The sequence below is a fragment of the Perissodus microlepis genome, chromosome 18, assembly GCF_051167445.1.
Source record: "Perissodus microlepis isolate ML-2025 ecotype Zambia chromosome 18, ASM5116744v1, whole genome shotgun sequence".
Lineage (NCBI taxonomy): Eukaryota > Metazoa > Chordata > Actinopteri > Cichliformes > Cichlidae > Perissodus > Perissodus microlepis.
The window spans coordinates 14,921,321-15,064,099 of record NC_140478.1 but is presented as its reverse complement, the minus strand read 5'-3'; the positions used below and the strand labels follow the sequence as shown (position 1 = coordinate 15,064,099).

At 40.2% G+C, this 142,779-nt stretch overlaps 7 protein-coding genes, 1 long non-coding RNA gene and 1 pseudogene across 12 annotated transcripts; 6 read left to right on the top strand and 3 right to left on the bottom strand.

Moving 5' to 3' along the window:
- The first annotated feature begins 19,780 nt into the window (after positions 1-19,780).
- LOC146367571 (uncharacterized) lies at positions 19,781-34,350 on the top strand. Its single transcript, XM_084912673.1, has 33 exons — positions 19,781-19,890; positions 20,050-20,102; positions 20,225-20,299; positions 20,830-21,053; positions 21,151-21,232; positions 21,491-21,888; positions 22,441-22,993; positions 23,124-23,320; positions 23,410-23,799; positions 24,197-24,489; positions 25,629-25,894; positions 26,007-26,066; positions 26,389-26,526; positions 26,639-26,895; positions 27,000-27,084; positions 27,240-27,311; positions 27,511-27,645; positions 27,771-28,027; positions 28,120-28,204; positions 28,302-28,532; positions 29,033-29,170; positions 29,441-29,697; positions 29,790-29,874; positions 29,974-30,204; positions 30,333-30,470; positions 30,775-31,031; positions 31,195-31,279; positions 31,369-31,617; positions 31,953-32,161; positions 32,242-32,398; positions 32,476-32,825; positions 33,686-33,815; positions 33,945-34,350. Exons 1-33 carry the CDS (start codon positions 19,814-19,816, stop codon positions 34,085-34,087), a joined length of 6,357 nt encoding a protein of 2,118 aa, XP_084768799.1. The 5' UTR covers positions 19,781-19,813; the 3' UTR covers positions 34,088-34,350.
- An 11,020-nt stretch (positions 34,351-45,370) lies between these two features.
- LOC146367570 (uncharacterized) lies at positions 45,371-51,368 on the top strand. Its single transcript, XR_014797657.1, has 3 exons — positions 45,371-48,740; positions 49,088-50,875; positions 50,957-51,368. It is a non-coding gene; the product is annotated as an uncharacterized LOC146367570 (long non-coding RNA).
- Positions 51,369-66,200: 14,832 nt separating this feature from the next.
- Positions 66,201-84,651, bottom strand: pax3a (paired box 3a). Of its 2 annotated transcripts, none has more exons than XM_084912701.1 (9): positions 84,266-84,651; positions 83,495-83,730; positions 82,844-82,973; positions 82,457-82,600; positions 73,500-73,699; positions 72,776-72,941; positions 72,423-72,646; positions 68,356-68,616; positions 66,201-67,339 (listed from the first exon to the last, which is right to left on the bottom strand). In XM_084912701.1, exons 1-9 carry the CDS (start codon positions 84,348-84,350, stop codon positions 67,322-67,324), a joined length of 1,464 nt encoding a protein of 487 aa, XP_084768827.1. In that variant the 5' UTR covers positions 84,351-84,651; the 3' UTR covers positions 66,201-67,321. The 2 variants fall into 2 exon arrangements, with proteins under 2 accessions (XP_084768827.1, XP_084768828.1); XM_084912702.1 differs by having other exon boundaries at positions 72,423-72,643.
- Positions 84,652-89,521: 4,870 nt separating this feature from the next.
- LOC146367568 (RING finger protein 228 pseudogene) lies at positions 89,522-91,205 on the top strand (annotated as a pseudogene).
- A 3,394-nt stretch (positions 91,206-94,599) lies between these two features.
- Positions 94,600-105,999, top strand: acsl3b (acyl-CoA synthetase long chain family member 3b). 2 transcript variants are annotated; one of them, XM_084912518.1, is made up of 15 exons: positions 94,600-94,827; positions 97,300-97,789; positions 98,404-98,581; positions 99,439-99,548; positions 99,724-99,862; positions 100,472-100,622; positions 100,825-100,948; positions 101,074-101,145; positions 101,257-101,396; positions 101,857-102,029; positions 102,152-102,226; positions 102,332-102,523; positions 102,606-102,720; positions 102,810-102,967; positions 103,144-105,999. In XM_084912518.1, the coding sequence occupies exons 2-15, from the start codon at positions 97,439-97,441 to the stop codon at positions 103,299-103,301; spliced, it is 2,136 nt and encodes a 711-aa protein (XP_084768644.1). In that variant the 5' UTR covers positions 94,600-94,827; positions 97,300-97,438; the 3' UTR covers positions 103,302-105,999. The 2 variants fall into 2 exon arrangements, with proteins under 2 accessions (XP_084768644.1, XP_084768645.1); XM_084912519.1 differs by lacking the exon at positions 94,600-94,827 and adding an exon at positions 94,893-95,810.
- Positions 106,000-115,813: 9,814 nt separating this feature from the next.
- On the top strand, positions 115,814-119,124 carry scg2b (secretogranin II b). The gene is made up of 2 exons (XM_084911851.1): positions 115,814-115,927; positions 116,449-119,124. The coding sequence occupies exon 2, from the start codon at positions 116,466-116,468 to the stop codon at positions 118,260-118,262; it is 1,797 nt and encodes a 598-aa protein (XP_084767977.1). The 5' UTR covers positions 115,814-115,927; positions 116,449-116,465; the 3' UTR covers positions 118,263-119,124.
- Positions 119,125-119,356: 232 nt separating this feature from the next.
- Positions 119,357-123,869, bottom strand: ap1s3b (adaptor related protein complex 1 subunit sigma 3b). Of its 2 annotated transcripts, XM_084911853.1 has the most exons (6): positions 123,667-123,869; positions 121,966-122,144; positions 121,765-121,873; positions 121,469-121,606; positions 120,266-120,327; positions 119,357-120,087 (listed from the first exon to the last, which is right to left on the bottom strand). In XM_084911853.1, the coding sequence occupies exons 1-5, from the start codon at positions 123,667-123,669 to the stop codon at positions 120,286-120,288; spliced, it is 471 nt and encodes a 156-aa protein (XP_084767979.1). In that variant the 5' UTR covers positions 123,670-123,869; the 3' UTR covers positions 119,357-120,087; positions 120,266-120,285. The 2 variants fall into 2 exon arrangements, with proteins under 2 accessions (XP_084767979.1, XP_084767981.1); XM_084911855.1 differs by lacking the exon at positions 120,266-120,327 and having other exon boundaries at positions 119,359-120,087.
- Positions 123,870-124,150: 281 nt separating this feature from the next.
- dhrs12lb (dehydrogenase/reductase (SDR family) member 12-like b) lies at positions 124,151-126,645 on the top strand. The gene is made up of 10 exons (XM_084911852.1): positions 124,151-124,221; positions 124,636-124,769; positions 124,849-124,931; positions 125,030-125,125; positions 125,244-125,325; positions 125,401-125,462; positions 125,604-125,708; positions 125,867-125,957; positions 126,077-126,214; positions 126,330-126,645. Exons 1-10 carry the CDS (start codon positions 124,166-124,168, stop codon positions 126,485-126,487), a joined length of 1,005 nt encoding a protein of 334 aa, XP_084767978.1. The 5' UTR covers positions 124,151-124,165; the 3' UTR covers positions 126,488-126,645.
- A 101-nt stretch (positions 126,646-126,746) lies between these two features.
- Positions 126,747-137,437, bottom strand: LOC146367563 (cullin-3-like). 2 transcript variants are annotated; one of them, XM_084911850.1, is made up of 16 exons: positions 137,419-137,437; positions 133,157-133,354; positions 132,915-133,028; positions 131,809-131,969; positions 131,560-131,674; positions 131,242-131,470; positions 130,981-131,126; positions 130,673-130,849; positions 130,391-130,561; positions 130,131-130,238; positions 129,234-129,358; positions 129,042-129,138; positions 128,769-128,903; positions 128,456-128,642; positions 127,922-128,067; positions 126,747-127,815 (listed from the first exon to the last, which is right to left on the bottom strand). In XM_084911850.1, the coding sequence occupies exons 2-16, from the start codon at positions 133,352-133,354 to the stop codon at positions 127,684-127,686; spliced, it is 2,241 nt and encodes a 746-aa protein (XP_084767976.1). In that variant the 5' UTR covers positions 137,419-137,437; the 3' UTR covers positions 126,747-127,683. The 2 variants fall into 2 exon arrangements, with proteins under 2 accessions (XP_084767976.1, XP_084767975.1); XM_084911849.1 differs by lacking the exon at positions 137,419-137,437 and adding an exon at positions 134,872-135,168.
- Positions 137,438-142,779: the final 5,342 nt, after the last annotated feature.

Sequence of the window (142,779 nt, the reverse complement as noted above, 5' to 3'; positions counted from 1 at the left end):
ATAGAGTGCAGCAGCAGCAGCATTAGTACACCTGCCCCTCAAAACCCCTGGGTGCAAAAACGTCAATGAAGCTACACATAGACAGGATTACACAACTCTCTTGATTCACTGATTATCTCTAAAGGGTTGTAATTTACTCTGCAACAAATTATAATATACCCACAAGGTAAGTGTCGCTGCAAAAGCTGATGTGATATACATTCTCATAATTATAGACTTCAGTTTAACTAACTTTTTTGCCTTCCAGCACCTTAGAACGCATGTTAAAATCTGAATATTGTGAAACCTGGCTGCTGAAATAGCTCCACTATTCCATGTCCCAAGCTACAGATATATGGATGATAAATAAAGTGACCTTTAGCCCTACCAAGGAAATGAACCCACTGCTAGAATGTTTCACTGCCTCCTTATCGAAAAGCATATGATTTGAGGTTAAGTATGTCTCTGAATCTTCTTTCCATCCTCCATCATCGTCTTTAAATGGGATTAGTATTGCAGGACAATGCTGCTAATGTCATTCATTACATTTTCACATCAGTAATTTTACTGAAAGACCTGGACAGCATGTGCAGTATATAGTGCTTTGCTACTCCAATAAATTACTGGGAGGTTAAATCACTTCTGAGAGATTTTATGTCCACAGTACAAGGTATTTCATTTTAACACTGATCTGGATGGCACAGCTGTGAAATTTAAGCCCATCAACAATGAAAAAGGCAGAACTCAACTGCAAGGGCACTGTAGTGCCTATATGCGACTGCATGTATGTGTTTTCATTTAGTTTTAGCTTTACAAGACAAATGTGGCTTATTTTGACACTTTATACACCATCACTGACAGACTAACGTAAGCATTGCAGAGTACTGAAACTCCAGTATTAGCAAACAAGAGCAGCTGTCTATACAGTCTGTTTCATTACAAAAGGCCAACTCCCACACAGCATCTTGGATAACAATGGTTTTCTGCACTACTAGAGTACTAGAAAGAGTCTTCACTGCTGGAGATATACTTACAAAGAAATGCACTCCAGTGCTTATCCCAAAGTACAATGCAGTAGCTTACTCAGATAAACTACTTACCACCTTGTGGTCTCTTTCAGTTGACATCTATGCCTGTCTAGATTTATATGTACTATGTAGTGAAGACTTTAAAAGGTCACAGATATAGATAAGTGTCCCCAAATATAGCTAATATCTCTTCTTCTGTTCCTGAGTCAGGAATTATGCCATTGAACAATGTCTAAAAATAACGTCTCTTTGCTGAATATTTTGACATCATAGTAAAAGTAAGCTTCAACCGTTTGGAAACACAGTGTAGCAATTTCATCATTTTATCCGAGAAGACATTTATTTGGACTTAACTCAATAATGAGGGTGGAAAATGGAACAAAGGAGGGAAGTAAAAACATTGAAAACCATAAGCCTTATAAAAACAAGACAGAAAGTAAAAGAGAATGTGAATAAACTCACAGAGATAGCAGTGAGACACAAACAGAGGAGCACAGGAAGCACCAAAATCAAAAAGTTGGACACAGGAACACAAAGATCATGAAAATACAAGAACGTATTGCTTAGATTTTCTTTTAGATTTCATTGCTTTAGATTCTTACGGTGATAATAAGACATATTCTTTCAACTGCAGCTATGCCAGTGTTAAATGGCTTTGGGAGGAAGTAAAGATGTATTTCAAACTAATAAGCAGGTTTTGCACATTCAGTGTAAGGTCAGCAAGTATAAGCCTTTAGTAATCTCTGTTTTAGTAATACGTCTCCATAAAAACAAGTTGGTTGCAGGCACCAAGGAGAAAAATGAAGCTCTTTTCTGAGAGTCTGTATCTTTCATTGATGCTTAGTAGCATATTCACACCAAGCTCTGTAGAACTTCTATGAATTTCTGAAGTCTTTTTTCATATGTTTTGAAATTCATATTCGAACAATTTAATTAACTTATACTTTGTCTGTATCAAAGATCATGAACATTTTCCTCGTTATTATAGCAGAACATGACTGTGGTGTTGATGACAGTGCATAGGTCTGAAACACAGATTTACTTGCCTGAGGGGAAGAAAAGATAGCTGGTGATAGCTAGAAGAAGGAAGAAGAGATTGATGGGGGAGGTGCCAGTAGTTGAACAGACCACAGTGGTCAGGTCAGTGTTTAACATATTTAAAACATGAAACAACACAGTTGGCCTTTGCTTTTTTTATGTTCAAATATTTTAAAAAGAGTCACAGCGATGTATCAAGTGGACATCTTTAAAAAAAAAAAAATCATATGACGAGTTCTAGCCATGACAGGCAAAAACCCCTCTAGTAACTCAAAGCGGGCAGATCCTGAAACTTTTTTCAAATTCTGGGTGAAAGATTGAAGCAATTGGGGTAAATAGATTAGAGGGTTACCTAGGCAACCAGAGTCTGCAATGCCTACTAGCAATCGACCATTAGCGACTTGCAAAGAGCAAATCCCTTCCTATGTGGTTACCCCTTTATGGGACCTACTTCTTTTTCGAAAATCTTTTCTGAATGACTGTTTTTTACATTGTAATTTCTTTGTTGATTGTTGTTAGAAAATATTCCTGCGATTGGTGTTTTTTAGGTGCCCACTATTGCTCTTTAAATATTTTTCCAGGCATGATAAATCTAAGTTTTAGTTTATTTATTTTCTGCTTTTAATAGAATTCAAGGTACTCACAGATTTTATGTATTTTTTCCTGTTATTTCCTAAATAACCACTGGCCTTACACTTGTCTTGGTCTTACACTTTGTATTTGAAATGAAGATAGTCCATAAATTGGTCATTGTGGTCAAATGATGGGACCATTTTCAATCAATAGAACACTGCACCCTTGCAACAGCGTTTTCATTTGACATTTTGAAAGGACGTGTTTGCTGGGTGGGCAATAGCATGGTAGCTATTGTTTCTTTTGTGGTCCTCAGATTGTTTATCGACTAGGTGAGCATGCACCCCCAGCCTTTTGTCAGTGTTTGAGTCCTCCAGAGACAACTGGAAACAGCAGTTCATCTGCTCATCAATACATAAGTTGCATCAAAAAAGTAATGGCCAGACAATTCTTGACCGGTAAACACACATAGACCAGGACCACACATGTATACCTCAAGCAAAAAAAGGAAAAAGAAAAGAAAACATAGTCGGACCTCCGAGGAAGCAACATATTATCTTAGTCAACCTGATGCAAGCTCAGGGCAAACCACTGTAAGAACCTTGAATCCCATATCTGACAGACTACAAAAGACGAGAGCAGTTCTATTCACACATTGCGTATTCATGGACTTTACCCACTATTTTCTGCAAGATGTAACCAAGCCTGAAAATGATGTACTGTAGGCTTCCCTAAATATGTGAAATACTATACATTATCTCACACTCAGGTCCCATACTCTCTATTTTGCTTGTTCCCCTCACCAATATAATGTAGGTGCTGCTATGATTTTAAAAAGAGGTTCCGAACATGCACCCACTCAGATAATTACAAATTAGTCAGTATTTGCATAAATAAAGAACTGCGTCAATTATAAAAACATACCTCCTACTATGACTATTCTTTATGCATCTCTCATGAATTGTTTTCATTTTGCATTCAGTACAGCATTAGGCAACTTAAAATTAATGCCATTCAGTTCACAAGTCTAATCCCTAATATCATGATTAAAATTCCTACGGCTTTTATTCGCCTTATCAGAGTTGCTCCATGTTGAGATAATGTGCGTCTGTACGACTCTGACGTCGCCGCGCCATTTGTAGCTTTTCTTCTGATATTTGACAGTTGACATTCAAATGCGATGCTTTCTACCTGGTTGAGGCTGCTCACTGTTATCTGTTTCAGCTAGGATGAGCAAAAAGGTGCATAGGTTGGGCGCTGCAGGCGAAGACGGATCTTCAAAACATAATGAGAGTTTGCCAGGGTGCCTCTGTGCCTGGCCCCTTTGCAGAGAAGAAGAAATATACTTTTATTCTCCATGTCAGGGTACGGAGGGCACCTTGGGCTATGCTGTTGTTTGAATATATGCAGATTGCTCAGTAATTAAAATACGAAAGGTTTCACCGTTCTTCTTATACCTTAATTGAAATGAAGGTCCTCTCCTCTTATGTCACATTGGCTGACCATTATAGAACAGAGATACACGATTTATGGAGAAAAAAACAAAGGCGCAGGAAGGAGCTAAGATACAAATAAGAACATGTACAAAGATGGTGTGTGTGTGTGTGTGTGTGTGTGTGTGTGTGTTTGAAAAAGCTTTGATTGTTCTTATATGCTCTACTGCACAGGATTTTGGGCAGGCAACCTTTCTTCTTAAAGCTCCAAGACTTCACTCCTTATCTTTTTCTCTCTCTCAGCCTGTTTAGCATTTTTTTCCCTATTCGTCTTTCTCTCCGTGTAGTGGCTGTATGCCTCAGCTAAGGTGAAACAGTGTGGATGTGATTTCTACAGCTCTGTTGGAGACCAGCACCTCATCACAAACTGGTCTCGGCTGGTTGGGCGAGCGAATCAAATCCTCGATATCACGACCGAAACGATTTCAGTTTGAGACTGAAGACCTTGCCTCACATCTCACTCATTGGGGCACATTCAATTGGATGCATTCAATTCAGTTCAGATATGGGAAGAAACAGGGAGAGCAGACAGTGGTCAAGGACGGCTAAGGCTCTGAAACAATAGTGTGAAAGACGCATGAAAATGTGTGAAATTTAACATAGGGTAACCTTTCTTATCTGCAGCCAACAAACCAGTAATTCCAACCCACAGACAGACTGAATCAAAATTACAACAAATTTCACATTTTCGTTGCGGTTATTCACTGAAACTGACCCCTCCTAGGCCCACTGCAATACTGCCACACATAAATACTACATTAAACACATGCACCATTGTACTCTTTTGCATTTTCGGCTAATTCTTACCTTTAAAAACATTTTAACTGTAATTTAAGGTTGTTCCAAGGAGAATGAGTCATTGTGCTAGTCGTACTGATGCGGGGAGTCCATTGCGTGTGACATTACATGTACTCATATGTGCCACTTAATGCATTATTAATTAGGAGGCTTCTTTTGTCTGAGTAGTAAAATGGCAGTTAAAACCTCCTGCCTCTTGGCCTCCAGGTTTTCTCTCTCAGCTCACAAATGTTTGGCACTCCAGCATTTTCCCAGCCTAGTGAGAGGAAACAAATGTTTAATTCAATACAACTACAACGCTTAAAATTGTATAATCAGTGTGTTTATGGATCAAATGAAAATGTGTGTGTGTGTGTGTGTGTGTGTGTGTGTGTGTGTGTGTGTGTGTGTGTGTGTGTGTGTGTGTGTAAAAGAGAGAGAGAGGTGCTCCTTACCCCTCAAACCCTCAAGTAATCACAACTTCTATTGGTTTTATTGGAATTTAAGCTCATTGTGTTGGTTTTAAGCACCCTCAGCTTAAATGTTTGGGTTCACTGTCACTGGCACAAATTTTAGCTGTGGCAACTGGCTGGTTTGTGCAAGTAAACAAACCTTAAGCCCAACATGGCCTCTACCTGCATAGCACCAACCAACAATGTTAGCAACAGGAGCAGTTTGACACTGCGGATCTCTGCCTGGGTTGAAAATTCCCTCCACCCCACGCATGAATTGAGTCTCTAGGCTTGTTTGTGATATTTTATTGATATTTGTGAAGAAAGGGTACAAAATCTCCCACCCTGCAAAAAATCACCTGATCTGTATCTACATTGTCTTATAGTGGACATGAAATTTTCACCCCAACCCATCCATAATTTCTTTAGTAACAAAAACAGACTGAACTGTTTGTTTGTGTTGAAAAGTTTGTCTTGTCCATTTTGGTCATACATTTCAAAGAATAATCCTCCTTGCAAAATTGCTCATTGGCTATTAACTTGTGATTGACAAGTTGTTAGCCAATGAGCAAGCAATTCCACAGTCTGACCTCAGCCTCTTTGTCACATTAATTTTTGTTGTTGTTTTTAAACCAAGATTGCATCTGTGAAAATGCTAATCATGGAGCACGGCACTTCAGAAACCAATCACGGTAGCTATATCCTCTTTTACTTCCTGTGTATGTAAGTAGCTAGCAAAGACGGAGTAGCATTTAGCAAGAACCAGACTATTTTTGTCCAAAGACAAATATAAGTAAACAAAAGTGTCCAAATAAGTGTTTCTCAGAGTATATGTATTTGTAAGATAAACATGGTGCCTGCAATTGTAAATGTTAAAATATGGCTTCCTCTTTTTGTAGCTAACAGTACCTGTATTAGCTTGGGTTGTTCAATCACAGTTTTAACAGGTAATTTATAAGTATAATAAGTTTAATTTAATTCATTTAACTTTGTAATGGCAGAAAAAATATAAAGTGAAAAAGTAGCTTCCTCAAAACCAGGTTTGTCCTTGAGAATTTCTGCAGAAGTAAAATAACTTCTTCCACAGGACGAGAGAGAATGCTAATGAGCATGTGCAGAGTCAGTGTAATCTCCAGCTTGTTTATGCTCCGCTACAATTGCCCCATTTTACCAAATGCTATTGATGCTCTACTGCTGGTATTTAAGGTTGTGCTACTGGCCAGTAACAATACCACAGACATGTTTATAATCTTTATTGATAAGAAGATAAATGAAAAGGGATGAGATAGGCCAGGGGCTGCAGTTTTTTTGGAAGGTCTAACTGAGCATCTGCAGTGGCTCCTAGGCATGGCTTATTTCCTTGGTACCTAAGAGAGATGATGACACAGAGAGAGAGAGGGGAAAGGGGTAAAGGTCATGGAAACGAGGGCAAACAGATGCATAGGTAGGCACTGGTCCTGTTTCTGAACTTCAGACTTTTTCACTATCTTCTACCTCTTTTTCTTCTTTCATCAGCTCTTTTTTTACAGCCACCTCTGTCACACGACCCTCTGCTTGTCCTTCATTACACCTATAAACCTTTTCTGTGGTCTTCCACTTTTCCTCCCGCTTGGCAGCTCCAAATTTAACATCCTTTGTCCAGTACAGCCACTGCCCAAACCATTTCAACCTCGCCTACCTAACTTTCCAAACAGCTCAACCTGAGCTTTCACTCTGATATTCTTATTTGTAATCCTGTCCCTAAAATCTGGACAGGAAAATCTCAGCATCTTCAATATGTCACTTGCAGCTCCAACTCATGTCTTTTTATCAGCACAACTGATCTCCAAACCGGATATTAAAGCAGTTCTCACTAATTCTCATTCTTTTCAGTCCAAAATATGTTAAGTGTATATACAATCCTTTGATCTTCATGAGATTTGTAGCCTCTACATAACAAACTATACTATTTTTTCTCTCTTTAGACTGTCAAGGCTGCTTTATTGGTTTTGTTTTGTTTTTTTGTTTTGTTTTTTTGTTTTAAATGCTGTTTATGTTTATTTTTTCACTGCAGTGTTGTGTGGAGTGCAGTAAAAGTAGGCTATCTTTAGATTCTGCCAAGACACAGCTGATGGGCTGTTGTTTTTAAAGCATAGAAAGCCTCACAGACATCGGTAAGTTAGCTCACAGATGCATCCGGCTCCTGTCTGTACGTGTCTGTCTGTGTTGACCTTTTGCTGATCACGAATTAAGTATCTGTGAGTGTTTCAGGTTCCTGGCCTTTGGAGGTTATATGGACTAAGTCCCTGGGTCTGCTCTCCACTGAACCAATAAAAGGCAAGTACACCAGACAACCGTTTCATGCTCTTTTCCCTTTCCCCTGACCTCCTGTATATTCCTATCTTTCTGAACATGGCATATCTTCACACCCACTCCCTGGGAGATGGAGGGATGCTGAAAATGAAAAGAAAAACAATTAGTAGCTCTGATGAGCCCGTGTGAGGTAATGAAATTGCGTGTCTCATTGTAGCGTGTAATGGAGAGCAGTTTGAAGTTAATTGAGGGGAGATAGGACACTGGGCCACTGTCTGCCAGAGTATTGTAGTAGGGAACAGGATTTATCGGGGAGGGAATCACTGAACCCAGAAAAAAAACAAAAAAACAATTCCTTATCAGACATCACAAATGAGAATTACTTGGCTTTATCAGACTAGATAGCAAGATAAATTGTTATCATAATTAAATTCATATTCATTTCATCTGTTTCTAGGTCAGGTTCATGGTCACAAAGGGCCTGACAGAACCACACTGGAGCCAAACATTTAAGCCAATCCATGTTGAAATTTAGTGCCAAAACCGCTTATTATCTTTTTTAATTTTTATATTTGATCCCTTTTCCTTAAATCAATAATAACTATTAAATATATTTGCACACGTCTATCAGTAATAGAGAACCTGAGGAGTTGTTTTCATAGCATGACCTGACTGGTAAATCTTCAGAAACAGTGTTGCAGTCTTGGGACTGATACTCATTGTGGTTTTTAGAAGGAGATAAAGTGCCACCTTCTGGTGAAAGGACTGAAGGATGGCAATGTTCTGCTTTGTTAACTTGTGTCACCATTAATGTGTCTTAAAAGAATGAGTGTAGGGGTAGAAAACTGCCTTCGCAGAGTTCAAATAGAGAAAACAAAGCCGTGAATCCCTGGGTGAGCCATAACAACACCTCGGTGCATAGCATAGATCTTATTTCAACAGTCTTTGATGCACGTGCACAATAAAATCCTGTCAATATGAGTCTGTTTCAGAATTTTCCTGCATGTCTAATTATGCAAATGTTTTATGTAACTCACAGATGAATAACGACTGATTTGGCTCTTAAACTCTACTGTTTCTTTGCATGATAGGTTATTTTTTTCAAATTTTTTTTGCACGATGGCCACATTGCACATGCTTAGCAGAGAATCGAGGGTTTAAACAAGATGTATAAATCCCACGATGCATAAAGAAAAGCTACGAAGCCCTGAGTCGGTTGCATGTGATGGGCGGGGAGTGTTTCTCGTCTCTCAGGCAGCGCTGACAATTAAACGCAGCTTGCCTACAGTATTGATCATGTCTCCCTGATAGGCAGAGCAGAACCACAGCACCTGTATTCATTAAACAACCTGTTTAGCAACCATGCAGCGGAAGGAGAAGTCTGAGTCTGTTTGCAAAAAGAAAAAAAAAGTGCCACAGGCCACAAAACACCTGGAAGATTGCACGGAAACTTTTCAACAGAGCGTCACGGAAGGAAGGAACCGACAGAAAGGGGGGAACACTTCATGACCTTCGCTTAAGAAAAAGGAAAAGAAAAAAAAAAGCAGAGCAGTGCTGCAAAGAGTTTTAAAGGGAAAACAGCACCAAAAAGAAACAGTCATGTTAAATTGGATGTGTTTATTGGAATAATTATTGGAATGAGACAGTTATTTGTTGCCTTATTGCTTTAAAAACACTCGTTCGCTTTTGAGGTTTGGGAATGAAATGTTGACAATTCTGACTCGCCCCTGTGAAATTAAGAAATGCTTTTGCAACCTATTCAATGAATATTAAAAAGAAGATGCATATTGGAGCCTAATTGGTTTGGATGATTTTTTATTATTTTGGGAAAATGAAGAGATTTTTTCAACTTAAACACTACCTACTTTACATTCTGCAGAAGGGCCTTCCGCTGCTTTCGTTCACCCTTCAGTGGTAACTCTCGATTCTAAAAACATCGATGAAAATAGGTCATTTTCGAGCCGACTATAAATGGCAGCTCTTGTAAAAATGTGCCCATAAAGAGTCAGGGGATTTAAAATGCAATGTTATAGACCCACTTATGCTGTTACCTATGTCCTCAACATTCATGGCTGTAATTTAGTACTATAATTATCAGCAAGGTTCACAGATTCAAATCTCTTCACTTTTCTAAAGGACATTCTCTAGATTATTATTCTCTATAAATGTAAAGGAAGCATGTGCAGATTTTAGAACAGGAAAAATTTCTAAGCACATTTTAAACCTGAATGCAAAATTGTTAATCGGGTTACTTAACAGCCCAGCAGTGGAAATGCTTCTGGTTAAAAGCTAAGACATTAGTAAGAGTCCTTTGTCAGGCCTGGTTTTAAACTACTCTTTATCTCCGATGGCCCTGACCCAGCAGTGAATCACTGAACATTTTATCAGATAGCAAAAATAAGCCGTGACATGATCCCAGATGCCCTTTTTTAAAGTTTCCACATCTATGGAGTGACTGGCCAAATAAAGGAACAAGTACTAAAGCTCTAAAAAGACAGAAGAATTCAGTGCCTGAGCTGACGTTGACCTGCAACTACACCTGATGTCATCTCCAAGGACTCCAGACTTACTTTGTGTTTCTTTTTTTTTTTAGCAGAGCTGACCTTCGGGGCACTTCCTCGATAAACTTAACTCAAAAGGGTCAGAGGTTCTGGAAGTAGTACGTGCAGAGTGCTCAAAGATTTCCATGATTGAGGGACAAAAGTTTTCCAGGCGAAATATGGCATTACTTAGGGCAAGGGGTACGTTTATGCTTATGGCCTGTGTCATACAAAGGCCAGTCTATGGTGGAAAATAACTAGCATGCTAATTTTTCTCTTTATTTTGCTCAGACAATTCACAATGCATATAAGTTTTTATCTGTAGTGCGTAGTCAGTGTACCAGACATGTAAGCAGCTGCTCTCATCTGCAGATCAAAAGTGACAGAAATAGTTTAGAGAGTTTCAGAGAGCTTATTTCTTCATACCGCCATACTGATCTCTACGTGGAGTTAAGGTGGAATTTTTTTAATGAAATATTAGGGAATGCTTCCTTGATGGACGGGATGGAAATGCATAAAAGACTTAATGTCTAAGGACTTACATAAACTGGATTTCCTTGCTGTCACATTTCCTTTGTCACTTCATAAATGTCAACATTACTCTCATTCAATGATTTGCATCCTTTTCCCAAGCCAGTTTCTCAGAAAGTTCCTAAGTAAAAGTAATCTCTCACTCGTATTATAGTCCCCCTCATCCAATTGCGTACCCTGCTCCACCACCACCACCAATGTCTAGGCTCCTGAGTATCCAGTCACCACCTCTCACCTTCACCTGAGAATGTGGTCTGTAACATCTGTGCTTATACCTTATCTCCGCGAAAGGGAAATGGAAAACATTCAAGTATGAATAACCTTTGATTACAGGTTGTCCATGCAACTTTATTGCTCAACGCACACACACATGCAAAGTCAGTTCCTTAAACTGGCTTTGTTTAATAGAACACTTTAATAGAACACTCTGACTCAGATCACGCTGACTCTTTGAAACATGTACAAATTTGACATGTGGTTTTTGGTTCATGTAACTTTTGCTTACTCGGGTGTTCTATTTTTACATGCAACATAGTGACACAAGCAAAGAGGAGATATAAATAGAAAACAAAGGTTTATTTTAGTCATGGATCAGAGACTTTGGACAGGACAGCATACCATGGAAAAGCTCACAGCATGTCACTCCAGCTGCCTTGCTGGTCTTTTCCCTGCGTTCTGTCCTTCCTGGCCTGGGTTTATTATTAACAGCCATTTTATTTGTTGACTGGAGACAGTTTGGATTTATGGATTTACAGGTATGTGCCAGAGCAGCGCATTCATGTCACATTTAAATGTTTAAGATAAAAAGGTGCATTGATGTGGACTAACAAGGATGCCAGTTTTGTTTTTCTGATGGTGCCAAAGGTTTGCCAAGACTGGATAAACAGTAAATGAATGAACCAATGAGCAGAGAGTGACAAAAAAAATCAGCTTTTTTGAATAAAGTTAACCACGTTTTTCAGCACAATTATGCATCCTACAGGTATACGCATAGATTTCTGACAATACACTGCAAATACAAACACGTTATATCATTTGAAATACACTTAAAAGCCAATACAACTCTACACATAGTGACGCTGTTGGTCAGTATGCAGTGTTGGGAAGGTTACTTTTAAAATGTATTCCATTACAGAATACAGAATACATGCCCCAAAATGTATTCTGTAACGTATTCCGTTACATTACTCAATGACAGTAACGTATTCTGAATACTTTGGAATACTTAATATATTATCATGCTTTTTACAACAACGTGAATGTACTATTGCTGTGTGATTTATTACTATTACTGAAGGTCCGCGACTCCGAACTGTAGTAAAGGGACCTCTGACTAATACGGCGGGGTCCCTGTCGGCTCGTAGCCGAAAAATAGCTTTACTTTGTTGTGTGGGTCAACTTTTCTTGCGAGAGACAGAGAGAGGCGTTGAAAGACTGCTGCAACGGAACTTATTGTTTTCGGAGGAAAACACGAACACAGTGTACAGTCGAGTCTTAATAGCTTACTTACAGCTGGGCTCGTCAGGCTCTCTTCTTGGCTACAGTGGTTATTATTATATTTACATGCTTCCAGCTCCCGTTTTTGCTCGATGACAACTCGTACCTTTCCACTCCCCTTTTTCTCCCTCCTCGCGCTCACAGACCCATAACGTGTATGGCAGTCCATTCTCCCTGCAACACGGACTACACTGCCCATGATGCTACATTCTTTAGAGCTATGCTTGTAGCATTCTGCCTGTTAGCTTAGCACAACAACAACAACAACGAAAAGGCGCTCTCTCACCCAGGAAACACACAGTCGCAGAGAGAGAGAGAGCGTCGCCCTGTAACCATGGCAACCGTAACGCTGCCGCCTGGAACAACAGAACGTAGCTGTCAAACAAAACCCAAACAGTCCTGACCCGCGACAAAATGAAACAGGAAAGTACCGCAGTGTAATCCATTTATTTCAACAAAGTAACTGTATTCTGAATACCACCTTTTTAAACGGTAACTGTAACGGAATACAGTTACTCATATTTTGTATTTTAAATACGTAACGGCGGTACATGTATTCCGTTACTCCCCAACACTGTCAGTATGCATTCCTCACACACCTTTGATATCCGAGACGCTGAGATAAAGCCTTGAGTATTTGTTAAGAAATCAGGCTGCTGTCTTTCAGATAACTCTAGATTATCTGCCTAGTTAGGTTGTTGCCTCGCCTTTGCCAGTAAGCACAAAGAAATGTTAAGGCTTTTTATTCCTTTGACATGTAAGAGTACTTTGTAATTTACAAATTGCTAACAATGCCACTTTTATTGACTTGGGTAGTTTAAAAAAAAAAAAAAAAAGCTCTAATGTTTGTTTTGGCCTGCCCATTTTTATAGACACATCCCAGCAGGGTTCCAGGATGTCACAAAATGAGGGTCAGACCAAACCCCCACACAATATATCTTTCTTATCACTTCTTTCCTCATCAGTATTTACACTGTGTAGTGCTATCTGCTTCACCTCACACTAAATATACTCAAGCAGACATGTCTTTTTTTTACAACAACATTATTGGGTCACAATGTACACATGCCCTGTGCGGGAATATGAATTGCATAAGGTGTCGATCATGGGCCATATTTTTTGGCCTATCTTCATATCTTCAGTATGGAGCTAAGGACTTAGTGTCAGCTGGAGAATAAAGTTATCCCGTCATCTTTTCCCAGCAAATAAATTCATGAGGATCATTAGTCATTGTAATGCCTTAGTATTTTGAGGTATTTCAGGAATATGGTACCATAATTACTACTTCTACTTGAGTAATTTTAAAAAAGAATAAAGGTCTGTACACGGTTTGGCTCCAATTTAAGGAATGAACATTAAAATTTTTTTTGCAGAAGCAATGGTTTAAAAGGTAGGATCTCTAACGGTATATAATTCCCCCAGCTGTCAGACTTTCTAACAGGGGTCACCAGCCTTTCTTAAAACTGAGAGCTAGATAAAATTGTGAACAGTTTGGTTCATCTTTAGTTATATGTTTCTATCTAGCATATTCTATCTTGATAAGCTATGTCTTATCACAGGTTAATTTTTCAAAAATATTAACAATGATTTAAGCAAGGAAAGGGCTACATGTCAACATACAACTCTTTATTTCTATTAATCTCTTACTTCATTTCTACCTGATTGACATGTCTAGGAATTATGAGTGATTGGCACACTGTAGTGGTAAAAGTTGCTGCCAATCAAATTATGATATGGTAAAGTTTATGTTTTGTGATTTAAATCTGACATCACAAATGTATTTTGGAATTTGAATAATGTATTTTGAACAATTTTGTCCAGGTTCCTTGCCACCGGGGACTCCTTCAGGACCATCGCGTTCAGTTTCAGAGTCGGTGTGTCCACGACGGCCAAGTGGGACTGTCTAGTGGACGACTTCATGGCTGTGCCTTCACCTGGAGACTGGCGGTCCATCACAGAGGGATTCCAGGAGCGCTGGAACTTCCCTCTCTGCTGTTGAGCTCTGGATGGGAAGCACGTCCAGACAAAGGCACCTCATATATCATATAGGAGACACACACATTGATATACACTAAATATTTATTTAATTTCTTTTTTTGTGGTGCCCAAATTTATGCACCTGCTTGATTTTGTTTAAACAGTTATTGCACACTTTTTGTAAATCCAGTAAACTTCTTTTCACTTCTCAAGTATCACTGTGTGTGTGTCTCCTGTATGATATATTTAACTGACATTTTTTATTGTAACAACCAACGATTTATACAGGAAAATAATGGCTATTAACAAGGTTGCCCAAACTTTTGCATCCCAGTGTATTAGTATATTTTGTCGTTAGTATAATATGAAATAAATTCTACATGTGTCAAGTCGTGTGCCAACATTTGCTGTGTAGTAGAACTGAGACATTAGTCATTATAAAAATTTATTTGAAATAATATTAAAATTCTCAAACAGAAAAACATTAAACATAAATATATAAAATATAAGTATTTACAGAGAGACAGGAATAAAAAGGACCCAGCTGCTCTCCAGAGCAGGAACAAGGCTCAGGAGGAAATGCTCCATTGGAGACTGGCGTGGCCTCTTCAGGGACACCAGGATGGCCAGCTCCACCGCCGATGGACAGTCCTGGGACCCGCCCCTCATCTGCCTCGGAGCCGTCGTCCTCTGTGTGCCTGTAAAACAGCACAAAACACAAAGAAATGAGAAGGCTGCTACTAGATTTTCATTTTCAACATTGAAAAAAAAAACAGGATATAATCAAATTGGTTGTAGATATTTAAAGGTATTAAAGATATATAAAGGTAATCACAAGGGAATCCCACTGAGTAAAAAGTTATCAGTGTGTATCAGTTATCAGTATCAGATGCTGTACATCTGATGCTACAATTACATACATGTGGGTGCAGCAGCAGGAGCTCAGGGACCATGGACTGGGGAGCCAGGAGAAGCAACAGGGGATGCTCTGCTGCAGAATCGGTTGGTTCTATCAAGACAATATTAAATGTTAACAGGTAGGGCTGTTCGACATAACGATATATATCGGATGACGATACAAAAACGTCTATCGTTTCCTATTACGCTATCGTTTGTTTCGTGGAGTCGTAAAATAAACTGTTTACGGCAATATTTTTTCATCGTTTTGATGGTCACTGTAGCGGCTATATTAATTTCTTAAAGTTCTCTCTTTCTCTTATATTTAATATAACCACACTACAGATGGACAAGCGCCTGTTTTTACGTGTTGTCGTTTGCAACAATGATGGTAAAACCATCGCGTGGCTCCCCTATCCGATTGTTTGTTTTCCCACGTAAACCTTTCACAATAAAGCTCAAGATCCTGTTGACTTTTCAAAATAAAGAATCACGTGAAAGAGTATGCAGAGAGTTTACGGATGAGAAGCAAAAAAGAGCCGTCAGGTGCTAAAAATAAACCTTAGACTCAAAACGAAACGAAGGAAAATTTGCGATAACGATATAACTGGCGATATAATTGACACTAGACAAAATACTTTACAACTCCTCAACTTTATTAGTGCATTTCCAGTGGAAATTGGCCGACATATCCTCAGCATAACCATGTATAATATCCACAAAACTTAAAAAGAGGTTATACACACACAATACCGTAATATTATGTTGAAGCACCGTACATATCACTCCGCGAGGCTCCAGCCTACGGTAGCCATAATGCTCCGGCTTCGTAGCTTAGCAAAGTCGTACTGAAACATTTGACAGATTTTCGAGCGCCATGTACCACATAAAATCGTTTCGAGGTCAGTAAACACAACCAGAATTCATACATAAGGCACACGGGATTATAAGGGGCACTGTCGATTTTCAGAAAAATCAAAGGATTGGTTTTAAGTGTGCCGTATTTTCCAAAAAACACGGTAATAACGACGGCCCGCTAGCATGCTCTATCAAAAATAGTGCTTTGTTGTGCATCTGACAGACCAAAGCCAAACCAGTTCCACACAACTGAAGTTGCAGCATTTTTACAAACCAATTCTGGTTCATCCGTTTCATTCAACGATCCACTTTCGCTCTTCTCATTCTGCGTAGCTGCCATGTGCGTTTTACCCATATTCTATCGCGATATTTCATTTTCTTATCGTTGCCCAACATTAAACCGGTATTACCATGTACGGTATGATATAGCCCAGCCCTAGTGCACACCTCTTCTGTTCCTTTGCTGAATAAGGTAATCATCTTTCAATAATGCAAGCTTGCCTTTAAGTGTTTCATTTGGCCGACAGCATAACTGCATGCAGAGATTATCAATACAAAAGGCTCAGCAACAGGGATCAGTTACAATGATCCTGCTGCTTTTTGATCAAAAACGATTCCATCCATATACAGACATGTTGCCTGGAATGATAATTACCAACAGAAAGCAACGCTATGCTGGACTCTGATTTTTATTTCCAATCCTATATAGCCTGACTAAGTAATTTAAGACTTATTACTGGAGTTTTCGCTTAGACTATCAATTGTTACCCACAATCCAATGGGATGTTAAAACTTTTTGAGTGAACTCAACATTTTTCATTTTACAGCCTTGAAACCCATTAAACTTTTACATAAGCACTCTAGATCTTTCCACATCAATTTCAAATTAGTTTGTTTGGTTTGTGGTTCACACCTGAGGACAGCAGTGACTCATTACTGTAGCCCTAGCTGGCTGGGGACTTTTCTGGGGAGTTTGCATGCTGTCCCTGTCGGTGTCTTCCAGGTGATTCTAAATTTAAATTTATGGAAACCCCAACAATCAGATCCACCTGTGAGCAAGTATCTGGTGAAAGTGGGAAGGAAAAGCTGCTTTTTAACAGGAAGAAATTTGATTCCAGATTTAAAAGCAAGCCACTGAGGGGAAGCTAAGTTGGGAGAAATATGCTTTCTCTTTCTAGTCCCTTTTAGTACTCTTGCTTCAGTATTCTGGATCACCTGTGATCTTTCATCTGATCTCTTATCTCTGCAGCAACCAAGTATGCAAAACACACCTGGCCATAGGAGGGCATTCAGTTCAAACATGCAATGTACACCCAGTAGTCATCAGATCAAATTCTAGCCATAAACAAGGCACTCTATAGTAGAGATGGCACGATACCACTTTTTTATGTCCGATACCGATATCATAAATTTGGATATTAGCCGATACCGATATGAATCCGATATAGTGTGTTTTTTAATCAATAAAACTGGGTTTTTTTTATATATTATAAGTTCATACTCAAGTTTAAATAAACAACAACACTAAAGCTATTCTGTTATACTTGTATGTAAAAAATACACTGCACCCAAAATATTTCATAGTTCAGCAATACTGATCAATCTAATAAACTTAAACCTGCACCATCCTCCCTATTCTGGTATTTTAAAGAGTACTTAGCAGAAATATTAAGCAACCTAACTAATAGGGTTGCAAACTCCCAGCAAAAAAAAAAATAGGGAACCACCCCCCACCCTCCACCTCATGATGCTTAATCGACGTAATCAACTTTAATTTGATGCAGTGTGGAAGAAAAAAGGCACAGAAATAAATTATTTTTCAAGAATAATTAAATAGATTCAACATCTTTCTTCTACAGAATTGCAGAATTCACAGATGGTACTTTCCCAAAGGAAAAAGTAGTATAGCTTACTAGGGTATATTAGACTTAACAGTTACTATATACAGTAATGGACTTCTATATATTTTACACAAGATTAAAACTTTGGGTGTAAGATTCAGATAATTATTTATTAAAAGCTAGACATTTTAAATTAGAATAAGAAAGAAAAGTATGTCTTTGTGCCCCCTTTTCCCTGTTCATGCCCTATTGGCCCCCCTGGCTAAACTTTGCTAGATCCGCCCCTGCACAGTTACCAGCCGTCAGCTGCATAGAAAAAGATCCTGGTGTAGAAAGTAATATTAAATAAATTCTAGAAAGGCTTATCAAGGTTAAACGTGCTGCTGTTGTTCAGCTGCTGGTTTCCTCTTTCTGGCGCGAAGTGGGCCAAAAACAAACAAGAGAGACGGACTAGCGACAGAAAAGCCGATCAGCTGTTCATTGATCAGTTTCACGATTGAAGTAGCAGCAAGAAGAGGCAGTCGCTCCATATATCGGTTGTTAAGCTTAACGTGGGAATGCTTTACAAACATTCAGAGATGAACTTACACACTTGCTTTACTTCTCTCTGAGATGAAATGCTGGTTTGGTAGGAGGCTACAAATACACACAGCCGCTCTATTACGTGAGCACACTGCTCCAACGTGCTATGGGCCGAGTTACGCCGTGTTGCAAGTTTTGTGAGGTGCTTTTTTTGATATTTAATGGATCGGATTACATTTTTTATTTCTCTCCGATATCCGATCCAGTAATTTACCTCAGTATCAGACCGATACGTAATATCGAATCGGTCCATCTCTACTCTAGAGTTCCTTTTAAATCTGAAGAGGTGATAGAGACCATCTCTTCCAGTGTGTCTCAGTGCAGTTGTTTTGTTTTGTACCTATGTGTGATTACCGTTCAGATCTGGGGAGGGAATGAACCTATGAAGTTCTATAGTTCTATTTAAACAGACAAAACAGTGCAGGTGTGACAACACAAATCTAGATTTTAGATGTGGATGTGGCAGAGTGTAGCTAATTGTCTCTCTGTGTTAGCTCTGTAATGGACTGGCCACAGTTCCAGGGTGAATCCAGGCCTGTGACAGCTGAGAAAGGCTCAAGTCGCTCAATTCAAACTTCTCTCAATCACGCTGATCCAATAATTTTCTTGTGTGCCTACTGAGAGCCAATCTGACTCTGTTCCCTGTGTTTTAAATCTCAGTGCTATTCTGTTATTCCACTTTTCAGACTCATTTGTGTGACCCACCTTCTCCCCATCTCCACCTAATCCCTCAGAGAACCTCATCAGTGTCTCCAGCTGTATCTCCAACTTAACCAGCATCTAGACTCGGGGTTCCTGTCCTACTTGGTTGCATTTTTGAAACTTTGTTCTGCTATGTTGCTTATCTGGGTCCAATTACATAATAGCTTATTATACAAGCTGTGCTTTATTAAATTTGTTGTATTCTTCCACATCACCTCAACTTTTTCTAACACACTTATAAACTATACTATGTATCGGCACTATCTAAACAGTTATTTCTAAAACTAATTGTTCCTTTTTTAAGTTTATGGGCTCATTTATGTTTTTGTAAGCGTGTGTCTATGTGCACTTACCTTGCTCTAGAACCTTTTATGGCATAGCAATACTAAACCTTGACCTCACTTAGCACTGTTTACCAAAATAGCAGTAGGGTTATCGTCACCTTTACAACATTTTTATGCTAGTCCAACCCCTTTCATGCCTTGATGCCCTGCTGTCCTCTTTCTCCTCCCACTGCTGAGGTTACATGGTCAGGTGGTCAAATAAAAGGGATAAATACCTAAACCCAAAGCTCTATTTTGAGAACAAGACAAAAACTACAGGCTTGCGCTCGCATTCAAACAGTCACTTAAGCTGTGCTTCCACCAAAAGGCTTAACAGCAGTTACTGCTCATCATTCATTCTTCAACTCATCAAAGAGAAAAAGAGTTTTAGCAACAGGAGAGCAGCCGAGAGGTTGCTATTAAAGGATCAGCTATGCTTGGAGGCATACGTACAGATTTGGTGGTCACAGTGGCTGTTCTCTTTCTAACTCAGACAGGGACTCAATGCAGGTGGGTTTCAAGATCATTTAAATTTTTTTAGTTTATCTGTGATTAATAATATTTTAGTTTAGTTTATTTAAATTAAAACAAAGGAAGTTTTTTGTCAAGTTTTTAACTCAGTCCTTTATTTTGTTAAATTGGTTATTGGTCATTGATTTCCTATTTCAGAGCTGAAAATGACTTCCTATCAGTTACTTTACCGGAGTGGAGGGCACATTCAGGTACGATGTAGCGCAGTTATTAAGACCTTTAAGAATTTCATAATTACCTGACCTGCTTTAGATAAGAACTCAAATCAAACATGTTGTACATAATGATGTATTTCACTTTTTGTTTCCTTTAGAATACGTTATACAGTGTTTTGATGACAGACATGCCAATCTGAACTGTGAGTGGCCGGCGAGTGAAAAAAGATCAGGTGAAGACAATTATATTTAATAGAAAACAGTAGCCTGAACTGAAAACTAAACATGTGCTTTTTGAAGTCATCAAGCCAATTTACAGTTCTGGGTTCACTCTGGCTCTGAGAGATAAGTTGAATGAATTAATTAACCTTTAATTTTGTCCCAACCTTTGGCGAAATATCTGGAACATCCATCCACAGTTCTGTTTTAATCTACACACAGGCTGTGATTGTATTCGTGTCTCACCACATTATCACAAATTGATCTGAAATAGGCTATATTCTTTTACAACCTGGTGTTTTCCTGGGAGCACTCAAACAGAGAGCCTACACATGAGATTCAAATTTAGTAGCTACAGCAACACAAACAGACATCTTCTACAGCTACAGCTATTTCACAGCAGATGTTAAGTACAAGGCAGTACTTGTTTAATTACAAGAACAAAGATGAAGAGCTGTTTCTGTTAAATATATATTATCAGCATATATCAGCATTTAAAATATGTAGCGTATTAAGTTTTCTTTTTTGTCTTTTTCTCCTCCAGGGGATTTCACCGTGAATGTTTCAGAGAGTGGTCCACTAGGGATTGAGGGCCAGGCTTGTCTAGAGTTCTGGTACCTTGTCCCAGTTGCAGCTAATGGGTCTGAACTTCGTGTCTTGCTAAAAAACAGCGTTGGTTCAGTAGAAATCTGGACCTCTCCTGCTCTCCCTCAGAATGCATGGAGGCAAGCGTTTGTGCCCCTGAACATCACTGAGTCCAGGACTCAGGTAAAATAAAACATAGCAGCACACATTAGAACCGTACTGTCATAATATAAATATTCTATAGCATGTCCTTAAATAAATTACCTTTTTTATATATTAGGTTGTGTTTGAAGTGGTTCAAGGATTGTCCATAGAGAAAGAGATCACATTTAAACAGATAGGTGTAAGAAAAGGCTCCTGTGGTAAGTATCTACCAAATTAAACTTCTCAACAACAGCTCTAGTGCCACAAATCAATTAAAAGGTTGAACTGTATTCATATTAACCTTTGTGCGGTACATAAAAACAGAAGACGTGTCATAAGAATTGTCACAAAGACATTTTTTGATGAGGATATTTTAGAAAATATTCTGAACTACAGTATTAAAACTGAATACAGTTTTTTAATGTTATCAATCCTACATAGGTGTCGATAAGCTGTTAATATGGTCACCCCAACAGGACGACAGTGTGAATCGAACGCAGAGTTATGGACAGATGAGACCACCCGCTGCCTCTGTTCTGCTGGCCAGCTCTCCTGCTTTCCCTCTCACTGCCCTGAAGGCCAACTCTGTGGTCCTCAAAGAAGAGGCCCCAATGGGACTTCTACCTTTGGGATGTGCACTATACACAGTCACGCAGACGGCAGCACTTTTGATGGAGTATTGTTCCGCTTCACGACCTCCTGCACTTATGTTCTGGCTAAGACCTGCTCACCCACTGAAACTCTACCCATGTTCACTGTGGAAGTGGTCAATGAGCAGAATGATAACACATCTCTGCCAGAGGTCCAGAAGATCAATATTAACATGAGGATTTACAGGGTGTCTCTGCTGAAAAGCCAAACAGACCGGGTTGTGGTGAGTTACTTATATGTATAGAAGACATTTATGGCACAGTTAATTACTAATTATCCCAGCCTTTAACATTTACAAACACTGAGGAGTACATTTCTGACACATACATATAAAGACAATTTGAGTATTTTACATTGCTAAGGAAGTCAGTATTTTGTAAACAAAGCCACTGTCAACTACTGAACGAATATCTGTTTGCTAACAGCTATTTTCCTAATAAAAATATAGTATTATGTATTCACATTTTCTGTTTTATACTGCTCTGTAAACTTCATAATCCATAACTACTGTTCATACAACTGCACTTCCTTTTGCCTTGCCATTATGAAGTAATGACCACTGAACCAAGTAAAGCACCAAATCCAGCGATTCCCATAAATGCATAAAGGGCAGATTTTATTGCCACTGGCAAAGGACTAATGGGTCATATTGGCCTTTATAAGCACAGCTATCTTCTAAATGCCTTCTTTTATATAAACTTTCAAATGCAATAAGTCCATATTGTGTATGGCAACTGGTAAAAAAAAAAAAGGCTAAACTAACACTCTTTTTCAGATTAATGGGATCTGGAGAAAGCTTCCACTAAGCCTTAACAGCGACACTGTCAACATCAGGAGAACCCCTACCACTATTGTGCTGGCAACCACTTTTGGTCTTACAGTCTCATTTGACAGCACTGGTGTGGTCCACGTCACCCTCCCATCAACCTATTCTGAAAAAGTCTGTGGCATGTGTGGCAACTTTAACCACCTCAAAGAAGATGACTTTAGGAACCTCGATTCACAAAACGCAACAGCTTTGGCTGAAAGCTGGCAGACTGGGAAAACTGCCTCTTCCTGTGAAACCATTCTATTCCCTCAGTGTGACCCACTGGAGGAGGCAGAGTATGCCAGTGAGCTGTACTGTGGAGGCTTATTCTCTACTACTGGTCCCTTTGCTGACTGCTTATCAGTTGTAGGGGCAGACAGCTATATCAGAGGCTGCGTGTTTGCCATGTGTTCTACTCATGGTGACCAAGCCGTGCTATGTGAGACGCTACAGGTCTATGTTGATATCTGCAATAAAGCTGGCATTGCAGTACCCATGTTGAGGAACTCCACAATCTGCCGTATGTTGCATTATTAAATCCTGCTTTTGTTTTCTTCCTCCTTTTCAAAATAGAGCGCACAGTGGCAAATAATAACTGATAACAGTAAAGGTCATGCACTCTTTCCTGTCTTTTTCTCGGATCCCCTCAGCCATACAGTGCGGTGAGAACAGCCACTATAACTCGTGTGCTGATGGCTGTCCCGAGGTGTGCTCCAGTCTGGATATAGCTGGCTCCTGTGGAAGCTGTGAGGCAAGATGTGAGTGTGATTCTGGCTTCAAACTCAGTGGGGAAAAGTGTGTCCCAGCAGAAGACTGCGGGTGCTGGCATAATGGAAAACACTATGAGGTAAGTGAGGTAAATGAACACAACACAATTTCTTATTCACATATTCAATTTCACAGTAATTTATTCACATAACTCTGTTCTGCCTGCAGAAAGGAGAAACACTGGTGGAAGGAGATTGTGTGCAACAGTGTCAGTGTATGGGTAATAACAATATGCAGTGCACTCAAATGCAATGTGCAGACAATGAAGTTTGTAAGGTTAAAGATGGGGTCAAAGGCTGCTTCCTTTTCAAACCCACCACCTGCAGTGTGTACGGTGATCCACACTACATCACCTTTGACGGTCTGGCATATGACTTTCAAGGGGGATGCAGTTACATATTGACCACCACATGTGGTGGAGGAAGCTCAGTCCAGTTCACAGTATCTGGACACAACACCCATCCCCCCCTTCAGAACTTCACCAGATCCAAGCTTCAAGCCGTGGCTCTCCAAGTCGAGGATCTGTATCTCATCTTGAATCAAAGCGGAGAGGTCTATGTAAGAAAGCAATTCTCTCTTTAACACCACTGAAAACATTTCTTCCCCTTTAAATTCAACAGGGCTGTTTTCAAGAACAGTGATCTGGGATTATTTACAGCTTACATTTTACTGCACAAGGACTTCTTTTGTTCTGCATTATCTCCCGTAATTCATTAATGACAGTGGCAGATGACTTTCACGTTTTTAGAGGTCAGTTACTGTTGTGTCAGATCGTTAGAGGAAGTCAGCTGTTTACAACCTGGAACTTAAGCAAGCTAAAGGGCTATACTTTAGTTAGTTAGTAGGTCACTGGTAGCACTAACCTAACTAACTATTTCAAGAAAATATTACTTCTACTGTATGTAAAACAACATGCAAAATAAGTTCAATTATTAAAAGACTGTCCTTTCTTTAGGTCAGTTATAAGCAAGTCCAACTGCCGTATTCCACCAGCGGGACATATGGCTCAGTATGGGTGTATGTGAAGAATAATCATATCATCTTGGAGACAACTTTTGGCCTCAAAATGCACATAGATGGAGAGAACAGACTGTTTCTGCAGGTGGATGAGCACTACAAATATGAACTGTGTGGACTGTGTGGCACTTATTCTGGATACCAGGACGATGACTTTGTAACTCCAGGAGGCCAAAACGTGTCAGAAGCGTTCGAGTTTGGTGACAGCTGGAGGGTCCCAAACAACTCTGAGTGAGTTATTTTAATACTGTACACAGTAACAGCAACCATTTGGGTACCAGTATGGCACTTCTGTACCTAAATATACCAGCATAGTATTGAAAAAAACAAAAGCTAGTAAAATGACTGCATTTTTTTAGCGCCAGCGGCAGAGTGGCAGTGGTTACACTCCAATGAGCCTGAATTGTGCTTTTTCTTTCATACTAATAAGCAACATAACATGTTTAGTAAAATCAGTGAACATCACCTGATAAGCCTGAGCATGCCAGCATTGTTGTTGTATGTTAGTAATCTAAGCAGGTTCTGAGTGTCTTTGTGGCGGGGTGGGGGTTATTACATTACATTCACAACGTAATAACCCAACCTGCTATCACGGCAAATCATGAAATAGACACACATGCAGGATTTGAAGTTCAGTCACAACAGAGGGAGTTATTTTATTTCAAGCCAACATCTAAAAATCTGCTCAGCTTGTCAGACAACTGCAGGGAGCACGTATTTCTTCAGAAACTGCTGACTTTAAATAATTAAATTACGTATTATGTAAATGTTCCATGTAAAATGTTGAAATGAATCTGGTCAAATTAAATTTACTTGATTTGTATATATTCAGTTTATACAAAGCACATTTTCCTTGAAGATTGAATAAATAAACCTTTGGTTTTATATGTTTCAGCTTCTTTTTACTCAGAATGGTCGCATCATGCATATTAAGGGTGAAAAGTTGTTTTTTTGAGTGAATACAACCTGGCGCCTTGGCTAACCAATGTACTAAGCTCACAGACACTAGCATATATATTTTTTTATGCATCGTAGTTTATTTAAAATTACATCAACATGTTTTATACAGTATCAGGGGCGTAATTTCTAGGGGGGTTATGACCCCCCTCCCAATAATCAGACCCAGCTAATATACCACCTCCCCCCCAATAAAATTATGAATTATCTTGCATAGATATGCTGTTGATTTTCTTTATTCATTTCAGTTATTACCAGCAAGATAGTTGCATGTTTAATCATCTGGGAGTTTACCCAGATTTATTTATTTATTTAGATAGAGGTCTTGACCCCCTCAATGTTCAGCACAAAGTTACGCCCATGTACAGTATAATCTAGAAGTAACTAATCTCTGTTTGTCTAAATTTTCTCAGATGTTTAGCTCGTCCAAACAATCCAAGACTCTGTGACAAGGATGAGAAGGATACAGCCTACAATGAGTGTTCAGTGCTGTTTGGCAGTGGTTTCATGCCCTGTCATGAACACAATCACCCAAGCATCTACCTCAATAGTTGTGTGTATGACTACTGTGCTACGAGCGGCGACCAACACACACTCTGTGAATCTCTGAAGTCCTATGCAACAGCATGCCAGGTTTCAGGAGTTGAACTTCCAAACTGGCAGACTGGCACAGCCTGTGGTGGGTATTTGCATCAAATATGAGGATGACATTGTTATTATCATACAAGTAAATATACAGTAGGATGTCTAGATAGGTTGTGTTAACTGTGTGTGTTTTCATCCAATTTCAGAAGGCCTTTCTACCTCAACAGCTCCTCCAACAACTGCTTCTCCAACACCAGATCAAACTTGTAAGAGCATTCACAGTTTAGAAAGTTTATTTTGGACTGGTTTGAATAAGTGACGTGATACAGTTTACAAATAATCATTTCAAAACAAATATTAGCTTAGCTAATAAGCTTGCTTGCTTTATATGTGCCAATATTTAATAGAAGTGTAAATATATTTTAGTTCTTTTGCTGACCTGAGGTATAACTTTCGACACATTAGATGGGATATTAAAGTTTTTTCAAAGTTTAAAAGCACTGTATCTCAGAAATTATTATTAACTCGTAAATCAGCATTTCCATTGTTTGTTTCTTTCATCCATTATTTACATTTTCCTTCCTATAGTTTGTCCCTTGAACTGCAATTTTGAAAAAGATCTGTGTGGGTGGGAGCAGCTTATGCAGGACACTTTTGATTGGACAAAACACTCTGGACCCACACCAACAAATTTAACAGGTCCAAACCAAGACCACACCACTGGAGGTAAAACCAGTCTGTTACTTCTGTTGTTTTTCCTTTTTAGAGGTTGGGGTCTATTTTGGTTGGTTTCATAACATTGTTTATACTTAATGTGTAATATTCAACTTTTCCATAGCTGGTTTCTACATGTACCTCGAGGGAGACAATGTAACTCATGGAGACTCTGCCCGTTTGATGAGCTCGGCGTGCAATTTTAACGGACCACTCTGCCTGTATTTCTGGTACCATATGTATGGTTCAGCCACAGCCATGGCTCTTAATATCTACCTGCTGAAAGACAGTAAAACAACAAAGCTCTGGTCCATGATGGACAACCAGGGACCAGAATGGCATCTGGGAAGAGCTGATGTCAAAGTCTCTGGTCCTTTCCAAGTGAGTTTGACAATACATGAACATAAGAAATGTATGAATGGCTTGCTGGAAATCAAGACTTGATATTCTAATTTAGAATTCCATTTTCTTCTTATGCCTTTCAGATTATAATAGAAGGAGTTCGAGGCTCTAATTATCAGTCAGATGTGGCCATAGATGACATATCTGTCCATTTTGGCTCATGTTCAGGTAACAAAGGCAAAGTAAACTGTAGGTGCTTAATAAATATGGAACTATGCAATACTGTTGTAAACAGTTTGGAAAGTAAATCGGTTAAGATATAAACTTCTTTAGCATTACTGATGTGACAGAGTTTACCAAAAGTCAGTGTTGTTTTTATTTAGGTAGCTTTCCAGCCCTGGGAAGTGGAACTAAGCCTACTACTACAACTACAGAAATGCTCCCCTTGCACCAAAGTAAATACACAGGAAGTTATATTTTACAAGCCATGTGTTTCTGCATCATAAAACCTTATGTTAAGTTAAAAATTAACATTTACATCTTGTTCATGTACTGAGTGTGCAGATTCTAATGGTAACTAGGGTTAACTTTTAGGAAGTTTAGCAAGTATCTCATGACTCATGCTATTTTTTTTCTCCAAATGTTTCCCTTTAGTCTGCAATCTTGACTGTAACTTTGAAAGCAACCTTTGTAGCTGGGACCAGACGATTACAGATGCTTTTGACTGGACCTGGCAAAGAGGTTCTACCCCCACTTTAATGACGGGCCCCTCTGCTGACCACACTGGTGGTAAGATTTGATGTAAAATTTACACTGACAGTTAATAAAACCATAATACATCTAAAGGTATGATGTAACGGTGGAGTTATTCTTTATATTATTATATCTTTAATGTTTTCAATCACCTTTTCTAGATGGCCACTATCTTTACATTGAAGCCAACAGTGCATCGTATGGAGACACAGCTCGTCTCATCAGCTCTGAGTGCTCTGACTCTGGACCTCAGTGTCTGCAGTTCTGGTACCATATGTATGGCTCAGCAGACACAATGGGCCTCCATGTTTACCTGCTCCAAAACAGAATAGCCAATCAGATTTGGAGGAAGCAGAATGACCAAGGAAATATGTGGCACCTGGCTCAAGTGGACATTGAACCAACCACACCTTTTCAGGTGACTTATTTCAAACCATGGAGTGTGGCCTGCTTTCTAGTTATAAAAAATTATCCTGCAAACATATCATTCAATTGAATTTTATCATTTAGATCATTATTGAGGGGCGCAGAGGATCCAATGATGAGTCAGATGTGGCCATAGATGATTTGAAGCTTTATCAGGGCCGCTGCTTAGGTAAAAGGTTTATATATCATAACATACCATTATTGATTTGGAAAGGTGTTTCTCACTTTCTATGCAGACACTTAATAACACTGTTAAACTGTTGCAGATCTGGTAGGTGGAATTACAACACAATCAGCTAGACCTGATCTTAATACCATGGCGCCCCCAAGTGTCCCTGTCCAAACCACTGCAGCTCCACAGCCTCCTATGCTCACTACTACCTTCCAACCAGTGATAATAAATATCACTGTCCCTCCCGTAGTGGAGGAAACAACCAACTTAATTAATAAGAACAATGTTACTGAAGCTCCAGATAACCGGCCACCTCTGCAGCCAGGTATAGTAATAATTTCACAGTAACACTTCAATGTCCCATTTATACTCTAACAGATAATAGTTTACACATCCATCATTTGTGCAGCAGTGTGGGGTGGTGGCTAGCACTGTTGACTCACTAAATAAAAGTCATGAGTTTGACTCCAACACACCTTTCTGTGTGCAGTTTGCATGTTCTCCCCATGTTTGTGTGGGTTCTTTCGGGGTACTGTGGCTTCTTTCTACAGCCCAAAGACATGCAGTTAGTGGGGTTAGGTTAATTGGTGATTGTAAATTTCCTATAGGTGTGAATGTGAGTGCAAATGGTTGTCTGTCTGTATTAGCCCTGCAATATAATGGTGACCTGTCCAGTGTGTACCCTGCTTCTCACCCAGTGGGAGCTCAGTTAGGCTCCAGTTCCCCACCCCTGATAAGGATAAGAGGAAGAGAATGGATGGATGGATATTTTATGTCTAGAATTATTCTATGCCTGATATAATCATATTTTTCTTTTTTGAACAGTGTGCCAATTCCACTGTAATTTTGAGCAAGATTTATGTCAGTGGAATCAGTTGATCACAGATGCTTTTGATTGGACAAGAAACAGTGGCTCCACTCCTACTATCAATACAGGACCTTCTACAGATCACACCACAGGAGGTAATTAGCTTTCTGACATTGGGCAAATAAAGTTAATATACTGAGGTTATATAGTGTTAAACTTCCCGAATAAAACAGTAACACCATTAAAGCCAGTTTGGTGATTTGTTTTTGTTTTTGTTTTTTTAATCCATTCAGTATGAAAAACTTTAAGAGGCAGTTTTAGCAACAAGTGCAAATGGCTTGTAAATTAACTTCTGTACTTATTTATTCTCAGTGTTATTGCCTAAAAGCATATCTTTAACTTACTGATTGTATGTCCCCGTTCAGGTGGCCACTATCTTTACATTGAAGCCAACAGTGCATCGTATGGAGACACAGCTCGTCTCATCAGCTCTGAGTGCTCTGACTCTGGACCTCAGTGTCTGCAGTTCTGGTACCATATGTATGGCTCAGCAGATACAATGGGCCTCCATGTTTACCTGCTCCAAAACAGAATAGCCAATCAGATTTGGAGGAAGCAGAATGACCAAGGAAATATGTGGCACCTGGCTCAAGTGGACATTGAACCAACCACACCTTTTCAGGTGACTTATTTCAAACCATGGAGTGTGGCCTGCTTTCTAGTTATAAAAAATTATCCTGCAAACATATCATTCAATTGAATTTTATCATTTAGATCATTACTGAGGGGCGCAGAGGATCCAATGATGAGTCAGATGTGGCCATAGATGATTTGAAGCTTTATCAGGGCCGCTGCTTAGGTAAGAAGCATATAAAAAACAAAATATACTTTATCAGTTTTGAAAAGCTGTTTCCAACTTTCTATGCAGACACTTAATAACATTGTTAAACTGTTGCAGATCTGGTAGGTGGAATTACAACACAATCAGCTAGACCTGGTCTTAATACCACAGCGCCCCCAAGTGTCCCTGTCCAAACCACTGCAGCTCCACAGCCTCCTATGCTCACTACTACCTTCCAACCAGTGATAATAAATATCACTGTCCCTCCCGTAGTGGAGGAAACAACCAACCTAATTAATAAGAACAATGTTACTGAAGCTCCAGATAACCGGCCACCTCTGCAGCCAGGTATAGTAATAATTTTACAGCAGCTCTTGTTTCCCATTTTAGTTTATTCTGGTTTACAAATCCATTATGTGATATCTAAAATTACTGTATCAATGATGTAATCATATTTCTTTCTCTTTTTTTAACAGCATGCCAGATCCACTGTGATTTTGAGCAAGATTTATGTCAGTGGAATCAGATGATAACTGATGCTTTTGATTGGACAAGACAGAGTGGCTCCACTCCTACCATCAATACTGGACCATCTTCAGATCACACCACAGGAGGTAATTAGCTTTCTGACACAAGCCAGAAACAGTTATTTTTCCAGGAAAAAAATAAGTAAACCACACACTAATTTTCTGTTTAATATTAACCATAGTTGCATTGTTAAAGCCATTTGATCGTTAGTTATTTCTTTATTTTTGTTTTATTATAGTTTTCTTTTTTCCCTTTTTTTTCAGTTTAATGTGAAAAATGTCGAAGCAAAGAAATTTAACAAGCAGTTTTAACCATGTAAATGACTTGAACATGTGTAATTTACTGAATCATTCTCAATATTATTGTCTAAAAATGTATGTCCCTATTCAGGTGGCCACTATCTTTACATTGAAGCCAACAGTGCATCATATGGAGACACAGCGCGTTTCATCAGCTCTGAGTGCTCTGACTCTGGACCTCAGTGTCTGCAGTTCTGGTACCATATGTACGGCTCAGCAGACACAATGGGCCTCCATGTTTACCTGCTCCAAAACAGAACAGCCAATCAGGTTTGGAGGAAGCAGAATGACCAAGGAAATATGTGGCACCTGGCTCAGGTGGACATTACAGCAACAGACACTTTTCAGGTGTGTTACCTATCAGAGACATTTCTTTATTAGACCTATCTGATGTTGGAAAACTGCACTGCAAATAAATAACAGTCCAATACTTTTAATTTAAGTGTAACCTAATCACTCTGTATACCATGACAAGTATAGTGCCATGTAACAGTAACCTCTTTACTTTTAGATTATATTTGAAGGACGAAGAGGTTCGAATACTCAGTCTGATGTGGCAGTAGATGATGTGTCACTTTATCATGGGCGCTGTGCAGGTAATCCTAATGTCCTAACTATAATTTGTGCAGTCCAAACACTATCTGACAATCTAAATGACAGACCGGACTGTGAAATATTGTTACAGAACTGGTCAATCCAACAACAACTACAACTCAACTAAAGCCGGAAACAACAGCTGGGCCACAACCATCAACCACAACTCAACTAAAGCCGGAAACAACAGCTGGGCCACAACCATCAACCACAACTCAACTAAAGCCGGAAACAACAGCTGGGCCACAACCATCAACCACAGTTGGACCCCAGCCCACAACAAATAAACCGCAATCTACAACAACAGCAAGACCGCAACAAACAACCCTGACGGTACCAAGTAAGTTCTTTTTGCGTGTCTACAGTTATAAAAACAAACTGAAACATTGAATTGGGTTTCCTAAAATGTATACAGTAGCTGTCATGTTATGTTTGTGCATGTATGTCAGTTCTAAGCTTAAGACAATAACAAGCACATGTCTTGATGCATGCTCAATCATCCAGTGTTGCTCCCAATGAAAATGATACATCCAGATGAACAGAATCAACTTTTTGGGATTAACAAACACATTTTCAATATATAACAAAAACTTTTTTTAATTTTGTTTTTCTGTCATTTGAAGTTTATAACTGAGGATATATCTGTTCTCCAACTCTACATCTTTCCTTCCCCAGCACCAATTTGCCCACAGTATAGTCACTATACCACTTGTGTCCCTGCATGTAGTCCAACCTGTTTATTCTTGAATGGCCTACCACATTGTAGTGACAATGAGGTTTGTGTTCCTGGATGTGTGTGCGATGATGGCTTTGTCATGAAAATGAAGATTTGTGTGCCTCTGGAACAATGTGGCTGTGTGGACAAGAATGGCACCAAACACCAAGTAAGACAAATTGACAATATGGACAATTTTGAAAATGAGCATGTGGTCGTGTGGTATGTTGACTGTCTGTGTCTTTTCAGTTTAATGAACAGTGGTACACAGATCACTGCTGTCAGAAATGTGAATGTGAGAAGGATGACGGAATAGGAAAGATTGACTGTGATGATGAAGATGAGTGTGATGGAAATGCTGTCTGCCTTCAAAATGAAAAGGGCAATTATTACTGCCAGTCTACAGGTAGTCTACATGCCTGCAATGTACCTAAACTATGCTTTTGTTCCTATTTATTTAACTGCTCTTCTTGTTCCCCACAGACTTCGATGAGTGTACGATCAAGAAGGACCCTGAATATAAAACATTTGATAAAATGAAGCATGACTTTGAGGGTGAACACTCTTACGTGCTGGTGAGGACCAGCAACTTGCCAAACAACCTTCCAGACATCTACATTGAAAGCATCAACACGCCCGTCTTAGATCAGGGCGGTGATAGTCAGCATGAAAATGACAGCAGCAGTGAAGAAGAGCAGAAGAGCAGGGAAGGTGATGATGATGACGATGATGACGATGACAGCAAAGAACATGACGAACACCACAGATTACAAGAGCTTAAGATCAGAGTGTACAATCACACTGTGGAGTTCAAGAAGAATCGGAAACTGATTGTATGTATTAACACATTAACTTCTTAGCATTTTACTGTGGCACAGTGTGATGCTACCTACACACAGACATTTGTAAAGTCAGTCTGGGAAATAACTAGCTCCTCTTCACATTTTCTCTTCAAGGTGTTACAACTGTAGCGAGGGAGATGATGTTATATGTGCTAAATTATGCTGTGTGATAGTGCATTTCTTTTCACTTTAACATTTGTAGGTGTAAGACAGAGGAAGAGAGACAACGTGTAAAAAACAGTAATGGCAATATTCCATGTTTATCCGGTGCCTAGATGTTATTGTGTCTGTGTGTGAGTAACATAATCCTATGAATCTCAATGTGCAAGGGTACTGAACTAAAACTCTTGCACATTGACTAAAACAGATACTGCAATTTTTTTTTTTTTAACAAGACCAAAATTCAAAACCCTGAAAAATAGAGGATTTTAATAAAATAGCTGATTTTAGCAAATTTTAGCAAAATTAAGTAGATTACATTAATCTTGCAAAAATTAGAGACTAGCAGCTCTGCAAATTTCTAGCAATATAGTGCAGAGCTTTTAGCGATAAAGTGCCAAGGTTAAGCAAGTATAAGACTGTAAGCGTTATAATGTACTTTGCTTGTGATTGTATCACACTAGTATGCTAACATTAGCTATTGCGTACTGAAAGCTAATAGAATCTCAATAACTTGTACGTATTTGATAATATAGGAAAGATTTCAGCTAATACTCAAGTTTTCCACAACAAAAATGTATGTTTCTCTTCATACAACAAACATAATCATACAGGAATGAACAGCAGAATTGACATCTACATATACTTCAGTTATATTAAATTGCACTGAGAGATTTTTTTTTCCTCTTCAGGTGGATGGAAAACCAACAGAAATGCCCGTCTCAGTGACTGGTGGTCTAAAGATCTGGAAGCGTTCCTCTCATATCTACCTACAAACTGATTTTGGCTTGTCAGTGGCGTTTAATGGACACCATTCAGCAGGTAGCCAGTTTACAATATCAAATGCAGATGATGTAATTTCTTTAATGTGTCATTCCACTTTAAGCTAATAAATAATTTATTGTTTCCCATATTCATACAATGTATTAAATGCTCATATTTATTCTGCAGAGATTACTCTACCACACATTTATAGAAGGAAGGTGGGAGGCCTGTGTGGAAACTTTGATGCTCAGAGAAAAAATGACAGGATGAAGCCAGATGGTACCATAGCCAGAAGCACTCAAGAGTTTGGAGAGAGCTGGAGAGTGTGAATGCCAGATGAAACACTGTCTTTGAATGTGGATGAGTTTAATCTCTATCAGTTACATAAAACTCCATATGGATAAAAAAGAACAGATGAGTGTAATGATTTTGGCTTTTCTTTGTTAGCCAGCAAGTGTTGTCTTTACCTAGTTTTTTAGGGCTATGTTTTCTGAATATCAGCATATCTATTTTTTCATGAATGTTTAGATACTTATCGTTTTCTTATTATTTCTACATATATTTGATATAATCGTTGTACTCTACATGTAAATTGAGCTATTATTCTCATTGGATAATATAAAAAAATTAAAAAGTATGTGGTGAATGATCACATTTCATAAGGTGTTTTTGACTTCCTGCATTGTTGAAGGTTTCTGATGAACTTACTACTCTAATAAAACTGCACTGTAAGGACATTTGTGTTGCTTTGTGTGCAGCCATTTGGTCCCAAGTTTAGCTACAGCAGCATACACGTGTACATTTTTAAGGTACAACCCATTAACCACCTGCAGTACAGCAGGAACACCAACCCAGACAAAGGAAAAACAAATAACACAAAACCTGTAACATGATACGGATAAGGAAGGTAATTGTTTTTTTCTAGCAAACAATAGGATTGTTCTTGCTTGAAAAGCTCGTCTGTATCTGTATGAGGGCATGTTTATGTGGAATCCTTATTCTCAAGTGTTGCAACACCACATAGAGCCATGGATGCGTTTGTTCTGTGCATTTTTCTTTTCTTAAGGTTTCTCTGTGATGGTAAGTGAAGCTATGCCTACTGGCTACTATTTAACAGTTTCAAAAAGTTATGGCACAATTATTTCATACTACAAAAATGTATTTGAGACATTATATATACTTTCAAACTGCTGTTTTAACAAGAGTAGATCCTACTTTTAGATCCTTTAGATTTTTTTAATTAGTTGATGTGTTTTCAGGTGGATCCTCTTTAATGTTACTGATAGTTTGAGTTCATGTCCCTGGATATATAGGTGAATGCATGGTCAATAATTCTGGTATTGTTGGATTTCACTTAAGTAGCTAACAAAAACAGCGAGCAAACTTTTCTAACTAGTAAAGATTAGACTGAGTTTGTAAGCATTAACACTACTAGTTTTACGGTTTGGAGCTTGAGGCTGCTATTAGTGACAGATGATGATATTTACTTCCCTGTGCTGAGCCTCCTTTAGCTGGTTCTAGTGCTCGAATACATATCTCAGGAATGGACTGAGTAGATCTGAATTTATAAATATCTATCATGGTGCTTGAGCTGATGCTGATGCCAAGGCCATTATGCTACAGTCTGGCAATGTACAGATGCAGAAGAACCTTCAAACTGGCAGGAAAGTTATATCATTACTATGTATTTAAGTCCTCGTGCTTTTGGTACCTGTTGGGCAAGAAAAATTAAGTCATAACTGTATGTTAATAATATGTATTTAAAATTTAACATGTTTCTTTAATATAAATATGTTTTTATATTGTTGTCATTATCTTTACATTTTTCTAGCCCAAATACCAGCTCCAACTACTAAACCAACAGGTAATACCCACAACAATCTTTGTACAATTAGCCATCGTGTTCAGTGCGACAGACGCTGCTTATATCTAAACCCCACAATAACAAACTTGATTTTTGTCACCTACTGAAGCTACAAGTACACTCACAAGCCACTTTGTTAGGCACACCTGGTAGACATGGCGAAAGCTCAAAGAAAGCAAGAAGACATGGAGACATGGTGACAATGCTCAAACCAAGTATCAGAATAGGGAAGAAAGGAGATTTAAGTGACTTAAGTGACTTTGAATGTGACATTGTTGTTGGTGCAGACAGACTGAGTATTTTAAGAATCTGCTGATCTATTGGAATTTTCCTATACAAACATCTCTATGTTTACAGGGAATATTCCAGGATAAAAGAAAATACCCAATGAAAATATCCAGTGAAACTGTTCAAGGCATTTTTACTCATTTCTCTGGGTGAAAATACCGTGTTGATGTCCAAGGTGAAATGAGAATGGCCAGACTGCATTGAGCTAATGCTAAGGCAACAGCAACTCAAATAAAACATTCATTAGAGCCAAGGTGTGAAGAACACCATCTTTGAATGCACAAAAATATGTTGGTTACAGAAGTGGAAGACCACACCAAGTGCTGTTCCTCTCAGCTAAAAACAGAAAACTGGCTCTATGATTCAGAGGCTCACCAAAATTAGACAGAAGATTAGATGTCTGGTCCCATTTCTACTGTGACATTTAGACATAAGCAAAATGAAAGCATGATTCCATCTGGCCTTGTATGAACTGATCAGGCTGCTGCACAGGCTACCTGAGTACTGTCCATGTCTTTATGACCATATCTTGGTGGCTGCTTCCAGCAGGATAACATTCCATGTCCCAAAGCTCACATCAACTGGTTTCTTGAACGTGACAATCAGTTTTCATATGCTCAAATAGCCTCCACAGTCACCACCTGTCAATCTAATGTGGAACTAATGAAGTGTTTTCACTGCTCTCATTCCATTTAGTGATCTTTGCTTACTCCTGAACCCTAACCACCTTGTTGCCTGTCCACAAAACATTTCAGAAAATCCTCAATCTGACAACACACAAACAACCAGATTTATTACAGTTGCATTTATTCTGTATTTAATATTATTCATCTTTTTGATTACTGTTTGTGAGATCATTACTTTATATTTTTATACATTACTAGTATATTTTGAAATAGCATGTTGCAATTACAGTTACAAATATGTGCCATGCTGATCATGCAGTTTTATGCCAGAAGCTGTGGTGTGTGTGCTGTTTCCAGACTGTGCAGGTCCACCAGTGCTATGCTGCCCTGGACAAAACTCCAGTTGTTTCAGGGGGTGTTACTGTGATCAGATATGTCTGACATTTGGTGACTGCTGCCATGACTACAGGTCAACCTGTACAGAATGTAAGTGAGAGTGAACGTGCAAAATAGCAAGGTCTGCATTCACACATGTAAGAATTTGAGGATTCAGGGTTGAATATTTATAATGCAACTCTTTCTTCTCTGCTACAGTTGTGACCCAAGTACCAACAAGAAAACAAGCCACTGGAAACAACAATATAATATATACAGATACAAACATCACCACACCAGTGCTCAATGCAGCATCTGCACTTAATGTGAGCACAGCCTCAGCATCCACAGTGCCAATATCTACAGCAACCAACCAGACAAGCAGTGATACATCTACACTAGCAATTAAGAAAACATCTTCAGTCGTCTCCACTGCAACAGCGGGCACCACTGCTACACTAGCAGATATTGAGACAACTTCAGTCTTTGATTCTACACCAACCAGCCAAAAAAGCAGCACTACTGCATCTATTCCTTTAGATGACCTCATAACATCAGTCTCCACTGTTGCAGGTTGGTCATTGTTTGAATGACCCTACAGTATATCATGACAGAAATTTTCATAACCATTGGTAGGACAAGCACAGGTGGAATTGTTAACAGCAGTATATCAGCCTGTGTAATAGATCATCATTCAGAAAACAAGAAACATACTTTCCTACTATGGAATCCCCAATTGTCTCCAATTAAAGATATTTTAAAAGTTGGGTAGTTGTGGTAGCGTTTCTTTTTTCTTTTTTCTTTCTATTTTTTGTTGCTGTGGATCCATTAAAAAGAAAAAACTGCCTATACTAGAAATTTCTAGTATAGTTAGTGGAAAAAACAGGAACTTTTCTGTCATTTAATTCTTTATCTTTTACATAATTACTTTGATTTAATATGAAAAGCCATCAGGGAGGTATTTATGACAATTCCACAATTTTGTTGTACATGTACAATGACAATAAAGACCTATTCTATTCTATCAGTAAGAAATGTTGTAAAACATATGAAAATAAGTCCACAATTTAAGTCCTCCCTCACGTTTTCCAAGGGCATCCAGTGGGTTGGATTAGAATCCTTGCCAGGCCAATTCTGGCAGGTTTGACACACCTGCTATATATCATTAGATAGAGTCTTTTAAGAATACAGACTGTTAGACAGCTGTGCAAATCTGGATAACAGGGGTGTTGTATCTTTCCCAGGAAGTGGAAACACTGCTGGTATTTCCAACAAAAACACGGAATCCACAACTGACACAAGCTCAGACAAAGGTACAGTCAATGAAATGTCCATATATCTATTTTAACATTTATATACATCAAAGATCTGCAGTACTTAAATAAGTGTATTTTTATTTGTATCTTGCTTTAAGATTTCCAAGCAGTGACTTTTCATCTAAAAGCTTCACTTTCATCCTCTGATCGGGATAGCAAAGATGTGATCTTAGAGGCTTTATCCAGTGTAAGGAAAAACAATTTCTGAATACAAATCATACAGCATCAGATGCAGCGTGCCTTTATAATCACTGATAATCTCCTCTCTCACAGTTCCTGTCCAACATACTTCTCCAGTTGAACTGTGAGCGCTGTGTCCTCAAGGTTCAACACGTCAAACCCACCTGAGAAATAGCATTTGCAGCAGTCACTGCAGGCACGATATGGCACCAGCTATACTCTGACAATAAACTGCAAAATTCTCAACAACTAATACATTTTTTGAAATTACATAAGATTCAAGATATATATCAGAGGCTTGAAAGTCGATGCTTCAAGGTTAATAGCATGGGCTTTTCAGTTTTATAATACTAACAGTCACATTTAACAGCAGGTAGTTGAAACGTGTGAGATAGTGCATATCTCACTGCACATGCCATAACTTACGAATACAGTACCATACTATTAAATGTGAATCCCATTAGCTTGTGTGTTGTGTTTGAGATAATAAAAAGCCCTAATCCTGGCAACAGTAAAGATACTGTTTTTGTTACGGGAGGATGCCAAAGATAAACATTAGCTGCTGTTTAAAAAAAAGATCCAAAGAGCTGGACAGCCTGACTGTATGCTAAAATTAATAGTTATCTAATAAATTAATCATGATCCTCAGAGAGGATTTGAATTACTATTTTTATTTTAATTCTTATCAATTTTGAAATGACTTTGTGGCTATGGGATATGCCAAAAAAAATACCCCAAAAACAAACGTCTACTCAGAAAACAACCTGGCTGTGCTACAGACAGGCTTTCTGCTAAATGATTAAATCTGTGTCAGCATTCCCTACATGTGTACAGTCTGTAATCAGTCATGTATCTGTGCAATCTCCTCACGTTTACAGCATGTCAAGGTAACTATACTTTGGCATTGCGCCAGAGTCTGTGTGTGTTAACCAGACTTATCAGTCAGGAATTGGTTTGCATCTGATCCTGATCCTTTGCAGACTCTTTGAATTTAATATTTAAAAGCAGCATGACTCAGTACTGGTACTGCCAAGTTTTGGTATTTTTCATAAATCTAAATGGCAAAAGAGCACCATTAACCTGAAGACGTGGATAATGTGTATAGACTACAAGAAGTCAAATTAATAAATTATTTACTCACAGATGCCAACAGGCTCAATAAATTGATCCTCAAGGCAAGTAACATTATGGGGATGGAGCTGGACTCTCTTAAAGTGGTGTTGGAGAGGCAGGTTGGACAGTACAATGCTGGATATCTCTATGATGTGCTAAACAGTCACAGGAGCAATACTGAACTGCACAGGAAATCCTTTCTCCCTCACCTACAATTCCTCCATCTAAAGCACAAGTACACAGTGCAATAGTTGCTCACCCTCTACAGAGAAAATAGCAAGTGAAGTTTGGTGAGAGGGGCACCTTGTTGTGGAAAAAGGATTTTTTGAGATTTAGAAATAGAAAGTTAAAACCTGTGCAAAGTGGTCAATTACCATCAGACGAAATAATAACAGCTCCTTTAAAACCATCCTGTGGATACAATCTTTATCTGTTCAGTGGTAGGGAGCTCATTCCCCACAGTCATTTAGGCACCGGCCTGATAATGAAGACACATAGAGTAGGCCATGACCTTGAACACAGTTTATAACTAGTTTGTTTCTAAATCTTCACACTCTTGCTAGGTTCAGGAAAGTTACAGCTAGATATCAGTAGGGTTAAATAAGGTGAAACACAAATATTCATTCACACACCTCAATGTCAACCATATTAAATTTTTTGTAATATACTGGGATAGTTATAATTAGAGCTATTTTTTTAACTCCATAATTTGTTGTATTACTTACTGTCTAGGAGCAACTGTGGCAATTTGATTACTTCTGGGATTAATGAAGTGCTCGGATTCTGATATCCTAGCATTACTTCACTTCATGTTTTGTATGTATTCCAATTGCTGTGCATTGTTATCAATCTTCTGTTTGCCTAATAGACTTGATTTGTTATGCTTGTGTAGTTTTCAATTATTAGATCAGTCTAAATATGCAGAAGTACAAAACTGTTGATATGAAAGTTGATATAACAGGAAACTGAGCTGTGAGGCTGCACACAGTTGCACATAGTCAATGTGATGAAAACATATTTACTATTTTTAAATGCAAGTGATGAAATGTTTAGAAGCCAATTCTGTATTGATATCCAAGTTGCAGAAACAATTTAACTTTAATAATATAAGAAAGCATGACCTGATGTTAATCTGGTAAAATGACATAAAGTATTTCTAAATTTTTAGGGCGTTATTCTTTTGTTAGGTTTTTAACCTTTTTCTATTAAAAAAAAAACTGAATATACTGTTTGAAAATAGTTACTTTTTTTGTTTGGTGTGCTATTATTTTTTTTATTACTTTCATTGAAAGTATACACAACACACTCCTTTAACAGAGAAATGACAGAAGGTGATGTGTATTATTTCACTAGGAAGTCCACTATGGTAGCCATCAGATGCCACGTACTCTCACCATAAGTAATGGTTTTGCTATGTTCCCATCTTCACCATTCTTTCCATCAGCAGCCATCAGCAACATTTCAGCATCCAGAGGTCCCCCTACTGATTGGCAACACAACCTCAGACTACCACTGTCCTATTCAATATCCATTGTGTATTTTGACATATCTGATAAACAAATACAACCTTTCTAACCAAAAACAACCTTTCTAACTTCCATAGAAGTCAACACAAGAAGCAGTAATACTGAAACTACAACAACAAATGCCACAGCATCTTCAGCATCCATGTATTTACATATTAATGATCATTTCTGTCCTGTAACTTGATTCGTTATTAACTTACAAGATTTGTCTTTACTGTCACTGTTGCCAGTCGTGTGTCTGAGACTATAAACTGGCTGGTATCCTAGAGAAACATTGAGACAAGAAAGGCTTACAGAAGAGAAAGTGTGTGTGCTTTGGGGATATTCCATCCATGCCGGTTGAGTTGTCAAGAAAGATGGGTTTGAAGATACCATACATCAGGGGACTCCTACCTCCTGATTGACCCTTTAAGTTTGACCTTACCACTTAGGGCTTCACAAAAGGCCCTCCAAACCTGGGAGATGAATTGTGGGCCTTTTGTTGAATGGAATGCTATAGAGCCTGAACACATGATTAGCTGGGATCTTAGCAGTGTCAGAAGAAGTGGGGAGTTTAAATAATGGAAAGGAAAAGAAGATAATCTGTTCGTTTTTAGTGGGAGACCTGCTACAAAATTCAATGCTTAACCTGAGTAATATGATTTGAAATTGATAATGTTTATAAATGTCCTGTAGGAAGCTTGGGGCCACTTCTTGCATAGATTGAGCATGTTGAAACATGTTCTTGTTTTGTGTTCTTATCCAGATATGGGCACCAAAAAAATGTCTTTAGTAGAAAAATTGTTTGATGTACCCCAAGTTGAGGCGGTTGCACTGGTGGCAGTGTGGACCAGTACCAGGATGCTCAGTTGTTGTTGTTTTTTTTTTTGTTGTTTTTTTCGAGCTGGTTTTCAACTTCTCATGAGAATGACAGAAGTTGACGGGAGGAAGGCAGGATGGCTTCAGGTTCAACTGGGTAAGTATCTCGGAAAAACTGATAAGAGAAAGCACCAGGCTTGACATTCCAGGAACCAGGAGGGTAGGTAATGGTGAGATTAAAGTGACCAAAATTTAACTGCTAGAGTTAGACATTAAGCATTCAGCAGAAAGGATTGCAAATCAAAACATTAAATTTGGAGCTGATGAGTAGAGTGTCAGGATATCATGTATATAAACTAAAGAAACCAACAAGGAAATGTCAAAAAATCTTTAATCTGGTAAAAGTGTACAAAATGCATCATTTAGGGAACTGTCTTTCTTGAGAAATTCCAACACTACCTGTGACAACTAAACAATTTTCTAACCTGTCCTGTCTGGCAACTTTTGCAATCAGAATTATGGTCTGAATGCGATTTTGTGCCAAACACATTTTGCCTTTCCAAGATCAGATCTCTAAGTTCTCTATAGTCTCCTTTTGTTCACTTCATTGGTTTTTTGTTTGTTTATTTATTTCTATTAGTGTTATTTCAGTTATTACAGTATATGTGTACTATGACAATGTCTAAGCTGACAGACAGGAAAACAAAAGTATAGGATGAGCATGACTGTGTGAAAACTAGAGCGCACCCAACAGCTGGACAGCAGTACTGATTTTGTTTCTGAGGAAATTCATGAAGTGATTACTGGTTAAGATTAAAGGAACACTTGGCAAACAGAGCTCTGGCTGTTTGTCAGCCTGGTACAGTGCTGAAGAGAAACCTCGGGTTGTTCTTATTTTCTCCAATCAGTAATGAAGAGTTAGATGTTCTAAGAGAGCTTTTTTATACAGCAAAAAACGATTTTATTCTTTTTTTCCAGGCTAAAGAAAGGCTATATTAGTGAGGCCCCATTTCCTCTCCAGGTTATGGGTTACCTGTTATAGCGTGTGCTTTTGAGAGTTATATCAGGGATTCAAGTACTTTTGATTTAAGGCTCTTTTTATCAGAGGAGCCACAGTATCCCGAGCCTTACCCAGTAAGGATGTACACTTAACAAGATAATCATCCTCTGTGGGAGTAGCATTTAGAATTTACCAAAAAACTGATTTATAATTTGTGTAAAATATAAATCATAACTCTGATTTTACTTGGCCTTTAAAAACACAATTGGAAAACTGGTGAATAGTTTAAAGTCAACACTTTCCACCCGTGTCTGTCGTCTCTTGAGTCAACAAGGAAGTAAAAATGCCTCCTCTCTTGCGTAACGCAGTTTGCTCTAATTTGACACTGTGCCACACTTGGCTACAGTCAACTCAACAGTCAGAGTCATGGACTGGTTTGCAATGTACTTCTCACTTCTGACAGCTTTGCTGCCTCTTTACAGCGGTGAGTAACATATTTAGTTTTTCATTTTAAATGCGCCATCATTCATGTTTGAATATCAACAAACCCGATACACATGGTGAATACAGGGAAAATCCACTTAATAATAATTAACTGAGGCACAAAACTGCATCACTTATTTACTGTTTTATTTACAGAAAAACTGAAATTGGACAAAATTATGTTTACAAAAAGCTATATAAATGCATATGTTATATAAATTTATTATTGTATCTGTTATGCATTCAGTTTAATGTGTATCACTGAATGCTGAAACTTTACCTGTCAGTCAGTTCCTGAAAGTCTTAAAATATATTGTTATTAAGATTACTGAAGTTTTTATTCAATTTAATCAAAATACAACAATAAATATCAGGTTGTGACTACTAATGATTAGCATACAAAACATTTTAACCACAGAAGCCTGCTGACTGTGGTAATGTAAGCTTAAAATGTGTCAAAAAGGCTTGTTAGGACTTGCTGGTCATGCTAATACTCAGTTTCGCTGTGTTAGGGAAGCTATTGTAGCTCGGTGCATTTATTGACTACTAATTATTGAAAAAATAGTTCTGCACATTAAAAATATACTCGAAGCACTTCTGAAAGCTATCCAAAGTTTATATGAACTATGTATTATGATCCCCAACTTAATGTTTAACATTTCTTGTTAAAAAAAGAAAAACCTTCTAGTAATAGAATGGAATGTATGGAAATCTGAAGACTTCTTAATCATGCATCTGAAAGGCTTAAACTTAATTTATAATTGAGATTACTTAAAGTATTAGTTATCTTGGGATTACTGAAAATCCAATGAAAAAGCTATTTACTTGGATACATTTATTCTATTCATGAAAATATAACAGTAATAAAGAAGTTGTGACCCCAATCGGGAAACTTAAAATGTTAAAGAAAAAGCCGTAGCATGCAAAAGGGAAATTTTTCAAGAATACAGGTAAGGCTTGGTGTTTATACTAAATCATGAATATGTAACTTATGAACACAAATACAAAGATTTGACAGCATGCACTTAATTCTGGTTTTAAAACTATTTTCAGTTACTAATTACTGGAAAAGGAGTTCTGTCTCGCCACATTCACATGTTCGAACTAAGCACTTCCAGGAACTGTCTGAAGTCTGCATGAACCATGTGATGATCACACGTTCTGAACCCCTGCTGATGTAACTCTTACACCTCCAGGGCCCTGGGGGAACTCCTAAGAAGTTTCTCCAATGGGTTTAAATCTGTTTTAGCTTACTGACAGTGCTCACCACCTACAACAGTCATAGACAGTCTGCATAATGTAAAGTGTTCTGGTTATATAGGCTATGATGATAACGTATTATTATGACAAAATAAATTGTGTGTTGAAAATATTAATTTCCCAGTTGGCCTCTGTAAACATACCACAGCAGACTCGTCCAGCATTTTTTATTACTACACACACGGCTGCAGCTGAACACTCCAACAACAACAATAACCCAGGACCCATTGCAGATTTTTAAGCCAGCGAGACGTGATTGTGGATGCCGCTCAGGTGAGTCCGACTTCCCTGCAGCAGCATCAGAGAGAGTGGTACCGCTGAGCATGAGCCAGAGGTTTGGTTTGTTTGGCAGCAGGCGCTCGGACAACTTTATGCTTGCGAGTTTACCATTGTTACTTGTGTTGTTTCCTTTTTTTTACTTGGTCAATCACCATTTCATGCTCCGAGAAATGAATTTGCTTTTAAGAAAAGAGTTTACAGTCTGTTTCTTGGTCAAAAAAGTTTATTATATAAGTAATTGTTTTTATAGTGTGTCAGGGCAACAGAAAAAGTAGACAACCAATAATTTTCAAGACCACCCCACATTACTGGTTGCTCCAAATATTTTGGAAAATGCCTCCAGCTACAGTAATGTGCACGCCTACATTCTGCAAACTTCACGCTGTAAAGTACAGCCACCTCTTATTTACTCAGGTTGAAAAAACTGAGATTAACTCCATTAACTCTGGGTTTAAATTTGATCATTGAGGTCCAGTCAAGAATTACATCTAATTTGTTTTTTTTTGGGGGGGGGGGGGTTTGTTTTTTGGTTGGGTTTTTTTTTTGGTTCTTTTAGGATTGGGCTACCATGTGGAATAAGTCTGATTATTCTGCTAAAATTTTGGAATTACTGTTTTTATTCATCCTTTTAATCACTGATGATTTTCTAGCTAGATTCTCCGGCAAAGAAAACCTCATCTGTGGGATAACCCATAACCAGTTTACAAAAAGATTTTGAATTAGGTGTCACAAATTATAATTAAACAAAACAAAACAAAACAGGAAATAGTTTTATAACATTCCTACAGTCTCACACATAGCAAAAGAGTTTGCTATGTGTTTCCTGATCCAAGTGAATAATAGTTCAAACCATCAAAATATCAACTGAGAAAACCAATGTTTTATACAGAGCAAATGTGGTGATGCTTTTAGACTCTGTCCTGTCAAGCTTATAAACATATATATACATATATAAACAGTTAACATATATATTAAAATCACATGTTAATTTACAGCTAAAATAAATTTATCCATTTAATTATGAACTTCTGTGCTTGTCGTATTAAAAAGCTAAATGCTTAATTTCATTTTTTTTAAACTTACACTTGAATAATATTGTGAAGGTCTTGTCAGTATGAGAGCATATGATAGAGACTGTGCAAATTCAAATATTACACAGCCCTGAGAGAAACATGACGGAAAAGAAAAAGATGACAAGCATAGACAATGGACGACATCACAGCAAATAATTTTCAAGAATGCCCCACATTACTGGCTGCTCCACATTTTGAAAATGCCTCCAGCTGCAGTAATAGTACACCTAAGTCTACATTCCAGAACCTCCACACAGTAAAGTACAGCCTCATCGTAGTACTTATGAAATTCTGGTTGATAAAACTGAAATCCCATAACCTCTAGCTTCAAATTTGATCACTGAGGTCCAGTCAAGAAGTTGTTTTTGTTTTTCAGGATTAGGCTAGTGTGAGAAATAAGTTTGAATATTATTAGAAAATTATGGAATTACTGTTTGTGTTCTTTATTTTAATCACTGGTAATTTTCCTTTGACACTAGCAAAATCCTCTGTTAAAATATTTTCCTCTGCATGATAAATCACACCCAATTTACAAATAGGAGCAAGAAGAAGAAACAGTTTTCTAACATGCCTATAGTCTTAACTGTGTTACACAACAGGCAGTTAATCAACAAGGAAGTCAAATGTATTATATAACTCAATGTGATTCACTTAGAAATGACATTACCCTCCAACTGACCAAACAGTAAGAGTCATGGATTGGTTTGCATTCGTTTGGTGTTTCTCACTCCTGACAGGTTTTCTGCCTCCTTACAGCGGTGAGTAACATATGATTGTTTTGTTTTTGTTTTGTTTTTTTCATTTTAAAAGCACTTTCTTTCTTCTTTCTTTTTTATTGCGACAGCCCGGTTTCAAAAGCCAAAAACCATATACCCATAAATATAAATGCACATAAGTAGCTGAGTCACATCTTATTCTTTACAGAAAAGCATAAATCAGACTAAGTTATGTTCCAAAAAAGTGAACACTGTTTATAAATGTATTATGTTTTTCTTATGTATTTAGTTCGATGTTTATCTGTATTTAAATGAAATCTATAAATTTATTTTAGACAAAGAAGAGGGTGCCGGTCGTTAAACAAGCAATCGGTCTTCCTGTTGTGAAGCTTCTGTCAGTCGAATGATTGACTTTGTCCCAGGATTTAAAGTCTTATTTATTTTTGCCTTCATTTTTACAGGTTGTATTTTTTAGCATTTATCTCTTTCTCTGGTGAAAAAGCAGAGGCATAAGAGCTGAGATGACATATTACTTTCAAAGTGGTCTGTTAAGGAGCTTACATGAAACAACAAAGCAAATTTAGCAGGAAACTGAGCTGTGATTTTAAACATGGTTGCTCAGAAAGAATAAGTTGCCCTTATCTTAATTAAGTTTCACTTTTAATCATTTTTTTACATTCTGGGAACTAATTTGATATTACAGTGTACTTTATCTCTATCATAGTATTCACTTTTTTGAGTGAAAAAAAAATGATTTTGTGTTTGTTTGTTTTGATTTGTCTTTTGCTTTGGTTTGTCTTGGATGGAAATGTTTGCAAACCGGATTTTGAAACAATGTTATAGCAAGCAAGTGTAACAGATGAAATATAACCTGACATTAATCTGGATTAATCTGGAGTATTTTTTTTATTATACTGTTCGAAATAGGAGTATGCCACAGTGCAGCAACACGATTATTTGAGAGAGTAAAACACTTTCAAAGGTTGTGCTGAACAGTTCCTTCAGTAAATGGTATATTTCTTAGAATGAGAGGTAGAAGATCCACTGCCATTTTTTGATGACTGTAAAAGCATTGTATTGGGTCTTATCATTAACATACACTATCAAACCAGTCTGGCAGGTTCATATGCATATGAACACACCGATCACATGTATTGAAATCATTTACCTGTGATATCAACACAGTTATTGGAGTGTCCTACAGTGTTTTGTATGGCACTGGTAATGCTCATACTTGAATGCAGTGCCATGTATTGATGTGCCATTCTGGAAGACTTGGACTACCTTTGTATCCTCTGTAGGTTCTTGCCTCTGGCACTGTTGTTAATTTCATTAACACCAAAGCAGCTGAGACTGATTAAAGATCCTTTCTGCTGACCAGATCAATATCCAGAAGTTTAATTAACTTGATGCTACACTCAAATATATAATGTTTTGAGTTGTGCATAACAATAAACATTAAGTTGTGACTGCAGCTGGTGTAACTGGTATAATTTTAAAATGACACCATTACAGGGCTCTGGGGGGACTCCTTAGTATTTTCTCCAGTGTGTCATGTACGTTTTCTTGCAGGGGGAAGCCACTGCTATCACATATAGAGCTGGCAATAAGGGTTTTATGTGCTCTGCATTGGTGTTTGGGTGTGTGGTACATCAGGCCTGAATATAAATGCCAGAAATTATTCTTGTCACCTGTCAGTGGTTTTAATGTTGTATCTTATTTGCATTATTACCACAGCAACATTACCTAAATGAGCCATTTTTTTCCACAACATGTATAATCACTTAAGAAAAAATGTGTATTTTCAGTGTTCTGTAAAGTATGCTGTTGTAGCCATGTCAATAGAGAGTTAATGTTTCATAATATTTTTGCTGTTTCCCTATCTTCACTTACCAGTCTTCACGACAGCAGACAACAGCACAATTTTACTCACTGCAGTCAACACAACGAGCGACAATACAACATCTACACCGCCGGACGGAAACTCTACTACTATAACTCCATTCACTTCAACTGCTTCCCTCACAATCACAAACGGCACTGCTGCAACTACATCAACAAGTCTCAACACTTCAGCACCTACAGGTACAGATTGTTTCTTGTTGTTGTGCCAAACCTTCTTCATTTCCATTTGCTTTTTAAATTATGTTCCTGTCACCCCTGTATTACTACATTTCCAGTCATAGTCCAAATATAAATCATTAAATTAATATTGTTGTAAATTGCAAGGTAACATTGGGCCAAAATGTTTCAGCACCCAGACTTTTTTTTCTTGGCTTTTTTTGTCCCCGCTAAGCGTCTGCCTGTTGACAGTGTTTATTATACTTTTTCTGCATGCCCCATATGAGAAGCTAAAAAACTTATTTTAGCAGTCATTAACAATAAAATAGTTCCTAAAATGAATCATCCATCTTCTGTTATGGCAAATGCAGATGGACCCAGGGAGCAGAACACACGGAGGCAGAGTTGCGGTGAAGACAGTTTATTTACAGTGATGGGGAGGTTTTACAAGGACAAAGTATGTACAATAGCGTATGAATGGGGACGCGGAGCCAGGACGTGCAGGTGACGGAAACACACACAGGTAGTGCACTCGATCTAAAAAAGGAGAGGGACGTGAGAATTAGGAGGGTCTTGCCCGATAACCGAGAAAAGCTTAAAGTAGACTTTACAGAGAGTTGAAGAGCCTACTTGGTACTGTTTATTGCCAAAACCAGACGGAAACAGACGGAAACAAACCAGACGAGGCGAAACCCTGGCGAGGAAACAAAACTCCTTACAGTCACCAGAAATAATCCAACGGCTCCAGCAGGCAGGGGTAGAATTACAGACTCTCCCAAAACGTCAATACTCCGACACTAGTCTTCTGTCAGGTAGCCCCTAAAGAACACTTCTGAAGAATGCAGCTGATGAGTAACAGGTGTGCCAGGTTCAGTGACTCACTGCCCCGCCTACCTATACAAAAAGGGAGGCACCAAAAACACATACAGACAAAAACACCACATAACCAGAACCCAACTCCTAACATCTTCTACTGTTTTCCTGAAAAAGTCATATTTATTCAAGTTAGCTGCCCCTCATATGTTTTCCCTGCTTGTCCACATGTCTCCTGTTCTGGCTCTTCTCTCCACCAATTTGGCCCTCCCCACAGTCTGAGTACCACTGGATTACTATCTTTAAAAATCTTTAAAAGCTTCACATTTTCTGTCATAATGAGCCAAAGCTTGTTTGTTGTCAGTTTTTAAAGTAATCTGGAGCAAAAGTTCCCAGTCTTTAGAAATGTTTCATTAGACAGTGGCTTTCACTCATTTTCCTGAGGGATCCTTAAAGAAATTAAAAGAAAGCTTGCCTTCAACACTTCATGCTTTACCAAAGAATGAAGGTGAAAGAATGAATATTAACTTACAAAGCTCATACAAACTTCTTTTGCCTCGTAGATCTGATTGTTAAAAATATGTTAACAGTAACATTTTCTAGCTAGTCAGAAATACTTTCTAAATAATACCGTGCATGAGCTCACATGAGTCCACCTCGCCCATACTGCCAGACAGTGCATATTTTATATCGGTCTTTACAGGGAGTGCAGAATTATTAGGCAAGTTGTATTTTTGAGGAATAATTTTATTATTGAACAACAACCATGTTCTCAATGAACCCAAAAAACTCATTAATATCAAAGCTGAATGTTTTGGGAAGTAGTTTTTAGTTTGTTTTTAGTTTTAGCTATTTTAGGGGGATATCTGTGTGTGCAGGTGACTATTACTGTGCATAATTATTAGGCAACTTAACAAAAAACAAATATATACCCATTTCAATTATTTATTTTTACCAGTGAAACCAATATAACATCTCCGGGAGCGTCATTCCACTGGATTTCCGCCATAACCCAGCGCGTACCATGAGAACGCGGAAGGTCTCCTTTCGCGTTCCTCAGGAACGCCGCGGGACGTGACAAAACGTCGGCATGTTACGCCTCGGGAGTGAGAACGGGCCTCACCTGTGTCACGGTCTGGAGGTTCAGCTGGTCGCTGATCAGCTGTCTCTCCCTCTTTCTCTCTAGTCCTCTCTCTCTCTCTCTCCCTCTCTCTCGCCAGGGCTGAACTCATTATGGGTTCACGCCCTTGGCCCACGCCCTCGGAGGAAGAAACACCTGTGCCTCATCAGTGTGGATTAAGACAGGAAGCAACGGCTGTTCTTCGCTGGATCGTTGTGAGAATCGCGTCAGTGAAAGTCGAGCGTCCCAGCAAGTATTTTCCCGTGCAGTGTGTGTTTAGAATCTAACAAGCGTTCTTTGTGTACAGATTCCCTGGACTGTTTCCCTGGTGTGCGAGTGGATTCGTGTTTGGATTGTGTGGAGAGAGACGAGCGTGTTCCCCTGGATTTTCACAGGAGCCCTGCCCCCCTCACCTTTTGTACATAGCACTGCCCCGCATCTGTGTATATACACTCATTGGACATTGTTCTTTAATTCTCTTGTGTGCATCATCCCCGGAGTCCAGCGCGTGAGTCCACCTTGTACTTCGTGACAACCTGCTAATAAGGGCAACCAAGGAAAACAACATTCATGGCTTAATCTCTTCTGCGTCTGACATGATTTATGTAATCTTTTTTAAACAGCATGTTGATTATTAAAAAAAAAAAGTCTTTATTTGTTCATGAATGTTTTTTCTTTTTAAAATGTCTATTTGGCTGTGTTATATGGGTTGATTTGATTGATTTGTGCTTCTTTTTGTGTTTTTATATGCATATATAAAAACACACATTTTTATTACTTATTTCAAGCAAAAACATCTTGTATTAAGTATAACAGTGCCAGTAGAACAAGTGAAAATTCACCAGTTTCAAAATGCACTGTCTAAAACCAAGTTCCTATATCTCACTGAAATGTTACTCTGTAGTCTTATGTGTCTTATTTTAAGTGTAATGAGATTATTTTGACTAGAAATAAGACAAATATACTTGGTAAAATTTTGAGTGTTTGCAGTGCAACCACTGGAGGCAGAAGTGAAATAGAGCTATTCGTTACATCTTAAATAAAACTCAGAATTGTAAAAAATAAAATAAAATAAAATAAAAAATTATATAGTATTATATATGTATTATATATAAAGTATTATTAATGAAGCACAGGCTCCGACATGAGTCGCATCAGAGCATGTAGCCATCAAGCAGGAGTGGAAGGTTAATAACAATGGGCAGAAACAGTCTGAGGGGCAGAGGTGGGAAATGAGAAAGAGTGAGATGCAGAACAGTAACTTCACTTGAAGTCTGAGGAACAAGAGCAGAAGAAAAAAATTCAACTTTTGTTTTTGTTCCCCACTTGTCACTTATTCCAACCTGCCCAAGTTTCCATTGTCACTTTATCTAATCACAAAGTGATTTATTCTTTTTTGATAAGAGGGTTTTGTTTCAGGACTCTTTCCTCTAGTTATGGCTGAATCAGTAAAAGGACTAGATGTTACAGTCCCTGATAATGCATTGCTTTAAATGGAGAGAATCTTGAGGGATGGCTTTTATGAGGAAAGGCAGCCCAGAAACTTTACTAGCGGCACACATCGTTGTGTGGCTGAACTTTCGGTCTTTTACCCAAGATAATCTGCCATTTTTCTTTCTTGGTTAGGTTTAGGGATTAGAGATCTAATCTAGATTATCATATTAAAATTTGGGACACATCATCAGTAGTGGACCTTGGATTCATCGGGTGTTTGGACCATTATCACTAGACACTCTCATCCAAAGAGGCCCTGCCAGGTTTGATCAGGACCCGGAGTGTGTCACTGGTTTATGTCAAATTGTTATTTCTCTTCTTCCTTCTTCTGTTTAGTTTTCTACCGTTTCTACAGTAAGATAGGAGAAAGGAGAGCCGGAAGGGGGGCGCCCGATCTGGCTTCCCACACCTCCCCGCCGGATCGGGCTGCACACTCTACCTCCCCAGTGCCTCCCAGAAAAGGGAAGAAGAGCAGAGGGGAGAAGAACGGAATATTTTCTTTTCTCTCACAGTTAGCTGACTGCCTTAGCTGCCCAAGTGATGTCAGCCCTTTTTAGCCATAGCTAGTGACTGATCCTCTCAGCAGTGTTAGCTAATTCTCTTATAGCCTGCTGTTGCACCTGTCCTCTGATCCCAATCTCTCTAAGCAGTTTTGCTGTTGTACTGGCAACAATGCCCCTGCATCCCACCTCCAACGGGCGCACCTTGATCTTCCAGCCTCTGTCCTCTGCCTCAGCTGCCAAGTTGGCATACCGCAGCTTCTTATGCACAAACGCTTCCTCAATTGCTTCCTCCCATGGTACCGTCAGCTCAATGACGTATGCAAGTTTTTGGGAGTTAGACCAAAATATTCACTGGCATGTCTGTGGCATGTTTTGCTTTTGTCATATTGATACAGGAGGGATGTAGGACCAATCAGATCCATTCTTGGCATTGCATTTATGAATGCAAATGTAAAAATCCACATCCATTGCTTTTCATTTTATTAGTGCCACCCCTCTGCACAATCTGGGCACTGGGTTATGCTTATAGCAGGAGAAAATATTGCCAGTAACTAATCTTTGCCAGCAGATGGAAGCATATTCCCAGCTCTGTGAAGTTAGCGGCACAGATGTTAGCGCAATACTCTATTGTAGTTATACTTTTGTGTGGTTTTTATTGGCACATTTCTTTCTTCAGAGCACTTAATATTTTCTTAAACTCTCTTTTAAAGAGTTAAGTGAGCCAAATACATCCAGTGTTGTTTATCCAATTTACAAAGCTGCAATAGAAGTGACTTTATAGTTTTTCTCAGTCGACTTGTCTCAATTCTCATAGCATAAAAGTCATTTTTACCACTCTTAATGCATTTTTGAAAAACATTAAGGACATTTTTCATTACACAAAGTAACCTATGCAGAATACACTACATAAATGAGAACTTTTTTTCTCATTTTTCAGACCATGAATTGTCAGTCAGTCACTTTAACTGTGTGATGAATAAATTAAAAAACCTTTAACCGCCCATGTTTAGTGTTGGTTTTTTTTCTAAAAACGTTAATGACTTTGGAAAAAGGTTTTGCAGGTCTAATGTAGAGTTGAAAAATTTTCTGAAACAAAATTGATGAAAAAAGAATAGCGATGTCAGGGTTGGTTGAAGAAGGAGCCAAATGCAGGTCTTTCTGAATGGAATGTGTTTATTTACAATGAAAAGAAACTATGAAACATTGCGTGGGTTCCCAATCCCCGTGCTGTGATTCTACTCCTTGATATGTGGTGAAGTTTTGTCCTCCTCGGTGCCTATGTACAACAGTGTGCTGCTCCCTCCACACGTTTCCGCAATCCACCAGGAAACAAGAGATGCCACGGTGAGTACAGTCACATCCACCGGCCGACAAAAACACTTTAAACTATTCCAACAGCTCAGCAAGAGGTGAGTGATTATTCTCAGGTGTGTCTGGCTCAAAGGCGGGAGACTCTACAGGCCTCGTGTGGCAGCAAAACTCAAATGCGCACACGGGGAAATGCGGGACCAAGAGCAGATCACACAGCCATAAGCGATCCAGAAAGACCAATAAACCAATAATATTCATTAAACCCAAAAATGACATATGAGCCCTGGGTTCCCAGACCCAGGCCCCTGACAAGCAGTGAAACCATATTGATCAGAAAACAGACAAAGAAAATATATACCATCTGAAACATAGCACTAACTTCTGTATAGTCCAGTAAAGTCACGCTACCTACATACATCCAGCATCAGACTAAGAGGTATCAGATGAGACCTTTTAGTCTGATTCCATTTTTAAAGTGATGACGTTCTTTTGTCACAAATTATCAGTCCTGTGAAACCTCAATGCATGGAAGTGTATTTTAAAATAACTATATAGAATTCTGCCACCGTCATTGTGATTTGAATTGTCAGCTTAACTATTATGTTATGGATCTTCAAATAGGGAGCCCCACAACAGGAACTGGAACTGGTTTTCTATTTAAAAAATCATAGTCTCTGTGAGTGTTACCCAGTGGGCAACGCAAAGCTTGGCTGGAGCCAGAAAGGAGACTCACCCAGCTCTAATTGTTTCTCAGCCCTCCAGATGTCGATCCTGCTGCCTCTGAAGGTGTGCTTGCCAAACTGTCCCTCTGCACTTGGTAACTTATATGGTACCTGTTAAGTCTTTAGGCTGTGCTGTAATAACAATGAGAAGATTATGTCTTTGCTGATTCATAAGGGGGTTAAAAAGGAAAAGTTCTCAATTTATACTTTTTGATCTTTCAGCATATTTTATTATATTTAGCAGGAGCAAAGCAAAATCAAATTATAATAATCACATAATCAATACACTTGAATTATTCTTATCTAATTAACAGCTAATGCTGATTTTGAGAGAATAGAGGGTAAAGAGAGAACGGACATATCAAAGCTGGCAGGAGATGAAAAGAAGAACAAGTCATTTCTTCTGCACAAAACTTTTATACATGGTCCTAATGTCCCACCTCTTTCACAGCATTACATCTTCTGAGATAACATCTGGCTTTACCTGTAGTGACATCGAATCACGAGAGGCCCAGCCACATATCATTGCTCTGCATGTGACCTTACTTCAACATGATTTAAAACAAAATTCAAACTCCAAAATCATTACATTTTCTTCTTTTCTATATCGTACTTTAACATGATTTATCAATAACTTTATCGCATATGAATATTCTGTCAGGTGTGCGAAGGCTGTACCCAAATGCAGGACTTTCTACGTAGAACACAGTGTGTTTATTTACAGTGAAGCAAAAACAATATGCAGATAAATCCCCATGCATGCTCCTGGTGAATGTGCTTTCCCTATTCCGGTGCAGTATGTTCTCCCAGTGTCCATGGTCTGTGTTTCCGCTCCCTTGGTGTCTATATACAACCTGCTCGCTTCGTCCATTCGTTTCCGCAACTCTCCTGGAAATCCTAGTAATATCCACCCTGCCTCAAGTGCAGTCAGGACACCAAGATACTGATGTGCACACACACACACACACACAATGTGGGGAAAAAGGGAAACGAGGGACATCAACACAATGCATAAACATGGCATTTTACCCACCGAGGACTGCGGACTATGACATATTCAGTCAAACACTGATTTTCATCAGCTCAGTTATATAGGAATACTGTTTCTCACATTTTCTCTACATAACCCAGTAAATCACAAAAAACTCATTATATCCTCTTTTATTAAATCATACATGTCAAAGTCAAAGTTTGCTTAGTCAAACCAAACTCTAAATGCCCATGACAATTATTCGGGCTGCGCCATGTTTGTATTTCCCGGTGATGCAAATAATCCCAGGAGAGAGAAGTACACACACACACACACACACACACACACACACACACACGTGTACACACACCAAATCAAAGTAATTAAAATATTCTGATTTGATATATTTTTAATAATACAATTGAGCAAGATTAACTAATAGTAAAATCACATGTATAAACTCTGGTTTAACACTCTGTATCACTTTAACATAAAAAGGGTGGATGCTAAGTCCTTTTACCCTCTCTCAGGTAAATGAGAGGTAAACCAGGGGGGCTGCAATCCTTTTCAATCCACCTCTCTTGACAAACTACATCTAAAAGTTTACTAGTACTTTTTTTTAGTCTATTATCCATTTAATAGGCAGGTGACATTTTAACATGTATCTGTTTACGTACTTAGGTTTAGATGTTATATTTGTATTCATTCACTTCATGTTAAACAATTATTAGAGACTGGTTCATGACCATCTGGTATCAGTCGTGATGGGAAAAAGTTATATTCCCCGGCCAGTGGTTGGCCTACAGACTGTTGAGTGACCCCATGGCAACCACCTGTCACTAGGGAAACTTTTTTAAGATTTAAAATTTTCCTTTTTGACAAAGCTTTTAACTTAATTTAATGTGCTGATTTCATTGTTTTAAAATTAATTCTAATTAATCTAATTTTTTTTAATTGTTATTCAATGTATCATTTTTGGCATGTCAAGTGTACAGCACTTTGTTTTCAGCTGGGAGTTGTCTGAAAGTGTCTGAAAGCTATATAAATTGCTTGTTTGCTTGCCTATAGTTAGGGCTGAATCAGATGACCCTGAACCATCCCTAATTTATCCTGCAAGACGTTTAGGCTGCTGGGAGGCTTCCAATGATGCACTGTGTTTTATCCATTGTTTTACTCCATGTGTGTTTATTCATCACTATTATATTAATCCTTAGCAATTATTAAACAATGGCTCTTTTTCTTATAGTCTTTTCTCTTGTCTTCCCCTTTCAAGTCACAGTAGTTGGCTGTCCCTCCCTGATCCTGCTCTGCTGGGGGATTCTTCCAGCGACTTTTTCCTTCCCACTATCACCAAGTACTTGTTAATACAGAGTGGTGTAATTGTTGAGATTTTGAATTGACAAACAATGATGAGGCCTTCAGTTGATGAGTGGTTTATTACAATTGACAGATTGATAATTTAGCTGTTTATTAGTTTGCCAATCAAAAATATCTTCCTGTGGATAACAGTTTAGACTTAAGATCAAAATATCTTCAGTGGGAGTGCGTGTCAGTACAACAGGAAACCATAAGGGAGGTGGCTAAATCCTATTTTATAATCAAATTGTTTATTTCCATAGATAGGGTCTATTGGTAATTCAAATATCAGAGTTCCCTCAGAGACTGATTTTCAAAAAGACAAGGACAAAAAGAAATAGCATGTGCGACAAACATAGACAACACTTGAATTGGGTAAACGATTAAAGAATGGTTTGTATAGTACGCACCTATTCTGTGGCCTTAACACTGTTAAGCCCAGCCACCTGTGATTAGTATGAACTTCTGGTTGATAAAACTAGAATCCCACTAGCTCTAGCTTCAAATTTGATCATTGAGGTCCAGCCAAGAAATACTTCTAAGTCATTCTTTTTCAGGATTAGACTGTGAAATAAGTGTGATTATTCTGAGAATACTATGGTATTACTCTGTTTATTCATTATTTCAATCACTGGTTATTTTCTATTGACACTAACTAAATCCTCCGCAAGATAAATCATAGCCAGTTTACAAAAAGGCTTCATAATTAAATTGGTTGTCGCAAATTATAATTAGACAGGAAAAGGAAATAGTTTTCTACATGCCTACAATCTGAACATGCAACACAGTGGGCATCGGTGAATCAACAAGGAAGTCAACTGTTTTACATAAGTCAATGTGATTCACTTGGAAATGACATTACCTTCATCTCCAGTTAACCAAACAGTCAGAGTCATGGATTGGTTTTGGTCATTAGTTTGGTGTTTCTTACTCCTGACAGGTTTCCTGCCTCCTTACAGCAGTGAGTAACACATAATTCTTTATATAGAATATATAGAAGCACTATCTGAACAAAAAAGGGGGGAACAATGATTATAAATGCAGGATTGTATTTCTTATGCTTTCAATTTTGATGTTTATCTGTGAGTCTCTATACTGAAATGAACTTCATAAATTTAATGTAGAAAAAGAAGAAGGTGGCGTTCGCTGAACAAGAGCTTAGTGTTCATGATTTATGTTGCGAAGCTTCTCTTAGTCTGAGTTTTTCACAGGACTTAAGCACTTAGTTTTGCCTCTGTCTGTACAGGTTGTACTTACAAGCATTTATGTGTTTTTTCAGGTAAATATGCGGAGGTACAAATGTTTAGATGACATATTAATTTTGAAGTGGGGTGTTAAGGGGCTTATATGACACAGCAAAGCAAATTTAGCAGGAAACCTCACATATGTTCACATTATTTGAATTGAATTTGCAGTAATGGTGTTGTTAATGTTTGCACTCATTTAAAAAAAAATGTATCAAATGTTGCTATGTTATTCTAATCTTCTGCTATCTCTCTTTTTTTACACTGCTGGCATTATAGTTACTAGAAAAATCAATAAATCAATCAAATTAATTTCACTTTGCTCTGCAGACAAACTGAAGCGATTTCCACGTCTCCTTTATCAGGCTGCGGGACATTAAGCTTTCATGTTTACAAATTGTACAGCTGTCACCTTAAAAATAAACAGCAGCACTCAGAGCGTGCTCAGTGACAAAATAATGAGCTTTTTTTTTAATGAGATTTTTTTTCTTTTTTTTTGTTGCTTTATAGATTTGTAATCATTATTTATTGATTGATTTTATTTTATTTCAAGTAGTTCAGAACAATAGTTTCCCAGGCTTTCTAAAGGTCTTTTCATTGGACAGCGGTTCTTTTTATACTCATTTTCCTGAGAATACTTAAAGACATGACAGGAAAGCTTGCCTATAACATTTCATGCTGTGCTAAAGAATAAAGGTGGTCATACCAAATATTAACTTTCAAGCTCATTCAAATCAAAATACAAAATAAATGTTTTTACCTTGTAGAAGTATTAATGGTAACCTTTATCCAGGTAGTTAGAAATACTCTCTAAATAATAATGTGCATGAGCTCACATGAGTCCACCAGTACATATTTTACATATCTGTCTCGGTGTGTTCAAGGTGCTACTGGTTGTGCAGGCCCACCAGTTCTATGTTGCCCTGGTCTGGATGACTACTGTAAAAGAGGGGGATGTTTCTGTGACGAGGCCTGTGTGAAATCGGGTGACTGCTGTCCTGACCGTAATTCAACCTGTGGACAATGTAAGTGAAGACAAACACAGAGACTAGAAATGCACACATTTACATTTTGACTACAAATGTTCCCGCTGCACTACCAAGCAGAGACTGCTCAAAAAGCTACAGCATTACATCTGCAATAAATATCATAACGGCTTCTTTGTCTCAGTATTCACCGTTTCACCAACACTTTCTTCCGTCTCTACTAAGCAAACTACAGGTTTGTCACCATTTAAGAGCTATTTCAAAAATTCACATTTACACATTCACATTGTTTTGTGTTACTCCTGAAAAAAGTGTCTAATCACCAAATGTTTAAACTACTCTAGTTTGCACGTTAAATTATATTCTAAACATGCAATTCTTTCTTTCTTTCTGCCCAAATAGCGATTGTTCGCCTAAAGGTTAATTTTCAATGTCGTTTTGAAGTCCAAGAATAAGCAATTTTAGAAATTTCATCTTTTGTAAGTACAAACAGCATTAAAATGTACAGTAAACGTTACAGTGAAAAGAAAAACAACAACATGCATTAATGATACTTTTTTCAATAATCAGTCTCATCTCTCTCATAGCTTCAGGGACTTTTCCAGGAGAGCTGTAAGGGCTGCGCAGTGAAGGTCAAACCCGTGTGAGGCTTTGGGCAATGAAAGCGTGATTTTGGATAAAACGACACCGTGATGACAGACTCCAACACTTCTGAGAGCAGAATCATCTGTTAAATATAAATAAGCTGTTAAAGTTAACTATTTCAGAATTAATAAAGCACTCTATGTTTGTATTCATGTAGCAGCATCTGCATCCTTCTGAGCTCTTATTCTAGTTTTTATTTTAAACTCAATCAAAGAAAACATTTATAGCACATGTGCTTTGTTTGATTCACTCTTTTCTGTTTTTTTCATAATAAAAGTCACAGGGTTTACTCTTTACTAACTATTGTCAAGATCCAACGCTGAGTTGACAGGTTCTTTTTCACATTCAAAATATAGAGAAATGTTTTACACAGATGTGAATGTTTACTATATATTTAGATTATAAGGGTTTTTAACAGATTTCACTTCACTTCCCATTTTATGGGAAAAATCTAGAAAAAAATGAAGAAATTCTCACAATTATCTGGCAGAAAAATAATTCACCGTACAAATCCAGTCTGCTGTGGTCAAGGAAATAGCCACACTTACTAAGATATGATACTCTGAAACATGCCTGTGCTGCTGAGGCTTGGCTTTAGTGCTGTTAGAATATAATTACATTAAACCCACATGTAATATGTCATTCATTTGAACTTAATTTGAAAATCAATGACATTAATGACTTAGCCTCTATTTCTGCCATGATTAATGTAATCTTGCATAATTATAAACACATTCATTGTAGCAAATAAACAAATAGAAATCCTTTTTTTGTTCATATGTGTTTTCATATTTCATAATGTATATTCCACTGTGTTAAATAGATTGGTTTAATTGATTTGTGCTAGTTTTCTTTTTCTGTGTGTGTTGTGCTAAATAACTAAGAATTTATTGTTTCCTTTTGTAGATGATATTAGCTCACATTTAATTATCCTGATTTCTTGCAGATTCTTCATGTGTGTTCAATAAAAGCAAATAAATCATTACTTTTTCATGCATGCAAAGCAGTGTTTCCCAAATGGTGATAGGAAGGCACACCAGTGTGTCTGAAGACAAATTCAGACATGATTTGGGATTTTGTCAATCAAACCCTATTATTATAATCCCTGGACAACAAGTCATATTAATACAAATATATAGCTCTAATTGGCAGGGATGAGAATGACATTTATGATGTGGTAAAAATTATCACTGTCTTGGGAGAAAAAATAAACATTAATGCTAGAGCAGCCAAGACTGGGGATCTTAATGGCCCGTCTTCTGAGAGAAAAAACAAGCATCTTTATCTAGCAATGCGTCACAGCACCTGCTTTGATTTCAAGGTTCCCACGAGAAAACACCCTGGTGTATTTTGCTGTAGCTCCTATGGAGCTAATCTGAAAGGGGATCATCATTTAGAATCAATGAAAAAGATTTTTTTGGCACCTAAATATTTAGCATATGAGTGGGAGCCCTTCATGCTATTTGTTCAGAGGTAATGCTCTTATAGCTGAGCAGTCATGAGTGTTTGGAACAACGGGCCACTCAAATCAAGAAAGACAAAGACGTTTGTCAAACTGGACAAAACTGCAGAAAAACTGACAAAAGTTCACAAATATGAAGTGAACAGCAGAAGCAGAAGCACGGCTTCTTTTGTTGGAGCTTCTGTTCCCTAAGTATCAGCTTTATTCCAACCTGTCCTAGCTTCATGTAATCCCAAAGGAATTAAAAAAATTTTAAGATAAGGGGGTTTTTTTTAGGAATCTTTCCTCTCCTTTGAACTGTCTGCACAGTGCTATTGTCCCCCTTTGTTTAGAAAAGAAAAACAGATCAAAATCATCCATTATTCCTCCAGTCATCAAATTTCTCAACATGAGCATCATATAGGTTGCTGAATGGGTGACAATCAACCCCGAGATGCAAGGAGAGTGAAATTTTCTGTATATTGTTTTGGTTTTTGCTTATTTTTGTTGTTTTGTGTTTGTTTGTTTTTATGGTTGTCTGATCGTTTTTATGTGGTGTGTACGAATGTCAGGTGGAAGCCAATTTCCCCTTCGGCATATTTGTCATCTTTTGCCATTTTGATACTCAAGCAATGTGAACCAGTCAGCCTAATTAATGGTATGGCCCTGATTAATGCACATGTGAACATCTACAAACTTTTTTTCAGCTCGTTTTATTAGTGCCGGCCCTCAATCACAATTACTTGGCCGTGGGTGACGCTTGTAGCAGGAGAAAATATTGCCAGTAAACGGTTTAGTGGCGAATAATCTTTGCCAGCAGGTGGCAGCATATTCCCAGGTCTTTGACGTTAGTGGCACAGACGTTAGTGCAATCCAGCACTGTAGTTAAAAGTTTGTGTGGATTTTATTGGCACGTTTCTTCAGATGACATAACAGGTAATATTTTCTTAAAGTCTATTTTAAAGATCAAGGTTGAGTCGTTTATCCAATTTCCAAAGATACAAAAGAAGTGACATTATCAGTATAAAAAAAACAACAACAAACAAAATATATATGTTTTGCATGCATGTTTTTCCACATCTCCAGTGAAACAGTGAAGGCTCTGCACCAAGAACATCTGATATATTAATCAACTGAGACAATAAAAGTCATATCATATCTATTTCTGATTGTTTGCAGGTAAAACAGCTAAAGTCACGGGGTAATAAAATCACGTAAACCCACGCATCTGTTTAGCGTGAACTGTCTGGTGAGAGAAAATATTTGCAGTCATGCTCCAAACGTGAAGTCGGTGCTGTACACTAGTACAGGTGGTGACCCCAAACTCTTCATGCCAGGAGGATGAGACAAAAATGTAATTATGAGTGAAGAAGAGGAAACAGCTCCACATGGCCTCGGGGATTGGCATAACCTTTTGGGGCGGATAGTTCAAATTAGACCGGTGTCACTCCAGACCCACCTTTGACCCCGGAAACTTAACTTCTGCAGGATCCAGAAGAAGGCTTTTGCATTTTTAGTTTATTATTATGTATCTTTACTTTTACTCCGTGTCTGCGCGATGACCCGAGATGCATATCACATTGTAGCTGCCAAAAAGTGACTGTCTGCCAAAAGGTGATTTCCGGTATTTACCCAAAAAGTGACTTTCCGTATTTAAACTGCTGTAGAGGACTTGTTGGCCTATATGCGAAATATATGTCAAATGTGTCACTCATGAATGATTGCAAGTCACTTGAGCCACAAACACCATTTTTGTCACAAGGTAGAAGCACTTTTATGGGGAAGAGGATTTCATATATCTTATATATATATCTAGTTAAAATTACATAAAAACACGTTTTTTTTTAAAGCGTGATCTGGCCAAGAAGGTACCTGAAATTGCAACAAATATAAGAATAGTTCTGTAAACATATTTTAAGTTAACAAAAAAGACCAGATTGGTTAGAATGCGGATATAACTCAGATTCATAAAGATACATTAAAAAAAACAAGTAACTTTTAAATTTGTATATAGATCCTTTGTAAATCCTGTTCACTAAAGTCTATTTACCAATATACGTGAAGACATTACACATACACAACACATGGAAACATTGGAAATCAGTTACTGGCAGGCGATCACATTTTGGCACACACCGGTCTGCTAATTTGAAGCGTCCTCCTGTTCTCCGCAAAGGTAACGTTTGCGCTGCGTTGCGCAAATGAGAAGCGTGTGTTCTCTTTGCACAGTCCTCTGCACAATCCCTGAAGTTAATTCTGTAGAGTGAGTCGTGGGTTCACGTTTCGCCACAGCTTTGTAAACTTAGATCATGTGGGGTCACGGAGAGGTTGGGGCGGCCCTGTAGCCGTGCGTCAAGTCTCCACAGATCAGTTACAATGTAATGGCAAAGGAATGTTGCTTGGTCCTGGATATTCCACGGAGCTTTGGGTCTAATTAGAACCAATTTGAGAATTGGATGTCATTTCATCTTTTTCAAAAACACTGTCTTTTCACAAGCATATGGCTACTGTTGAACTTGTTTGTCTAAAAACACAAAATATACAGTTATATATAGTTTTAAATAACGCTTATCTGTTTGCTCTCATAGGATTCAAAGTTTTTGTTGTGTTTTTATTTGACAAAGTAAAAATAATGCTGTAAAAAGTTCAAGCGGAATTTACAGATAATTAAATGGCTGGTTAACACACACACTTTTATCACACACACGCACTCACTGAGTCTCTGCCCTGCACCACCCTCAGTCTGCTGCGAATCCCAGGTTCCCTGTGGTGTACCCATGTTGAAGGCCCTGCTGTTAGTGATCCTGATTGGGCCTCACAGGAGGAGATTCCGGCCTGCCATTGACCCACACTTCTCTATGTTTCCACCCATCTCTCAGATCATCAGAGGCAGCCGTCTCCTCCTGCCTGTCGAACAGCCTGCTTGCATAAGGCTCCTGATTGTCAGATGGAAGGGGGGGGGAATGAATCTACTACAGGTTTTTCAAAATCACTAGCAGGTCTTGCCTGAGTAGTCTGCCCTGACGTTTTTCTGGCTTGGTGACTGTCAAAACATCCTCCCCGTATGCATTCATACCCCTCCTTCTCCTTCTCCTTAGAAAGCCCGTGGCTCACAGGCTGTTCTCCTCTTCAAAGTAAAACTTCTCTGCCATGTGGTCTGCGTTGAATGCCTGTGTTGACGGCTGCCCGGTTTTTATGAACTCCTCATAGGGATCCTTTTTTTCTTCGTCGCTGTCTATGAAGCATTTAAAAAGTGTCATGGCGAGGAAAGAGTAGAAGAACATTACAAACAGGATATAGAAGTGAGCGTTGTCATAGGTCTCTCTAGAACTGGAGGTGGAGACGGTGGTAGCTGGACCGATGTTGGAGAGAGAGCTCACTGTGGTGTTGGAAACGGTCCCACTGAACTGGCGTTCGCTGATGTTTGTCCCAGTGTCATCGAGAATCTGCTTGCATCTGCTTAAAAGAGAAAGCAGGAGGGTCCGGTTCATGGTCTTCATTTTCAAATCAGCAGCAGGAAAGAGGCTCAGCAAGAATCACAATAAAGCAAAAGACACAGGGAGGAAAGAGAACTAAAGGGGATAGTGAATGGCAAGTGTTAGAGGCAGTCACTCGCCGCTTTAGGAAAGGCATGCCGTGAGCCTCCCACCCACTCTTGTGGAGACCTGATAAGGTGGTGTTTCAGATATTAAGAAGCCCACTTCTTTCCTTTTGCAGCCATAATGTGCACAACTGCACTCTTATTTTTTTTTTAATGATTTCTGTAAAGATGTCATTTTGACCAGAAATTCATCAGAGTCCTTATAAGAATCCCCCCCTTATTTTTTTTTCAGAAATAACCTCTTTTTCTTTTCTCTTTTTGTAGCTCATCCTCTTTGTACTCTTTCCTTCACTTTCAATTTGGGGGTTGGATGCTGCAGAGACACTTGGATTGTTGTCAGCTCCGGTCAAGTAGTCTACTCATTTCAAAGAGTGTTGGGGTCAGAGGTTAAGTTGTCTCCAGTGTGTTGCAGCTTGACTGACACTGAGCTCCAAAGCAAACCCTTTGGCTTTTTCACTGGCTGTGTCTTACAAGTTGAACACTTGCACACAAAAAAAAAAAGTTTGGAGAGAGCAAAGAAAACAGTGAAATTAAATCTTTCCTTGATCTTATCACGTTCGACACAAATACTCAGCATAAACAAATTTAAACACACATCTCAAGACGCAAAGTACTGAAAACACATTAAAGCACTAAACAAACGTCCGTGTTTTTCATTGATGCTCGTGTCCTCATTTTAGACATGTACCGTGAATGATGTGGACAGCTGCACAGCTGAGCTCAGAGAAACAAAAAGGGCAGGTAAAGTTGTAGCCTTTTAAAGAATGTACCAACTGGCTTGTTTTGGTGTGTGTGTGTGCATGTGTGTGTGTGTGTTTCTGTTTAGTGGTGATAGCCAAAAGTCTTCCAAACCATCTATAGCCATGTGACTGACTAATGCCCCACTCTGTGCTTTTATAATTTACTGCAGCTCTGCTTTAGTCATTAAAGGGTGTGAAGGAGTATTTATGAAAGGAGATATATTTATGATTTAGTGGTCCAGAAATGCACCCCATCTTTAAAAAGCAGGTAAGAAACAGCAAAGAAGGAAACTATGAAACGCTATGAAAGAACTTTTAGTCCCTCCAAGGTGCTTTACGCCATCAGATTCTTTTTAACCTTCTTCTTACCATCTTTAGAGGTCCCCCTCCCCAAATTTATTCTCTGTAAAGGTAGTAAAATTCTGGGGGCTGATTTATTCATATATTATTCTGTTGTAGATAGGTGCAGATAAACAGTTTATCCATGCCTATGTTTTTAAATGCATTCCACAAATAACACAATTCAGTGTTACAACTGTCCACTTTTATGCGTTTATTATAAATAGTAAATAGTGCTATATTTTACACAAAATGTTTTTACCAACAAAACAGTTTTACGCCATTGTAAATGAAGAGTGTAAAAAAAGAAAAAAAAACATAACAAATGAGCATTATGTAAGACTTACTGAAGCACTTACATGTGCTTGTACAGGAGGACGTACAGAAAAGACACATGAAGACTAAATAAATAGGAAGTGGAAGTAATATTTGCAAGTTCCTTATAAAAAGAAAAAAAAACTAATTAAACACATGCAAAAGCAAAAATTAACTGTCAAACTGAATAATGTATTCACTGGCAGAGAATTTTTTTTTCTTTTTTTTTTTTTGGCTTAATGACATCACAACTATATTTTCTATCATTCATCGCTTGATGACGTCCCCTGATTGCTCAGTGCATACAACCCAAAATGAATGACATTACAAAGACAGAGTGTGTTTTTGAGGTTATAACTGGGGAACATTTGATGCACGTTCATTTACATTACATGAGGTATGACTGTATTGCACTTTCTTTGGGTTGCAGCGGATTCACAATGACTCCACGTGGCTTCAGTTCATGTGTTCTTGCTGGTTTTCCCGGTGTAGTCACACGTTGATCGCCAAAGAGTTACTTAATTTACAGTTAATATCATTTTCCATGACACGGTTTTGATGAAGACATTCTTAGAAGAGCAGAAGTTCTTATGAAGTCTACCTTAGCTTGCATCTCTGCTACATGTTTAAAAAATAAAAAATACTAAAAGGTCTTGAGTGGAATTACTTCCCATATCCCCGCCCTCCTACTTTTCCTCTTGAAGCATGGTGAATGATCAGCGCTTGGTTCTTGGAGCATGACATGACACACAAGCAAAGCAAGTGTCGGGTAACAAGAGCGACCGCGCCTTTGGTTCTGATTATCCCAGACAACTACCTTCATCTGCATCACTTCACCTTCATCTCAGAACGTTCTTGCCAAATGAGAATGTCTGAATCGCTTTAGCCCCCACACTATGTCTTGCTGTCCTGGGGAAGTTGTCAGAGGCAGCGGCTGGTGGTGTTTTCCAGGGACAAATGTCAGCGAGGCCTGGCAAACCTCTTTTTCACGCCACCTTGGGAGCTTCAAATAATAAAAGGCACCTAAGGGGAACATAAAAAGTTTATTTTTCTTTGTTTATTTTATTTTATTTACTTACAACAGAAAATCTCATGGAGGTTTAAGTGTGAAATGGGCAGTTAAATGTGAGGCGTGATGTTGGTAGGGAGGGATGGTGAGAGCAGGTGAGAAAGAAATCTGGGACCCTTTGGTAAACTTCGGAATGAGAAGCTTTGAGAAAGCTCTGAGAATAAGTCTGGACATAGTTTGTACTTGGTGAGGTTGGTTATTCTGCCCCGAGACAGAGCCTTAGCCTGGATCTCTGGCACTGCTTCACTGATCAATAACAACTCTAAATCTGACCTCCAGTGGGACACATGGTTCTAATCCGGACCTGCCAAGGGCCATAATCACCCCCTGTTAAAAAGCCTCTTACCCTGCTTTTATGCAGATACACGTACACGCCTGCGCACACATAGACACACATCCATCCCCCCCCCCAGCTACATATGAGTCCCTCCCAGGACTGACTAAATTAATGACATCAAGATGTTGCCACTGATGGGCCAGTCAACATTTTGGTAGTGTACTTCAGATCAGCCCTAACAGCAGACCGCACACTCCCCTCTGGCCTGTCAAACGCACTTCGAGACACAAATCCTTTCATTTTGGCGGCGATCTTTGTTACACGGGGGTCATTACATGGCTAGGTGAGCTAGACTGAGGATTTGATGGGCAAGCTCATCATACGCAGGGGTCACGAAAGGACAGTGAGTGAAAACGTGTGTGCTGGGTGGGATAAGCTTCGGGCCACGTGGATAGCCCGATGATGGTAATGTAAACTGAGGTAACCGCGCTGCAAGCATTCCCTAAAGTTTAATGTAATTTCAGCGCGGTGCTGGGCGATTTGAGAAGCTCACTCATCAGAGGGGTCTGCGCAATTAAAGCAGAGGTTATGGTTTAGGCCTTTAAACAAACCTAAATCAGGTTGGAAGTCGGTATGAATTAGTGTTTTTGTTACAATATTATAACAAAAATGTAAAAAAAAATTACATTGTACCTTGCTCTGACTGTACTGTCCATACTGGTAGGAAGGGTGGTGGTCCACATAGGCTGAGGAGGAGTAGGAGGGCGGGCAGTAAGACTGAGTGCTAGGCAGGGTGGGCATGCTGGTCAGGCCTGGCAGAGCCTCCAGGCGCTGGGAACCATGACAGCTAGCAGCCATACCACCATTGGGCTCCAGGCTCCCAGTCAATGGGGAAAGGGCAAAGTCACTCTGGGACTGATGTGGTACTCCACCTGGATTCAATAGGCCCATCACCTGAAGGCAGACAGAGGAAGACTTGATTGTTTAGAACAGGAACTGGATTTAATTGAAGAGATTTTCTACTTACACCGTGACCTTCAAAATAAAATATATTGCAAAGTAAATTTTGAAAAATCCCAAGGCAGTATCATACACTCATTTTATCCACTCCACACAGGTGGGCTGAAGTGTAAGCGCTCCTTCTCTCTCCCCCTGTTCACTGTCATAAATACATTATTACTAGCTTCCGTCACACATATGGTTCTCTTTATTCGGAATAGGAAGCTAACAGTGGCCAAAGCTTTAGCCCACTAGTGGAATCTGCTATAGTTCTTGTGTCGTATTTGCAGAAGCAGGTTAATAAAAATATTGGAGTATTTTTCTCTCATTGTTTACTGTAGCGAACTCGTAGCATTTCCTCGAAATTATACCAACAAAAAAAGAAAGTGTCTAAATTTGCTCAGTGTTGATTTTAAAAACAAAAATGCTGAGAACGTGATGTTTATTTTTGCTTAAATTCTGCCTAAAAAAAAAATGCAAATTTCACTTTCACGCTTTCACTTTCCCTTAATCATCTCACTTTCTCTTGAGACAAAAACCACAGTGTCCTTGTGAGGGTGAAGAGGTCAAAGGTTAGGTGGGATTGAGGGGCGGGGTGTGTTTGCATATGTGTCTGAGCGCTACATCTCCTACAAGCGTCCAGCAGTAGGTGTTTGCGTGCGCACGTGTATGTGTATTAGCAGTTTTTTGCTCCGATGTCAGGGATGTAGGGGTATCAATGATCCATCGGGAACAGCTGCACAAAGGTTTGCGTGAGAGGCAAAGTGAAGTCATTAAAATGTCTAAAAATGGACAAAAAGGGAGAACAAGAATTACAGTCCGTGTAGGAGGACGCAGAGCCAAAGCCAAGAGCAAAACCAGGAATTGTCTAACTGAAAAGAAAAAGATAAAGAATGAGTAGCGCCAAGTGGTTTAAAAAACAAAGGCTTTCACAGCGGACAGTCAGTTGGCGCACACACGCACATGTACGCTACAGAGGTAGCTTCGAGGGTGGCCGTGGCTCAGGTGATAAAAAGTGCAGTCTTCTAGTGGCATGGTTGCCAGTTTTATCCCCAGCTTATCAACATACTGGACAAGACACTAAACTCAATTTAATTCAAATGGCAGGCCAGCACCTTGTTTTCCACCCTTGCTGTATGAGTCCTTTGTCAATCAGAAATGCACTGCGATGCATTTAATTGAACTTAGTTAAGATTAAAAGCTGCTATATTAGTTCAAACTATGTGATTTCTTCAGTTATTTTTACATATTTTTTCTTTTTTCCCCTTTAGTATTTAGCTTCCATTTGTGCAGTCTAAATATTTTTGAACACGCAAGGCTGATATCTCAACTTCTGTTTACGTAGATTTCAAACAATACAATTCAGTCACATATTAGTAATTAAGAAGTTTTATTTTTTTAGTTAATATCTGATTAATAATGAATGAAACTAGGCCTTAAAGCTATTATGTCTTTGGCCATGTGAGATCATTTGTATTGTAATGTAGCCCAGAAAAAATAAAAAAAATAGATGACAAATTTCACACCCATCGTTTTTCGCTGTATGAAAAGTTTGGATGGATTTCTCACTGTTGGTATTCATTTACACTCTCACATCCCTCTCCCCCGTTCCTACCAAATTGCAGCTCAATATCCAATGAATACTTAATCTTAGATATTCCCCATGCATGTTTTTGCTATGAATCTACGAATTGTATTTAAGGATTCCTTGATTGTGTCTTCATCCAGTTTTGTTCTTGTGAGTCTTTCATGTTCTCTGGTCTGTTATTGTAAAGTAGATTTTGTTCTCAGACTGCCTGATTAAATTAAGATATTTTTTTTGGTCCTTTTTTTTTTAACATTTTTCCCCACGTGGTGTTTCTTTACAAAATAAAACATATAGTACACATGATTGTGTTGAAATGCATGCACCATGTGTGTGCAAAGGTTAGTTTACGTTGTATTTGCATGGCTCCCTGTCTGATCTAGGTACTCATGCCCTCTCTGTCTGCAAGTGAAACAGCATCAGGTCCTGGTAGTATGTGTCTGTTTTGAGGTTGTTCCGGAGATTAGGACTCGGGGGGGGTGCAAATCCTGGCCGCTTGCTTCCTTGGTGAGAAAGGATTGCTTTGGTATGCACCAGATCAGCAGCGAGACACAGGAGAAAGGGAAACCACTGGCGTGAACGCTACTCCCAAAGCAGAGCTAACTGTTCAGACAAGAATATCACCTATCTAAAGTAAACCTTATCCATATCAAAACTCCACGGTCCTCTCAGGTGGCCATATCTGGAGTTGAATGAAACCCCGAAACTTCTGAAGGATCCAGTAGAGTAGATCAGATATTATAGACAAATTTGGAGGTCAGATAAACAGATAAATCCAGCAAGGATTTGATACAAATTTGACCAAGCTACGTAGCTATATGACGAAACTGAAGAAGTAAAGTTTTCTGAGTGCAGAGAGGTCTTGAGGTATTAACTATCAATGTCATAGAATTTAATAAATTCTCATTTTCTCTGCCTTATTAAGTTAAAATCGGGAAATTAATTCTATCCTCATCTGAAATCGAGAAAAACGCATTGTAATGTACATTCAAACAGCTGCAATGGATACATAAATTAAAACAAATTAGCCAACAAAGTGAGTCATTTACATAAATTACACACCTTGTTACGAAGGGCTAGATTACTTCATTCCAATCAATTAAGACACTGGAACATTCAGTGATTGCAATTCCAGACTGAGAAAACATTCGAGGCATGCCGTCCGATTTGCAAGATGAGATGTCCGTTTAAATGCAGAGCGGCCCACTAAGGTTAATGTTGAAACCATCCATGAGGCCACAGCACCTTTGGCCTCTTTATTGGAGTTAAAGTCCATTGGTGACCCTGTGGGTGCAGGAAACTCAGCCCACAAGCATGAGCTCAGTTACAGGAAGGCTGCTACCAGCAAGCTTGTGTACCATTTACAAATTATGAGTTAGCAGACATGGCCAACTTTGAATGCATTTAAAACCAGATGTTTCAGATGTTTGCCAAAGTGGTCAGTTATAGCTTCAGCCACAATGGTGCCACCTACTGCTTTCTAACTGCGCACCTCAGTGGCCACAACAAAGCTCTTCTTCTTTTTTCTCGGTATATACATCCTCAGGCATTCACAAAGTAAGAAACCTGCCCGGAGCTGTTTTTTTATCTGAGCCTGACAGGAGTCTGAGATTCTCTCTCATGGGAATTAAGACTCAGCATGCATTGCATGTGAGCCCGCCACCCTTTGTGGCGGTTAAAAGCTCGTTTTACGCCTGTTAGTCTATCTTCTGAGCTGGTAGGGAGCCACTGATGGACACTGATGACTGTGTAATCGACCATAATTGTCTTTTCAGTTTTGATTTGTGTCATCATCCGACATCCGTACATCCTTCCTCACGTCTGGTCCTTTCTGCCCCTCCAAAGACTGACGTTTGCCACATTTTAAATTCATCAAGCTACCCGTCGGAATAAACAAAAATGAAAAGCTACCGAGTTCTTTAGCCTAACAAGGTGTCATCTGTGTCGCTGCAAAGCTGTCTACGAGGCCACACACAGAAGTGCGAGTGCTCGTGTGTCATTATTCCAACATATGGTGGACTTCTCGAACCGCAGCGAAGGACTGCTTCTTTTTTTGTTATGTGTGGATAGGTGTGTGCTTGTATTTCAGTCTAATTAATGTTTGTTTATGCAGAAGTACAATAACTTGGCAATAAATGTATTGCTGTGTATTTTAACAACAGATTGGCAGACTGACCTGCGGTGAGAGGCTGTTGCTGATGGTCGGGTTGACGGCGTTGGTGTGTCCTGCTGGGGCCACAAAGTTTTCTGAATATCCTGAGAAGCCGTGTCGACCAGAAGACAGGCAGTATGCAGAGCTCCCATCCTGGGAACTGGCTGAGGAGCTGAGCCCACTCTGGTGCACAGAGGTGGGTGGTAGAGGCTGCGGTCGGTGGACTGTGCTGGGCTGCTCAGAAGCTGCTGGATAAATTTAGATGAAACATTTTATTTAAAATCCCATGATTCTTATAAAAACACAAACATGTGCGATAAGAAGAAATCTGCAAAATCATTACTCAGGTATGCTCAGATTTGTTCAGCTATGCTCACCTTGAGCTATAGAAGTCTGAGGGTAGGGGCTGTCTGACAGTTGATAGGGTTGCAAACCTGGCATAGCTGATGGGGGGAAACCACCAGGGATGAGGTGGTTAAATGCCATCAGTTGATTAGCCCCTGCTTGCTTCCTCCACCGGGCTCTTCGGTTACTGAACCACACCTGAGAGAGTAACATAGGCAAGTGTTTATTTTTCTCCTAACCCAATAGGGTTTGCCATCAGGCCAGTGAAGGTATCTGTGCACATGCGAGGCCAGTCGGAGTGATTACAGGGAGCTGAACTGACAGAGATCTTAACATTTGTAAAGTGAAGTGAAATGACACACATTACTGCTTTGTGTGCCATGGCTGGTCGCTGGGTTCAGATAAGGCTGGAGGGTTGTTACGGTTGTTAAACCCTATATTAGGAAACCGTCTTAAACAAGCGTCTATTTTGTGATATTTGAAGATCTTAACATAGCCCTTTTAGAGGAGTTTGCCAAAAATAGGACACTGTTTTCACACACGGTGGCTGTAGTGAATCTGCATTTTGTCTGTCTGCATGTGCAGGGGCAAAGGGTCAAGGGTTTTTAGAGGAACACGTGTCTAATAGCTGTGAGGAATGCGTGGCAACATCTCAAGGCTATTTAATGCCCATGTGACACACGGTCATGACGGACTGACACACTGCTATACTGTCAAGATTCAGGTCTCCAAAACTTTTGTGTGCGTGGGTCTAACCTGAACTCGAGCCTCGGTGAGTTTGGCCCGCTGAGCCAGCTCCTCTCGCGTATAGATGTCAGGGTAGTGCGTGCGTTCGAAAGCCCTCTCCAGCTCCTCCAGCTGTTCTGCCGTGAAGGTAGTCCGACTCCGACGCTGCTTCCTCTTCAAAGGCAGACCCGGCTCGGAGTCCACATCGGAGCCCTCGTCTGAGTGACTGGCTGGGATCAGGAAACAAACTCTGTGTTAATTCGATATTCAGAGGAGTCAGGCTGACACAGAATGAAACACTGTAGTAAATACTAAGCTGGGGTACAATAGCAGGATCTGATACAATAGATTGTGCTGAGTGCAACACATGGTGCAGAGCCACTTTAGATTGTATCCTCCTGCTCCCTTAAACTCCTCAGTGGTTCCTGAGGGGATCAAAAGCCAGAGGCTGCTTGAACATGGATTAAAGAGGACTACATCTCTCTGGGGTATCCATTCCCTGGGACACTGTGTCTCTTCCAGTCTTAGCCATGCTGTGTCCTATGCCGATAGGGTCCCATAGTGAAAGGCAGTCAGCCTTTTGCAGGTGCTTCTTAATCTGTTTGTTCAGTTGAGGGCAGGAGAGAGCAACTGGGTAACTGGGAGACAGCCATTGGGACCTAATTCAGCAGAAGAAGGGAATCATTGAATGCTTTAGACCATAGACAACCATTTCTGAATTTTGAGGGGGAGGTTGCCCATCTATTAAATAATGATTAAGCTCCACAAAATAGCGTGACAGTCTTCCATTGTCCACCATTACGTGTGTGCAATCCCCCCCATCATTCTCACTCATATGCACACTCACAAACATGCATCTGCTGCGCCTGAGCTACGGGTTTTCACTCGGTGAATGAAGACTGTGACAATGTGTCAAAAACAGATGGAAATAAGACAGAGTTGGAATCCACTTCCAAATCCACCCCAGAGGGACCCCTTAAAGCTCATGAGGAGGGTTCACTGCACCTTTTCGACACTCAAACTATGCAGCAAACACCTCTACGCCGAGGGAGACGAAATAAGTGGCTCAAAACCAGACGGACAGGTGTAAGCAGCAGAAAGGCTTCAGCAGAAGACCGAAGCTTGGCTATTTCCCCCCAGACAGACAGACATTCTCCCTCTGCCCTTCAGATTTAAAGCTTTAATTAAAAAGTGCCAAGTCAGACAACAAGGAGGGGGTGGAGGCTAGAGGCAGAGATCTCCCCTCGCCTCTGGAGTCTCTGGAGCCAAGCAGGAAATGTTTGTGCTGGTTGCCAGTGTGTGTCTGACCAGGCATTACACACGGATTTGGCCTGAGGGAATGCTGCTGTGATAAGGACCGCCAGCACACAAGATTCTGATGCTGAGAAGAGCTCTTTATTACATTTGGACTGAGGGTGCCACGTAGGTGTATAGGCGATCAGCGATTGGTTGGATGCTTCAATAGGTTTGGAAAGTGCAACTCTGAGCATGGGCTGTTTTTTGTGTTGTTTTTTTCCAGGTAAAAGTTTGGCCTGAGACGCACTGAAGCACATTTTATATGTAAAATACATGTCCAACAAACACAAAGAGAGACTTCGGATTAAAGTAAAACTTTGCTTATAAAAGCAAACTTATTTTGTATTTCTCTATGCATTTTTTATAAATCAGCAACTTGAGAAGAGTACATCTCAAGATGAGGAAGCGAGCACAGCTATATCCAGTGCCATTACCATTTTAATAATGGGCGAACAGAGAAGGAAAGAAAAAAAAAGACAATGAATGACGGCAAAGAAACGCAAAAAATTCTTGAGGGAGGGAAGGCGAACTCATAAAACTCCTCAGAGGAGAAAGCTCCCCATTGGCATTGTATATCATGTTAACTACAAGGTTGGGGGTGGATCTCCTCGCCTGCACCCTTTTACCTTTTATTTCTGTCTTTCCTTCTCCTTTCCCTCCCTGTTTTTATTATTAGTAACTACTAAGAAAACAGTCCGTCACAGAGTGTCCTTAATGGTAAATGACAGTGTTGCTTTTGTCATCCTCTAGCGTGCTCTCTCTCTTTTTCTCTCTTCCTCTCTCACTGTCTTTCTTTTTGTGTGTGTGTGTGTGTGTGTGTGTGGGGGGGGGGGGGGGGGGGGTTTATGTGGCCAGGCCTTTGTATCTTTGCAGGGAAAAGCCTGTGGCAGGGCTCTATTGGACCGATTACCACGCTCCATCTGTAGGAGCCATCAGGGACGCCCGGGCCCGCATTCAGGGGCCTGTCACCTGCCCAGCAGGGGAGTGGAGGGGGGCTGAAGGGTGAGATGGGGGCTGTAGAGCCAGGGGCTGAGTGGGGGAATGAAGAGTGGGAGGGAGAAAGGGGGGGGGGGGCACAAAGGAGTCTGGAGAAGGGCTACTGAGGGCTGTGGAGGGGCACAGCAGGGGAGCACCCCTTCATCCCCTCCCTCCATGGCCTGAGGGGCACAAAGTTGGGGGATGGGGAGTTGAAGGGTTGACATGGTGAGGAGATGGGAGGCTGAAGGCACCTGAAGAAGATGATGGGGAAGGCGTGCTGGGTGCCAAGCTAAGGCAAATTGGGGTGCTGGTTATTCTTTAGGACCTGTCCCTTAAATCTCATCAATTTACTTCACTGCTCTTGTCTACTGCTCTCCCATCATTGTATCTGCATCTTTGACTTTTTTTTTTTTTTTTAAACACTTTCCTGCACTGACATCAGTTTTTAAGGCATGCTGATGCAGAAGCAGGCTCGTTCCCACACATTCCCTGCAACAAAATGACAGAAGAGGATACTAACCACACAAAGGAAGGCCTCGACCTCCTTACTTAAACACCCAAATCAAATTTTACGCTGGAGCTAAAGCACCGGGGAGCTGAAAATACTCCATCGCTCCTCACAGTTTGGCTCTGGCTCTGACGGGCGTCCTAACAGAAAGATAGATTATTATCCCACAAGCGGAAATTGAGGTTGCTGAAGAATAATCCGCGAAACAGTTGTTTCAAAAGAGAGCAAGATGTAGTATAATAAACTAATAAGAAGCTAGTTCAGATAGCAGAACAGATATGACGGTGTTTATCATAGTTTAGGGAGCTCAACAAGTGAATTCAACAGGTTCCTTTCCCTGATCAGAAATTCAAGACTAAAAATTAAAAAAAAAAAAACAAGTGTATTCACAGACGAGCGTGCAGGCAGATAAAATGCAAAGGGCAAGGACAGTGCTGCAGACCCACCATGCAAGATAAACCCAACCACATATTGATCGAGAGAGGAGACTGACAGGCAGGGAAGATAAACTCCAGAGGGTCACAGATGTGAACTTGGGGAATGTCCAGTTCCATTAGCTTCACCTGCAGCAGGAGTGCCTCAAACAAGCCAAAAAAAACCAAGAGAGGGTTTCGACTGTTAGGAATAAAGGCTGCTCTTGTGTATTGCAGAAACTACCTCGGCCAGGGCTTGCCTTGCCAAGCATTCACCCCCCGCCACTTACCCTTTCAAGAGATGTTAATATGAAGAGACACTGCGCTCATACGTGCATATAAATTTACACACATGCACTTTGAAACGAGAAACAAACCAAAGAGGTGGAGAGAGAAGTGTGAGACAGACTCAAAGTACATACTGAAGGAAGGAATAAAGTAAGAAATCAAAAAAGACGAGAAAGTCTCAAATGAAGAGGGAAACGAGGGGATGAGGAAACACAGAGGAAAGAGAAAGCGAAGCAGAACATATGTGGCAGTTTATAGTCTCATCTTGATAGGGGCTGGCTTAGCCCTTCCTCCAGGGGCTGTTAATAGAGAAGGTAATTGAGCTGGTGACATGTGTTCGCAACACAAAACAAAGGGCAGAAGAGACAAATGAACTAGCTATTTGCCCAAGGAAGTAGATGTGGCCCTTTCAGGCCACAGAGCACAGTGCGAGTGGGCCACTGAATAAAATAGTGGCATGCCACATAGAGCCAGAGCGAGCAGATGCACTGAGGGAAAGAATGGTTAACTGACAGCTTATGGGCTCAGCTGGGGTTAACAGTTAAGGGGGAAATGGGAGTGAGTGGGCTGCTCACTTGACTTGCTAAAGAGCCCCCAGGAACCCGCAGCTGCCTGGGAAAAAAAAAAAAGGGGGGGGGGGGGGGGGGGGGAGAGAGAAAAAGTGAGAGATGATGATGTGATGGACATAGAAAAAAAATGGAGCGAATAAGCGGAGGAGGTTAGCACTTAACGGACAAAGAAATAGCCGGCAATATGAAGTTGAAAGATGTATCTCTGTCTAATATCGGTGAGGGTGACAAAAAAGCACAAATGGCCCTGCGTGGCTATTATGTGTGCCCAGTGTGCGGTGGTTATTATTTAGTTCCACCGCAGTGCAGTTAGGTGACAGTTTCACGGTGGCATTTCCACCCTCGGGGCACGGACAAAGCAACTGCAAAGAACCCACGCAGGGCTGCAGCAACAGGCCAGTCTGCCGCACGTTCCAGTCACACAGAGACCAACCAGCAGAGCTCCCCATCAGCTCTGCCCTGTTAGGCAAAACAGACACCCGAACCAATTACCTGACGCAGGACAGCCGGAATATGGTTCTTGGATGCAGGAAAGATGTACGTGTTACAAAAAGAAGGTTATTTGTGCGTCATGGATCCTTCGGTGTAACATCCTGATACTGGTCTGTCCGTTGACAGCTTTCCCCAAACATTATCATAACCTCCTTTCCTGGGTCCTGATAGTTTTAACAGTGAAGTGACCCCAGGTTAGCCCCTGACCTTTTCACACACACACAGCACCGCAGCGAAGTCAGCCTCGTCACTGACCCTGCAACAAAACTGCACAGATACTCAGAGAGAAAAACCATCAACACATTCCACGCTTTAATTTTTCAGACCCTACAAATATCTGATTTATTTATTTATTTTTACTTAAATGGTAGGAAATAAGCTGGAAACTAGAACACACATTTCTTTACTTAAAAAAAAATTGTTGCCTTCCTTGTTCAGAGTGAGCAAAAGAAATAAATCAAAACAGCAACAGAGTTGTGTTGGCACGTCCGTAATGTGCAATGTGCTGGATGAAACTGCTTCACAAAACCTGAGGCTAAACAAAGTTAAGTGATTGACAACGCTGTCTGGCTTTACTCAATTAACTATCCCATTGTGGCTCTTCTTTGGAGAGTCCCCTCGCTCCCGACCCTTTTCTCTCCTCGCTCCTTTATCCTCCCCATCACAGACTTTTGCTTGGCTAATACTTCCAAGAAAATAGAGAGCTCTTTTTCTACTGGGGCTCCTCTCCTTGACCTTCTATTGCTCATTGCTTCTTTTTCAGTAACTTCACAGTGTCTTTGGGGTTAGTGGGGAGAATGCAGAGAGTACATCAGCGCCGAGGGGCCGGCTCAGGGCAGGACCCCAGCCCATTACTTCAAAGTTGGCCCGCATTCATTAATTGTCCTTTGAATTAATATTGGAGGATCACAATGTGGGTGCCAACAGAGAAAGAGGCTTTAATGAAGCATAGAGTCTGCATTCAGTTGCAGATCAGCCAGTGTGGATTTTTTCCATTCTTTTTTGGAGCAGGAGAGAGCGTTGAGAGTGGTGCCGACTAGCAAAATGTGAAAGTGCTGAGTATTTTAAGTAGAGTAGAAGGGCAAAGAAGTATCTATCCACCCATCCATCTATGAATTTTGGGCTGTTTTCCCAGCAGTCTAACAGGATAAATAAGCATCATAAGCACTCTCAACACAGGAAAACACAGAGTGAGCCCCACATATAAATTTTTCCATTATCCAGCCCTGAGAGGAAAATGGAAATGTGGCTATAGCAGACATTCCTCTGGTTGCACTGAGGCCTTCTGTCTCCTGTCTCCTCCAAACCTCCAGTCGCATGTTCTACAAAATCTCTCTCTCTGTTTACAGTTAAGGGTTATTGCTATGTTGCCTGGATGCCTCTGCTCCCTGTGTGTGCCTGAAATGTTATCTGTTTATATACTTAGATGCCTCATGAGAGCCTAAGTTATGAAACTTGAAAATTGGATTAAAGAGCCTGTATGTAGCCGGCTACGTGCGGAAGTTTGTTATTGCAATAGCTTCTCCTTTGTTGGCGGTTCAGACCAACCTATATTACATACGCATTTCTGACCGCTTTAAAATACGGCACAGGCCTGAACGCAGTTGCAGACTTTCTGCTCTCCTCGCTCTCCAAATTTCCCCCTCATTCAAAAGCCATGCCAAAATCACAGGGAGCCAGTAACCCAGTTTATTTACACAAACAAAGTCCTACTCAGCTCCTTTGACAAAAGCAGCTAAATCTTTCATGTTTTGTCAGCACTTGATTCCTCCTGTCCCTCTGGCTATTTGCCTGCCTCTGGACAATAGAGGCAGGAGAATGGCAGCAGATTGTTGGAATGCACCTCAATGAAACCAATTATTACATGTTGACTGCGTTCACCATGGCAGATTTGAAAGAACTGAGCTCATTCATTTTGGCACCACGGGACTCCCTTTTTAAAGAAAAGTTATCCCTTTGACTGTTTGTATTTCTGAGCTTTCTTTCCCCCCCACCTCCTCCTTCTTCTTCTTCTTTCTGCCTTTCATCCCACTGCCATAAATGGATCCTGCAAGACTTGCTGCTCTAGCTTCGATGACTTTGGTTACTTTAATTAATTGTATGTCGCTAAAGGCTAAAGTGCTGAGAGTATGGAGGAAAGGATGCTATCAATTAACACATCCCAAGAACAAGAACAGCGTTGCACAATTCAGTGTTCCTGTAAATATCACACACCCAAGATACAATGAGTTGCTTGACTGCTTTATTAACAAATATATATACGTATATATAAATTGTAAACCAACTTGCTCAACCGTACGCACTGTTTAAACTTTGTCAAGCCTACTTTCACTTATGCAGCAAATGGAAACCCTTTCCCACAGTGTTCCAGCCACTCACCAATGCCATTGGCCTTCCTGATATACTTTAACCCACAAACCTTAGCAGTCCTTTTTTTTCCCAGACAAATAAATCTAAATGAGTCAGCTTTGATCTTAGCACTTAAGGAAAGCCAACAATAGTGGTAGAAGAGAAAGGGGCAGAGAGCAACAGGCTTCTCTCTACCACAACAATAGCCTCTACAAACACCTACTTAATCAATATTTGGCCAGAAGACACTCTCAGTCCCCAAACCACCCTTTTCACATTCTAATGAAGTCTCATAAAAGAGGGGGGAAAGAAGAAAAACTCAACTACTTCCACAAAGAGACAAGAATGAAATTGTACTTTTCTCAATAGAGAAATGTGCTTTAAAGATGATTGCGTGTAGGATGTCACCTATTTGGTGGAGAGAGAAATAAAGGAGAAAGTTCTATTTATTTGTTTATTTTGTTCTGACAATTAAAACAATTCCTAAAAATCATTCAAATTACATTTTAAACATATTTGTCTCTCTATTACCTGTTGCACGTTTTTTTTCTGTGTCCTTTCTAACAGACTGTTCAAAGTTTAGTTTAACTAAACAACTAGCTCTTCGGCTTGGGGCGATGAAGCAAATCAGGGTCAAGAAGAAATTATGCGTATGAAATCATAATTTGCTGGTGTATCCATCTACGATCAGAATCTAATCGGATTTTTATTTTGTATCCCCCCCCCCCCCCCCCCTTACAAATGAGTTGAAGAAGTTTAACAAGCAAGCTGGCCTGATCAATACTGTGGATGGTCCTCGTCTGGTGGAGGGAAGTGCCCACAGTCACTCCATTAAATGTATGCGCCCTAGGCGGAAAGGAAAGGGGCGGACTTTTTCTGGGATGAAAGTGGAGAGAAATAAAAGGGTTCGGGTTTAATCTAGTGAAGAGTGAAGTTTCCCTGCGCTCGCTCGCTGAAGGCGTCATGCTCGCTGCGCAAAGACAAAAAGCGGCGATAAAAGCTCCGTGCGCAACAGTAACGGAACCGTTCGATTTGACTGGCGTGAATTTAACACATCTCCACATTTCACAAAACCGCGAGGCTTTTGTGAGCTGCGGAATGCGTTAACTCAATGTTAATTTTATTTTCCCCTCTTAGAAGAATTCCCGTCTGGTAAAAAAGAACAAGAGTTCGCATTTCAACAGAAATATATTAGGAAAATCTGCATTATTTAGGCTAAAACAGCAGCATAATTGCTCTTCGTGTAGCAACTATAAATTCAATCACGTCTCCAATAGCAACAGTTTCATTTCAGTCCTCAACAGGTCGAAAATCAACAGGTGATTGTCTGATTCTGGTTTCTTCCTTTTTTCCCCCCTTTGATGTGATTTGTTCTGTAAACACTGACGAAATCCTCCAAACTGGCACTTTTTTGGAGGAGTCTATAAACCAGGTCGCACTGGGCCTGTTGGTGTCCCTGAATAATTCATCGCTCATTGCGGGTTCATAATGTCTTCTCCCGGCCTTTTGTCAGCGCAGCTTTTTTTTCTCCTCCTCCCTTTCTTTCCCTATTTTGAAAGAGCCTGGCATTTTATTGTACACCACTGAGCCGCTCACTCGAGTTTGGCTTTTTTGTGCGTCATACCGAGGTGTGACTCTAAATGGACTCGCGATGCTTTGTGCTCAGAAGTTCATTCGCAGTGTCCGATTAAGTGTTTAAAAAAAGAAAAAAAATTATCAGGCCTGGGAGTTACACAAATGTTTGATTTTGAAAAAACTATTTGTTTAACTCTCACAAGTGTAGGCGCATGCGTGAGCACCTGAGATTTTAAAAATTCAAACATTTCCAGAAAGTAATATCGAAATTATTATTCATTTTCTTTCTGATACAAACAAACGGCAAAGCACAAGCGGATTTCACCAGCCTGAAAAGCCTTGCTCATAAGCTACAGACAACAAAACCGACCACACACAATTAAACATTTAAAAGCCATAAACAACCAGATCTTACTTTTCTACTCAAATTCGTTTCTTAATTTTTTTTTTCTTTTTCAACATTCTCCTGGACAGTAACATGAGCACACAGCGCATTGAAATCATAAATGAAGAACTTACATCGGTCTCCCAGAATGCCATCGATGCTGTGTTTCGTCCGTGGCTCGTTTTCCTCCATCGCCCTCTTCACGACTTCTTCATCCTCCTCCTCATCCTCACCAGCTCCGCCGAATTTGGAGCGCATGACGCGGCTGATGGCGCTCACTGAGTCAGACGGAAAAGTTCGGATAAGTTACAGAAATAAAGAAAAAAGTAAAATCATTCTTTAAAAAAATACTTCATTATCAAATAATTAACAAAAAATGTTCATAATCCCTTACACCAACAAATTTTGCGCTCGTTTTTGTTGATTAAAATGATCCCACCACTTTTAAGCGGGGAAGATGAAATTATTTTTCCACATCGTTCCTTCCGGTTATCGTTACAATATTTTATAATTGTCTGTACCTGAGGGGACGTTGTTTCTGTCGCAGATTCCATCTTTCAGTAGTTTGTCCCTAATTTCCCAGCTGAACATTCCCGGGTTTTCTCTCTTATACTCTTCGATTTTCTTGTCAACCTCTGGAGAAGCGGTTTGCTTCGGTGGGAAAAGGGAGAAATCATATTTTAAATAAGGGGTTTAATATATATATATATATATATATATATATATATATATATATATATATATATATATATATATATATATATATATATATACATACATATATATATATATATATATATATATATATATATATATATATGCCGACTTTAATGCTTGGGATGCAACACAACTTAAAATGCCTTTTACTTAAATACAGGAGATTTGTATTTTCATATCTACATATTACAAAAAATATATTTCTAGACACGTTTTATTTTGGCTGAATGTCTAAAAAAGAAAAGGTTGGGGGGTTTTAATATCAGCTGTTGAGTTTTTTAATAACGATTGCAAATTTCCAGATTATTAAATCTGTGAGTTTAACAACAGTGAAGATTTTTATTTTGACGGGAATGTGTTGTCTGAACGTGTTCTGAAAAGCTTTGCTGAAATAACCTGTGGACACTGGCTCTTGAATAATAATCAGACACAACATTAGCCGTCCCGTCTCTCACCTTCGGCTTGCTGCCTCCGATGGCCCCCGGCCTGATAGAACCCGTCTCCTGGTACCGGCAGAGAATTTTGGAGACGCAGCCGTGGGACACCCGCAGCTGACGGGAGATGACGCACGGCCGGATACCGTGATGGGCCATCTCCACTATTTTATGTCGAATGTGGTTGGGAAGAGGTCTGCCGTTTATGAAGACACCACCGAGCTGGTTGACCCGACCCTGTCCTAACGGAGTCGAGACTATAGACAACAAGGGGTTTAGTTTGTGAAACACCTGAAAACTAGACAACTTGCCTCTTATCTTTTCAGCAAAACACTTTGGAAACTGTATATGTATAAAATAAATAAATAAACAACAACTCCTCACAACTCTCATGTGACAGGCTATGTTGGAATAAGAGCAGTGAAATGTGTAAAAGCATATATAAAATATATATTGGCCAGCTGGACAATTGTGTTATTAAACACATCGTTTTTTAAAGGTTACATTTAGACACAAAAACTGCACTTACGCTTAAATAGTAGGCATAAAATAGACATGAAATATTACAAATTCAAAACCAATCACCATATAGCGCAGTCAGACTTTCTCTCCAGTAACAGACATTTAAAGTCAAGTTTTTGGTTTTTGTTTTGTTTATTAGTTTGTTTTGGTTTTTTACAGTTTTAAAGATGTTCCGCAGTCACGTTTTCCACCTTTGCTCAAGTTTTTTTGCTTTAAGTTGAAGTTTAGTTTTAGATGTGCGAGCAGTAGCAGCTGGATGTGGTTTCTTACCTTCTAGAGAGTATCCTCCTCGCGGGTAGTTCTGATGGGGAGTCGGTCTCATCATCCTCGGTAAACCTCCTGCAAGTGCTGTCATGTTTCCTGACTTTCTGTCAGGTCGCTTCACACGTTTAATGTAGCTACCTTGGTAGATTTTAATCCAACAAGACGCTCCTTCTTTTGTTAGTTTAGACGCCCTCTTTGCAGTCGCCGGCCGTCTCCTATTCGTTGAGTAACAGGTTGCCTCGACCGCAGCGCACCGAATTCCTCATAAGAGTTACTGGTTGCTTTCCGGTGATCGATGTGGGCTGAGGGGTGAGTTTAAATCAAAGTGCTGGTTGCCCTGGCAGTCCTGCGGGGACTATGAAGATGCTGTGCGAGGATGGATTGAAGTTAAACATTTTATCTGTGCTCGCTGTCCCCTCTGACTCTACCGCGCGCATGCTGATTGGTCAAAGATCCGGACGTTCAGGGCCAGGGGGAGCTGTGTGATTGGACGTTGGGCCCTCTCTTGTCTTTGGACCGACCTCACGAGGTCAGCTTGTCACGTCACAGGCTTCTGTGCGTGAAACTTCTCACAGCGAAAGCAACTCTTAACAAAACAAATTCACCAGATCTGTTCGATTAATAGTTTTTACCTGGCTCTGCTGAGATGATGATGCCACTGCTGGGCCTCAAATGAACAGCGCGAGCCGATTAGCCTACAGAAGCAGCTCGACTGCGGTTAGATTTTACAAATCTGACGATTTTTTTTTTGAAGTCATCTAAGTTTTCTGCTACCTTGAGAGTTCGCAATGAGTACTTTAAAATCAAATCAGCCCACAGTATATTAACACAGTTAATCATAACCTTATTTCAACAAAAAACACATTTTTTTAATACATATAGATATTTTTATGGACATTTTCTTGGTGTTGTTGTTATTATAGAAGGGGGGGGGTCTACTTTTTTTTTTTTTTATCTTTTTCTAGGAGTTTCTTCACACACACCGTAATAAGCTCTAATAAGTAATAAGTTGTCATGTAATCGTTGCACTAATTTAACAATGAATGCAGCGCGGAGCAGTGTAACACATCCGTGCAAATGCTCCATTAGGGACACCCTGAGCCACATGTTGGATCACTTGATTTTTCTAAAGCTTGAGTTGTTGTTGTTGTTGTTTTTAAAATAATTACAATAAATGGCGATTTTATTTTATTTTTTATTATTCTGTTCCCCCCAGGAATACGTTTACACATTGGGTGACTGAGCTTATGGGACACCTCAGTCTGCTGAATTGAATGACTGATTGGTCAAAACAATATTAGGCAACATCATAACTTACATTTTCTGTCCAATGCAGTGATCACCGTTATATTTGTGAATATTTACCTAAACATGATGATGATCCTGAGGAGCACTGTGAAAATCTCAACTAAATGAAACTAATTTAATTTAATAATAAACTTATTTATTTATTTATTGACTGTTAAATGGAGAAACAATGAATGGGGGCACAGAGATTGTTGTATCGTTATTTCACTTACATCCCAACTTGGTGCAATCTTTCTGGTCCTTTCACTCCCACAGCATGTGGCTCAACATATCTTTAGTCACTCTATAAGACCCTGTGTTAAAAAAAAAAAATCCAATGGACACAGAACATGTGGAAACATTATACGTCCATAAAAGCAGAATGGGGGAGATAGAAAGTTATTATACTAAAGTTCGACTATCATGAAAAGGATATTGGATCTACCATGTCAAATCAATTAGAGGGGTAAGCTGAGTCAGAAATGCGCTGTGGTGGTGGCAGCAGCGGTGAACCTAATGCATCAAAAATATAGAACAAAATGAACCCAAAACTAAATAACATGTAGCATTTACTTGGCAGATACACAGCCAGAGTCTTTTGAGGCTATATTTTGGAATCATACACATTAATGAAACTCAATAACCTTCTATGTCTCCACTAAAGATAAAGTTAGTATAGCTGCCTAATAACCTATTGGCAGTTTTGTTCTTGGCCAATAAGGCTCTCTGCTGAACCACAGCACTGAAAAAATCTCCTTTCTTTGCAAAGCCACTTACAGCATAATAGTCGAGATTAACACAATATCAGTTCAAATATAGGAGGACATCTGGAGGAAATTAAATCATAACTGATAATCTGTCCATGAGCTATAGGGACTCAACTGCTGAGCTAACAAGGTTAAATCATTTTAAAAAAAAATCCGTTCCTTAGTTTGAAAAATATATATATTGTAAATGTAACTGCTTACCCTGACAAGCACAGTGATTGATAACCTTGATTACCCTAATTTGGATTATCCATTGACTTTCTATCATAATTTCAGTGTGTTAAAACAACAGCCAGCTGTAAAACAGCATGTGTTTAACCTTTATTAGGCCTCAGAGAATCATGCCTCTGCTGTGAGTGGGAATTTTTTTAATTAAGTGTAATAATACATGTCTGTAAAGCAGACGCCCGCAAGGGTTTATCATTATTTCAACTCTTTTGGGGTGTTTTTGGTTTCCTACTATTTTAAACACAGAATTGTAGTTTACTTACTCACTTGTTATGACGACCACAACTCTAAATTAAGCTGAGATTGTGTGTGTGTGTGTGTGTGTGTGTGTGTGTGTGTGTGTGTGTGTGTGTGTGTGTGTGTGTGTGTGTGTGTGTGTGTGTGTGTGTGTTTTCCGTTAAGGACAATATCAATCGTAACTGATTTATTTATTTATCCTGTCTTTTTTTAAGCTCCAAGCATTCAATGGTGACAATTTAAAAGAGCTTTACATGAGCGGACATAGTCTGAAAAGTGAGAAACAGATTAGGAGAATACCCAATTTATCTATTAGATAAACATCTAAGCAGCGTTAGAATGAGGAAATCCATTCTCTGATTAACAGCCTTTGGGATGTTACTGTTACAAGGCACAACCAAAAGACTGCACTGTTTTTCTAGTGTGTTTGATCTTATCAAATATGTGTGGCTCTCCAGACTTCAGTGGGAACTTACGCTGAGTGCAGTTATCATAACAAAGACCTATAAGGTGAGCTTAGGTGAGGGAGAACAAACAAAAAGAGAAGCAAAGCATTTGTTAACCATACAACCTCGGGGCATGCGGGGTTGCTTTAATAGTTGAGTAACTACAGACCCAAACACTGAGATGATGAACCATCATTTGTCACCTTCAGTAAGATTATTATTTAACCTGCAATACACTGTGCTCTTACTTCAATGTGTGTGTGTGTGTGTGTGTGTGTGTGTGTGTGTGTGTGTGTGTGTGTGTGTGTGTGTGTGTGTGTGTGTGTGTGTGTGTGTGTGATATCTGGTGTTATGACAATACACAGGAGCAGAATTATTGCTTCGCCAAAGAAAGTTTTACATCCAAAGCAAATTCAGTGCAATATAGATTCTCTTAATGATTAGAAATGACTAGTTTTACACGTGTGATGTGGAAATCATCATTCAATAGGCTTTTGTTTTAAAATCACAAAATATATAACACAAGCGAATCCTATCCATAATGTGCTCATTTTTGCACATCTTCAAGGATTACATATTCTGAGTTCAGTTTTATTTTCTAATGTACAGGGAAAAAGAATAAATATGTCAAACTTATTCTGAAGCAGTAACCCAAGACACCATCAAGCCCTAGGGCTTTTTCTTAATTTCCCTGAAAATACATGCAGGATGAATTCAGTCGACTAGAAGGCCAAACAACCTTGGTCTCTCTGGATAAGAAACACTCGGGTGACTTTTGCCATAATTAATATGATTTGCAAGAAGTATTTTGGTATGTCATTTTCTCCATCGCAGGGCCAGATTGAGCTTTAAAAAAAACAGCAACTGATGTTTCTGCTTAAGACCAATAACAACCATAATCCAGAGAACCGGAGTGTGATAACAGCCTTAAATGAATGAGTCTGTGATGAGTTACAGTGTTACGTTCTTAGGTGTAACTGTGTGATGCAAGAGAAAAAGAGAACAATGCTAAATCAATTTTAGTCCTAGTATTTCACATCCCCTTTACTGATTTATTAAAAGCAGATACAGAGCAGTCCCAGTACAGAGGACTACAGAGCTTGAAAGAGTTCAATTATATGCATTTTGCATGTTTTTGTTTAAAAATCTTGGCGCTGACAACATTTCTATTGTCAGAAATTCATCTCATTATGTGTTGACACATTTCTTCTTCATTTATATATTTTACTGATGAATCACTTTACTTCTGAATCATACAGGAACTAAAGCGAAACACCAATCGTCATTAAATCCATGATTAGAATGAAGTTTTTCACTATTTTCCCTATATATAAATTGATATCTTTTTGTCTCACTAACCTGATTTATAAAGGAGCACTGATATGCTAGCAATTTAAAGTGTATTCTAACCAACATAACTCTGTCCTCATTAATGGCTGGAATTACCGCGCTGTTAAAACGTTTTAACTACATGTAAAGTTGTTCATTTATATAGATTAACACTGCTTTCACTAAACATGCAAGCATAAATTCCGCCACAAGAGGGCCCATTGTACGTCGACACATTCTGCAGGCCAGTGTGTGTGTGCTATCATGTGTAAAGATACAGCCTGAAGACAGAAGCTTGTCCTAACATGTAACACATAGTTTCTGTGTGGAAAGGGCATGAAATCTTCTTCATCTATGTTGGCAGGGAATTCCTTTAAGATGACTCTACTGACTCTGAAACGTTTCAAGTATACTTTAAATCCATATTCAGAGATCCATACTATGGATGGGGATGTAAAACTTTTAAGGACAGATATAACACATTTGTGCATTATACCAGTGGTCTGACTTTATTTAAATTAAATAATGTCATAATTTCTCATTAAATAAAATAATGATGATAATATTTCTCCACACAAACCAAATAGGGTGTAAATGTATGTAAGTTGAGCAGATACTCCTTGTATTACTAGGGTGGACAAAAGTTTAAAACTGGAATATGAGTATTATGCTTGCAATAAAAAGAACCATTTCCATGAGAGTCTCCTGGAAATGGTTATTAATATCAAACATGATCATAAAAAAGAACATTCACGAATCTCTAAACCGGCTGCTGGTATTTAACCCATGTGGTGCTCTCTGAGCTAAAACTTGCACAACAGCGGATCAGCGCCGGGCTGAAGGTGTTACCGCTGATCATCCTGCTTGGCGCTGTCCACTGCCTGTGGTGCTGAAGTGTAGAGGAATCAACACATGGTGCCCTTTACTGACACCGCGGGCACTAAATTCTAATTATACGGTTAAATAGGCCTGTTAGATCCAACTTATACACGTGATTCACGCTTGAGACAAATCTGCCAGGTGACAGAGACCAATGGAGAAATCAATTTGACCATGTCTATCGATTTATTAGTATTATTATTATTATTAGATATATATTTTCGCTTAACAGTTAGTTCCGGTGTTGAGATCACGGCGATGCTCAGAAAGGAACGCGATTTCAACACAACCAGAAATATTATTTATTCCACTTCACACTGCCTTCCTGCAGTCCTCCACTTCAGGAGATCCTCTTATGTGTGATGGTGAAATGTGAGACTCGGTGTACTGACAGTGTTGTCAAATAAAGCAGTTAATGCGGTCCAATAATGGAGAACATGGCGGAGGCGCTCAGTGCAGGAGGCGTCCATGGGGAGGAAAGCGAGTGCAAAATATGCTACAACTACTTCGATTTGGACCGCCACAGTCCCAAACTGCTGAGCTGCTCCCACACCTTCTGCCTGGAATGCCTCGAAACGTTGCACTTCCGGGAGGGTCGGGGCTGGAGAATCGTTTGTCCCGTGTGTCGCCACCGAACTCCTTTACCGGAACGTCGGGTTCGCAACCTCCCCGACAACACAGCTCTCGCCGAGGAGCTCTCGCACAAAAGGCGGGAGCCCGAGGACTCATTAAACGCGGAAAGGCTGCCGGGTCCGCCCGCCTCTCCTGCTACCTCCACGGAGACCGGCCACAGCAGATGGGAGGCGTGCAAACACGTTGCATTCAAGACCAGTTGCGTGTGCGCCATCTTCTCCTTCCTCTCCACGCTGCTGCTCCTGTTTCTGGGCCTCGTCTTTGTGCATAACCTCAGCCACATCAGGTCGCTCGTCCCTGTCTGCTTGTCTGTTGCCAGCATTCTCGCCCTGTTCTCGCTCATCCTGACTTGGTTAGCCTGCATGCTTTATCAGCCTGAAACCGAGGCAAGCGACTCAGTTTATCTCAATATCACGTGATCACCCGGATACACCAACGAAACCCAGCCTGTTGAGAACTATTCAAAGGGAAATGGTTATCGTTTTATTTTTTCAGAGTGATTATAAATCCCGTATGGCACTTTAGTAAAAGGTATGTTTGTGGATAATTGTTATAACATCAGTAAACGGTGCACAAACTATGTTTGAACTTGTGCAGACTCATTGCCACACTGTCATGCTTTACTGGGACACTTTACCTAAACAGAGCCATTAATAATAACTTCAAAAGCAGGCTTTAGCTTAGCGTCCCAAGGTGCATTGAAACAGCTGTATGAGTAAAGCTAATGGGACATGACAGAATTATTCCTATCTTCTGTGCCCGTTTACCTTAAAACTACCTCTGTGTGATTACACTGACTCCCCACGGTGGGCCGGGGCAGCAGCAGGGGATCCCAGGTCAGTCACCCTGAGGGGACATGGGCCTTAACAAGATGAGAAAAATAACTTTGGGGTTGGGGGCCTAAATAAGTAGTTTTTTGAAGTGATGACACAATGGAAGTGTAGGCTGTCTTAAATAACCTGATGGGGGTTCAGTTATCTTTATCAAATCATTAAAATCATGCTTAGATGGCTTTTACAGCAAGTGTTTTATTGGATTTTTGTGGATTTGTTGCATGTATTTGCTGTGTCTCATCATCATAAGAACAGCAGCACTTTCAGTGCACTGGGTTTGGGTTATTAAATCCATCCTGATCAAGGAGATGACTCCATTTGGTTTGTGGTATTTGCTGAATCCCAGTAACACAGTAGGCATTTATATCCACTTAGTGTTGTTTTAAGAGGCGACACTGGTCTCTGGAGTTAAAATCCATCTCTTTCAGGTCTCTCAAAGGAACTCCTTCATTTGGTCATCCGGTCAGTGAGTAATGCCACTTAAGTGCCACCATGACAAAAGCCTGAGGAGGAAAAAAAAAAAAGAGGGATAGCAGGCTTCCACTGGGAGCCATAGGCAACAGTGTGTCTGGGGCAGAGGGCTTCATTTCATGGGGACTGTGGGGCTTAAAGTTAAAGATTACTTTGAAATCTGCATCCCCTGCCATCAAACTCTCCCACCATCTCTCACCCTCCCTCCAGCCATCACTCCCACTCCCGAAAAATAAAAAGCTGTCGCTACAGAGCAGGGGATGAGTCGAGAGCAGATCCTCTTTGATGACAGAGAAGGATCCTTTTGTTCTCTAATCCCTACACAGCACACACACACACACACTCCCACCCTCCTCTTCCTTATACGTCCAACTAGATATCAGAGATTTCCATAATCAGAAGGGGGGGGGGGGTCAAACATTATTAGTTTACCAGTTTTACCTTTAAAAGAACAGATTGACAGTGGAACATCTCTAACAAAAAGGAACAGATTTTGAGGTCATCACTCTCTCCACAATTTTGCTCAGTGGGTTTTGGTATATTTCTCCAAACGTTTTACATTTTGCAGCCTTGAAGCTCTCCCAAATCTGCCCAGAAATACATGCAGCAAAACACTACAGTTAACCTGCAAAAGGTTGTAACTCACTCACAAATGCTCATGTTTCAAAAAAGAGAATACGAACACAATGCTGCATAGGATTCAGCAGATTTTGATGTGACCTTGCAACTGAGAAATCAAACACATGTATAACCAATAAGTGTTCAAATTGTAAGCAGTTGTGCTTTTTCTTTTAACTTAACCCTTTGTTGACTATGATTTATACATGCTAAAGACCTAATTTGTAATTTTGGCTGTAAAATGAAAAAGGAAATAATTGAGATTTTTCAGAAACCATTTGAATTTTGTCTCTAACTCAAACGTTAACTGAGTTATGGTCATGGTCAAGAATGCCTGTAAAATAGGCCCACTGGCAGGCCTGTGGTAAATAAAGGGTTAACATTCTGAAACCTTTGTAAATGAGAAGTGCTCTTTCTGATGTGCACAAGTAACAGAAAGTTGAGAAGAATTTAAAATACTTCATCTGTGATTTGAAGTTGAGCAACTCAGAATAACTAAAGTAGCAGGTAATCACATTGTAATCACACTGGCAGGAAAGAATCACATTTTAAATAACACAGTAGGCGAATCTCCAGGGAACAGTGATTAGATGCCGTGGACACTCAAAAGAGACAGACAGTTGCATGATACATTTTCTCTCTTCCTGTATCGTTTTAAGTGTGTGCAGAGTGTGTCTCTGTGTCATTATCACATTGGACACACATATTTCACAGAGCAGATGAAAGTGATGTGTGTACTTGCAGCATCTGCCCCCTGACGGTCCGTGTCCCGCCGTGACCTCAAAGACACAGCCCGAGGAGTAAGATTATCACCCTTCTGTGTGCAGTTTGCCTTATCATGTGACCACAAGCTTGTGTGAGTCCAAGTCTGTGTGTATGTGGTGGAGAAAGTGTGGCTTTGTGTGCACATGTGCACGTATTTGTCAGAAAATGGCAGTAAAAACATATGGCCCAACAAGCATGCAAAAACTCTAAAGAACAGTGAGAAGAAATCGATGTCCAGGGTCAAAGTGTCACACGCAGCTCATCTAACCGTTTCACTTTCATCGTGTTCCCTTTTAGCAGTCACAGGAGATGTTTCTCTCCTATCTGTCCTCTGCCTATATCTCACATGCAGCATTTTGGGATAACATCTAAGTCAAGTTGAAACAGGAGAGCAATGCGTGGGCCTCACGTAAGAGATGCAACTCCCTCTGGTGTGTAAACATGAGATTGCAGACAAGTTTCTTTTTATAAAATTACATAAAAATATTTAAATATATATGAATTGATTTTTTTTTTAAAGACACTTAAAAGTCAACCAATGTTGGTGATTATTGTATTTACATGTCTGCCTGTTAGAATAAACCCAACACACACATATTTATGTTTATTATGTGTGTGAAACACATGAATGAACCACATTATCAAGTCATGTGATCTTTTTAGCAGCAGCTGTTTTTTATTATTCTGATAAGTGAATTCGCAAACTGTTTCCCCCAAAACAGATTTAACATGAATATCAGTGACCACCACAGGCCAGGCTGAACTGATTGCAACAGTAGCACCATTATTTATCAATACATTATTGTAGAAAACTCTATTAAGAGTGCTGGCTGTCTCTCACATGATACAGGTACATGGAACTAAACCTTTTATAAAGATGAATTTAGTTTGGAGAGGCTGATATGGAACAAGCTTTATCCTAACTTTAATCACTCACTGCAGCTTCATCATCTTCCTCACATTTCTACTCTCTCATTTCTATCCTGTCACACACACTATTGAGAGGAAATAGACCAGAAAAGAACCACAAGTACAACGTGAGCCAGATAGTTTGGAGGAATAGAAACTCCAAAAAAAAAAAAACAATTATGGAGAAGTATGAAACAACAGTTCAGACACTTCTTTTGTCTTCTTAATTCAGGAAATATATTGTGGTAAAAGTGTGCTATTTTCAAGGATTCAGAACTCTTAAATAAAACTGTGCAACAATCACATGCAGTTAGATATTTGAATTAAATACTTGGGGGGAAACTGACATATCTGGTAGGGTACTGAAATTTTAATAGACTGTGATATGAGTTAGATTACTCACTAAGTGCTCCTTAGTCTGGTGCTTGAACGCACAGCATCGTGGTTTTAATTCATATACGTTTCAGTGCATCATTTTGATGGTCTGTGATATATATTGGAATGAAATACAGTCAATCAAAGCTGATAAGGAGGTAGTCAGTCTTTACATTGCTAGGTTTTAATAAGCTGTCGCCAAAAAGAGGAAGATGAGGAGTTTCGGTGGTTTTGGTAACCGTTCTTGCTCAAGACAACCTAGCGTCTTACGCTTATTGCGGTATGTATAGCTTGTTTTCCCTTCGTCTCGTTTCCCTTCGCCCATTTGACAGCTGTCTGTCTCTTCTTTGATAAATCGCTGACTTGCTAATCAAACACAGTAATATGTGACTTGCGGTCACTTAACAGCCCACTAAACCTATCACCTCACGGGCGGCCACACTCTGTGTCTACTGCTGTAGGACCGCGTAGACGGCTGTGACCGATAATAACCTCTCTGACGTCTCTGTTGGCCCAAGCACGCGCCACCTCCAGTCTTCCAATCGCAGGCGGAGAAGCGCCGTGACGTCACTTTATATCTTCCGGGCTGGCAGCAGTGGCCCGGTGATGCTCTGATTTACAATTTGACTTAATTTTATATTGGTTTTTAAGCGGACCAACGGTTGTAATTTAGGGACAAGCACGCCGAGTTAACAGACGATGTCTTCGTCCTTTTCAGAGCTGTGGTTGCAGAGGCTAATCTAGCTGATCCGGTGCTTCAGAGACTGAAAGCGCAGCAGCAGAGGACAGAGGTGAGAATGTGTTGCGGCGTGAGCGCTCTGCAGATGTTGAGGAGAGATGGGCTTATTGTCAGCGACCGGTTTGCTAATCAACGTGGCACGTACCCTTTAATTCTCCTTAGACGTCCATACGGGGCGACGCTTATATGCTGCTTTTTAAATTAATTTCAGTGAATGTCTACCGGGAAAACCGGCTTCACTAAAGGCACCAGTAGTAGTAGTAGCGGCGGTGGAGGCTAGCTATAGCTAAATGCTAGCTGCTAGCGCGTCTTTGAGCCGCTAATCTGGATGCTACTTCGCTAGCATCGCAGCATGTGACCTTCTGTGTGTCATCCAGCGGTAGTGTTGCTCAAAATATCAAAACCTACGCGGCGGTTATTTTATGTGTGCCGGTTTTATTCAACGATGTTGATACAGAATACTGTTAAGGATCCAAACCAACGCACCGACACCGCACTGTATGTCATGCTTCTCATCTGACTGCTGCAGTCTGAATTACATGATAATTACTAGGTTAAACGCTACACTCGTCACCAGATTAAATCATAGAGTGGGAGTTGCCGAGTTTATACTACTGTCCCGATGCTGATTAACATACTGCCACTATTGCTTTTGTATTTAGTGTTAAAACAAACAATACTTTAAAATTAAAGTGGCAGCAAGTTGCTGTTTGTTAAATTGCTTTACTAAAACAAGCACGAGGTTTTGTGTAGTCTCTGTTGGCTGGCATTAACAAATAAGGTCTAATTTCTGATCAAAAAGTTATTCATTGCGGCTGTGTGTTAAGGGATTGCAGGTTTTTCCCACTGAGATATTTTTTCATGCATTATATTGTTGAACTAGTGAGCAAGAGAGGGTGTGTCTGTGTCATTCAAATCCAACAATGGCTGGACCTGTATTACGTGTTGGAGCTGGAAGGACTTCTCAGTGTACTTTGCCCAGATAACGGATGACTTTTATCGGTTGGTTGTGGTATCTGGGTTGCTGTACAACAGGTGAGACATGTTTGTAGCAGGAGCGATATGAGTTTGGACCTGATTGAAGTAACAGTTAGCATTGTCTTTTTCCCCCCAGTAAATATACAGGTACAAAGTGGGGCTGATGCACACACTTGCAGAATCATTTTTTATTTATTTATTTTTTAGCTTTAACTGTTTATATTTCCCTTTATTTATTTTGTATGTGTTATTTATATCCAGTTTCATTGTACTTGTACAATGAAAATAAAGAGATTCAGATTCTTAAAACCTATGCAGTTATCTAACCTACAGCTACCTGGGATTGTAACTACATGTCGCTTCATCACAGCCTCACAGTTGCAGACTCTGGCTATGGCTCGGGCCACTTGCGAAATCTGCATAGTAGGCTCTACTCAGATTCAGCACAGAAGTCTTCCAATTCAGCTTCAGGGTGCAATGGCCATGTTTTATTGACCTTAATGGAACTGTGTAGTTATTAGAGGCTTTCTGAGGACCTTTTCCTCTTGTCTTGTAGCTTCTGTTTGCACATGGCCAGCCCACCTCTTAAATAAATGCTGAAGCAAAAAGATTCTTCTTAGTCATTTTAGAGTTATGTGAGGGTCTGCAAACATCTCTGCATTAAGCTGCAGAATGAGTCACTGCCTGTCACCAACTCTCATGTGGTCTGGCTGTGTGGCAGCAGGGCTACTCTGCAAATTACCCTTTGGCTTTAAGTATATGCTACAAATAGCCAAGCTCTCGTTCTGCAGTTGGTTTTTGTTGTACAGCCAAACGACTTGGAGAAGTACAAAAGTACAGTGCATGTTATGATCCAGTTGGAAACAAGTGGTTGAGTACACTGGAAGCAGTCAGAAATAAAGAAAATTAGAGAGTCATTGTTCTCTGGCTTAAATGCAGCCACTGCTTGATTTTGCACTCAGCGATTGTGAGGTTAAATGTTGTCATTTCCAGCAATACCATAGCTTGTTTGGCCTGGTTTATCTATATTTTTATGTAAGATTGCAGCTGTAGCTATCATCTCTATAACTGTATCTAACGGTGTTCTACAAAATATTGAAAAATGACAAGATGAAAGGAAAGAAATGAGGGCTGTTTCTGTATTGTTTCCAGATCACAAAGTGTTGCCCTCACAATACTAATTTAGTGTGCCAGACAACAATTAATGAAATGGGGAAATGAAGCAGTTTCACACATGAGGCAGTCAGTTGTCTTTAAGCTAAGGAGTTAATTACAAGTCCATATCAGCTCTGTTAATAAATCTTTAATTAATAGCTATCTTATAACTGAGCACCATGTTTCCTCTCTAAACAGACCTGCTGGTGAGGGGAATAGTGCTGACTGAAAGTGATACTAAGAATAGGAAGAGGTGGCCTTCATGCAAGCAAAGATTATTTTACCAGGAAGCAGTTCCTTGCTATCAAAATGTGCTGATACGTCTTTATTCCAGACTATGTTCCTAAAGTTTCATGTGGTGTGTGTGTGTGTGTGTGTCTCTGTCTTGCAGGTCTAGGTGATTTCCTGTGCAGAAAGAAAAAGCGCAAAAGAACTCACAGCCTCCAGCCTTCAGCCTCAGCAGCAAGTTGAGGTACTTTCAGGGCAGGTCCAAGTTTTATACATTTCCAGCGCTTACTTCATCTTCAGAGATGAAGTTGAAGGAGGATATGAACCCCCTGCTGCTGCAGGTTTTCCGTTCAGTGGTCTGGGTCTATTCTGTCATCACCTTCATACCCTGGTACTTCTTCTCTGGAGCTGGCAACAACTTGGAACGAGCCCGCAGGATCAAGGCACGCTCGGTTAGCGGGCACCCAGCAGGGCCTTACAGAGCGGTCTACAGCCAAAAGGAGCTAGTTGCGTGGCTCCACCCTGGCGTGGACACCCTGGACAAAATGTTTGAATACGCTGCCAAAAGGTTTCCTAAGAGAGACTGTCTGGGAACCAGGGAGGTGCTCAGTGAGGAGGATGAGCGCCAACCAAACGGCAAGATCTTTAAAAAGGTGAGACATGCTACCCTTATAATTTGTTTAATTAGTTTTATTTAGTTCATGTGAAAATTGAGGTTGGAGTCATGTCAAGATGAAGGTCCCCTCATTTCATTTAAGTTTAGAAATGTAGCACCAGGTGACTCTGTCAGATAACGGGAAGTTTGTTTATAAGAGTGCAGTCAGCTGCTGTGCACAGTGTGATGAATGTGGGTGGAAGTGCAGCAAATTTTCTGCTCCTGTGTCTCTGGGCCCAATTAACACCTGCAAAGCAACAGACGCCCTGTAGATGGCACTAGTGGACTGTAAATAATGTGTTATGCTGCCATCAGAGCCCAACATGATAGTGTCATGTTGGGCTTTTTCAGTATTGCATATAAGAGCAATATCTGCAGCCTCTCATGTGGGTTCAGTGATACCATTTCATTATTCCTTCTAATAAAAAGCAGCGCTGATCTTACAAATGTGGATATTATGGTTCCGTTTATTCATTTCATATTCGTCCAATTGAATGAAACTGTTCCTGGCCCTGTAGAAAATATGCACCACCATCATTTTTCTTTTAATGTTTGGTGTAGTATGAGGACAAAAATGCTGAAGACTGCATGGTTTCTGCGTGTTCGTTGCAGGTAATTCTCGGGAACTATGACTGGCTGTCGTATGAGGAAGCCTACCAGGCAGCAAAGTGTTTTGGCAGTGGTTTGGCAGCTCTCAATCAGAAGCCTCACTGTAACATCGCCATCTTCTGTGAGACCAGAGCGGAGTGGATTGTCACAGCACAAGCCTGCTTCATGTACAATTTCCCACGTGAGTGGCAGAAGGACAAATGTTTATTATTATTAATGATGATAATAATAATAATAATAATAATAATAATAATAATAATAATAATAATAATAATAATAAACATCAAAGACATCCAAGACACTTTTCAATAAAATATACATTCTCTTTATTTTGCTCTTTTTTGTTTATATTGTCTTTATGTAAAGCTCAGAGGATTCCTACTTTTAGGGACTAATTTCAATACAGATATTTAGTGAGTAAAAATATTTGATATAATTGTTGATAAGAGTTATGAAAAAAGGGGTAGTCATTGTGCCATTGTTTAAAAACTTTCCAGCAATATTTTTCAGACTAGTGAGCATCTTACTATGAAGGTACCATTTGACTGTATCGTAGTCCGCTGTGACGCTACTTCCCACAGACAGTGCTGCGGGTATTGTAGGCAGTAGAGTCAAAGCCTATTTGTTCAATAAAGGGATTTGTATCATTTCAAAATTATCCCAAGCCTATTTTAATGGCACTGTGTTACAGTGGTTAGCAAAGTCTGCTCACAACATGAGGGTTCCTGGTTTGAACCTGCCACACAGCTGGGGCCTTTCTGGGAGTTTCCATGTTCTCCCAGTAACTGCACAGGTTCTCTCCAGGTACTTCCCACAGTCCAAAGGTGTCTTTGTTGGTTAATGTGGTGATTCTAAATTGCCCGCCTCTTACATAATGAGAGCTAGGATAGGCTTCAGCCCCGCAACGACCCTGAACTGGAGAAACAGTTACGAAAATGGACGTATAGAAAAGTTTTTCCTATCAGGCAGCATATAAGCTGATACCATTATATCTTGTTTTGACTGTGTAACTAAAATGGATGTAATTGAATTTGACAGTCGTGACCTTGTACGCCACTCTCGGACCCGTGGCCATTGCACATGGGCTGAATGAGACCGAAGTCACGCACATCATCACAAGCAAAGACCTGCTGCAGAGTCGTCTCAAGGTAACAGCTTACCTTCTGACACTTCGTATCGTCTGACACTTATCGCATGTACGCTGTTTAACAAAGTCAACCAGCAGCTGCTGGTTTGTTGTGTGCAACATTAGAGTGTGATAACAAGTGTAGCTTAATAACGTTTTCCTCCTCCCTCCCACCTGCATCTATCTCTGTGCCATAGGCCATTCTGTGTGACGTGCCGAGGCTGCAGTATATCATCGTAGTGGACAGTAAACCCACAAGCTGGCCAGACATTCCTAAAGGCATCATGGTCTACAACATGGACACAGTGAAGGAGATGGGATCCAGGCCTGACAATAGTGAGTGTTTGAGCAGGGTGATTGAAAAGGTTTCTAATTTGGTCTGGAAAGTGGAAGTGCTCTGATGGAGGCTTAATACAAAGCCAGCACCCCAATGTGTAATTGGAGTGATGTGCTCTGCGTGACGGAAGGAGGTCAAATCACCACTTACAAAATACACAATGCCATCACGGGCAACTTTCTAGGAAAATGAAAGGAAACATTGTAGAAACACCTCGACTGTGTTTGGTTTAACTGAAAGATCTGAAAACTGCATTTTTGTCGTGTGCAGTAGATGTGTGAAATTATTATTTTCATTTTTTTAATATACAGCAGTCATCTGAAATTTGTCTTTGTCTTCACACATTTGAAGACTCATAACGAGGAGCAATTCAATCCCTCAATAATTAAACCCATTAATATGAATTGAAAGAGGCATGATCAAAGCACTGTAAATTTATATGCAATTAAAAGTGTTTTTATTTGTCCTTTTTAAACCTTAAAGATAAGTCAATCCTTAATCATCACACACCATGCAGTTGTTGTTACTACGGTTTCATTTCTGTAAATATTATATTTACGGTCCATTTCCCCAGTAGCCATTACCGCTCTTCTCTCTGTCCACCATAGTTGCAGTAGACCGCAGAAAGCCAGAGACCGCAGACATCGCAGTTATCATGTACACCAGCGGCTCCACAGGCATCCCCAAGGGTGTCATGATCTCCCATGGCAACCTCATTGCTGGCATCACAGGCATGGCGGAGCGAATCCCTAACCTCAAGTATGTCAATATCCGATTTCTCGCTGTTCTCTGACATTTTCTCGCTGAGTTTTGCCACGTTCTGGTGCACAGTTTCCACTGTCACTTCGTTCTCTGCCAACGTGTGTGGTGATTGTCACTCGCACAGAGACAGTTTTGTTGTTTATCTCAATTTTATGTCAGTATCTAGAGGTAATTAATGAGATCATCTGTGTGCTCGCAGTGAGACAGACACCTATATCGGCTACCTGCCGTTAGCCCACGTTTTGGAGCTCAGCGCGGAACTGGTGTCCATCTCTCACGGGTGTCGCATCGGCTACTCCTCTCCTCAGACTCTAGCAGACCAGGTCAGTGGGGAAACGGGCAGCAGCATCTTTTGGTCAGCGTTTCTTGTCTCTCTAACAGTACACTGCAAATTCACAATCCATTAAAGATTTAAAGAGGTTGCCTTTTGTTTTGTTTTATTTCACAGTCCACCAAGATCAAGAAGGGCAGTAAAGGTGATACCAGTGTGCTTAAACCCACTCTTATGGCTGCTGTACCTGTAAGTCTTCATTTATCGCAGTACACCTAACACAGTCACACCAGATAAAAGTACTGGTGGCTTTTAAAATGCTAGAAATGTTTACTGAGAGTTCATCTGCTTGGTGTGCAGGAGATCATGGATCGGATTTACAAAAATGTAATGACCAAAGTGGAGGAGATGAGCAAATTCCAGAGGACGCTGTTTGTGCTGGCTTACAACTACAAGATGGAGCAGATCTCCAAGGGCTACAGCACACCTCTCTGTGACCGGTAATACCCATGCACATGACGTAACCCTGAAACAGGACCTTTTATGCTTTTCTGTTTGAATCTGTACGATGAGAGGGTACGTGCAGTGGTGCTGATATCAGGCACACAGTTTAGGTTGTGAGCAACGAAGCCCCGTCCACCTGCTGTTCAGACATTCTGTATTAATGACAGTTGACGCTTGCTTTCTGAGTTATACACAAGCAAACATTTACGTCTGCTCCTTCTTGGCTAATCATAACAAAAGAGCTATTTATCTGGATCCTGTGTGAGTATTTGGGTAGTATTGACTCTCGTATTGTGCGTGCACAGAACATTTTTTAGTACGAATCAATATCTGGTTGCTATGGGGCTTTATGGCTAACTTTTCAAAGCTCTTTTAGTTTCTGGAGTTGCTGTCTGAGTCTCCTCCGCTTGCAGCCGTCATCATCACCCTGCTCTGTTTTCTTGTCTTTTTCCTCAGTCTGGTGTTCAAACGTGTGCGTGCGCTCTTGGGAGGGAAAACACGGGTGCTGCTGTCTGGCGGAGCTCCCCTCTCGGCTGCTACACAGAGATTCATGAACATCTGTATGTGCTGCCCTGTGGGGCAAGGCTATGGTCTGACGGAGACTTGTGGAGCTGGCACCATCAGTGAATGTAAGCAAATGTGAAAGAATAGATGTGTTTTTGCTGCCCTTTGGGAAATTAGGAGAAACGATTATAAAAAGAACTTAGAAATGACAAGCAAAGCTAATATAAGTCTTTATTGGTATTTTCAGTTTGGGACTACAGCACAGGGCGGGTTGGTGCTCCACTGGTTTGTTCAGAGATCACACTGAAGGACTGGGAAGAGGGTGAGTACAGAGCTAGAAAATCGGTCCTTAGTTCATTTAAAAAAAAAAATTAAAAAAAAAAACTTTAAGTTGCTTAATAATCAAAAAATCCGGCTCCTTTTTTAGGTGGTTACTACAGCACAGACAAGCCCAACCCAAGAGGGGAAATTCTGATTGGTGGGCCCAATGTAACAATGGGTTACTACAAAAGCAAAGGCAAGATCCAAGATGACTTCTTTGTGGACAAGAACGGCCAGAGATGGTTCTGCACCGGAGACATTGGAGAATTCCACCCCGACGGATGCCTCAAAATCATCGGTAAGAAATGCAAAAAGTTAGACTGCATGTGATACAAGAGGGAACATCAGTCAGGATTCTAATAATTCTTCTTTTCTCACAGACCGTAAGAAAGATCTGGTGAAACTACAGGCAGGCGAATATGTCTCTCTAGGAAAAGTGGAGGCTGTTCTGAAGAACTGCCCGCTCATAGACAATATTTGTGCCTATGCCAACAGGTAAAGCCTGCAGACTTTCTGGATCTGTTTATTTCATTGTTGCTGCCTAATCTTTAATCTGTAATCTAATCTTTTTTGTTGTTGTTTAGTGACCAGTCATATGTGATCAGCTTTGTGGTGCCTAACCACAAGCAGCTAATGGCCCTGGCTGAGCAGATGCAAATAAAGGACTCGTGGGAAGAACTCTGCAACAACTCCCAGATGGAGGAGGTGGTCCTCCGCATCATCACTGAGGCTGCTATCACAGGTAGAGGGAAAAAGTCTTATCTCCCAAGTACAGTATCATTAACAAAACTCAAGTGAGACATCTGAATAGTTTGTTCAGATTTGGTGAGATAGCATCCCGTCCCCTGTGTCAGACTTTGCACTAAGATGACACTTTATCTGTCAGGCTGACTTGTGATTGTGCTCTCTCACATCCAGCAAAATTGGAGCGATTTGAGATTCCCAAGAAGATCCGGCTGAGCGCTGAGCCCTGGACCCCAGAGACGGGCTTGGTCACCGACGCATTCAAACTAAAACGCAAGGAGCTAAAGACACACTACCAGGAAGATATCGAGAGGCTGTACGGAGGAAAATAACACAAGACGCACTCCCAGCAACCAGTAAACACATCCACATATATACCTGAAAACACTCACACAGTGCTCAAGACTACTTCCAAGACTACTTTCTGAGGAGTTACATTTAAGTTACCAGTAACACATAAATACACACCCACACACACCCACAGGGACCCATGCACCTCCTTCCCGGCTTCCCTGCAACCAACTTCGATCAAAGCAGGATGGAGGCGGGGGGGCGACTCTCGAATCCAGCTTAATGGTTTCTGTCAAAACCTAAGAGGCTGAACAGACAGCTGAGCCAGCCAGACGTGGGCAATGCACCAAACACTCCCTTTCAAGGAATTCAGGTCTTTAAGTTGCTGTGACGACCAAGACAGCGAATGAAGTCAGACCTTTGCATGACTCAAAGTGAAACAAATGTCAAGCTTGATGCAGCTGAACCCATGTCAGCGACCACACTCTGTTTGCTTCTCCTCCCGCTGCCCTGCTTGCTGGAGTGTGCCGCGTAGGGGGCATGAAGTGCGCACCCCTGGCAGAGACATGGTGGGGAGGTAGCATGAGCCCAACAGAGGGGACACCTCCTGGGCTCAAAGTAACATTCAGGTCTGCAGGGATCTCTGTGGTCTTTATTTTATTTTTTAAATCCACATTTCAACATTTCCTTCATGTTTGGTTTGTTAGCTTTTAAACCCATCTGATCAGTTTTCTGTGTAAGGAATGGGTGTTCCAAAGCCATGAGAGATTTGAGCATTAGGATGTCTTCAAATACATTTTCATACTGTTACTTTATGGTGGTGTTATTTGGTAGGGGGTGGGGGTTCTTTTCCTTTTTCATTATTTGTTTTGTTCATGCTACCTGTACTTTAATGGTCTTTGTTTACAAGATTTTTCATTTCTTCTTTTGTATCTTTTTCCCTTTATTAGCCCGTGTCATAAGGTCTGTACATTTGAATTTTGACTTACTGACTTGACCTAGTTATAAATGATGGAGTCGTATCCCTTCTGCTGTTCCCTGCGTACACTAGATTGTCAAACATTAGGACCAATTGGGAGTGTTTTTGTTTTTCCTTTCAGTTTTTTTTTTCGTGGTTTATTGACATACAGTAGCCATGCCACATGTTCCTCCAGTCACGACCAATGCACCAAACGGATGGTTTCAAGGGAACTTAGTTGCTTACCACAGGAAGAATAGTTACACTAGTTAGCCTTTCATAGACTGCTGTCCCAGTTACTTTGTGGTGCAACTGTACATGTTTTTACCATAGGTCTGTTTACTGTTACTTTAACCTTTTTACGTATAAAAATGAAATGCAAAGTGAATGTGCAATATTTATACTCCAATATTAAAAGTATCTAAGAAGGAAGACGAAAAAAAAAGCGCACAGGCAGCGGCCCTTTCGCGGCATGTTATCATTTAGGCCTCAACTTCAGTGCATAATGGAAGGCCTGTAGGACTGTAGAAATGTGGACGATGGTAGAGAGACACTGATAGAGAAGTCTAGATGTAGCTCCTTTGAACGTACTGTGCTGCAAATGTAATGTTTTTAATAAGACTGTAAAGTAAACAAAAGTTATATCTGGCGTTGTAGAAAATTGCATGATGAAAAGTGCACATGTACCAAAGCACATCAGTATGAGCGAATCGCACTCCATTCAAACAACTGAAGAAATAATTTATTGACCCACTCCTTTTTAAAAAAAAAAAAAAAAAAAGAGTGTATGCATAGCTGAAGCTCAATTCACATTTCTGTATCTTGAAATTGGTTTATCTGTATAATATTTGTGCAGTGTATATAAAAGTGCTACAGAGACCCGACATTTATTTGAAATGTAAAAAAAAAAAAAAAAAAAAAAAAAAAAAAAAAAAAAAAAAACATGCATTAATTAATGTAGGTTTATGGATTTGGTGCTGGTGGTTGATATACTCTGAATGGCAATAGTGTAAAGTGACTTTTACAAGCTTTGTTATTTCCTTCTTCCCTGTTCTTAGATTTCTTTTATTTTGTTGTAAGGTTTACATCTTTCTTGCAGCCGCCTTTTTCTGAATGCAAACCCTGCTTTGCTTGTAACGAAGATGACATTAATAAAGGGTACAGTAGGGTCCTCCTAATGGCGTCTGTCATCAGATTTCATACATAAGGATCGTATTTAGCTTTGACCAAACTATCGCGATAAAGTTGGGGGGGGGACCCGTGCCTCCCTTTGTGTGTGCTGTTTGCTGCTTTTTCTCTGCCTGGCTCGAGGCGGCTGGTTGCCTTCTGACACACACGAGCTATCTTCAGGGGTCTTTAGAATGTGAAGCACTCCACGCATTGTTGGTTTCTTTTCTTTTTGTTTTTTTCTTGATGACGCACGTCATCTCATACCAACAAGAATTACCGGAACTAACAAGGCAAAGACTGAGGGGTGGTGCAGAGATCAATTTCACCATTCCTGTTATTTTCGCTTTCTTTGTAAATATCAGGGAGGTGGGGGGGTGGGTGGGGCAGGTCTCACAGATCAAAGTTCATTAAAAGTACCAATAACTGTACAGGTGTAAAGCCTCCTGTTAATATGTTTAGTAATCTTTGTAACTGAACTTTTTTTTTTTTTTTTTTTCGGGGTGGTTAAGTGGGCCTGAAAGCTGAGCTACTGCAAGTGTCTTCTTCCTTTTATTTATTTGTGATTTGGCCTTGGAAATTATGTCATGAAATAAACAAGTTTGTGTTGTAAATACTGCTGGTGTTTGTGTGCTTTGGAGTTCTGTGTGTGTGTCTGTCAAACACCTGAATGCAGTCTGTGAGGTTTAACGTGTGACTAATAATCAGCAGCTTGATTGGAATCATCCTCAAAGCAGAGTTTCTATGGCAACGAAGGCCAGTGTGCGTGCGTGTGCGAATGTGGTTTGTGAAAGGCTGTGTGCCGCTTCGACGCAAGCGGAACATCCAGTCCTGGAAGTCGACCTTCATTTAAAGCTAGTAAACAAAGGAAGATGTTTTTTTTTCTTCACCCTTTCTTGAGAAATTGAATCAGAGAAAAAGAAAAAAATAAATTTTATTGAATTCCTTCTGAACGCACCTGCTGATTAACATAGATGATGTAGTCAGGATCCATTATTCAACACCAGGGCTGCAGATAATCCTTTACTTTTTTGAACCGCTGTTGAGCCTCAGTCTAAAACAAAAAAACATGACATTGGCAAGTTGTCCCATTCGGTTTCTCTGAGCCTCAGCTGACGTATTTGGATTCTCCAGAATCACAGACTGCACGTATAAAACAGCAAATCACACATGAGTTTATACATGCTGTTATTAAAGCCTGCAGCTGAGCTTTATGGCTGTCACACCATTGTTTTGTTTTTTTTTTGTTTATGTTTATTATTTAAGTTTTATTTTTGTTTTTGAAGCCAGAAGTGTTAAGCATTACCTCTCTGGGCTTTCTGGAGTTTTTTTCAATTATTATATTTAATAGACCAGGAGTGTCAAACATAAGGCCCAGGGGCCAGAATCAGCCTCCCAGAGACTTATTTTCAAATCAGCCTGTTAGCCAGCTTTGAAAATAAGAAGGAGGGCATACATTTTGGGGGGGCTTTTGTTTTTTTCCTCCACAGCCATTCATACTACACCAAAGTAGTTAAATAACAGATACACAATTAAATGACAGTGAAAAACAGGTGAAAGATTTTCTATCTGTTATAGATATTTTGGTTAGAAGCCAAACACTTTTTTAAATTGATCTACAAAAGGTTAACGTTTTATAAATATGGGACAGCCTCGCAATGAGCTACCAGAAATTCTTCTTTTATTAAGTAGAAAAACTGAGATGAGTTTCACTCAACTGGTGATTTTCAAAGAGCTATTAGCCAAAAATCTGGCATACTTCTGCATGGTTGGCAGTGTGTCCTTTAAAGAATCTGAAGAAACTGGAGCACAAAAGAAGAAGTGGCAGACCTTAAAAAAATATTTACAGCTGATGAACAGTATCTGTAAGTGACATCCCTAAGAAATGGGAAAAAAATCCAGCAAAGACCTGATCCACCATGTAATACCATCTGGAAATCGTCTAATTGGCAACAGCTTCAATTTTAAGTTTGACAATGATTGCAAACACACTGCTAGTGCAGTGAAACCATACCTAGATCATGGATTGGCCCCCCTAGAACCTGAACCCAATAGCAGTGTTGGGTCATATGACAGAGAAAAGTACAAAAGAAGAAGCCCAGAGAACTACTCCCTAACTCTACTTCAGACTGTGTTGAAGAATAAAGGTGCTCATACCTTTTTTTGCCATATATACCGCATTCCTATGCATTTATTTTGCTTGCACATTTCAATAAATCACCTCAACTATTTACAATTTTCCTAGGAAAATATGAGAAGTGGCTTGAAACTTTTGCACAGTACTGTACCATCTATCAAGGAAGTGCAGTAAAACAAATACCCCAAACAGCAGCAACAGCAGCAACAGCACAACATCGTTGAGAGGTCCAGTGACTAAAAACAGCTGAATTGAAGCCTCATTCAAAGAAAGGCTATTTTGTTCCAGGCTCTAAGTGGGCCTGTTCTGCTGTAAACATGGGGATTTTAGTTTGAAAGTATATGGGGACTGATGTGACTGTGGAGCCAGCCTCAAGTGGCCATTTCAGAAACAGAATAGAATAGGCCTTTATTGTCGTTGTACACGTACAACAAAATTGTAGAGAAATATATTAAAAAAAATAAATAAAATATAAATAAAAAAAAAAATAAGTGAAAAGCACAACTGCACCCAATTATTCTATACACAAGCCAGTACTAGTTCAGTGTTACCGTCCGGAGTGCTCACTCTGTAAAAGGCCTGATTAGCTAAGCACAAGTTAATAATGGGTGCAAGTAAACTTTACAGTACCAGAGTCTGCATTACAATTCACAGCACAGTTCATATCAATTCACACCAAGAGATGAAATCAGATGAACCGCATGCCAGTCTTTAATGTCAGGGAGAACACTTCATTCTGCCGGTACCATGTCTGCTGCTCCTTTATTTAAAATGAATCTACGAGACCACAGAGAGTCAAGCAATTCTTCCAACCCCTCCTCTTCCTCCTCTTTATTCGCTCCATCCAACCCTATGGGACGAGTGAGTGAGTCAGAAGCATAATGCTCCCTTATTAGCCCACTGATTCTGACGCACGCACGCACACACACACACAGACACACAGAAGAGTGGCTCTACCACAAAGACAACAACAGCAAGGAAACAGTGAAGGACATCTTTCACATTATATATGTGGTTAGTTTGTGAGCGCGCGCATGTGTGTGTATATGTGCGTGTTCCCGTGCTTGTCCTCGGTTTGCTCTCTGACACTTTATTCCTACTTTTTTTTTTTTTTGCTCCTTTCTTTCTCCCTCTCCTCGCTTTGCTCGTCTCTCTCTCTCTCTCTCCCTGCCTACTTATGACTCAGAGGTGCGCAAAAAACTTTCTGTGTTCTGTGCGCACACACTACTGCAAGCCAATAAGCCATACTGAAGTTTACACAAGGAGCTGAAGCCGAACGTTAGCTGCCTTTATAACTCTGGAGAAGTGGGTGGTGTCTGGAAAAAAAAAAAGATTACATCTGAGGCTGAGGACTGGGATTAAGGTATCCCTGCCCACTACTGGCACACAAAGATATACAATGAACTGTGGATTAGAGGCAGGTGAGGAAAAGGTGAAAGAAAAAGTTTGTTTTTTAAATGTAAGCGTTTGATGATGCATTTACATCACTTGAACTCCCAGTGTATTAAATAAATAAATAATTTCAATTACATTTAAGATCCAAGGTTTTACAAACAAAAAAAAGAAGCAAAAATATCTCATGTTGAAATGCAGTGAAATGTAACAATAATACTAGATATTAGTGGGCTATACCACTTCATTATTAGTGTGGTATAATTGCATTTAAATCCTGAAACAAACAGATTAGTTGATACTGTTAAATATGAACATGTTTCTTTGGTAAATGGTGACATTTTCCATTGCCTAATTGGGAAGTCGGTGAATGTGATGCAGTAAAGTTTTGGTTGATCGTGTTAATCCTCTGTTTCATGCTGGTTTTGTTTTTGTTTTTTTTGGCTGGTAATGTGTTAGGTTGACCTCTGGCTTCACACTCTCTGACGGCAGGCTGCTCCGTGCTGGGCATGGGCACCGCGACCTCGGCTTAGCTCAGCTGGGTCATCGTGGAGCCGGGGCCAAAGTGGAGGTGGGAAAATGTGTGAGGTCTGGTAATGAGCTTGAGCAAAGCGATAGCGGGTGGTGGGGGGGTGAGGATGGTGAAGCAGAAAGGAGAGAGAGAGGCAACTGATACGTCTGGGCGATGACTCACCGATGCTGGGTATTTATAGCATCGGGAGGGAGGTGTGGGGGTGGAGGAGCGAAGTTTGTGGGGGTTTGGGAGGCAGCCAGGACAGCATCATCGCACCAACGGGGAGTGGTGAAGGAAGAGACAGAGACTGCAGAGATGAGGAAGCATCGGTGAATGAAAAGGGCAGGAGAGGAAAGGAAGAGATGGAGGAGAGGTGGAAGAGTGGAAGAAGGGAGTGGTGGCAGGGTCCAAGAATGAGATGGAACTAGGCTAACTAACGGAAAGATCAGAGGACGAACTGTGGGGAGAAGTAGAGGAGGCAGAAATAGCATGCACATTTAAAATTCTCAGAACAAAGACGGCTTGTCTTGTTGATAGTGCCACGCTGCAGGGACACTGTTAAACATCCAGTGAGCTCCATGTGGTGCGCAAGAAACACAGGCGCTGGCTTTCTAATAGAGCAACAAAGCTACAGTCGGCTATTTCTGTGCTGGAGCTGGTATTAGAGCAACACCCAAAACATATTTAATGACTCACATTTGCAACAAAAAAAACTCCACTTTTCCCAGCAGCTTTGCATTAAAAAAACTGTGTTTGCAGAGGAAGACTGGAAAAGGTGTCACGCTTTAATGAACATGACAATCATCTCTGTTACCAAGACAGTGTGGGTTACAGTTAAGCAAATTAGGAACATATTAGACTGTTAAGAACAACTAATTAGGGAGGCAAAAAGAGCAGCTGGAAAGGCAAAAATGTTGATGGATCATTCCTTTTCTTTTTTCTGTGAATATGTGCATTATTAATTCCAAACAGCTTCTCGTATGGCCACAATAAATCTGATTAAATTGAATGTTTTCTGATCCATATTCTACAGTTTTAAAAACAGGTTACTGTGGCGTGTGCTCGCTGTTATTCTTCTCTCTTCATTGACAGGATTTCTTCATCAATAAACACATCCTCACTGGGCCTCTGGTGACGTCAGCCAGTGCGTCATGCTGAATCCCTCACCATACACACGAATCTGAGCACGTGTGCTCATATACGCATGCATGCGCAGCCACACACACATACAGACATCCTCTCAGTATGATTCAGAACAACATGGCGAGTGCTCGCATTCATTAATATGTACAGTGTAAAGAAGCATGGGGTATGAAAGGTAACAACAAGGAGTGAAAAGAGTGATGCTGAGGTTGAGAGGCTAGTTGAGGGCACTGCTGAAAAGGGCTGAAGAGAAGTTAAAAGGAGAAGGGAAAAAATGTGGTTGCTAAAGAATCAGGCTGTGACGGTGGAGACAGCCAGGTAGGCATGACTAAAATAGCACCTTTGTCAGACGGTAAGAAAAAAAAACATGAGATGAGGAGAGGAAAAGAATGGCACAAAGCCTGGTGTTCACTATGCTTAAGTGAGCTAAAAAAAAAAGAAAAAAAGAAAAAAAGAGGCACAAAATCATCAGAAATATATGTTTTAAATAGAAGTTTGCACTTAAATAAGAGTGAAGGGAATCGTTTGTTAAACGCGTAGCTGGAAATTGGCAACGTCATGCTTAAACGTAAGTGCATGTTGTTTATCAGTTGGGAGCAAGTTCCCATGAACCCGGCCAAGACTCCGGGGTATTCCCGACACTTAGCCAAGAAACAGTGTTGGCGCACAAAACCTGTGAAATCACCCCAAACATTCTGGCTTTGTACTGATTAAAGGAACAAGGTATATAATTGATTAGTGGAAGAACGATTTGTTTTGGCAAGACCCCTCATATTTCCAGTCCTTTTCATGAGCTAACTGGAAAAATTAGAGTGGCAACAACATTCTCATATAGCCTAACTCAAGAAAATTAATAAGCACATTTCCAAACATGTCGAACTATTTATTTTTGTTTTTTTAATGGAAGGAATCCAAAGATGATCATTAGCAGAGGAGGAATGGAGGCTTGGCTGTTGAAGCCAGTCTCATTAAAGCAGAGATATTTGATCCAATCCCACAGGTCCTCTGCTGCATTCCTGTAGCATTACGTGGGCATTTGCCCTTTTAGAAAGGCTAAGCTTGTATTGAATCTCCACCTTGTTTCATTCATTTCTCCTCTGCCCTCCCTATGCTGTTCAGCTAGCATGCTTCCTCTCCTTGTTTCTGTCCTCCATCCTAATGGCTCAGACAACATATTGTGGCTCTAATCACCATCATCTCTGTTCCTGAAACAACCTGCCTCCTGAAGACAAGGACCATGCTTTACTTGCAGTAATTGGCTCAAGGAGAAGGATGAGCCAGATGGGTACAGCAGAAGGAGAAAATGTAATGAATGCACGTCACTGAGAAAACGACCAGCTAAACTGGAGAGTCTAATGAAGGAGACGAGGATACCAACCTGTGGGAAGAGATGAAGGTGGAGGCAGATGAAAGGCAAGTGAGACAGCGTCACCATGGAGACGTTGGTTAAAAGGAAGGTGAGCCATGACAACGGGCGCGCCATTGCGCGTGCCCTCCCGCCTCATGATGTGGTGACGGGGGGTGGGTGGGTGAAGAGGTGAGGAGGAGTGAAACAAAACAAAGGAGGAGGAGGGGCTGACTACATGCAGCTCTATCTATATCTTCTTCTTTTTTTCTTTTTTTTTCGCATACAACATTATTTAAGCGCACACACTGAATGCTTAGACCATTCCAGGAAATCGGTGTTGATTGCTGAAGATCTCGGCTGAGTCACAGGTCCTTGAGCTGACTGATGCAAGAATCTGAACTCAGAGCATAAAGAAAAAGTAAAACCAAACAAACAAAAAGACCATTTGTCACACAGTGTATGTGTTTGAGTTTGTATATGGGTGTGTACTCCTTTATTATAATGACGGAAGCAAGCCATTGTTGAGCTAGTCTAATTTTCTCCCCCAACATCTCTGGCTTATGTGCAAGGAAACAGCAGCGGTATCACCCAGAACAGCAGGGCTGCTGGGTTTAAACAGGAGTGAAAGAAATATATCATTTCATGATTATAGAGGAGAACTTGCATGGTTTTTCAGGTTGAAGAAGAAAGGAAGAAAAATATAGTCACTTGCTGAAAGAATAACATTTTTAACATACAACCAAGACTGTCCATTAAGCAAATCATTTCCTCCTAGAAAAAGAGGCTCATTCTCAGTATTCTCTGACTACAGGTCAGAACATTGTGACTCTACATCTGTTTGCCTTGAAACCTGTAAATGTGTTGTTTTCATGCGTTTCTCTCTCAGGCCTAAAGGACCCCCACCCTGAAAAATACCAGCTCAGTTAATAAAGTCTGCACTGCACATCTGTGATTCTGAGTCTCTGCTTTGTTAGAAAAATGGCACGAGTCCAGAATCTGAAAAATCCACGAGTCATAAAAGGAATTCATGTCATGTTTTCTCTTCTCCCTGAAAAGCACTCTGAGTAAGAGCCAAATACAAAAAAGGTTCACGATCAAAACAGAGACGAAAAACTTTTCCTGCAAAAGTATGTACTTACGGGTCTTTTAAAGGAGACTCTTTTAGCTCTTTAATTTTTTTTACGAGGCTTATTTTTAATGGGGGGTGGGGTTGGGGGAGCTGAAGATGATAACTCTACTTGGTGAGATCTCCAGATCACAATCTGAGGAGCTGTGAAAGAGCTGGGTTGGAACACAGTGCCCTGACCTCAGCTCTTCTGATTTGCCAGGACACCCTGACTGTCATGTTGTTGTTGTTTTTAAAATTATTTAGATAGTGCAGAACATCTTTGAGTTATTTCATCTGAAGGGGGAGCAGATGTTGAAGGAGGCTCAGAGAAATATTTCAGTGGAAAGATAAACTTCAGAACTGAATTAATGGAAGGGCGCCTCCAAAGCATACTTCTGTGTAACTTAGCAACCAAAGGAGGGAATGGTATCATCAACACTTTGCCAAAATGATTTCTGTTTTGTCTAATAATGGGCTTTGCTATCGATAGACTTATAGAGTTCAATGGAGAGAAAGAAGAAGAAGGGCACTGAAGAAGCAGGAAACAAAACCCATGAGAGGATGAGAGTGGCACTAAAGACTCGTAATCTAATTACTATCATTTTCTCCGTGCCCTGATGTTACTCTCATTGATAAAGAGAGAAAAAGACAGAGAGAATGCAATAGTGCCGTTCACTGGGAATGTTTATTTTCTTTTTAGCATCTGAAGTAATTAATCAGTACAGAATGATGCACAGAGACAGCACATCACAAGCCCCGGAGACGAATAACAGATTCAGTCAGTGAATCTTTTACCAGCAGCGGCCTGCTGGGATATGAGTTTAGAAACCTCTGATCCATCACTCAGAATCATCACAGTGCCCAGGGGGGTTGGTATAACTTCCACAACAAGAAATAAACACGCAAATAGAAGCGCACACATCCTTTAAACTCTACCAGATATTTAACAGCTCACGTCACAACATCCAGACCACCAGGCTGTTTTTCTTACTGACCCACAGCTCAGACACTGGCAGAGAAATATCTACTAAAATGTTGCTTGTTGCTTAAATATGCATTGCAGAAGTTATATTTAGAAGTTGAATAGCATTTGAGCATTTCTGACACATCGGCAAGCTTGTTTTTACACTGTAAAAGGACACAAGGCAAAAATTTAAAAGGAGATTGAGCAGGGGACCATTTCCTTCAAACATGATGTGAGACAGCTCTCATTCACCCTGTCACTTTCACTCACGCACACAAGACATCGGTCAGCATCATGGCCAACAAATGAGCCAAAAATTCATCTTCAAGTAGTTCTGTGTGCTTGTTCACTTTCAGCAAAATAGATAGGAGACAGTAAGCATGTTCCATCATCAGTTTCTTAATATGCATGCAGGAAAATGTGCCCTTTTGAAGAGAGACACAGTTCAACTCAATTTATACAGCAGCGATGCGACTGCTGTGACCTCTGACACCGCTGCCGTCCCCCATGGCGATGGCTGTTTCTAAATGGAGAGTCACCACGTCCAGTGTGTGATGCTGAGAGCTAACACATTCTCCAAACACCACCACACTTCTCCTCCTTTCCCTTTAAATGTGTTTTGATCTGTGATTCAGTTTTTTTCCATTTGTTCCCCCCTCTCACACCCACACCGAGATGGACTTAAACAAGGCAGCAGGCACAGCAGCACAGTGGGTCGTTCAACGTCACGAGGGTCTCTGCAGCTCTTCAGCCGTACATGACAGGCAGCTGACGGCACAGTCGAGTTTCAAAAGCACCTTCCTACCTCCCCCATCCCTCTGTGACTTTTGGTACTGAGGATAAAGTAAAAGTATTAAGCGACCAGTTTCTCTTTCTTTAAGTGAAAGGATGGAAAATATGAAACGATAGAGCAGGACAGCGGATGCAATTAGATGTGAGATGGAAATAGGGCAGGAAAGGCAGAGCTGGGCTGAAATGGAAGAGTACTTCTATGTGTGGGATGTCAGAGGATGCTGACCTGAAGCTCTTTAGAGACTTGAGATGTTGTTGGAGCATCAGAGGAGGGTTGTAAGGAGACACAATGTTACTGTTCACATCAACTTAAATATATTAAGGTATTCAAACATGTGGATAAAGTATAACAAGTCTGTGTGGCATCTGTTCATGTACTGCAGAACCTTGGACACTCGTCTGCTGTAGACCTTTACATCTTGTGGTCCTGCGGAATGCAGGAGCTTCTGGCCCCCAACAGAGGCCCAGTGTTTATCACATCTCTGTCATCGAAGGGAGAGAGAAAGAGAGAGCAGGAGAAGGAGGAGGGGTTTGGTGGGGGCTGCTCAACTGCGACAGCAACTCCGCGGTGGTTTTAGCCTGTGAGTCATCGCTAGAGGGTTTAACTCTTCCGATGCCAAGTTGAGAACGTGCAGCGATGTTGTTTTTCATGACCAAAAGTGCATTTTTAAGAACCTCTCGTTACAAAGAGGGATTTGGCGTTGGCACATTTAGTTCTACATCTCATAAAACTGGCGCCTAAGAGTTGGTTTCACTTCAATCAAATCAGCTCTCCTGTACATGCAAAGTTAACATTTTCATTGTTTCCACAGCTGAATCTAACAAACGGCTTTATTTATTTTGTTTTTCCAAGCAGCAGCTCCAAACATCCTTCCTGTCAGCATCTTCTACATAGCGCTGCTGTGCAACAGACAGCGTCCAAGGCTATTTTTAAACGCAGCTATTAGTATGCCATATCATAAACCTGAATCATTTATATGGATTTTTAGGGCCGGTTATTGCGTGTGCTGTGTGATGACGCGGTGGTCAGGTGTTGCCTCATATAACCAGGGGAGCTGTCCGAGTGCTGAAAACAGAAGAGAACAGCACCGCTACTGAGGAGATGTCATACACCCTTACTGCTGTCTGAGCTTTACTGCCAAAGGTAAACCACGATTTCTTTTTTATTTATTTGATTCAGTTTTTAATTCTGATTCACATCTAGACGCGTAAAATTGAAAGACAGTCTTTTTTCTATTTTTTAAATCACAGCTTCTCGCAGATTTCGACACGTTCCGTTAGAACGAATGAAATAGAAAGAAAACTATATCCTTCTACAGTCGGGGATTACAGTGAGTTGTAATAACGGAGGATTTTTTTAGTTAATGTGGATGCTGACGGGAGGAAATCTGATTTTTTTTTAAGACGTTGTCAATAACCAGACGGGGAGTGACTCATCCAGCGATGTGAATGTTTCTCCACACGCACACCGACACATCGTTCAGTTTGCGAAGCGTAACTCCCCGATAGGCGCACAAACCCCAGATCAAAACAGAATTGTTTACGATCGTGCTCGTTGCTTCCTGATAAGCTTTTAGTTAAGATAACCGAAGAGAGGGAAATAATCTATGATCTTTTTCCCCTCCCAGCTGCTTCACCATCACTGTCCTCTCTCTTGTTTTCCAGGTAATAATTTGCCTATAATGCTGCATTTTCACCACAAGTTGCCCGCGGGGGGAGCCGTGGTCCTGCTCGCCTTCCTCCTTCATGGATGCGCCGTGCAGGCTGCGTCTCTCCCCCGTCACTACAGGCTCCGAGGAGGGGAGAGCGAGGGGCAGCCGGCTGCGTATCCACCCAGCGCCGACATGATGAAAGCCCTGGAGTACATTGAAAACCTGAAGCAGCAACGAAACGGGGGCCAGCCTGAACCCGTGGATTACGACGAAGTGGAGAAGTTCAGGGTCCTGCTTCAGCTCGCCTCGCAGCAGGACGAAGGTCCCGGGGATCACCAGCCTTCCCCGGGCATGCAGAGGCAGGACATTACCGCTGAGCAGCTGATGAAAGCTCTGCTCAGGTCCCTCCAGGATCAGACCGGGAAGGACGCAAAGCTTAGCCCCGCAACGCCGCCGAGAAATGACCGCCGAGCTCACAGGCACCGCACCAAAGATACTGAAATGCCTGAGGGCGCACCAGTAGATTACGGTAACTTCCCCAGACCCCACAAGAAGTACCCACTGATGTTTGAGGACGAGGAAAATACTGACGCTTCCAAGCGGGCCACCGAGGACCTGGATGAGCAGTACACACCCCAGAGCCTCGCCAATTTGCGGTCCATCTTTGATGAGCTCGGGAGGATGCCCACAATCGGTGGGCAGAAGAGAGACGGGGACGACGGGGAGGAAGAAGAGGACCGACTCAGCCTGAGAAACCAGGCCTATGAGGATGTGGCCGGAGGCGAGGAGTGGGTCCCCATGGAGGAGAGGGAAGAGGCGGAGGAGATGGTCAATGGGAGCCATGAAGAAATGGACAGGGCGCTCAGTGACCAGGAGGAATCAGAGAGGGAGGAGATGCAACGCCGGGCCAGCCAGAACCAAGAGGAGGCTGATGATGACACTAAGCTCGTAGATTACTACCTGCTGAAAGTCCTGGAGATGAGTGACCAGACGCAGAAGAGGGATAAGACCGGTGAGCAGAAAAAGAGACTGATCCGTCCCTCTATCGTGGATCCTCGGACCGTGAAGGAGTTGCTGGAGCTTTCCCTGAAGCTGCACGTCCCTCCACAAGACCTTATCGATATGCTGCTCACCGAGGAGCTCCGAAAGCTCCACCGCGATCCACAAGCCGCGGCTCGTTACACGAATGCTGGCCAAACCCCCAAGATAAGGTACTTCAGCCGCAGACTGCCGCTGAAAAGCAAGACTATCCCTGATGATATGGACAGAGAGGACTTTTTAGACATCATCGGGGTAGAGACAATCAGTAACGAGTACCCCGTGGTGCAGAGACCCATGAAGACCTCTCAGCCCTCAGACAGAATGCCTGCTGCGTCCAACCCTGCTGCAAATTCAGGTCCAGTTAAAATCCCCCCTCCCTCCGGACGCAGGGAGAACCTGTTTCTCTCCGAGCTCAACAAAATGCCCCTGAAGCGTGAGGCTGACGGTGACGACGACGACGACGGCGGTGACGTGGAAGACGAGGTGACAACATACCTGGCGGCAAAAATTCTCACAGAGTACCCCAACACCATCACCAAGCGGGACACCCAGGCGCAGCTGAAGGCGCAGTTCCCGTACGAGCTGTACGAGCGCGCAATGGACTACTTGGGGCAAGCGGACAATGAGAAAAGGCCACTGGTCAAGAGGGAAACCGAGGAGGCCACAGAGGAGAACGTAAAGCCCACAGAGATGCAGGGGAAAGAGAAGATAACGGCTAAAACCTCGGCCCCTCAAACCGTAAACGAAGAGGAGGAGCACCGTGAAAAAACAGTGGCCGGGATGTAGCCAGATGTCCTGCCAGACGCACGAAATTATGAATTTAGTATATATATACTGTCTGAAAAATAAAGTTTGGTGGACGTGATCTAGTTTACAAATTTCTATTATATGAACTATAGCCGGTATGACTAATATCTCCCTAACGAAAATGAACTACAGCACTCTTACAAATCAAATAATAATAAATTAAAAAAAATAGTCCCTACTTGCTGCAAGAACCTTATATTATTATTAATATATAGTTATACAAGAGATTTTAGGTTCCTCCCTTAGGATGTGAACCTCTTGCCAATCTCAAATTGCCAGTTAATAAAGAAAAAGAAAAAAAGAATAAATTAACAACCAAACCCAAGTTATTAAAGATTTGTGATGTTGAAGGTTTGTTTACATTAAATGTGTTTGTAAACAGCACTATATTTTCAACTGTAATCAAATGAGTAAGGTGAAGATGCTTATTTTTCATCCATGTCAAAACTATTCAATTACATATGTGAATATTCATGTAAATTATTCAGTATGATGCTGACCGGGAATTTAAAAACACAAGTACACGGCGTATTTGGAGTACTATTGGAATATTATAGGAATTTTTCATTAGGGCAGTGTGCTGGCCTCAGAGCGAGTGTTGTTGTGACTCGTGATATATTCAGGGTTAGTGGATTTAATGTTGTTATTACAGATAATTATTTCCAAGTCTCAATATCAGAACGTCGCCTGCCTTCCAGCCCCTTTCATACTGCGAAGCTCTGTATTGTTGGCCTACCAGTGATTGTGCTATGTATGCTCATTTTTAAACCATTTTTGTACATGTTCAACAATGTGTGATCAATCACAGATGAATAAAGCATCAGCGGTATTATTTTTCTTCTTTCTGAGTTGTGTTGCCTTATTAAACAAATATAAATGTTGCATATAAAAGGAAGCCAAAGCAGCACGTGCATTATTTTGGGGGGGCGGGGATGGCGGGGATACAGCGACATACACATGAGTATTCATTCAAATTAAACATTCAGCACCAAGATAACAAGTGACTACTCAAAGCAAATTGCTTATCAAAAAACATTTTATTTGTAACATCAGAAAATGCACATCAAATGTATACATTAAAAAAAAAAAAAAGAAAAGAAAAAAGAAGAAGCAATCACACCCACACTAGCATAGCAAGTGCCCTTTTTAAAAGACTAACAGTCAAACACACGTATGTCTTACACATTAAAAACAGCAGGTAATCATTGGTATCAGTGTTATATCAAAACGAGTTATGTGCTATAAGTAACTCCGTAAGTTGCTGAGTGATTGGCACAAAAAAATAAAAAAATATCAGACACTTCTCAGACAGACTCCAAACATTAATTTCTGACATATTAATACATGATAAATACAGGAAATTTGGAAATTGGAACATCACTTCCTGATCATGATTTTTTTTTTCCCCTTTAAATACCCACCATCTTGTTATTACTTCAAATTTAATAACTGCAATTGACGTCAAAAACCCCTCCCAACCCCAACCGATATCCTGCACACAGAAACGCACCCATACAAACTCTCCTTTCACTTGAATGCATTACTGTTAATGTATATTAGAGTCGCCACAAAAGACATGATACACACAGCTATGATTTAGGCAGACATTCAAGTAAAGCCAGATTTTTCTCCTCTGAAAATGTTCAGTAGAATCGTAGTTTGCTCCATTTTCAGGTTCAAAAACATATGTGACTGCTATATAGCACATCTTGCTCCCGTCTTCTTCTTTGCTGTTAGTTCATGTCCTTTTGTCCCCCACCCCCACAAGCTAAAATGCAGGTTTGCTCATGTACTCCTCCAATGTCTAAGGAAAAAAATAGAAAAGATAGCACAAGGGATGAAAAAAAAAAAAAAACAATCAGGTTCCCAGACTCCAAAAAGTGCAGTATAATACAAAATCATATCCACAGTCACACATCTACACATCACCTGTTACAAAGTGCTGAGCACACCAATGCACTAACATAAGCGGAACATCTAACCTTTCTGTCCATATTCAAGGTCATCCAAACAGCTCCACCTCATACCACTCACTGATGTCATCCTGAAGCGATAATGGTCAAAATGAATGGGAGACTAAACTGCATCACTCTAGATAAAAAGTGTTAATCAGCCTGACTCAGGAGCACCGAACAACACACCCAGCTACGCACCGAGCCACGAGCCTACAGGGAGAGCAGGAAGCATCAGCCAAACGCTAACATTTAAAGAAAATCTGTCTCACGCTAACACCCAGACAGAGAGAGAGAGGCATAAGGGGTAAGAAAAACAGCAAAACACAGACCTATAAAACAAAGAGGGAGCAGCCACTACTATCCACATGCCTTTTAGTTATGAGGAAGACAAAGGCACAACAGGGATCACCACATTTGATTGGATTCTACAATGCACCGACTACTTCGCACGCACACACATCACGTTCCCATGTCAGAGCCTCACACAATACTTGTGTTGCTTAAAGTAACAGTAAGCACTAATTTCAGGTATCTGGACCTTTCAAAATACCCCACAACCATGATTTAAATAAATAAACAAACTTTGGAATACATTTGAAAACATGGCAACATTGCTTTAAAAGGAGACACTACAAGTGAAGTCTGTTAAATACAATGTATCACCATTAACCTTCTCCTGTTGAGCACTTACATTGAGTATATTTTTTTGGTATTGCAACTTTTTAACTGAACACTGAAGAGAGCTGATACAGATTTATTCCAGCCTGTGATTCTGTAAGGTTCGCTGTATGCAAGTGCTACTGGAATGGGGATTTCTGAGGAAAACAGCATTTCAATGTCTGTTTTACTAATAAGAATTAACCAACAGATATAAACCGTGAAACTTCCCAAGAGCTGCAAGTAAATTAAAAAAAAAAAATAGGCACTGCCTCCTTAAACATGCACTAATTTGCACAGTGGACAAAATGCATATTTAAGACATTTTATTTACATTAGTCTGAACAAAATAATAATAATAATAATAATAATAATAATAATAATAATTTAAAAAAAAAATCCAAATAGGCCAGAATCTCAAAAATCAACCAGTGCATGAAGAAAACACGCCTATGCCTGCAGTGTCTCGCTTTATACACTGAGCCATGCAACAGATGTTACGTGCTCACACCACAGGTGCAAGTCACAGTGTTTTACTAAGTGCATTTGTGCGTGCATATCAGTGAATCTCACCTCCTGTAACATGTCTGAGGCTTCAATGGAGCGATTCACAATCTGTTTAGAGGTTTCCTGGATCTCGCCTCCCATTAGAAACTCATCCAGGATAAAATAGGCCTTCTCAAAGTTAAAGATAATGTCCAGCTCACACACCTGAGAGGATGACGCAGTTATTAAATTAGAGAAACTACAGAGCAGAACATATTCTTAGATCCAATCTTTGCAGCCTAGTTGAGCAGCAATGTTATTGATTTTTAGCAACACTTTACTTCAGACTACAGCTGCATAACAAATATGAGAAGGTGAAATACATTGCCAAAGTATTTGTCTAGCAGCTCCACGTAGCGATGAATGATCTCCAGGGCTAGCAGCTCATTTTCCTGGCTCTCTACTCCCAAACAGAAATACAGGCTTGCATACCTGAGGAGAATCAGACACAGATGATTAACAGTGGCATTGTGGGGATCAACACCTATTGGAGAAGTGTCAATAAACACGTGAAGCAATCTTACCGCTTATAAACAATCTTTAGGTCTTTCCACTGCATGAAGTTGCAGGAGCGGGGTTGCCGTGCCAGCACCATGGTGGTCATGTCCCTGATGATCTTCTTCTTCTCACGTTCCGACATGGACGTGAACCACTTCTGTAGACGCAGCTTCCCCTGGCGACTGAAGAGCAACATGAAGCGCATCTAACGACACAAGAGGGCATTGTCAGTGGGGAAATCCTGGCCCGTGTCGAGGCAGCAACGATGACTCACGCAAACAAACACAAATCCACATCAAGTTAATCCTGAGAAACTTGATTAAGCAGCCGGCGCTGCGCCCACACGCCCACACCAACACACACAGTCACAATCAGGACTGCACAAGTGGCTGTGCTGCTGGCACGGTTCATTAGCGAGTAACTTCACTGACCAAACACGAGGGGGAAATAAAGGGCTTGACAGGGAGTAATAGTGAAGGTCACTGACAACTGAAGAAGTGGCAGTTTTCAAGTGAGCCAGCAAGTCCAGCTTTTGGATGTTTGGATAACGTGTTTCCGAGCACCGGTCAGGTTTGAGTACATATCAAAACAGACATTAGTCTCCTTCATCCCCACCCCCGCTCTGTCGGGACCACACTGCCATGCCGTTTCCTCTCATTGTTAAAGTTAGGCTTCAAGAATAAATATTACTTTGTCTTCAGGCTTTATGGAGCATTTTTCTCCCAATCAGAAGCGAGAACATGCAAGGCCCTCTGAAATATCATCCTGATTTTAGGTTTCATTTAAAGAAAAAACAAAAACAAAAATCAGACTCGACTTTAAGAGTACCAGGTTTTTGCTTGCAAGAAAAAAAAGAGAGGAAAAACACAGGGTTGTCTCAGTAGTGAGGTCTGTCAATTATTTTCTACCATTCAGGTCACCAGTGAGGCTGTAATGCCTAAACCCTGATGTGCAACAAAGAGCACACTTAAAAGCCAGTGAACACCACTGCAGTCATAAAGAAGTATGTGTAGTATGACACAATTGGCGTGTGCTGCACAACATTTATGATCCAGCCTGTTTATGTGTCATTCAAATTAGCAGCTGAGTTCAAATATCTGAGAAACCCATTAACTAAAGACAGAGAAAAAAAAAACAATACACGGTTATACATTGTATAAAGAAGAAACATTCTTCTATTATAGCCATTCAGGCCAACAAAATGAAGACATACCAGTTCTTCCACTACTAGAAATGAACAATACAGAAGGAAATAACATTAGACGATAATTATTAGAGTGATAGTCAAGCATTAATCACCAGAGATACAGGAAGACTTGATTGTTTGTCTACACACCTGTAGGTCATTTACAGGTGTGTACACCCCTTAAGGGCTCACAGGCAAATTAATATGTAAAGCATTAAACAGCCAGCAGGGCAACGCTCGACGAGAAGTCACAAAACCTGTTTTCTTAGAGAATAGACCGACTGGTAGAGCACACACCTTACTTCCGAGTTTTATTAAAAGTAGGATACAGACAATAAAAACTCAAAGTGGAAACCAAGTAGACTCTGATCAGGCCTGAATCGGAAAACAAACCTGCCCCAGTGTAGCAGGAAGTGCTGTTAGAGGCGCAGTTTCTAGCTTTAGCTACCTGTCAGCGACAGCAGGTGCAACAGGTGAACAGTCGGGGTATTTTATTCCTACAGTCAAGCGCACAAAACAAACACATTCGCCAGAAACTTACCATTTTCAACACCAGACCGAGGAGCTACAAAACACCGTGAAAATATTTAAAAACTAAGCACTTTAACCCTCACAAAGGGTCAAACTGTCCGGATGGACACATATCTATCCTCCGTGAAGTGAGTACAGGGTGAAACTTGGCTAACTCCGCCCACAATGCCGCTGGGCAGTGACGCGTCATCGGTACTCACAACCACCGTGGATTGGTTATCCTGGGCTTGTATTTCCAGGGATCCGCCCAACCAGGGGCGCCCTGTAAAAAAACAAAAAAATCTGCCACGTGACTGTGGGACCCACGTTAATGAATGAACTGATAACTGGCGTCGCTTGACTGCTGTCAGGGTGTGTGTTTAAATGTTATTCCCGGTCAGAGTCGGCAGAGAGCAGCAAGCGCATCCCTCTCCTCCCGCCTCATGTGATTATGATCTGTCATACAGCTGCTTGAACAAGGACTGGAAAACTTGATGCACTTTGTTTGGGATTGTTCCTCATTTGAAATCATGTCTCTGTACCGAAATGCCATCTGGTTTTTGAATGGAATCCAGCAATATACAAGGTCAGTAGGATATCATTTTGGTGTTGATCTGCTGTGTGTAGGGATGCTGTCAAAAGATGCCTGGTAAATATCAATCTTTTTACTTGGTATTGTTTTGTTCTCTCTTTTTTTAAAACTAAAATTAAGATTTCTGCCCTGTGACATGCATTTCATGTTGTTTATTCAACCCCAAAAGCTGCTCCACAGAGCCATATCAAAGGTCTGATCACTGTGTGGCACAATCATCACACAAACTGCCCTTTATGTACAGTTACAATAGTTCTATTGACAGCTCGTGTGTCTTGAGGATGACAGTCTCATCGTCTCATCATCTCTTCAACAATGCAGGCTGTCAATCACAAGCCGCCTTTTGAGAAATGATCAGTCCTCGCCTTGTAGCATTACCTTTATTACATGTTTTCTGCACGCCCGTAGGAAGGGATACGAGGTGGCATCTAAAGAGTTTGATCCCCGGGACCTGGATGTGTCGGTGGTGGGGAGGTCATTTATGATTACTGGAGCCAACAGTGGAATTGGAAAAGCAACAGCCGTGGCTATAGCCAAGAAAGGTACACGCCGGAGGGTTGTGTTATCTGTCAAACATCACCACATAATGATAGCAAATAAAACCTGATGCTTTGTCTCCAGGTGGCACGGTCCACATGGTTTGTAGGAACAAAGATATAGCAGAAGAGGCCAAAGAAGACATTGTTACTAAATCTGGGAACACGGTGAGAATATTGACTTTGAATACAGAAAGTAAAAAAAATAAATGAAAAAATCCCCTGATTTATGAGAAACAAAGTGATGCCTAATCTTCATATTCTAGGAAGTATACATCCATATTGTGGACATGTCCCAGTCACGCAAAGTCTGGGAGTTTGCAGAGGCCTTCAAGAAGCAGTATCCATCACTGAATGGTTTGGCATGTATCACCTTTATTCTTTATTACAATAAATAGATTTCATATCCTCTTTCCTAAGCTAACTGTGTTAATGGTTTAGACTTAGTTGTGTGATTGGACTTTTTCTCTGCTTTGGCAGATAAACAATGCAGGGTGTATGGTGCACAAGAGAGAGCTGAACGCTGAAGGGCTGGAGAAGAACTTTGCCACCAACACCATGGGTGAGATTTTCTTCTGATGGTCAGACTGTTGTCTTGCATAACAATTTTTCAATTTTTTTTAATTTCCTTTTTCAGGGGTGTATATTCTCACACAGACTCTTATACCACTTTTACAGAAGAGCCGGGATCCAAGAGTGGTATGATTACACGCATAAGTGCACACAAACAAAGTGTTCATCTGTATAGTGCAGACAGCATAATGCCACTCTTGTCCACGTTGTAGTGGGTCATGGTGTTGTAAGCACACTGATGTATTTATTCCCCCTCCCGCCTATTAGATCACTGTGTCCTCAGGAGGCATGCTGGTACAGAAACTCGAGGTCAATGACTTGCAGTCAGCGAAGGGCTACTTTGATGCCGTTATGGTCTACGCACAGAACAAGGTAAGACAGGAAGGTGTGGTCCAGAGTTTTTAAAAATTAGGTTTGAATCTGCTTTACATTGCACAATACCATGTCTGACTGGTTCTATAGGTCATTTAAAGTAATGGAGAAGACTTACGTAAGATGTAAAGAGGCCACATTGTGTTGTTCCTTTTCAGAGACAGCAGGTGGTGCTGACAGAACAGTGGGCCAGAGCCAATCCTGTCATTCACTTTTCTGTCATGCATCCAGGCTGGGTAGACACACCAGGTACGCTCATTTGAGCAACAGTTGCAGTTTTTCTTGAACGGTATCTTAATTAGTCTCCCTCCTTTCTCAAAAACCACAAATACAATTAACAGCTAGATCTATTTTCTCCTTGTTTCCAGCCGTTTCTACATCAATGCCTCAGTTCCACCGGATGATGGAGGACAGGCTGCGTACTGTAGAACAAGGAGCCGACACAGTCGTGTGGTTGGCTTTGTCCAGGGTGGCTTCCAGAACACGCAGCGGGCAGTTCTTTCAAGGTAAACAACACGAAATGTGACGGGCTCCACCATATTATCTGTTAACCTTCTCAGGTCAACTCAAGCATCGTCATCGTCTGGCGCCACCAGTTCTGACAGCTTACATGTGTTGCAGATCGGAAGCCTGTTCCCACCCACCTCCCTCTGGCTTGGACTCACAGTTCGGCTGAGGAGATTCAGAGTTTCATGACTCAATTGGAGAATCTATCCAAAGCTGTTCAGTTGCAAGCTGACGCAGATCCCGCTGGACCTTGTAGACCACAGTTTGTCTAGTTTGTCTGCTTCTCCACGTCATAACCATATGACCAGCAACTGGAAAAGGTGTCGTCGATTCTTAACAAGCCTCCTGTCTACAACAACAGTTGCATGTTTATGAAACTGCGTTGTGTAGTGTCACAAAATATTGATTAAAGACGAAATAACTGACTTGATTGCATGTGCACTCATGTCTTGTATATTTACATTACAAAAACAGATTTCTGACTCATGCTTTATATTTGGAAATTTGCACAAATGTCCACAGTGCTTAAATCTCAGTTGTGCAGTTGATGTCTGATGAAATAGCAAAATGGCTTTTCTGCACCTGATTGAGCAATCAGGTGCATATGTTACATATTTGCACAATATTACGGCAGTAAAACCCAACCTAACAGATGGAATGTGGGGGAAAAAAATACCCCTCATTATCTCCAATTCAGATAACTGAACCATGACCAAGCGTGCTGGGAAGGAAACACTTTCTTCTATATAAACACCAGATGACAGTGTTGTGTCCGTTGGGAGAAAAGACTGTACTTGTGTTCTTGCAGAGCAGTGGGATAAACTAGATGTTTTCATCCTCAACTGTCTGGGTGTGGATTTAAATGCTATTTCCACAAATGGTCAGCAGAGAGCAGTAAACGCTCTCTCTCAGCCCGCTTCCTTTCATACTGATCCATCACAGCTGGTTGACAAACACCAGTAAATTAGTGGACTTTTTGCAATTGCTTGCTTGAAAAACTCCAGCATTTCACAATCGTTATTTTGTAAGAATCCACATTTTCCTTTTTTTTTTTTTTTTTTTTTTTTAAATAATTTTATTTTTATACAGTATTGAACCAAAAAAATAAGTGGTGCATTCACATTTTTCCCAAGGGATTCTTTTCAAGTTTGAGCTCTACAAGGGTAAAACAGTGAAAAGCTTGAAGCTGGATCCATCCATGTTAAAACTCTCAGGGAACAGGAAGTTTGGTCAGATTTAAAAATCATCTAGAAGATTTCGATGGATTCTTTTTTTTCCTGTAGTAAGATTTTTATTCCCCATTTATGTGTTTACTGTATTTTTTTGGAAGGGGCGATGAGTCGGGTTCCCAGTGTCTGTCTCTAAAAGAAACTTCCAGTCCATGCGTAACAACAGTCCAAAGAAAAACAACTACCCCTCCCCCTCCCTCCAGTCCAGTCTCTTCCTCGTCTCCTTCACAGTTCGTCTTCTACGCAACGTAGGTGTACACTTTACGGTCCTCTGGTGTCCTCGCCAAGTATTCTCTTTCTATAAGTCCCTCTATCCGCTTTTTGATTACCACAGGGCTCGGAAGAAAACGTGCCCGGAGCTGCTGAGTGACCTGAACAAACACACAAAAAACGAAGAACAGAAAGTAACAGCATTAAAATTGTTGTTAATTATTTGAAAAAAGAAAATGGATTCTGTACAATGGACGAGTTCCTTACCTCTGCAACCAGGACATTGTGTTGCATCTTCTTCCTCGACTTCATGATTCGGACAATGGCTGCCTCAATCTCGTGCTTCCTGTCGTCATCCACTTTCTGCCGAGTCTCTTTCCTTTCAGGGTCTGATTCACCTTGTTTAGCAGCAACTGGAAAAATTGGATACAGGAACTGTATTACAGAAAGGAAGTGTCCTAACTCCACTTCAAGGATTGCTATGGTTACACAGCCACCATGTAACAGTATTTCAGAACAGAAGCCTTTACTTATGCATAGCCCTAAATTAAAAATAAAAAAAATAATAAATTATTGTGTTTTTATTTTGAGTTAAAAAGCTGTATGGTATTCTACTTGTGGTACTGAATCAGTCAGTATTAGATAATATAAGTACTAATATGCAATACTATAATATTTTTAAAAAGCACAGCGGTGATGACCCATAGATCCTGGAGTGTCAGCCGTGACAGACAGAAAGGGTCCCGGAAATGACACAAGACATCAGCGAGCTCTGGTGCATTACACACAGCCTTTGCTCACCTGTCTGAATTTTGACTCTGTGCAGTCTCGAGGTAAACTGATCGTTGACTGTAAACACGTGTCCATTTTCTATCTCCTTGGACTTGGGCTCCTTAGTGAGAATTCGCTGTGTGGGTTTCCCACATGCTAAAGACTGTAATGCTCGCACCAACTCTCGCTCTGGAATATCTGTCTCCTGCTGAATCTCCTGTAGAAAAAAAGAAATTGGCTTTAAGTGAAAAACTGTGACACCAATATGTACGAAAACACACATATATAAAGACATTAAGTCATATAATGGTAGAGTGCAGCCATATAAAAAGTGTGTTCCCACCTCAAAAGTGCACTTTTCTCTGTTGTTGAAGAGCATGAGGATGGTCATCTGGAAGGTGGAGACCTGTAGTATGTGCTTGCGGGTGTTAGACCCTGTCACCTGGGCACCTCCCATACCCAACTCTGAACCATCCTCCTACACATGGAGAAGGTTTAAAAAACATGTTTTGCTGCTTAACAGAAAGATTATGAAAATCCTCAATGATACTGATTTAATCACAATAAGATGCATTTTAATTTCAATACTAAAGCAGTTTTGAAATGCAGAATCTACCTTTTTAACAGCTCCATAGAAAGTTGCGTTTAGGTCAGCTCCTCCCATGTGATGCTGTAATGTGAGCTGTCTACCACTGTGCTTAGCTAGGTAAAATCTGGTAAATAAAAACAAAGGCGGTGAAAAACAAATAAATGAAAAGTACACTGAGATCTTCTTTGTATTGCAAAACATATGAAGAAAGAGGATTACCGTCTGAAGACTTCAAAGGCGTGTCTGGGAGCAGGGGGGATGGTGCATTTAGGTGTTGCAGACTGTGTGGGCCAGTAACCAGTAGTTAGGACTCTTACTGTGAGGTCCACACCACTTAAAGATGCCTGGAACACGTACATGAAAAGCAGATAACATGACTACACACCCATTACAGCTTCAATGCAGAATATCTGGTATCAGACAGAGTAAGAGAGCGAGACAGAGAGAGATGGTACTCAACAAATCCTGAATAAAGGAGAAAAAAAAAAATCCATGGGAGATTTCGGCCCCAAAAGAGACAATCAACAGCCAAATTAATGACCCTATGAGCCAATCATGTCGTTTGACTAGCGCATATACACAGTAAAGCCTCCACTGTGTAGTTTAAGGCATGTCTACTATTGTCTACCAAGTAAAGATGTGGGTCAGTGTACTTATCTTTCTGAGATTACTGTATTCATAAAGTAAATTAGCATTTGATATGTTCAAATGTTCCTTTGGGGTGAGGCAGAGACGATCACATCAGCACTCTGGACACGAGTAGAACTTTGACTTCTAATCTAAAATGTGCTTTGTGACCACGAGTTAATGCTCTCTAGTCATGCTTTAAAACAGGACTTCTAAATAACAACCTAAACAATGACTTCTGCTTTTTAATTTTATTGTGAGACATGACACCAAACATCACAAAGTGTGGAGATAAGGCACTGACAGATACATATTTCATCAAAATAAAGTGTGTGCCTGAGTTGAACATGCAAGGATGTGCTGTGTAGCTGTATGAATGTGCAATGCATGGGTGTATGAGGCTCTATATCTTAAATCCTGCTGTGCTATCATAGAGTTCGTCAGCTGTGCTGGGTTTTTCTGTGTGCCTTGTTTTTCTGACGGACTTACTGATGTAGTTTGTATGTGTTGCCTGAACTCATCCATGGTAGTGTTGGAGATGCTCATGTCTCTGAACATCCCTTCCAGTTTTGAGGTGAACTGACAGCCACACTCTGTCTGTAACAGAAAGAGACGAAGAAAATGACGTGAACCCTCTGACAAAGATTTAGACAGGTGAAGAGAGGAAGCATGAGATAAATGATATGAGAATGGACAAGTCCCGTGCATACATTTATATACAAAACGACTACTTTTTAAATGGTTTTTACCTTGAGCTTAGAGATCATGTTCTTTTCTGAGTCGTCTGAGACACTCTTGTTACTGAGCAGCCGACGACCCAAATGCTGCTTGTAGTACCTTTCAAAAACATCCTTCTCCTGCATGAACCGGAACAACACCATGGCCTTGTCAAGAATCGACTCCACTTCCTGTTCCGTCAACTATTCAAACAAGAAAAGGGCAGAAACAAGGTAAAAAGCAGAAGTCAGCTGCTAACAGAAAACTCTAAATGACTTCCAGATCTACTTAAGGTTTTTGAAGAAGCCACTCACCCCTTTGACTCCCTTCTTGAGCTTGTCATCAATAAAGAGTGAAAGGTACTCTGGAGAGCGGGAGTTGAGGTTCAGGAAATACTCAAAGTCTCCAGCTATAGTTTGTTTGAAGAGTCTGTCGTTGTTGAAGGCCTCGAGGAGGAACCGATCAAATCGTGTTTTCAGGTCTAGCAAACCCTGTTCAAAAGGTGGTAACAAAGAAGTTATGTAACCCAGCACGATACAAGTCTCTCTTGGTACTTTAAGCATGATTAACTTGATATTTAAATCTTCTAATGCTACACTTTTTTCAGATACCAGAGGCATACCTGAATGTAGTCAACTGGGTTCTTGCCCTCTCCCTCTTCTGACACCAGAGCTTTGCCTTGCTCTCTCAAGTAAGAGCTCATACACTCGCACATTGTTTTCAGGCCATTTGGCACACGACTAAACAGCTTGTACATGCATGCCAGGTCTGAGAGTGAGACGTGAAGTAAAAAACAATGAGAAAGGAAATTCTTTGGTGTTTTTTTTATTTTTTTATTTCTGAATTGTGCACAGAAAAGTCATGAATGATTTAATGCTTTTACCTTCCGTTTTGCCATTCTTAAGCATATGGACCAAGCCAGAGTTCTCCATCTCCACAATGGTCTTCATGTGTTTTGAAATTAGCTCCCTTTCCACTACTTTGACAATGGGTTCCTCTGTGGACTTGTCCAGGCAATGCATAACTCGCTCAATCTCTTCATTGATTCTGGCCTCTACCTTCTTTATGTAGACACTGGCACAGTTTTCTGCTAAGAACTTTTGGCTTTCCATCTGAAACAAGCACATATTATGTGTTGTTATAGAAATTATTTAGAATAGCAACAAAAAGATGGAGTAAAAAGTGCATAGCACAGACTCACCTGGAAGAATTCTGCTGACATATCTAAGAAAGGACCCTCAAAGTCCTCCTCGTATACAGACCTGCCATCCAGGCCTAGAATCATCAGCATCTGGCAGGCATTTCTGATAGCTCCCCTGCAATGAATTGTAGAGCATTCGAAATAAGGACAGAAAAGTAGCTCATCACTCAATTTTGTACTTGAACAAACTTTCAGTTCTGCAGTAAAGGTGTTCTAAAGACCAAGAAGTGAAGCACTATTCTTTCACACCTGTCTACAACCTCTCCCTTTCTTTCCCGTGCAATCATGTCCAGTAAAGTCTGTCGTAGGTGATCCCGAATGCAGCCGTAGCGCACCACCTGGTCTCTGAATATGATGAGGCCGAGGTTGTAGACGTTTTCCACATTGTTTTGCTGAACATAGACCCTGTCCTAGAAGACATGAGAACAGAAGATGCCGTTTTCTATGAAAATATGTACTATGATAAACTATGGTATCAAAAAAGGGATGGATTTGCCGTACTGTGATTATACAAATACATAGTAGCATATGTCAATTTACAAAGTAAGAAGTGGCTTCCAATAAGGTAGGTTGTCAGCCTTCAGTAGATTAAAACAAACAAAAAACCCCACTGTCTGGGCTAAAGAAAGAGGACAGTACAGAACTAAAGAACTCCAGGACAGCTGTGTAGTCTCTGTACTGACGGTGCCATTGTTTAGCCTACTGTTTTCTAAGGAGCTTGGAAAGAAAAGCGTCTGGACTTCTTTGAGTTGCTTGAAGACGTTTCACCTCTCATCCGAGAAGCTTCTTCAGTTCTAAGGGTCAAATGGTGGAGTCCCAGATTTAAACCCAGTGGGAGTTTCCCCCCATAGAGGGACAACGGACCCCCTGATGATCCTCTACCTAATCACATGAGCCAAGGTGTGAAAGCGGGTGTGAGTCACAATCAGCCAGGGTTTCGGGTGAGCTCATTGTGAAACCTGGCCCCACCCTATCATGTGATTTCCTGAGGTCAGATGACCCAGGATGTGAGTGGGCGTTAAGGCGTCTGGGAAGGGATCGCAAAACTGGATTATAGATGTCAGACAGTTGGTGTCGTAAACCACCGCCTCTGTTTAAAGATGGTCGCTCACAGTGGACGTAAATGGCTTCTTTCACTCCTCTTTCAAACCATCTGAGGAGTGAAAGAAGCCATTTACGTCCACTGTTAACACAAATGGCCATCCCTTAAATATCACAAAATTATTTCCATGTGCAAAAACACCAAACAAGTTACAAATGCTCTATGAAATCTTAAAGATCTTTTACAATTACTGATGTCCAGCTTCAGAACTTTTTACATGAGGAGTATGACTAAAACACAAATGCATACCTACCATGTACATGAGGATGTCTCTGATCATGACCATGGCAGTCTGGTGGTCATTCCAGGCCTGATTCAGTGTTTGCAGAAAATTATTATTTAAGGAGTTTAGGACATCTTCCCGTACCTGAAGATATAAATAGTCAGATAAAGTCATCTCAACATCTGGTGTGGTATTATGAATAATTGTCTTCTTTTCAGATCAATTCTCATCATTGTCTAAAATACTTCGAATACTGATGAAAGTTTCTTTACCTTGTTGATGAGGTGCTCAGTGACCACCTCCCTCAGGCCTGTGTACAGCTTCTCCCCATGTTTGTGGAGCACCATTGTGTAGGCGTTCCTGTACAGCTCCTCAAAGCTCAGTCCACTGTTGTTTTTCCTCTGAATCTCCTGGATAGCATTCTTTAGAAGGTCCCAGATGTTGTTCACATATTTCTCATCCATTGTCATCTGTGAGAGACAAATATTAAATTCATATACTTTGATTAATGCCTTTTTTGTTTTTGATACAATGAAAAAGGATTAGTCTTTCCAAAGCAGGTCTATCTGATGTATCTCATGTCTTTTGCATATGGTCAGTAACTGTTTTGTAAAAATATAAAGACATAACTTTTTTCTCCCTTCTGTTGGAAATTAGTGTAGGAATGTTAAAAGCCACATCTCTGAAACGAGGAAACAATGCAGTAATGCCTGGACTATTCTGTTGTCTGTCACATATTTTTGTGGCATCTGCCAATATTCTACCAAAGAGAGAGCGAAAGAGACAGACTGTACCATCTACTTCAGCAACCTGAATATTATGCCAAAAACAAGCAAGGGTGGCTTGTTTAACAGGTTACCAAACACCCTGCTTTCTGCTTCATAAAAAAAAAAAAATTAACTTTTTTTTTTTCTTAATTCATGACAAACAATTAAACTCTCTAAATCAAGAAATAAGGCCACTGAGTCATAACATTTGAAAACAACTGTACCTATAAAAGAGGTAGGTAAGTAGGAAGTAGATGTGAATTCTCTCAGCAGAAATCTTAACCTGATTTCAGTGGAGCCAAGCTGTTCAATCTGCTAGAAATGTTTTCTCAATTTTTTTCCTTCTATAAATACCTTTTTTTCCTGACAGTTGCATGTTACTGGGACTGTAAATGGCATGTTAAAGCTTTTATCTCTTAAGGGAGTCTATTATGCATTTTGAAAAGGTGTTTAGGATCATCATCTATATCTTGGTTGTGTGTTCATTAAACAATGGACCAGTTCATTTTTTTTTCTCTTTTTTGGCCAAATATACCTCGCTAACTACTGACAAAATCATTCTTATTTTTTCTTCATCATCTGTTTTGGGTTTTTCTTTTTCTAAACTGTCCTAAATGTATCAGGCTTGATCAGATGCTTATATGCAAACGTCTAAGTGTGAATTTGTGGTAGGGGTGGCTGTGATGGGTTGGCCAACATCAACACCATAACCTGTTCAAGTTATTTTGACCATGTTTACTTTAGCACCTTGTTGGGATGAAGTTGCGCTAGCTCTGCATGACAATGTGTGTTGATATCCTCCGCGGGCGGAAGCAAAAGCGTAGCGTGACTAAATAGCAACAAACAACCCTGCTTATCGTTACCATAGCGCACTGATACCTGCAGACTGACTTAGCAAATGTCAAGACAGCTAACACGGCCAGGCCCGCTACTTAGCTAGCCATCTTCTCACTGAAGTTTCAATTAATGCTAACATAAGCTCATGACAAATGACGGTGACATTTACAAACCAATAAGCCAGCTAGCATTAAATAAACTGCTCGGTAATACGCCCAAGGTAACTGCTCAGATTGAAGCAGTTTTCGCTTGAGTGACATTTTTTTTTTTTTCGATTGAGCAACTAGTTAGCAGGCAATTACTAGCATAAAGACCTGTCATCCCCTGACTCGTCTCATAGTTTCGGCTCATTTCACAAAGCTCATACAGTTCTCAGTACTCACAGGAAAGGCTCGTATCCTCATCTTGGTGTCCTTCTTGGGGCCGCTTTTTAGGTTGGACATGATTAGTTGCAACGACTATCCTTTCTAAGTTGACTTAAAGACTACATGAAAGGCAGCTGCTAATTTGCTTTCAGCGCCCGGAAAGCGACAGAGAAACTCGGTGACCTCCCCTGTGGGAATTAGGTCGCCCTGTGTGTCTGCTGTGTTGTTGTCAGTCGTTCTCCTCAGTGGTTTTGGCTAGTGTTAGCTTGTATGCAGTGATGGCGGACGGCTGTTCTCCACTGCGCAATCCGAAATCTCGCGAGAGGAGAAAAGTCACTAACAGGTGCATTCCACAGGTTGGAAGTTAGCGGTTCTTTTTTTTTTTTTTTTTTTGAATAAGCTTTATTGACAAAGCACAAAATATAGATACAAATTACAAAAACAGTGTCAGGGGGTTTGGTAAAAAACAGAATAGAACAGTCTAGTAAAGAATCACATAACATTGAACAGAGAACATAAGTTTATGGTTTTGACAGCGTTTACATTTTGGGAATGTTGTATGGTTTTAACATATTGTTTGGTTTCATTTAAAAAGCACTGAAAGGATGGTTTTGCGTTAGAAAATTTCAATTTATGTATATGAAATTTAGCCAGTAATATCAGTAAATTAATCAATTAAAATTCATTTGCCCTGTCCGTGGGGTACTTAAAGAAACCAAACAGTATTTCCTCATAACAAAGAGAGAACTCAGAAAAGATAAAAGAAACAACAAAAACACAAGCATAAATTAGACGAGATAATCCCTCCGCTTTCGTGAGTAAAACTCTCCCTTTACTGGATAAATCCCGCTGCAGCTAAGCATTTAGCTTATGTTTTATCCAAAATTGGAGTGAAATTATGGGAGAATCTGGTGGATTGATTTTTATTAATGATGATACCAAGGTAAGTGACAGACTCTTTCACTGGGATGTCAGCAATACATAGACTGGTACAATTTCTAAGGGCAAGCAGTTCACATTTGCCAATGTTTAAGTGGAGTCCTGAAGCTAAAGTAAAGGCATTAATTGTGTTAATAGCTATCTGCACCTGTGAAGCATGTTTTAAAAAGAGTTTGTTTTGCTGCAGATGAGCCATACTCTCTTAAATATTAGGCAGCTTCAAATTCGAAGAGTTCCAAATTTTGACAGTAGAAATAACTGGTTAGGGCTTTATCCCAGAAACGTTTCATTAATGACAAAATATCTTCAATCACTTTTTCATGTTTTAGAAGGGAATTATTAAGTTTCCATTAGCAGCTCCTACAAGTTTGGGCAGCATTAGGATTGAGAAAGACTTGAAGTGATACTGCTTTGTGGTCCGCGAGTGGAGTTGGCACTATATTGACTATAACATTATTTCTATCTAAGTAATCAGAGACTAACCAGAAGTCAATACGGGGTTTAGAAGAGTTGGATTTGTTACTCCATGTAAATAGTCTGGTTTTAGGGTTTTTAAATTCTCCAAATGTCTATTAAATGAAATTTTTTGCATAAATGTATTTAAACAACAGGACAGAGTTATTTGAGCTAGGTGGCCATCTGTCTAGTGAAGGATCTGCAGCAATGTTAACATCGCCGAGTTAGATGTCAAGTACTTTTCTGGAGACGTCTTCTTGCTTTTGCTCAGGGACACCTGAGAGCCTGAGGTTCCATCTCTGATGGTATCTTTCAACTTCGTTGACTTTTAGTTCTACTTGAGACAATCTGCTGCTGTTTTTTCTTACAAGTAGCTTTAACTGTTTTGGTAACATTCTTCAGAGATTCTACTTCCAAGAACATGAAGCCAATAGACTTCTTCATGGCTTCGATGTTAACAGTATTCTTGCTGACCATAGCCTCCAGATTATCCAGAGCGCTCATTAATTAAAGTAGCAATGTTGTTTTGCACATCAGCAAGAGTTATATCACTTTTGTGTTTTTTACCATCGGGTCTGGCCGGAATATCGGGGTCCGAATCCGGCAGTGGCATCAGTTCAGGACTTTTGCTGCAGTTGTAGTCATGTTCGGCAGCCACGGCATTCTTGGGAGTGGTTTTTGAGCCAGCTATAGGTGTATTTCTCTCCATTTCCTCGGTTGCTCCTTTCGTTAGACTTTTACATTTCATAGGTGTTTCATAGGTCTTTTACTACCCTGAGTTGTTGGAAACATCTGAGCTATCGCTTTGCAAAGAAGCTAGGGTCACGAAAAAGTTCTTTGAAATATGGTTCATGAAGCCGTTACTTAGAAGTACAGCATACGTGTACTGAAGGAACAGTCAGTAGGATAACTCACTTGTAATTCAGAGAAAAAACGAAAGCTGAAAGGGAAGTAAAACTGCAAAATCCTGCTAACCCGCGGAGAACAGCGTCTACCTCGGTAGCCATCTTGGCTCCGTTAGCGGTTCATGTCTTACATACCTTGATGGTTACATCGGCAATAATAATTAGACAATAAATAAGTGAAGTCTTAAGTAAAGTATTTTATCAACCGTTTCATCTTAAAGTAAAACACAAGAAAGCACAATGTATAGAAAAAATATTAGATTACCTTTTGAATCCTTCATAGTACCGTCGACTTTATCACTTTATTCATCTCTCACTGCCATTTGTAAACGAGGACATAGGTTGCTAGGAGATAGATATTGGAATTTTGTGAAATATATTGTAGTTTGACTCATGGGGGGTGGGCTTACTGGGCTTAAGCCCGGGTCACACTGTAATTTGTTTCATAGTTAAATGCCTGGCTGACAACTGTATAAAACAAAAACTACACACAATATTCGAAGCACATAGCGCACAGTCGTAAATTCCCCCTAATTTTGGTATGATCCGAGCTCGGACACTCGCTGAGCACAGCATTTACACACGTGAGCGAGGGGAAGAAGAAGCTGCTGCGTGCGAATTTGCTGTAGGAAAAGTGCAGACAGGCAGACAGAGGAGAGCTTAAGTTTGACCAGGTACCAAAGCAAATCATTCGCACTGTACAAATAATGTAAATATGACGGTGTATCACAAAAGATTGATATCAAACTGATCACTTGACCCATATATATTACGTTACTTGCTCTTCGAGTGAATCAACAAATGGCGAAATGAAAAGCTGAACAACAATGCTGTTTGTTTTTTTTAGAGAGTCTTAGTTTACGTGTGTTTATTTCATATTTTCAGTTGTTACCCTCCACGGCTAAATAAAGCACTCTAAATCGGTTTCAGTAAATGTACTGATTTACACAACAATGGACATAAGGGGCTTATTTCAAAGTAAAATCTCAGGTAAATGTTATTTTATATATTATGCTTTGTATGTTGTTCAATATATTTCTTTGCAAACGAGGAATTTCAATAGACTTCAGTATATTTACAGTTGAAACCAGACATTTACATACACCTTAGGGGAAATAAACAAAACATTGAACATCAAGTAAACTTTTTTGTTTTAGATAAATAAATATTGAAATATCTTTTAAATTAGTTAAATGTCAGAATAAAGAGAGAGAGAGAGCTGTCTATTTTTTTTTACCACTTTCATCAAATTTAGGAGTATATATACACTAAGTTTATTGTGTCTTTAAATAATAAGAAAACTCCAGACGATTCCATTCTGAGCTTAAGAAGCTTCTGATAGGTTAGTAGAGTCCATGAAAAATAAACATTTAGTCTGATTTGATGTTTTACAATTTAAAAAGTGATTGTGTTTATATCTGAAGAGTTTGTAAATATCTGGTTTCAACTGTATATTTGATGATGGTGGTGTTTGTCTTGATTGTCAGCACAAAGAGGGAGCGAGAGGAACAGAGAGGGAGATGGAGAATGAGGACAGAAGAGAAATGGAACAAGAGCCAGGTGAGACAGACATGTTACGGTAGTCAAATGGTTGTTTGCCAAAACTCATTAGAACATGTATCTAGTACCTAGTGTATCTTTTTGGAATACTTGAATAATATTGACCCTGAAAATGTCATTGATAGGTTTGTAAAACTCAAGCCTCGAAGATACAGTCTCATGTTACCACAATAAAGAGGTGTTGTCAGTGTAGTGCAGGTCTATGATGATTTTCAGTGCTACTATCATCTAGTTTTGATTCTGGTTCTGTCTTGGTTAAGTCCTGAAGTAGTCCTGATTTTGAACTGTTGTAGTCCTGTTTTAATTCCGGGTCAGTTCTGGATCTGGTTGAATTGGGGTTCAGCAACTCCACCCCCCAGCCTCCCGCCCCCCTTCCAATCCCACATGCATACCACCCTTTAGGGCTAAGCTCTGGGTGTATAAAATGTCTGGCTCCGCCGCTGGTTTGACTATGCTCAGTGTCAGTGTTGCTTCTTTCCGGTCCCTCCTTCACTCTTTGAGATGCCCATGGTCAAATATCGATGATTGACCCGCAGCTGGAAGACTGAATATCGTCTCACTGTCATGACGACGCTTTCTGAAAGAGAAAATGAAATTCAACAACACAGAGATAAGAGCACTACGGAAGAGGATTAGGGCCACTGGGGAAAAAAGCAGTAACATCTTTTTTTTCCCAGAATTCTGAGAAAAAAAGTCAGAATTCTTACTTTTTCCCCAGAATTCTGGAAAAGAAAAAAAACATTACCGCTTTTTTCCCCAGTGGCCCTAATCCTCTTCCGTAGAGCACTGTTTCAATGTCTGAGGAAATAAATAAATAAACCTATTCACCTCTATACTTCTATGCTGTGAAGAAGTATTATTCCCTTTCCTGATTTTCTGCCATCAAATAAAGTTAGACAAAGGTAACCCGTGTAAATTTCAAAGAATGCAAATTTTCAATTTTCATGATTTTGATTAAGATTAAGATGATTTTGATTTTTTTATTAAGAATAAAGCATTATCCAAAACTACCTGGAGTGAAGTAGGCTAAAAGATTTCAAAAAGAAACACATCCGCCACAATCTAAAGAAATTTAAGAACAACTGAGAAACCAAGTCACTGACATCTGTCAGTTTGGAAATGGTTAAAAAGCCATTTCTAAGGCCTGGGGACTCACAGTGAGAGCCATAATCCACCAATGGAGAAAAACACAGGGGATCCTTCCCAGGAGTGTCCATCCTACCAAAATTACTACAAGAGCGCATCAACGACTCCTCCAGGAGTTCACAAACAATCCCAACAGCATCTAAAGGACCTGCAGGCCTTGCTTGCCTCAGTTAAGGTCAGAGTTCAGCAATAAGAAAGTGACTGGTCAAAAATGGCAGCCGTGGGAGAGTTCCAAGGAAAAAACGCTGCTGAGTAAAAAGGAGCACAAACACTCGTCTCACATTTGCCAAAAAAACATCTTCATGATCCCCAAAATTTGTCTGTGGACCGATGATACAAAAGTTGAACTTTTGGAAGGTTTGAGTTTGATTACATCTGGTGTAAAACTAACACAGCATTTCATAAAAAGAACATCATAACAACAGTCCAATTGATGGTGGTAGTGTGATGGTCTTGGGCTGCCTTGCTTCCTCGGGACTTGGACGAATTGATGAATTCTGCTCTCTACCAGAAAATCCAGAAAGAGAATGTCCGACCATCAGTTTATGCCCTGAAGTTCAAAAACACTTTGGTTATGCAGAAGGACAATGATCTGAAACACAGCAGCAAGTCCACCTCTGAATGGCTCAAACAAACAATATGAAGGTTTTGGAGTGGCTTAGACTTAAATCAGGCTGAAATGCTTTGACTTGACCTCAAATAGGCCATCCATGCTTGAAAACCCTTCACTGTGGCTCTACTGTATTAAATTCTGCAAAGAAGAATGGTCAAAAGCTCTTCCATGGCCACAAAAGACTCATTGACAGTTACCTCGAACTCTTGATTCCAGTTCCTGCTGCCAAGGGTGGCACAACCAGTTATTAGTCTTGGGAGTAATTTTTTTCTCATAGGGCCCTTAATTAATAAAATCATCATCAAAAAATGCATTTTGTATTTGCTTGGGTTTACTTGGGTTACCTTTGTCTAATATTAAAATTGCTTTGGTCTGAAACATTTAATCATGACAACGACGCAATAAACTGAGAAATCAGGAAGGGGCCAGATGTTTTTACACAGCACTGAAAGTCCAAATCAAGTCTGTAGTGAAAACTACATCTATTAGCCCCTAAAATTATACTATGAGCTTATCTTAGAGAGCAGTAAAGAGACAAAAACATCTCACGAGCACACATTTTATAGTAAAATCACTCTATTTTGGACTACCTAATATCACAAAGTAATAATGATATGAGTGTACCTCTGCATTCTGCTGCCATGATGGGAACTGATGCATTCTTTCTGAGATTACTTCCAGCTTTCCTCTTCAGGCCCATGTTTTCCAGCTCCAGCTTTCTGATATCTGCTTGCATGGCGCTGATCACCTGGATAATTCTCCTTTTGCTGTCCATGGTGCTGACCGCAGTCTTTTCCACCCTGTCTGCTTCTCTCTTGAAGGTACTCAGCCCACCTATAGACACACGTTCTATTCCCACAAATATGCTTTCATTTAAGGCTCATTACACAGCTCTCCTTTGTGTCAACAAAGATATAAGCAGCCAATCAGCAGCAGCAATCTAGTCTGTCATCGGACTGTTGGTGGTGGGGTCACCTGGGGTGAGTGCTATTTTCTTCTTAGTGACCTGATGCCTACCACTTTCCCTCCTCCTGTTAAATATTCATCTGCTCTGTCAATGTAAAGGAACAATTGGTGCTTGGGAGAGGCTTGCCTGTGGTCTAACTGTCTGTCAAGAAGATACAGTGAACCTGTTCCCCATGAACTTAGTCTACCTCTCAACATGGTGCAAATTCATATAGACTGAGGAATAAATTATTAAACTTATGGTTTACACTTTTTTTGTGTCTTAACTTTAATAATTTTTTTCTGCCCTAAAAGCCTGGACTGGATTATGTGGCAATAGTAGTAATAATTTATTATAACATCAAAATGGCCATCTATGCCCCTTTGCTGATGCTTTCTAAATCATTATGGCTTGCAGAGGTAGTGCAAGTGAAATCACAGAGATCTGAAAATTGCCTTCATTCATAAAAGACTGAAAATATATGAAGTGCATTAGCAGATGACTTCTGCTTGTATCCATGCGCTTACAAATGTAAAGATTTATACAATATTTATTGTACAAATGTGCAAAATTAAAAGGAAAAAATATGTTTGAGAGGGCTAGCCTGGGTTTTATGCTGCTTTGCTGCTCTCTAGTGTCCAGTAGTCCAATAGCATCATGCTTACAAAATAACCTGCATAACACTGACCTCTTTGGTAGAAACTAGTATCTCATATATCTGACCACAGCAAATAATGCTGCTTTAGATTTTCTCATAAGTTTTTTGTAAGCTGAACCCAGCGCACTTCAAGTGTAAGCAGGTGTTGCGAAATATGCCAGCTGCTGTGCATCTAACTGAAAATTACACATCACGAGGATGTTACTTCATGATGTCCTCATGATGTGTGATATTGGAGGTAAGACTCAACAACAATGGCAGATATGAAACTGCACACAGACCTCTGCCTCAATATTAAGCTGTCTGTTTGTTTGTTTTTTCACACCGCCCTACATAGTCTAAGTTCCTCCCATTGCACAGTGTGGTGTGTGAGCTGTTTGTGTGCTGACAACAACCCGGCAGATAAGCCCTATGTGCTGCTGACACACTGACACCCTTCAGGTGATTGTGTAAGTGAAGACTGAGTGCAAGACAGCTGTGTCACAACATGGGTTGTGTTTTAACTGTTGGTTGTATACAGAAGAAGGAAAAAATCACTTAAAAATAAGAATATTTACTATAGATTCCCAAATGTCCAGCAGGTGGCGTGCACTCTAATTTTTGTGACACAAAACTGGGGCTAATGTTGTGAAGCTTCATGTGCAAGCACATGATATCCTCCATCAGCAGCAGGGTAAGTCCAGATCCCTCTAATAGTAAGAGT

What these genes read in the sequence shown, in the direction of transcription:
- LOC146367571 (XM_084912673.1), top strand. Translation starts at nt 19,814, where the DNA reads ATGCTTGGAGGCATACGTACAGATTTGGTGGTCACAGTGGCTGTTCTC. An exon ending in GGAGTGGAGGGCACATTCAG is followed by an intron (nt 20,103 to 20,224) that starts GTACGATGTAGC and finishes TGTTTCCTTTAG; the next exon opens with AATACGTTATACAGTGTTTT. An exon ending in TGTAAGAAAAGGCTCCTGTG is followed by an intron (nt 21,233 to 21,490) that starts GTAAGTATCTAC and finishes TCACCCCAACAG; the next exon opens with GACGACAGTGTGAATCGAAC.
- pax3a (XM_084912701.1), bottom strand. Translation starts at nt 84,350, where the DNA reads ATGACAGCACTTGCAGGAGGTTTACCGAGGATGATGAGACCGACTCCC. An exon ending in AGGAGGATACTCTCTAGAAG is followed by an intron (nt 83,731 to 84,265) that starts GTAAGAAACCAC and finishes TGTTGTCTATAG; the next exon opens with TCTCGACTCCGTTAGGACAG. An exon ending in TGGCATTCTGGGAGACCGAT is followed by an intron (nt 73,700 to 82,456) that starts GTAAGTTCTTCA and finishes TCCTGATCCCAG; the next exon opens with CCAGTCACTCAGACGAGGGC.
- acsl3b (XM_084912518.1), top strand. Translation starts at nt 97,439, where the DNA reads ATGAAGTTGAAGGAGGATATGAACCCCCTGCTGCTGCAGGTTTTCCGT. An exon ending in CGGATGCCTCAAAATCATCG is followed by an intron (nt 102,524 to 102,605) that starts GTAAGAAATGCA and finishes CTTTTCTCACAG; the next exon opens with ACCGTAAGAAAGATCTGGTG. An exon ending in CACTGAGGCTGCTATCACAG is followed by an intron (nt 102,968 to 103,143) that starts GTAGAGGGAAAA and finishes TCTCACATCCAG; the next exon opens with CAAAATTGGAGCGATTTGAG.
- scg2b (XM_084911851.1), top strand. Translation starts at nt 116,466, where the DNA reads ATGCTGCATTTTCACCACAAGTTGCCCGCGGGGGGAGCCGTGGTCCTG.
- ap1s3b (XM_084911853.1), bottom strand. An exon ending in CTAAAGATTGTTTATAAGCG is followed by an intron (nt 121,874 to 121,965) that starts GTAAGATTGCTT and finishes GATTCTCCTCAG; the next exon opens with GTATGCAAGCCTGTATTTCT. An exon ending in TAGACAAATACTTTGGCAAT is followed by an intron (nt 121,607 to 121,764) that starts GTATTTCACCTT and finishes TCATCCTCTCAG; the next exon opens with GTGTGTGAGCTGGACATTAT.
- dhrs12lb (XM_084911852.1), top strand. Translation starts at nt 124,166, where the DNA reads ATGTCTCTGTACCGAAATGCCATCTGGTTTTTGAATGGAATCCAGCAA. An exon ending in CGTGGCTATAGCCAAGAAAG is followed by an intron (nt 124,770 to 124,848) that starts GTACACGCCGGA and finishes CTTTGTCTCCAG; the next exon opens with GTGGCACGGTCCACATGGTT. An exon ending in ATCCATCACTGAATGGTTTG is followed by an intron (nt 125,126 to 125,243) that starts GCATGTATCACC and finishes CTGCTTTGGCAG; the next exon opens with ATAAACAATGCAGGGTGTAT.
- LOC146367563 (XM_084911849.1), bottom strand. Translation starts at nt 134,931, where the DNA reads ATGTCCAACCTAAAAAGCGGCCCCAAGAAGGACACCAAGATGAGGATA. An exon ending in TGAGGATACGAGCCTTTCCT is followed by an intron (nt 133,355 to 134,871) that starts GTGAGTACTGAG and finishes TGTCTCTCACAG; the next exon opens with ATGACAATGGATGAGAAATA. An exon ending in GCCTTTGAAGTCTTCAGACG is followed by an intron (nt 129,139 to 129,233) that starts GTAATCCTCTTT and finishes TTTATTTACCAG; the next exon opens with ATTTTACCTAGCTAAGCACA.